Source organism: Phyllobates terribilis, unplaced genomic scaffold (genome assembly GCF_046119375.1).
Source record: "Phyllobates terribilis strain yellow unplaced genomic scaffold, ASM4611937v1 Scaffold_4__5_contigs__length_816908805, whole genome shotgun sequence".
Lineage (NCBI taxonomy): Eukaryota > Metazoa > Chordata > Amphibia > Anura > Dendrobatidae > Phyllobates > Phyllobates terribilis.
Genome location: NW_027362764.1, coordinates 677,648,345 through 677,772,671, shown reverse-complemented (window position 1 = coordinate 677,772,671; position 124,327 = coordinate 677,648,345). Strand labels below are relative to the sequence as shown.

General features: G+C 46.1%; 3 non-coding genes and 15 pseudogenes across 3 annotated transcripts; all 18 read left to right on the top strand.

The window, feature by feature from the left end:
• Positions 1–21,319: 21,319 nt before the first annotated feature.
• LOC141269575 (5S ribosomal RNA) lies at positions 21,320–21,438 on the top strand (annotated as a pseudogene).
• A 621-nt stretch (positions 21,439–22,059) lies between these two features.
• On the top strand, positions 22,060–22,179 carry LOC141269692 (5S ribosomal RNA; annotated as a pseudogene).
• A 27,107-nt stretch (positions 22,180–49,286) lies between these two features.
• LOC141268503 (5S ribosomal RNA) lies at positions 49,287–49,406 on the top strand (annotated as a pseudogene).
• A 3,347-nt stretch (positions 49,407–52,753) lies between these two features.
• On the top strand, positions 52,754–52,872 carry LOC141266558 (5S ribosomal RNA). Its single transcript, XR_012320592.1, has one exon. It is a non-coding gene; the product is annotated as a 5S ribosomal RNA (ribosomal RNA).
• Positions 52,873–53,540: 668 nt separating this feature from the next.
• Positions 53,541–53,660, top strand: LOC141269974 (5S ribosomal RNA; annotated as a pseudogene).
• Positions 53,661–54,600: 940 nt separating this feature from the next.
• On the top strand, positions 54,601–54,719 carry LOC141266649 (5S ribosomal RNA). Its single transcript, XR_012320679.1, has one exon. It is a non-coding gene; the product is annotated as a 5S ribosomal RNA (ribosomal RNA).
• Positions 54,720–55,340: 621 nt separating this feature from the next.
• Positions 55,341–55,460, top strand: LOC141268975 (5S ribosomal RNA; annotated as a pseudogene).
• Positions 55,461–70,029: 14,569 nt separating this feature from the next.
• Positions 70,030–70,149, top strand: LOC141269324 (5S ribosomal RNA; annotated as a pseudogene).
• Positions 70,150–88,519: 18,370 nt separating this feature from the next.
• LOC141267520 (5S ribosomal RNA) lies at positions 88,520–88,639 on the top strand (annotated as a pseudogene).
• A 941-nt stretch (positions 88,640–89,580) lies between these two features.
• Positions 89,581–89,699, top strand: LOC141269565 (5S ribosomal RNA; annotated as a pseudogene).
• Positions 89,700–90,319: 620 nt separating this feature from the next.
• On the top strand, positions 90,320–90,439 carry LOC141268188 (5S ribosomal RNA; annotated as a pseudogene).
• A 13,760-nt stretch (positions 90,440–104,199) lies between these two features.
• On the top strand, positions 104,200–104,318 carry LOC141270212 (5S ribosomal RNA; annotated as a pseudogene).
• A 586-nt stretch (positions 104,319–104,904) lies between these two features.
• On the top strand, positions 104,905–105,024 carry LOC141267076 (5S ribosomal RNA). Its single transcript, XR_012321092.1, has one exon. It is a non-coding gene; the product is annotated as a 5S ribosomal RNA (ribosomal RNA).
• A 3,297-nt stretch (positions 105,025–108,321) lies between these two features.
• On the top strand, positions 108,322–108,440 carry LOC141267957 (5S ribosomal RNA; annotated as a pseudogene).
• Positions 108,441–109,061: 621 nt separating this feature from the next.
• Positions 109,062–109,181, top strand: LOC141268199 (5S ribosomal RNA; annotated as a pseudogene).
• A 1,681-nt stretch (positions 109,182–110,862) lies between these two features.
• Positions 110,863–110,982, top strand: LOC141270190 (5S ribosomal RNA; annotated as a pseudogene).
• An 8,957-nt stretch (positions 110,983–119,939) lies between these two features.
• Positions 119,940–120,059, top strand: LOC141267524 (5S ribosomal RNA; annotated as a pseudogene).
• Positions 120,060–121,001: 942 nt separating this feature from the next.
• Positions 121,002–121,110, top strand: LOC141269782 (5S ribosomal RNA; annotated as a pseudogene).
• Positions 121,111–124,327: the final 3,217 nt, after the last annotated feature.

Below are 124,327 nucleotides of genomic sequence, written 5' to 3'. Positions count from 1 at the left end.
GTTTCGAATTTGTCTCCCAGTCTGTACTGGACCCTACCCAGCCTGTGCTCTAGTCTGCCTGTTCCTGTATTCCCCGGTGTGGGTCAACAGCCGTGTCCGGAGTCTGACCTGGAGTAGACCCTGGTTCCTCTGCTCGGTTCCTCCCTGGTGCACTGGCGTCATATGCCGTCGTGCGACCTTGGTCCGATCGGGCAGATACTTAGTTACGCCCCTCCAGGCACTCTCCGGTTCATGGCACAGTGGAATCACTACATAAACACGCACACGCCAGTCAGTCCGGGCGTGTGCATTACAGCATGCTCAGGCCATGGTTCCCGTTGAGCCCCACGGCCTTCGCTCTCTGAGAAGTTTTCCAGCGAATACATGCATTAAAATAAATAATTTTTTTTTTCCCTTTAGCTGAGTTCCAGGCGATTTACGCACCCGTCCAGATGGATCTATCTGCTCTCGTTCCTGCGGATCCGCTACGTTATTATGGGGATCCAAGACAAAGTCGTGCATTTGTGGAGCAATGCATGCTACACTTCAAGTTCTACCCTCTATGTTTTCCCACCGATCGGGTTAAGGTGGCATTCATTATGTCTTACCTGGCGGGTGATGCCTTGGAATGGATAAACCCCCTATATGAAACACAGGATCCGATCCTCCTGGACCTAATGGCCTTACTGGTGGCCTTTCTAATGGTATTCGATGATCCTAACCCAGAGGCTCCTGCTGAAGCTTCACTTCCCAATATCCCGGAGCAGCCCCAATGGGTAATGTGTGTGGGTAGCGCAATAGTCCTCCAGCCCAATGAGACTACTGCCCACCCAGAATCCTCACAGGGTGACTACGCTTTCCGGAATACTTCTCCCAACCTCAAGAGGCAGTCCAGACGTGCTAGACGTAGAGGCAAGCCGTCACGCCAGGGTCTGTCCTCCCTGAGACCTCCTGACCCCAACCTTGAAGTCCCTACTGAAGCTTCATCTCCCTGTATCCCGGAGAAGCCCCAACGGGTAATGTGCGTGGGTAGTGCACCAGTTCTCCTGCCCGAAGAGACTTCTGCCCATCCAGACTCCACACAGGAGAACTTCCTGCACCCGGCATCAGATGCTTCACCCACTTTAACCGGTGTGCATGTCCAAGGATGCTCCAAAGCTGTGGTTACCTCAGAGTCTGTGCACCTCTACTACCTGGCGGAGGATCCCCTGTTGCCTCCTGAATCCTCCGGGATACCACTCAATGACAAATGGAGAGAGACTTCTCTACACCCGGTACTCGATACTTTGTCCGCTTCGTCCTGTGAGCCTGACAATGGGTACCCCAAAGTGGTAGTTACCTCCGAGTCTCTACACCCCTCCGACCAGGCAGAGGACCTCCAGTTGTCTCCAGAACCCTTCGGGGTGCTACCTGGTAGCGAAAGGACAGAGACTCTCCTATACTCTGTACCTGATACCTCGCTCGCTTCGTCCAGTGAGTCCAACCTAGTGTACTCCGAAGCAGAGGTTACTCCCGAGTCTCTACACCCCTCCGACCAGGCGGAGGACCTCCAGTTGTCTCCAGAACCCTTCGGGGTGCCACCTGGTGGTGAATGGATAGAGACTTTCCTATATCCTGGATCTGATACCTCGCTTGCTTCGTCCAGTGAGTCCGACCTAGTGTACTCTGAAGCAGAGGTTACCCATGAGATTCTACACCCCTCTGACCAGGCGGAGGACCTCCAGTTGTCTCCAGAACCCTTCGGGGTGCTACCTGGTAGCGAAAGGACAGAGACTCTCCTATACTCTGTACCTGATACCTCGCTCTCTTCGTCCAGTGAGTCCAACCTAGTGTACTCCGAAGCAGAGGTTACTCCCGAGCCTCTACACCCCTCCGACCAGGCGGAGGACCTCCAGTTGTCTCCAGAACCCTTCGGGGTGCCACCTGGTGGTGAATGGACAGAGATTTTCCTATATCCTGGATCTGATACCTCGCTTGCTTCATCCAGTGAGTCCGACCTAGTGTACTCCGTAGCAGAGGTTACCCATGAGTCTCTACACCCCTCTGATCAGGCGGAGGACCGCCAGTTGTCTCCAGAACCCTTCGGGGTGCCACCTGGTGGTAAACGGACAGAGACTTTCCTATACTCGGTACCCGATACCTCGCCTGCTTCGTCCAGTGAGTCCGACCTAGTGTACTCTGAAGCAGATGTTTTCTCTGAGCCTCTGCACTCTTCTGACCCGGTGGAGGACCTCCAGTTGTTTCCTGAATCCTCCGGGGTACCACCAGATAACAAAGAGACAGTGACTTTTCCTCATCCTGTACCTGATAACCCGTCTATTTCTTCCTGTGAGCTTGACAAGATGTACCTCGAAGCAGAGATTACCCCCAAGTCTCTGTCCCCCTCCAACCCGGTGGAGGACTTCCAGTTGTCTCCTGTACCCTCTGGGATGCCACCTGAAAGTATGTGGAGTGAGACTTCCTTGTGTGCTGTTCCTGGTACTCCACCCATTTCGTCTGTTGCTAAGGGTGGCTGGATGGGAGGTAGCATCCTAGCTACCCAGAGGAGACCAGTTTTTCCGGTGGACAGTGGAAGTGATCTCTTCGAAGTGAAGAATTGGCCCTCAAATTCCCTGCGGAAGATTCTGGCAGGCCTGAAGAAGAGGGGGCGTAAGGGGGGGGTACTGTAACATACCTGGCGGCATCCTTGCATAGTGGTCCATCTCCCACTGTGCAAGAGCGCGCACTTGATCTCCTGTCCAGAATGTCTCTCTGGCTTCCATCCATGCTGTCTGTTTGTGTCTGTTTATGCTGCTTAAGGGCGGCGCCCGATCACTTCCTGCTTTTTGTACCTGCTGTGGGTCACACCCCTTGTGCGTCCTCAGCCTATTGATGTCTGTCAACTGGTATATAACCCAGCTGCGGCAATCAACCCCTGCCTGAGCATAGTGTTTCATTCAGTGTGTGCTTGCACTCTGAAGGTGCCAGGTCCCGTTCTTTGTCTCCTGCCTTGCGGTATCAGTTCCCGTGTCTGAACTGAGTCCTGTCTATGTCTCCTGCCTTGCGGTATCAGTTCCCGTGTCTGAACTGAGTCCTGTCTTTGTCTCCTGCCTTGCGGTATCAGTTCCCGTGTCTGAACTGAGTCCTGTCTATGTCTCCTGCCTTGCGGTATCAGTTCCCGTGTCTGTACTGTGTCCTATCTGTGTACCTTAACCTGCAGTCTGTACTCGTTCCTTGCCTGTTCGTTCCGCCTTCCTGGAGGCTGTATTTCCAGGCGAGTCTGAACACGCTCCTTGCCTGTTCGTCCTGCCTCTCTGGGGGCCGTATTCCCAGACCCGCTCCTGTATCCCGCTGCAGTGTCGGTCTCCTCCGTACACTCAGTTCCAGTCTGAACTCTCTCCTATCTTTTACCTGTTTTTTCTCTATGTCCGTTCCATTCCTTTTTCTGCAGAGTCTGAACTCGTACCTAACTCCTGCTCGTTGTCACTGTACTTCCGTTTGTGAGTTTCTGGTCCACTCGCTACTTCTCTGCAAGTACCCTGTGGGTATCTGGTTCTGCCTTTCCCTTCTAGTCTGTTCCGTGTGAACAGAGCCCTGTTCCCACCGCGTCTGCGGTTTTCGCTTTGCTCAGCTCTGTCCGCCGCGTCTGCGGTTTTCGCTTTGCTCAGCTCTGTCCGCCGCGTCTGCGGTTTTCGCTTTGCTCAGCTCTGTCCGCCGCGTCTGCGGTTTTCGCTTTGCTCAGCTCTGTCCGCCGCGTCTGCGGTTTTCGCTTTGCTCAGCTCTGTCCGACGCGTCTGCGGTTTTCGCTTTGCTCAGCTCTGTCCGCCGCGTCTGCGGTTTTCGCTTTGCTCAGCTCTGTCCGCCGCGTCTGCGGTTTTCGCTTTGCTCAGCTCTGTCCGCCGCGTCTGCGGTTTTCACTTTGCTCTGCTCTGTCCGCCCCGCGTCTGCGGTTTTTGCTTTGCTCAGCTCTGTCCGCCGCGTCTGCGGTTTTCGCTTTGCTCAGCTCTGTCCGCCGCGTCTGCGATTTTCGCTTTGCTCAGCTCTGTCCGCCGCGTCTGCGGTTTTTGCTTTGCTCAGCTCTGTCCGCCGCGTCTGCGGTTTTCGCTTTGCTCAGCTCTGTCCGCCGCGTCTGCGGTTTTCGCTTTGCTCAGCTCTGGCCGCCGCGTCTGCGGTTTTCGCTTTGCTCAGCTCTGTCCGCCGCGTCTGCGGTTTTCGCTTTGCTCTGCTCTGTCCGCCGCGTCTCCGGTTTTCGCTTTGATCTGCTCTGTCCCCCCCGCGTCTGCGGTTTTCGCTTTGCTCAGCTCTGTCCGCCGCGTCTGCGGTTTTCGATTTGCTCAGCTCTGTCCGCCGCGCCTGCGGTTTTCGCTTTGCTCAGCTCTGTCCGCCGCGTCTGCGGTTTTCGCTTTGCTCAGCTCTGTCCGCCGCGTCTGCGGTTTTCGCTTTGCTCAGCTCTGTCCGCCGCGTCTGCGGTTTTCGCTTTGCTCAGCTCTGTCCGCCGCGTCTGCGGTTTTCGCTTTGCTCAGCTCTGTCCGCCGCGTCTGCGGTTTTCGCTTTGCTCAGCCCTGTCCGCCGCGTCTGCGGTTTACCCTTTGCTCTGCTCTGTCCACACCGCGTCTGCGGTTTTCGCTTTGCTCAGCTCTGTCCGCCGCGTCTGCGGTTTTCGCTTTGCTCAGCTCTGTCCGCCGCGTCTGCGGTTTTCGCTTTGCTCTGCTCTGTCCGCAGCGTCTGCGGTTTTCGCTTTGCTCTGCTCTGTCCGCCCCGCGTCTGCGGTTTTCGCTTTGCTCAGCTCTGTCCCCCGCGTCTGCGGTTTTCGCTTTGCTCAGCTCTGTCCGTCGCGTCTGCGGTTTTCGCTTTGCTCAGCTCTGTCCGCCGCGTCTGCGGTTTTCGCTTTGCTCAGCTCTGTCCGCCGCGTCTGCGGTTTTCGCTTTGCTCTGCTCTGTCCGCCCCGCGTCTCCGGTTTTCGCTTTGCTCTGCTCTGTCCGCCGCGTCTGCGGTTTTCGCTTTGCTCAGCTCTGTCCACCGCGTCTGCGGTTTTCGCTTTGCTCAGCTCTGTCCGCCGCGTCTGCGGTTTTCGCTTTGCTCAGCTCTGTCCGCCGCTTCTGCGGTTTTCGCTTTGCTCTGCTCTGTCCGCCCCGCGTCTGCGGTTTTCGGTTTGCTCAGCTCTGTCCGCCGTGTCTGCGGTTTTCGCTTTGCTCAGCTCTGTCCGCCGCGTCTGCGGTTTTCGCTTTGCTCAGCTAGGTCCGTCGCGCCTGCGGTTTTCGCTTTGCTCTGCTCTGTCCGCCCCGCGTCTGCGATTTTCGCTTTGCTCAGCTCTGTCCGCCCCGCGTCTGCGGTTTTCGCTTTGCTCAGCTCTGTCCGCCGCGTCTGCGGTTTTCGCTTTGCTCTGCTCTGTCCGCCCGCGTCTGCGGTTTTCGCTTTGCTCAGCTCTGTCCGCCGCGTCTGCGGTTTTCGCTTTGCTCAGCTCTGTCCGCCGCGTCTGTGGTTTTCGCTTTGCTCAGCTCTGTCCGCAGCGTCTGCGGTTTTCGCTTTGCTCTGCTCTGTCCGCCGCGTCTGCGGTTTTCGCTTTGCTCAGCTCTGTCCGCCGCGTCTGTGGTTTTCGCTTTGCTCTGCTCTGTCCACCGCGTCTGCGGTTTTCGCTTTGCTCTGCTCTGTCCGCCGCGTCTGCGGTTTTCGCTTTGTTCAGCTCTGTCCGCCGCGTCTGCAGTTTTCGCTTTGCTCAGCTCTGTCCGCCGCGTCTGCGGTTTTCGCTTTGTTCAGCTCTGTCCGCCGCGTCTGCGGTTTTCGCTTTGCTCTGCTCTGTCCGCCGCGTCTGCGGTTTTCGCTTTGCTCTGCTCTGTTCGCCCCGCATTTGCGGTTTTCGCTTTGCTCAGCTCTGTCCGCCGCGTCTGTGGTTTTCGCTTTGCTCTGCTGTGTCCGCCCCGCGTCTGCGGTTTTCGCTTTGCTCAGCTCTGTCCGCCGCGTCTACGGTTTTCGCTTTGCTCAGCTCTGTCCGCCGCGTCTGCGGTTTTCGCTTTGCTCTGCTCTGTCCGCCGCGTCTGCGGTTTTCGCTTTGCTCTGCTCTGTCCGCCCCGCGTCTGCGGTTTTCGCTTTGCTCTGCTCTGTCCGCCGCGTCTGCGGTTTTCGCTTTGCTCAGCTCTGTCCGCCGCGTCTGCGGTTTTCGCTTTGCTCAGCTCTGTCCGCCGCGTCTGCGGTTTTCGCTTTGCTCTGCTCTGTCCGCCGCGTCTGCGGTTTTCGCTTTGCTCAGCTCTGTCCACCGCGTCTGCGGTTTTCGCTTTGCTCAGCTCTGTCCGCCGCGTCTGCGGTTTTCGCTTTGCTCTGCTCTGTCCGCCCCGCGTCTGCGGTTTTCGCTTTGTTCTGCTCTGTCCGCCCCGCGTCTGCGGTTTTCGGTTTGCTCAGCTCTGTCCGCCGTGTCTGCGGTTTTCGCTTTGCTCTGCTCTGTCCGCCCCGCGTCTGCGATTTTCGCTTTGCTCAGCTCTGTCCGCCACGTCTGCGGTTTTCGCTTTGCTCAGCTCTGTCCGCCGCGTCTGCGGTTTTCGCTTTGCCCAGCTCTGTCCGCCCCGCGTCTGCGGTTTTCGCTTTGCTCAGCTCTGTCCGCCGCGTCTGCGGTTTTCGCTTTGCTCTGCTCTGTCCGCCCCGCGTCTGCGGTTTTCGCTTTGCTCAGCTCTGTCCGCCGCGTCTGCGGTTTTCACTTTGCTCAGCTCTGTCAGCCGCGTCTGCGGTTTTCGCTTTGCTCAGCTCTGTCCGCCGCGTCTGCGGTTTTCGCTTTGCTCTGCTCTGTCCGCCGCGTCTGCGGTTTTCGCTTTGCTCTGCTCTGTCCGCCCCGCGTCTGCGGTTTTCGCTTTGCTCAGCTCTGTCCGCCACGTCTGCGGTTTTCGCTTTGCTCAGCTCTGTCCGCCGCGTCTGCGGTTTTCGCTTTGCTCAGCTCTGTCCGCCGCGTCTGCGGTTTTCGCTTTGCTCAGCTCTGTCCGCCGCGTCTGCGGTTTTCGCTTTGCTCAGCTCTGTCCGCCGCGTCTGCGGTTTTCGCTTTGCTCAGCTCTGTCCGCCGCGTCTGCGGTTTTCGCTTTGCTCAGCTCTGTCCGCCGCGTCTGCGGTTTTCGCTTTGCTCAGCTCTGTCCGCCGCGTCTGCGGTTTTCGCTTTGCTCAGCTCTGTCCGCCGCGTCTGCGGTTTTCGCTTTGCTCTGCTCTGTCCGCCGCATCTGCGGTTTTCGCTTTGCTCTCCTCTGTCCGCCCCACGTCTGCGGTTTTCGCTTTGCTCAGCTCTGTCCGCCGCGTCTGCGGTTTTCGCTTTGCTCAGCTCTGTCCGCCGCGTCTGCGGTTTTCGCTTTGCTCAGCTCTGTCCGTCGCGTCTGCGGTTTTCGCTTTGCTCAGCTCTGTCCGCCGCGTCTGCGGTTTTCGCTTTGCTCAGCTCTGTCCGCCGCGTCTGCGGTTTTCGCTTTGCTCAGCTCTGTCCGCCGCGTCTGCGGTTTTCGCTTTGCTCAGCTCTGTCTGCCGCGTCTGCGGTTTTCGCTTTGCTCAGCTCTGTCCGCCGCGTCTGCGGTTTTCGCTTTGCTCAGCTCTGTCCGCCGCGTCTGCGGTTTTCGCTTTGCTCAGCTCTGTCCGCCGCGTCTGCGGTTTTCGCTTTGCTCAGCTCTGTCCGCCGCGTCTGCGGTTTTCGCTTTGCTCAGCTCTGTCCGCCGCGTCTGCGGTTTTCGCTTTGCTCTGCTCTGTCCGCCGCATCTGCGGTTTTCGCTTTGCTCTCCTCTGTCCGCCCCACGTCTGCGGTTTTCGCTTTGCTCAGCTCTGTCCGCCGCGTCTGCGGTTTTCGCTTTGCTCAGCTCTGTCCGCCGCGTCTGCGGTTTTCGCTTTGCTCAGCTCTGTCCGTCGCGTCTGCGGTTTTCGCTTTGCTCAGCTCTGTCCGCCGCGTCTGCGGTTTTTGCTTTGCTCAGCTCTGTCCGCCGCGTCTGCGGTTTTCGCTTTGCTCAGCTCTGTCCGCCGCGTCTGCGGTTTTCGCTTTGCTCAGCTCTGTCTGCCGCGTCTGCGGTTTTCGCTTTGCTCAGCTCTGTCCGCCGCGTCTGCGGTTTTCGCTTTGCTCAGCTCTGTCCGCCGCGTCTTCGCTTTTCGCTTTGCCCAGCTCTGTCCGCCGCGTCTGCGGTTTTCGCTTTGCTCAGCTCTGTCCGCCGCGTCTGCGGTTTTCGCTTTGCTCAGCTCTGTCCGCCGCGTCTGCGGTTTTCGCTTTGCTCAGCTCTGTCCGCCGCGTCTGCGGTTTTCGCTTTGCTCAGCTCTGTCCGCCGCGTCTGCGGTTTTCGCTTTGCTCAGCTCTGTCTACCGCGTCTGCGGTTTCGAATTTGTCTCCCAGTCTGTACTGGACCCTACCCAGCCTGTGCTCTAGTCTGCCTGTTCCTGTATTCCCCGGTGTGGGTCAACAGCCGTGTCCGGAGTCTGACCTGGAGTAGACCCTGGTTCCTCTGCTCGGTTCCTCCCTGGTGCACTGGCGTCGTATGCCGTCGTGCGACCTTGGTCGGATCGGGCAGATACTTAGTTACGCCCCTCCAGGCACTCTCCGGTTCATGGCACAGTGGAATCACTACATAAACACGCACACGCCAGTCAGTCCGGGCGTGTGCATTACAGCATGCTCAGGCCATGGTTCCCGTTGAGCCCCACGGCCTTCGCTCTCTGAGAAGTTTTCCAGCGAATACATGCATTAAAATAAATAATTTTTTTTTTTTTTTTCCCTTTAGCTGAGTTCCAGGCGATTTACGCACCCGTCCAGATGGATCTATCTGCTCTCGTTCCTGCGGATCCGCTACGTTATTATGGGGATCCAAGACAAAGTCGTGCATTTGTGGAGCAATGCATGCTACACTTCAAGTTCTACCCTCTATGTTTTCCCACCGATCGGGTTAAGGTGGCATTCATTATGTCTTACCTGGCGGGTGATGCCTTGGAATGGATAAACCCCCTATATGAAACACAGGATCCGATCCTCCTGGACCTAATGGCCTTCCTGGTGGCCTTTCTAATGGTCTTCGATGATCCTAACCCGGAGGCTCCTGCTGAAGCTTCACTTCCCAATATCCCGGAGCAGCCCCAATGGGTAATGTGTGTGGGTAGCGCAATAGTCCTCCAGCCCAATGAGACTACTGCCCACCCAGAATCCTCACAGGGTGACTACGCTTTCCGGAATACTTCTCCCAACCTCAAGAGGCAGTCCAGACGTGCTAGACGTAGAGGCAAGCCGTCACGCCAGGGTCTGTCCTCCCTGAGACCTCCTGACCCCAACCTTGAAGTCCCTACTGAAGCTTCATCTACCTGTATCCCGGAGAAGCCCCAACGGGTAATGTGCGTGGGTAGTGCACCAGTTCTCCTGCCCGAAGAGACTTCTGCCCATCCAGACTCCACACAGGAGAACTTCCTGCACCCGGCATCAGATGCTTCACCCACTTTAACCGGTGTGCATGTCCAAGGATGCTCCAAAGCTGTGGTTACCTCAGAGTCTGTGCACCTCTACTACCTGGCGGAGGATCCCCTGTTGCCTCCTGAATCCTCCGGGATACCACTCAATGACAAATGGAGAGAGACTTCTCTACACCCGGTACTCGATACTTTGTCCGCTTCGTCCTGTGAGCCTGACAATGGGTACCCCAAAGTGGTAGTTACCTCCGAGTCTCTACACCCCTCCGACCAGGCAGAGGACCTCCAGTTGTCTCCAGAACCCTTCGGGGTGCTACCTGGTAGCGAAAGGACAGAGACTCTCCTATACTCTGTACCTGATACCTTGCTCGCTTCGTCCAGTGAGTCCAACCTAGTGTACTCCGAAGCAGAGGTTACTCCCGAGTCTCTACACCCCTCCGACCAGGCGGAGGACCTCCAGTTGTCTCCAGAACCCTTCGGGGTGCCACCTGGTGGTGAATGGATAGAGACTTTCCTATATCCTGGATCTGATACCTCGCTTGCTTCGTCCAGTGAGTCCGACCTAGTGTACTCTGAAGCAGAGGTTACCCATGAGATTCTACACCCCTCTGACCAGGCGGAGGACCTCCAGTTGTCTCCAGAACCCTTCGGGGTGCTACCTGGTAGCGAAAGGACAGAGACTCTCCTATACTCTGTACCTGATACCTCGCTCTCTTCGTCCAGTGAGTCCAACCTAGTGTACTCCGAAGCAGAGGTTACTCCCGAGCCTCTACACCCCTCCGACCAGGCGGAGGACCTCCAGTTGTCTCCAGAACCCTTCGGGGTGCCACCTGGTGGTGAATGGACAGAGATTTTCCTATATCCTGGATCTGATACCTCGCTTGCTTCATCCAGTGAGTCCGACCTAGTGTACTCCGTAGCAGAGGTTACCCATGAGTCTCTACACCCCTCTGATCAGGCGGAGGACCGCCAGTTGTCTCCAGAACCCTTCGGGGTGCCACCTGGTGGTAAACGGACAGAGACTTTCCTATACTCGGTACCCGATACCTCGCCTGCTTCGTCCAGTGAGTCCGACCTAGTGTACTCTGAAGCAGATGTTTTCTCTGAGCCTCTGCACTCTTCTGACCCGGCGGAGGACCTCCAGTTGTTTCCTGAATCCTCCGGGGTACCACCAGATAACAAAGAAAAGTGACTTTTCCTCATCCTGTACCTGATAACCTGTCTATTTCTTCCTGTGAGCTTGACAAGATGTACCTCGAAGCAGAGATTACCCCCAAGTCTCTGTCCCCCTCCAACCCGGTGGAGGACTTCCAGTTGTCTCCTGTACCCTCTGGGATGCCACCTGAAAGTATGTGGAGTGAGACTTCCTTGTGTGCTGTTCCTGGTACTCCACCCATTTCGTCTGTTGCTAAGGGTGGCTGGATGGGAGGTAGCATCCTAGCTACCCAGAGGAGACCAGTTTTTCCGGTGGACAGTGGAAGTGATCTCTTCGAAGTGAAGAATTGGCCCTCAAATTCCCTGCGGAAGATTCTGGCAGGCCTGAAGAAGAGGGGGCGTAAGGGGGGGGTACTGTAACATACCTGGCGGCATCATTGCATAGTGGTCCATCTCCCACTGTGCAAGAGCGCGCACTTGATCTCCTGTCCAGAATGTCTCTCTGGCTTCCATCCATGCTGTCTGTTTGTGTCTGTTTATGCTGCTTAAGGGCGGCGCCCGATCACTTCCTGCTTTTTGTACCTGCTGTGGGTCACACCCCTTGTGCGTCCTCAGCCTATTGATGTCTGTCAACTGGTATATAACCCAGCTGCGGCAATCAACCCCTGCCTGAGCATAGTGTTTCATTCAGTGTGTGCTTGCACTCTGAAGGTGCCAGGTCCCGTTCTTTGTCTCCTGCCTTGCGGTATCAGTTCCCGTGTCTGAACTGAGTCCTGTCTATGTCTCCTGCCTTGCAGTATCAGTTCCCGTGTCTGAACTGAGTCCTGTCTTTGTCTCCTGCCTTGCGGTATCAGTTCCCGTGTCTGAACTGAGTCCTGTCTATGTCTCCTGACTTGCGGTATCAGTTCCCGTGTCTGTACTGTGTCCTATCTGTGTACCTTAACCTGCAGTCTGTACTCGTTCCTTGCCTGTTCGTTCCGCCTTCCTGGAGGCTGTATTTCCAGGCGAGTCTGAACACGCTCCTTGCCTGTTCGTCCTGCCTCTCTGGGGGCCGTATTCCCAGACCCGCTCCTGTATCCCGCTGCAGTGTCGGTCTCCTCCGTACACTCAGTTCCAGTCTGAACTCTCTCCTATCTTTTACCTGTTTTTTCTCTATGTCCGTTCCATTCCTTTTTCTGCAGAGTCTGAACTCGTACCTAACTCCTGCTCGTTGTCACTGTACTTCCGTTTGTGAGTTTGTGGTCCACTCGCTACTTCTCTGCAAGTACCCTGTGGGTATCTGGTTCTGCCTTTCCCTTCTAGTCTGTTCCGTGTGAACAGAGCCCTGTTCCCACCGCGTCTGCGGTTTTCGCTTTGCTCAGCTCTGTCCGCCGCGTCTGCGGTTTTCGCTTTGCTCAGCTCTGTCCGCCGCGTCTGCGGTTTTCGCTTTACTCAGCTCTGTCCGCCGCGTCTGCGGTTTTCGCTTTGCTCAGCTCTGTCCGCCGCGTCTGCAGTTTTCGCTTTGCTCAGCTCTGTCCGCCGTGTCTGCGGTTTTCGCTTTGCTCAGCTCTGTCCGCCGCGTCTGCGGTTTTCGCTTTACTCTGCTCTGTCCGCCCCGCGTCTGCGGTTTTTGATTTGCTCAGCTCTGTCCGCCGCGTCTGCGGTTTTCGCTTTGCTCAGCTCTGTCCGCCGCGTCTGCGATTTTCGCTTTGCTCAGCTCTGTCCGCCGCGTCTGCGGTTTTCGCTTTGCTCAGCTCTGTCCGCCGCGTCTGCGGTTTTCGCTTTGCTCAGCTCTGGCCGCCGCGTCTGTGGTTTTCGCTTTGCTCAGCTCTGTCCGCCGCGTCTGCGGTTTTCGCTTTGCTCTGCTCTGTCCGCCGCGTCTCCGGTTTTCGCTTTGATCTGCTCTGTCCGCCCCGCGTCTGCGGTTTTCGCTTTGCTCAGCTCTGTCCGCCGCGTCTGCGGTTTTCGCTTTGCTCAGCTCTGTCCGCCGCGCCTGCGGTTTTCGCTTTGCTCAGCTCTGTCCGCCGCGTCTGCGGTTTTCGCTTTGCTCAGCTCTGTCCGCCGCGTCTGCGGTTTTCGCTTTGCTCAGCTCTGGCCGCCGCGTCTGCGGTTTTTGCTTTGCTCAGCTCTGTCCGCCGCGTCTGCGGTTTTCGCTTTGCTCTGCTCTGTCCGCCGCGTCTCCGGTTTTCGCTTTGATCTGCTCTGTCCGCCCCGCGTCTGCGGTTTTCGCTTTGCTCAGCTCTGTCCGCCGCGTCTGCGGTTTTCGCTTTGCTCAGCTCTGTCCGCCGCGCCTGCGGTTTTCGCTTTGCTCAGCTCTGTCCGCCGCGTCTGCGGTTTTCGCTTTGCTCAGCTCTGTCCGCCGCGTCTGCGGTTTTCGCTTTGCTCAGCTCTGTCCGCCGCGTCTGCGGTTTTCGCTTTGCTCAGCTCTGTCCGCCGCGTCTGCGGTTTTCACTTTGCTCAGCTCTGTCCGCCGCGTCAGCGGTTTTCGCTTTGCTCAGCCCTGTCCGCCGCGTCTGCGGTTTACGCTTTGCTCTGCTCTGTCCACCCCGCGTCTGCGGTTTTCGCTTTGCTCAGCTCTGTCCGTCGCGTCTGCGGTTTTCGCTTTGCTCAGCTCTGTCCGCCGCGTCTGCGGTTTTCGCTTTGCTCAGCTCTGTCCGCCGCGTCTGCGGTTTTCGCTTTGCTCTGCTCTGTCCGCCCCGCGTCTGCGGTTTTCGCTTTGCTCTGCTCTGTCCGCCGCGTCTGCGGTTTTTGCTTTGCTCAGCTCTGTCCGCCGCGTCTGCGGTTTTCGCTTTGCTCAGCTCTGTCCGCCGCGTCTGCGGTTTTCGCTTTGCTCAGCTCTGTCCGCCGCGTCTGCGGTTTTCGCTTTGCTCTGCTCTGTCCGCCCCGCGTCTGCGGTTTTCGGTTTGCTCAGCTCTGTCCGCCGTGTCTGCGGTTTTCGCTTTGCTCAGCTCCGTCCGCCGAGTCTGCGGTTTTCGCTTTGCTCAGCTCTGTCCGTCGCGTCTGCGGTTTTCGCTTTGCTCTGTTCTGTCCGCCCCGCGTCTGCGATTTTCTCTTTGCTCAGCTCTGTCCGCCGTGTCTGCGGTTTTCGCTTTGCTCAGCTCTGTCCGCCGCGTCTGCGGTTTTCGCTTTGCTCAGCTCTGTCCGCCCCGCGTCTGCGGTTTTCGCTTTGCTCAGCTCTGTCCGCCGCGTCTGCGGTTTTCGCTTTGCTCAGCTCTGTCCGCCGCGTCTGCGGTTTTCGCTTTGCTCAGCTCTGTCCGCCGCGTCTGCGGTTTTCGCTTTGCTCAGCTCTGTCCGCCGCATCTGCGGTTTTCGCTTTGCTCTGCTCTGTCCGCCCCGCGTCTGCGGTTTTCGCTTTGCTCAGCTCTGTCCGCCGCGTCTGCGGTTTTCGCTTTGCTCAGCTCTGTCCACCGCGTCTGCGGTTTTCGCTTTGCTCAGCTCTGTCCGCCGCGTCTGAGGTTTTCGCTTTGCTCAGCTCTGTCCGCCGCGTCTGCGGTTTTCGCTTTGCTCAGCTCTGTCCGCCGCGTCTGCGGTTTTCGCTTTGCTCTGCTCTGTCCGCCCGCGTCTGCGGTTTTCGCTTTGCTCAGCTCTGTCCGCCGCGTCTGCGGTTTTCGCTTTGCTCAGCTCTGTCCGCCGCGTCTGTGGTTTTCGCTTTGCTCAGCTCTGTCCGCCGCGTCTGCGGTTTTCGCTTTGCTCTGCTCTGTCCGCCCCGCGTCTGTGGTTTTCGCTTTGCTCTGCTCTGTCCGCCGCGTCTGCGGTTTTCGCTTTGCTCTGCTATGTCCGCCCCGCGTCTGCGGTTTTCGCTTTGCTCAGCTCTGTCCGCCGCGTCTGCAGTTTTCGCTTTGCTCAGCTCTGTCCGCCGCGTCTGCGGTTTTCACTTTGCTCAGCTCTGTCCGCCGCGTCTGCGGTTTTGGCTTTGCTCAGCTCTGTCCGCCGCGTCTGCGGTTTTCGCTTTGCTCTGCTCTGTCCGCCCCGCGTCTGCGGTTTTCGCTTTGCTCAGCTCTGTCCGCCATGTATGCGGTTTTCGCTTTGCTCAGCTCTGTCCGCCGCGTCTGTGGTTTTCGCTTTGCTCTTCTCTGTCCGCCGCGTCTGCGGTTTTCGCTTTGCTCTGCTCTGTCCGCCGCGTCTGCAGTTTTCGCTTTGCTCAGCTCTGTCCGCCGCGTCTGCGGTTTTCGCTTTGTTCAGCTCTGTCCGCCGCGTCTGCAGTTTTCGCTTTGCTCAGCTCTGTCCGCCGCGTCTGCGGTTTTCGCTTTGTTCAGCTCTGTCCGCCGCGTCTGCGGTTTTCGCTTTGCTCTGCTCTGTCCGCCGCGTCTGCGGTTTTCGCTTTGCTCTGCTCTGTCCGCCCCGCGTCTGCGGTTTTCGCTTTGCTCAGCTCTGTCCGCCGCGTCTGCGGTTTTCGCTTTGCTCTGCTCTGTCCGCCCCGAGTCTGCGGTTTTCGCCTTGCTCAGCTCTGTCCGCCGCGTCTGCGGTTTTCGCTTTGCTCAGCTCTGTCCGCCGCGTCTGTGGTTTTCGCTTTGCTCTGCTCTGTCCGCCGCGTCTGCGGTTTTCGCTTTGCTCTGCTCTGTCCGCCCCGCGTCTGCGTTTTTCGCTTTGCTCTGCTCTGTCCGCCGCGTCTGCGGTTTTCGCTTTGCTCAGCTCTGTCCGCCGTGTCTACGGTTTTCGCTTTGCTCAGCTCTGTCCGCCGCGTCTGCGGTTTTCTCTTTGCTCAGCTCTGTCCGCCGCGTCTGCGGTCTTCGCTTTGCTCAGCTCTGTCCGCCGCGTCTGCGGTTTTCGCTTTGCTCAGCTCTGTCCGCCGTGTCTACGGTTTTCGCATTGCTCAGGTCTGTCCGCCGCGTCTGCGGTTTTCGCTTTGCTCAGCTCTGTCCTCCGCGTCTGCGGTTTTTGCTTTGCTCAGCTCTGTCCGCCGCGTCTGCGGTTTTCGCTTTGCTCAGCTCTGTCCGCCGCGTCTGCGGTTTTCGCTTTGCTCAGCTCTGTCCGCCGCGTCTGCGGTTTTCGCTTTGCTCAGCTCTGTCCGCCGCGTCTGCGGTTTTCGCTTTGCTCAGCTCTGTCCGCCGCATCTGCGGTTTTCGCTTTGCTCTGCTCCGTCCGCCCCGCGTCTGCGGTTTTCGCTTTGTTCTGCTCTGTCCGCCCCGCGTCTGCGGTTTTCGCTTTGCTCAGCTCTGTCCGCCGCGTCTGCGGTTTTCGCTTTGCTCAGCTCTGTCCGCCGCGTCTGCGATTTTCGCTTTGCTCGGCTCTGTCCGCCGCGTCTGCAGTTTTCGCTTTGCTCTGCTCTGTCCGCCGCGTCTGCGGTTTTCGCTTTGCTCTGCTCTGTCCGCCCCGCGTCTGCGGTTTTCGCTTTGCTCTGCTCTGTCCGCCCCGCGTCTGCGGTTTTCGGTTTGCTCAGCTCTGTCCGCCGTGTCTGCGGTTTTCGCTTTGCTCAGCTCTGTCCGCCGCGTCTGCGGTTTTCGCTTTGCTCAGCTGTGTCCGTCGCGTCTGCGGTTTTCGCTTTGCTCTGCTCTGTCCGCCCTGCGTCTGCGATTTTCTCTTTGCTCAGCTCTGTCCGCCGCGTCTGCGGTTTTCGCTTTGCTCAGCTCTGTCCGCCGCGTCTGCGGTTTTCGCTTTGCTCAGCTCTGTCCGCCCCGCGTCTGCGGTTTTCGCTTTGCTCAGCTCTGTCCGCCGCGTCTGCGGTTTTCGCTTTGCTCAGCTCTGTCCGCCGCGTCTGCGGTTTTCGCTTTGCTCAGCTCTGTCCGCCGCGTCTGCGGTTTTCGCTTTGCTCAGCTCTGTCCGCCGCATCTGCGGTTTTCGCTTTGCTCTGCTCTGTCCGCCCCGCGTCTGCGGTTTTCGCTTTGCTCAGCTCTGTCCGCCGCGTATGCGGTTTTCGCTTTGCTCAGCTCTGTCCGCCGCGTCTGTGGTTTTCGCTTTGCTCTGCTCTGTCCGCCGCATCTGCGGTTTTCGCTTTGCTCTGCTCTGTCCGCCGCGTCTGCGGTTTTCGCTTTGTTCAGCTCTGTCCGCCGCGTCTGCAGTTTTCGCTTTGCTCAGCTCTGTCCGCCGCGTCTGCGGTTTTCGCTTTGTTCAGCTCTGTCCGCCGCGTCTGCGGTTTTCGCTTTGCTCTGCTCTGTCCGCCGCGTCTGCGGTTTTCGCTTTGCTCTGCTCTGTCCGCCCCGCGTCTGCGGTTTTCGCTTTGCTCAGCTCTGTCCGCCGCGTCTGCGGTTTTCGCTTTGCTCTGCTCTGTCCGCCCCGCGTCTGCGGTTTTAGCTTTGCTCAGCTCTGTCCGCCGCGTCTGCGGTTTTCGCTTTGCTCAGCTCTGTCCGCCGCGTCTGTGGTTTTCGCTTTGCTCTGCTCTGTCCGCCGCGTCTGCGGTTTTCGCTTTGCTCTGCTCTGTCCGCCCCGCGTCTGCGTTTTTCGCTTTGCTCTGCTCTGTCCGCCGCGTCTGCGGTTTTCACTTTGCTCAGCTCTGTCCGCCATGTCTACGGTTTTCGCTTTGCTCATCTCTGTCCGCCGCGTCTGCGGTTTTCTCTTTGCTCAGCTCTGTCCGCCGCGTCTGCGGTCTTCGCTTTGCTCAGCTCTGTCCGCCGCGTCTGCGGTTTTCGCTTTGCTCTGCTCTGTCCGCCCCGCGTCTGCGGTTTTCGCGTTGCTCAGCTCTGTCCGCCGCGTCTGCGGTTTTCGCTTTGCTCAGCTCTGTCCGCCGCGTCTGCGGTTTTCGCTTTGCTCAGCTCTGTCCGCCGCGTCTGCGGTTTTTGCTTTGCTCAGCTCTGTCCGCCGCGTCTGCGGTTTTCGCTTTGCTCAGCTCTGTCCGCCGCGTCTGCGGTTTTCGCTTTGCTCAGCTCTGTCCGCCGCGTCTGCGGTTTTCGCTTTGCTCAGCTCTGTCCGCCGCGTCTGCGGTTTTCGCTTTGCTCAGCTCTGTCCGCCGCATCTGCGGTTTTCGCTTTGCTCTGCTCTGTCCACCCCGCGTCTGCGGTTTTCGCTTTGTTCTGCTCTGTCCGCCCCGCGTCTGCGGTTTTCGCTTTGCTCAGCTCTGTCCGCCGCGTCTGCGGTTTTCGCTTTGCTCAGCTCTGTCCGCCGCGTCTGCGATTTTCGCTTTGCTCAGCTCTGTCCGCCGCGTCTGCGGTTTTCGCTTTGCTCTGCTCTGTCCGCCGCGTCTGCGGTTTTCGCTTTGCTCTGCTCTGTCCGCCCCGCGTCTGCGGTTTTCGCTTTGCTCAGCTCTGTCCGCCGCGTCTGCGGTTTTCGCTTTGCTCAGCTCTGTCCGCCGCGTCTGCGGTTTTCGCTTTGCTCAGCTCTGTCCGCCGCGTCTGCGGTTTTCGCTTTGCTCAGCTCTGTCCGCCGCGTCTGCGGTTTTCGCTTTGCTCAGCTCTGTCCGCCGCGTCTGCGGTTTTCGCTTTGCTCAGCTCTGTCCGCCGCGTCTGCGGTTTTCGCTTTGCTCAGCTCTGTCCGCCGCGTCTGCGGTTTTCGCTTTGCTCAGCTCTGTCCGCCGCGTCTGCGGTTTTCGCTTTGCTCAGCTCTGTCCGCCGCGTCTGCGGTTTTCGCTTTGCTCTGCTCTGTCCGCCGCATCTGCGGTTTTCGCTTTGCTCTGCTCTGTCCGCCCCACGTCTGCGGTTTTCGCTTTGCTCAGCTCTGTCCGCCGCGTCTGCGGTTTTCGCTTTGCTCAGCTCTGTCCGTCGCGTCTGCGGTTTTCGCTTTGCTCAGCTCTGTCCGCCGCGTCTGCGGTTTTCGCTTTGCTCAGCTCTGTCCGCCGCGTCTGCGGTTTTCGCTTTGCTCAGCTCTGTCCGCCGCGTCTGCGGTTTTCGCTTTGCTCAGCTCTGTCCGCCGCGTCTGCGGTTTTCGCTTTGCTCTGCTCTGTCCGCCGCGTCTGCGGTTTTCGCTTTGCTCTGCTCTGTCCGCCCCGCGTTTGCGGTTTTCGCTTTGCTCAGCTCTGTCCGCCGCGTCTGCGGTTTTCGCTTTGCTCAGCTCTGTCCGCCCCGCGTCTGTGGTTTTCGCTTTGCTCAGCTCTGTCCGCCGCGTCTGCGGTTTTCGCTTTGCTCAGCTCTGTCCTCCGCGTCTGCGGTTTTCGCTTTGCTCAGCACTGTCCGCCGCGTCTGCGGTTTTCGCTTTGCTCAGCTCTGTCTACCGCATCTGCGGTTTCGAATTTGTCTACCAGTCTGTACTGGACCCTACCCAGCCTGTGCTCTAGTCTGCCTGTTCCTGTATTCCCTGGTGTGGGTCAACAGCCGTGTCCGGAGTCTGACCTGGAGTAGACCCTTGTTCCTCTGCTCGGTTCCTCCCTGGTGCACTGGCGTCGTATGCCGTCGTGCGACCTTGGTCGGATCGGGCAGATACTTAGTTACGCCCCTCCAGGCACTCTCCGGTTCATGGCACAGTGGAATCACTACATAAACACGCACACGCCAGTCAGTCCGGGCGTGTGCATTACAGAGCCATATCTAACGAAGATTATAATGCAGTCTGCAGATCCTGTAGGGCACGTATCAGGTTAGCTAAAGCTGACAATGAATTTAGGCTTGCAAGAGATGTCAAAAGCAATAAAAAAGGATTTTGGGGGTATGTCAAAAGTAAAAGAAAAGTCAAAGATGCTATAGGATTTTTACAGGATGAAAATGGAGAAATGGTAAGAGAGGATGTTGAGAAGGCCGAACTTTTTAATTCCTATTTTGCATCTGTTTTCTCTCAGAAAGAAAATGTAACATCAACTGATCTTCACTGTTCTTTTAAAGGAATAGAGGAATCCAAGTTATCTGTAAACAGAAAGATTGTGAGGGAATATTTAGCTAACATAAATGAGTTCAAGTCTCCAGGTCCAGATGAATTACACCCCAGAGTACTGAAGGAGATCGTAGAAGAAATTTTAGAACCACTCTCCATAATCCTTGAAAATTCTTGGAGAACAGGAGAAGTCCCAGAAGACTGGAGAAGAGCAAATGTTGTTCCTATCTTCAAAAAGGGGAAGAAGGTGGACCCAGGAACTATAGGCCGGTGAGTATGACTTCTATACCAGGAAAGATCTTTGAACAAATTATTAAACAACATGTTTGTAAGTACATGGATAAGAATGAAGTGATTAACCAGAGTCAGCATGGGTTTGTAACTAACAAGTCATGTCAGACTAACTTAATTTCCTTCTATGACAGAATCACTGACTGGGTGGATCAGGGAAATGCTGTAGATATAGTATATCTTGACTTCAGCAAAGCATTTGACAAAGTATCTCACACCATCCTTATTGAAAAAATGACCAAGTATGCAATGGACCAGGCAACTGTTAGGTGGATTCATAACTGGCTTAGTGATCGGACTCAAAGGGTGGTTGTAAATGGCTTCACATCCAGATGGATGAATGTCTCAAGTGGGGTACCACAGGGCTCCGTCCTGGGACCTGTATTGTTCAACATCTTTATCAATGATTTAGATGAAGGAATTGAGGATAAACTGATTAAATTTGCTGATGACACAAAGCTAGGAGGGATAGCTAATACTAGAGAAGAGAGAGAGAGGATTCAAAAAGACCTAAATAAACTGGAGCAGTGGGCAGCAACCAACAGAATGGTTTTTAACAGGGAAAAATGCAAAGTACTACATCTGGGCAATAAAAATGAAAAAAGCATATACAGAATGGAAGGAATAGAGCTAAGCAACAGTACATGTGAAAAAGACTTAGGTATACTAATAGATCATAGGCTGAACATGAGTCAACAGTGTGATGCACCAGCAAAAAAGGCAAATACAATTCTGGGATGTATTAACAGAAGCATACAGTCTAGATCACGTGAAGTCATTATCGGTCTTTACTCCTCTTTGGTCAGACCTCATCTGGAATACTGTGTACAGTTTTGGGCACCACCTTTTAAAACAGACATAGACAAACTGGAGCAAGTTCAGGGAAGAGCGACCAGAATGGTGACTGGTCTGCAAACCATGTCCTATGAGGAATGGTTGCAGGATTTGGGAATGTTTAGCTTGCAAAAAAGAAGACTGAGAGGAGACTTAATAGCTGTCTACAAATATGTCAAGGGCTGTCACATTGTAGAAGGATCATCTTTATTCTCATTTGCACAAGGAAAGACTAGAAGCAATGGGATGAAACTAAATGGGAGGAGACACAGATTAGATATTAGAAAAAACTTTTTGACAGTTAGGGTGATTAATGAGTGGAACAGGCTGCCACGAGAGGTGGTGAGTTCCCCTTCAATGGACGTCTTCAAACAGAGGCTGGACAGACATCTGTCTGAGATGATCTAGTGAATCCTGCTTTGAGCAGCGGGTTGGACCAGATGACCCAGGAGGTCCCTTCCAACTCTACCATTCTATGATTCTATGATTCTATGAAGGCAAGGAAGGAATTGGGGAGGGGGGGGTGATTCCTGCTAGGGCCCTGAAATCATAAAACAGGCAGGAGAGTCTGACGCATGGTGACGGAGAGGTTGTAGGGGCAGATAGGGGGTGTTGTCACGTGCGAGCACGTGTGCATGCTGGCTTGTGTGTGAGAGTGCGCTACCTAGGTGTGGCGCGCTGCAGACAGTCAAAGGGATTGTTCCCTTTCATTAAAAGTTAATCCCCGGCTGCAGGCTATTAGAAAGCAACTATCCGCGCTCTACTCACCCTACCCGGGTCTACCAGTGAGTCTCGCCTCTGCTCCCGGCCTGTGGCAATGGCCGTGAAGCTGTCGTTCCGTCGACAGCGCTGCAGCCGATCAGTGAGCTCAGCGGCTCTGAGTGGGGCGTTGTGTCTACAAGACCTTTTAAGGAAGTCAGCAAAAAAATTGAAGAGAAGGGAAAGCACAAAAGGACCTGGTCTTGCTGAACACTGGAAAGGGCATCCGGCAGCCAGACTTCAAAGTAGAAAAGCAGCAAGTGAGAGGCTTGTCTCTGCCCATGGCCACACCACCATAAACACGCCCGATCTTGTCTGATCTTGGAAGCTAAGCAGCATTGGGCCTGGTTGGTACTTGGATGGGAGACCGCCTGGGAATACCAGGTGCTGTAGGCTTTTGCTTTTTCCTTCCTTCCACCAGCAGGGGGCACTCTCTTCTATGCCTTTTTTCCATTCCCTTTCACAAGTGCACACATTCATTCTCTTTTCTTTTTTTCATTTGCTTTCTCTCTTGCGCTATTTCATCTCTGCAAAATACCAGCATCCTTCTGATCACCGTGGGCCTCCAGCATTGTTGCTTCTTTACTTTTAATACTAGGCTCCTTTTCACCAGGACCAGCGTCTCCCGGGTGGCTGGAGGCAACAACCGGTAACCCCAAGCAGAAGACTTTTGCAGGCAACACGACTCTCCCCACTGAAGAGCAGCTCAAAGTCACTGGCAACCATCTCACCCTCTTCCTTCATTCACCCCTGGACGTCTCGCTCCGCCCCCAAGTTACGGGTCCAGCTTGCTCTTTCTGTCACATTACCGCGATGAAGTGTTTAGCCTGCAGGAGAACCTGTGCCGAGCCATTTTTGAAGACACCTGATGCGGCGGGTGAATCACTGCTAAACAAACCACACCTGTAGGGACGGTACAGACTTTGCATGGACCCTTCGGAGCCTGCCCCGTCACTGCCAGATTGCTCGCCACCAAGCGATCCTGAGAAAGGCTGGCCGGGCGAAGGATCGATCAGCTTCTACTGGCCATACAACCTTGGATACGCCCGATCTCTTCTGATCTCGGAAGCAAAGCAAGACTGGGCTCGGACAGTACTTGGATGGGAGACCTCCTGCGAACTCTGGGTGCTGTAGACCGTTTTGATGACGTTTTTACCTACTGCCCAGCTCGGCTAGCATGGAACGGCGCCTTGCCGGTCACCGACCTTAAGTAACTTAGATGATGGAAGCCCCAAGGCCTCTGAGCCAGTTGGCAGCTAAGTACGCTACCCCGCCGCCTTCACGCAGGCTTGACACTGAGCTCCTTGCCACGGCTAGGAGTGCTTATTGACTCCGCAGCTCGCCGTGTGGAAATGATGGCGTTAAAAGCACTCAGGGCCGTGAAGGGGCCAGGCTTTCAGCAGGTGCCCAGGGAAGGTTTTGGATGCCGGCCGCCTAGCGAGGGCCAGCAGAAGTAACATGTTTCTCTGCAAAGAAGCTTGTGTAACCAAGCCAGACGGCTGAAAAAGAGCTAACCTCAGTGCAAGGAAGGCAAGGAAGGTGCGGAAGGAATTGGGGAGGGAGGGGGGGGGTGATTCCTGCTAGGCCCCTGAAATCATAAAACAGGCAGGAGAGTCTGACGCATGGTGACGGAGAGGTTGTAGGGGCAGATAGGGGGTGTTCTCACGTGCGAGCACGTGTGCATGCTGGCTTGTGTGTGAGATTGCGCTTCCTAGGTGTGGCGCGCTGCAGACAGTCAAAGGGATTGTTCCCTTTCATTAAACGTTAATCCCCGGCTGCAAGCTATTAGAAAGCAACTAACCGCGCTCTACTCACCCTACCCGGGTCTACCGGTGAGTCTCGCCTCTGCTCCCGGCCTGTGGCATTGGCCGTGAAGCTGACGTTCCGTCGACAGCGCTGCAGCCGATCAGTGAGCTCAGCGGCTCTGAGTGGGGCGTTGTGTCTACAAGACCTTTTAAGGAAGCCAGCAAAAAAATTGAAGAGAAGGGAAAGCACAAAAGGACCTGGTCTTGCTGAGCACTGGAAAGGGCAGCCGGCAGCCAGACGTCAAAGTAGAAAAGCAGCAAGTGAGAGCCTTGTCTCTGCCTATGGCCACACCACCTTGAACACGCCCGCTCTCATCTGATCTTGGAAGCTAAGCAGGGTCAGGCCTGGTTAGTACTTGGATGGGAGACTGTAAAATTATACTCTTCCTGTATTATTTTTTTCTACTGAGGACTTCTCAAAGTATCAATATCACGATATTCTTATAAAAAAATGTATCTATTTATTCTTGGATTGTCCATTAAAAAGAATCAGATTGCAGCAGGTACATACAATAATTAGTTATAAAGTAATTGTCCATTTGTCCATAATTAGCTTAATTGTTGAGATTCACCCATCTTTCCTTGGATCCTGGCTGGTAAATCATGTCTTTGTCCAGCATGTGTCCAGGCCTACATGTCATCTGCTTCTCAGCATGAAGATTCTTTGTCTTGTGGGGTGGGCAGAGCAAGAGAGCCCCCCCTTTCTGTACCATGGGCTTTTATAGCCAGTCGTATGGCACACCTGTTCTACATATGGTAGTTGATATGGAATAACGTCTCAGTCTCCCAAAGGATGAGTGCACACACTATCTCTGCAGATTAAAGAAAGTTTTATTGTAGCCACAAGAGCTCTGATCAATATTAGAACAGAACTGCCTCCATTGTATTGGGGCACAATTCTTATAGTATAAATTGTGGGTTGTACATAGTAGGTGGGACATAGGAAGATTATAACATAACCAATCATCTTACAATATAAACAACTAGCATCCAATCATTAGTAATCAGGCGATTACATAAAATGCTTACCTATGTACTTATATAATTACTTGATGCAATGTACCTGTTTTGTTGGTCAATGTGCTTTCCCTAGATGAACCTGACCTCAAAAGGGCATTTTGACTAAGATAAGCAACCCCTGCAAATTCCACAGTGGCTTGGGTAAACTTTACATCTTTGCTTAGAGATTTTTGATTAATCTTATTATAATTTAGTTGTTTAAGCAGCATATTTTACTACATTGGTTTATAGGAGTGTTAAAGGGTTATATTAAAAGGGATTAATTGATATGGTATACTAATTTTCCTATCATTTTCCTCTCTCTGATAATAATATTATCACTTGTCACTTACACCTCTACATCAAAGTAATAGTATCTTCTGCCCTCTCTCCGAAAAGGAGGGGGAGGAACAAGGAGAGGTATTTCAGAATTTTCATTTGCCGGAAGGAGATGAACGTTTAAGACGTTCTTGGGTCTTCGGATTTTGTTTATGGCCCACTTACATAATTTTATGAGCAATATGATGATGAAAGCAAACAGACAAATTTGTAGGAACATGTGACCTACACCGACAATCCATCCTCCTATACCTTTAAACCAGTTAGCAGGGTTCAACCATTGTAACCAACTGCTAAAAATGGTTTCATCATCATGGGAATGTTCTTCTCTGAATCTTTCTTTTAATTCCATGGCTTTGGCGATGTGTTTATCTACTCTGACTGAAAAATTGGCATCTACATAGTTGCAACAGGCAGGACCGATTATCTGACACATACCTCCTTGACTGGCCGTTAAAAATTCCAATACTATAGTATGTTGATTTAGTACTTTTGCATGAAACCGAGTTTGATTGTTTAGTATTAGGATGGCATCGAATACTTCATCTGTGACATTATCAAGCAATTCTGCTAATTGTTCAATGTTATGAGAATTGTGGATAGCCAATCCTGTAATTGTGAGAGTGAGTCCAAACTTTGTGTACCATGGAGTGTGTATCAAAGGCTGGGTTTTAGCTCTTCTCTTCTGCATCATATGTCTTGGTATCTGATCAAGGTCTATCTCATCATGGGCGATGGTCCATGTAGCTAGGGTCAATCTTGCTAGGGTACATGTACCAACGCCATCATAAGGTAGAAATTTGTAAGCAAAAGTTCCACAAACATAATACATATTTTCTGGAAGAATGATATGTTCTCCACCTAAATGGGATAGTAACCTATAAGAAATTTCAGATGCATACCATATGAGGGGTTGTAACCTCGGGGACGGGCACCAGGGGTGTCTTAGTATTCCTCTTACTGTTTGATTGCATGTACTCGTATCTTCATTATATCCTGAACTATTTATTAAATCATGCAACAAACCTGATGTTCCTTCGGTTAATTCGTATACTAGGCCCCCGAATATAGTAGATCCTTCATTATTTTCTGATATATAGGGGACATGACTTGGTAGAAATATAACCTGTAATGATTCTAGATTAACAGGTATGGATCCCAACTCATTATTTGTAATATTAATTCTATTACATCGTATGCTGGTAGATCCTGGACCACATACAGCTATGCTGTGGGGTGTAATGAGGGATAGATCTCGAATCGCTACCCACCATGGTGGAGCTGTCCATCCTGCTATTGGAAGGGACACACGAGTGTTGTTATATCGTGAAGCACTTAGATTTGTGGGGAATGTGAAAGTTTCTTCCAATGACAGGATAAGTTCCTCCATTGGTACAGGAGTAGCTAAGAAAGGCATAGATTTTGAGGATATTGGTGAATGAGTGTGTAACGGGTCTGGGAGGCGGAACCTCTGAGCTACTATACAAGGGGGCGGTCCTTGTAAGGGAGCGGGTGGCGACCAGGGTAGACGGGCAGGCAGTCACAGCAGGTGACTGGGACAGTCTCTGAATGAACGAACAGGAGGTCACGGCAAGTGACCGGGGCAGTCTCTGGATGAACGGGCAGGAGGTCACGGCAAGTGACCGGGGCAGTCTCTGGATGAACGGGCAGGAGGTCACAGCAAGTGACCGGGGCAGTCTCTGGATGAACGGGCAGGAGGTCACGGCAAGTGACCGGGGCAGTCTCTGGGTAAAGGATTGGTACGACCTGTGGCGGCAGATGATAGACGTGAGCTCCCAGGTGAGCAGGCGAGAGTCTCTGGATAATCGGGTGGTCACAGCATGTGACGGCGGAGCCTCCAGGAAGACCAACAGACAGGTAGCAGATGAGCGCTCCCAGGTGAGCGGGCAAGCTGGTCCTTAGACAGACTGACAGGAGTTGGAAGGCAGACCGTCGGACCTCAGGCTAGAAGGCAGGTAGCAGGATAACAGGCAGGAATTAGACAGCAGACTGGCAGGAATCTGGCAGGTATCTGGCAGGTAACTGGAAACGGGACCTGAGGGCTGAAGCAGAGTAGTGAACAGTGCTACAACATTGCTCGGGCACCTCCATTTTGGAGGAGGTGCCTTTTATATGGGAGGTCTTCCGGCAATTGGCCGGGGACTCCTTAGGACGGCGCGCGCGGTCCCTTTAAGAGAGGGGGAGCGCGCGCGCGCCCTAAGCACACTGCCGGGGAAGGAGCGCGTGCCGGAAGCAGCGGGGAGAGAAGCGCTGGAGGACGCCGCGCCAGGAGCGGGGAGGTGAGAGGGACGGCGTCTCTGCCTAGAACGGGGCAGAGACGCCGATGCTACAGAGTGCATATCCAACAATCTTTAGTTCCTGTGCGCTTGGCTATAGTGTCATGCATATTTAACAATTTATTGTCCCAGGGCTCTTGTAGGTGTTCATGTAACTCCCGTTTACCTCGAAGGAATTCTCTATCATCAAAACACCAAACTATGCACCGGGCTTCATAATCATTAGGTTTACAATAGTACTCTATACAGTCATGAACATCTGGGATACCTCTTTTCTTCCTCCCTCCCAAGAATGGATCTAGTGGTATTATTGGATTATCAGTATCTGTGGACGTAGAACATTCACTTAAACTGTGTAAACACACCATTATCACCAAAAGACTACATAGGCCTATCACCGCTCCCCAGAGTCTTTTGCTCGCATGTGGTCCATATAACTGCTCATAGAGTGACATCTTCTTCTTTGTTTTATCCTCTTCACGCGATGGAAGAACAGCGCTGGAATTATCTTCAGCTGTTACAGCAGCGACTTAGGTGGCAGCCTGAGAGAAGCGTATTTCTGCTTTGTCTCAGACCACAAAAACTTACTTAGGGGTGCAGCTCAGGGTGTGTGGTACAGATGATGTCAGCTGGATCTTCTTTATCTGGCGCAGATGAAGATGTCGTCTCGGCAGTGGGTTGCACTCTTTTGCAGTGAGATGTGTGGATCCACGTCCCTCTTCCTTCTACCTTAACGCTGGTAGGGGTTGTCAACAGGACTTGGTATGGACCTTCCCACCGTTCTGTAAGGGAACCAGATCTCAAGAATTTACGTACCAACACGTAGTCTCCTCGCTGCACCTCGTGACAGGACAAAGTGACTTGTGGTTGCTGTAGATGTACACTCTGGGCAATGTCTTTTAGTTGTTTTTGCAAGCGTAAGACGTAGTCCACATTCAAGGTATTCTGAGCAGCCTGGGCAGTTTCTGGGGGTGAAAGTGGGTGATTAGGTATCTTGCCATACAGAATCTCAAAAGGTGATAACTGTAAAAGACCTCGTGGTGTTATTCTGATATCCATTAATACCAAAGGTAGGGCATCTGGCCACTTCATACCTGTTTCTTTACAACATTTTGCTAGTTTCTCTTTTATGGTTTGGTTATACCTTTCCACTTTCCCACTAGCTTGTCGGTGATAAGGAGTATGCAATTGTTGTTTTACTCCTATCATTGAACATACTTTTTGGAACACTTTACCTGTAAATGCAGGACCTTGATCACTAGATATTATCTGTGGAATACCATATCTACACACAAATTCCTTACATATCTTTGAAGCAGTTATTTCTGCTGTCTGTGAGGCTGTTGGATAAGCCTCTACCCACCCTGAGAATTGATCAACACATACCAAGACATATTGCAATCTACCAACTTTAGGTAGTTGAATGTAATCAATCTGCAGAATTTGGAAAGGACCCGTGGTTGATGGGAGTTGAGAAGGTGGGGCTTTCACAGCTCCTCCAGCATTTTGCTGGAGACATGTTTGACAAGACAAACATTTTCTTTTTGCAATAACTGTGAAACCTGGTGCACACCAGTACGTATATACCAAATTTCGCATCGCGGTTTTACCTCCATGGGTTAAACCATGTGCAGCATCTGCTAACGCTGTCAGCAGAGATTTTGGGGCCACTGGTTTACCTTCACCGTTTCTCCAGAGGCCTTCTGAATCCTGGGTGCATCCTATGTCCTTCCATCGGGCCTTTTCCTGAGGAGAACAATTATTTTGCATTGTTTGCAGTTTTTCCCAATTTGGGATTTCAATCAGATTCATCATATGGGTGTTTAAAACTTTGCTTGCTGCCGTTTTTGCAGCTGCATCAGCTCTGTTGTTTCCTTTTGCTACTGGATCTTGTCCAGTGGTATGAGCCTGACACTTGATGACAGCAATCTCCTTTGGGAGATTCACTGCATCAAGTAACTGAGCAATTTCTCCTGAGTGGCTTATTGGAGAACCACTAGCAGTGAGAAAATTTCTCATTTTCCATATAGTACCAAAATCATGTATTACACCAAATGCGTACCTTGAGTCTGAATAAATGTTAACACGTTGTCCTTCTGCTAGCTGGCATGCTTTTGTGAGTGCAATTAGTTCTGCTCTTTGTGCTGAGTGTGGTGTTCCTAATGCTTCAGCATGGACCACATTGTGGTCATCCACTACTGCAAACCCAGAATTCAATTCTCCTGTGTCTGTTTGCCTGTGGCAACTTCCATCAACGTAAAACACCAGATCTGGGTTTTGCAGCGGTTCTTCTTGTAAATCTGCCCTAGGCAGTGTCAATGTTTGCGTGTGAAGTACACAATCATGTTCATCAGGGCATGCCATTCTGTCAAACTCACTGTCTGTGTCAAATTCACCAGTCTCACCATTCACTCCCTCTCTCTGAGACAAGAGTGTCTCATATGGTAGTAAAGTAGCAGGGTTCAACTGGGAACATCTGCGTAAAGTGATGTGACTTGGCTGTAAGAGTGTCACTTCCCATCTGGTAAGTATGGCCTGGGTGACATGCTTGGTCCTCTGGCAGTTGAGCAGTGCACACACAGAGTGGGGGACCCATACAATCAAGGAGTGCATGAGAACCAGGTCTGCAGATTTCTCCACAGAAAATGCTGCTGCTGCAATGGCCTTAAGACAAGCATGCATTCCTCGTGCAACCGGGTCTAGTTCTGAGCTGTAGTAGGCAATTGGTCTGTTAGCATCATTATGACGTTGAGACAATACAGCTTGAGCATGCCCTTGTACTTCATGGCAAAAAAGATGAAAAGGGAGAGCATAATTGGGTAAACCAAGAGCAGGGGCAGAGATCAAGGCTTCCTTCAGTTCTACAAAAGCAGTTTGAACTTCCTCTGTATGCTCAAAAGGTTCTGGGACAGTATCTTTGGTAAGGGCATACAGTGGTGTGGAATATAAAGAAAAACAAGGAATCCACTGTCTACTGTATCCAACCATCCCTAAAAACTGTCTCATCTGTTTCTTGTTATAGGGAATGGTCATATGTTTAATGGCCATTACTCTTTCTGTCAAGAGATGTCTTAGTCCTTTTGTCAAACAGTGTCCAATGTATACTACCTTAGTCTGGCACAGTTGCAACTTGGCAAGTGCTGCTTTGTGTCCGTTTTCTGCTAGAAAGCACAGAAGGGCTTCTGTATCTTCCAGACTCTCATCTTTTGAAACAGAACACAGCAACAGGTCATCCACATACTGAATCAAGATGGATCCGCATGGGAGCACTAGATCTGCCAGGTTGTTACAGAGTGCTTGACTGAAGATGGTAGGTGAGTTTAGAAAACCTTGTGGCAACCGAGTCCATGTATACTGCTGTCCTCTGTAAGTAAAGGCAAAAAGGTACTGGGAGTCAGGGTGTATGGGGATGGAGAAGAAAGCGGAACACAGATCTATGACAGAAAAATAAGAACTATTTGCTGGGATCTGCATTAAGATAGTAGCTGGATTTGGAACGACTGGGTGTAATGGTACAACCACTTCATTTATGGTCCTTAGATCTTGAACCATCCTCCACTGTCCCTTACTACCAGGTTTCTTGATGGGGAAAATAGGACTGTTACATGGACTCTGAATTTTCTTCAACACACCTTGTATCAAGAGTGATTTAATAGTTGGGGCTATGCCAACTTCAGCTTCTGGTTTTAATGGGTATTGAGGTTTACAGGGGAGGATACAGTGAGGTTTTAAGTCAATTTGTACAGGTTGGACATGATTCATGTTACCAACCTCAGTAGAATCAGAATTCCACAATTTAGGTGGGACCTTTGTCAACATTGATTCTACCGCCGGATCCAATATTTTGGAGACCAATATGGTATCTGGACTCATGTACAATAAATTCACTGCATCCTCCGTATGACCCTTGGGTACCTGTAAATGTACTCCATCCGGGGTACAAAATATGGTACAATTCAGTTTACATAGCAGGTCCCGTCCCAGGAGGCTTATCGGGGCATCTGCTGACAACAGAAAAGAATGTTCAGTTGTAATGGGACCTATAGTAACCCTAGTTGGATCTGAAATAGAAAGAAAATTAGCTTTTCCTGTGACTCCAACCGTTTTCAATTTTTCTCCTGTTTTGGGAAGGAATGAGTTATCATTAATTAGAGACACTGAAGCACCTGTGTCAATGAGAAAAGGTACAGTTTCTCCTGCCACTTCACAGTGTAAAACTGGTTCTCTAGAGGAAAAGGAAGAAGTGTTTAAAGGCATTAAAGGGTTAACCATATATTGCACAGTTTCACTATCATCTAGTCAACTCTGTTTATCTTCTTCCTGCTTTTGTTGTTTCTTTGGTTTCTTGCAATACCTGGCAATGTGACCCTTCCCATTGCAATTGAAACACCTAAAATCCTTCCCTTTTGAGTTGTCATCCTTGTTAGCAGTGCCTGTGGTTTTCAGAGTTCTCTCTGTAGCAGATATTTGTAACTGCATTAATCTTTCTTCCTTTTTCTTTTGTGCCCCCTCTAGATTTTTCTCGTGATGATATAAATCAGCTAACACACTATCCATAGTTAAAGTTTTCCAATGAGGCATCTGAGTGGTTAATCTGCTTTTTAACACCTTAGTTAACCCATCAACAAATGTTTGGATAAGAATTATAGCTACTTCAGGAACTTCAAATAGACTTTTTTCACCACTCTGATCTTTCACCAACTGACTGAATCTGTGATAATACTCTCTTACTGATTCAGTTGACCCTTGTTGTATATTGCTTATAGTATTCCAATCAGGGGTTTGCTTAAACATTTCCTTATAATTGTGACGAATTTTATCCCACTGATTTTGTACCTCATCAATTTTGAACTCTGGATTAGGTCCAGTATATTGAGTATTCTTAAGTAATTCTACAACCTCTGCAGGTGTAAATTCAGTATGCAAGATTTGTAGAATATCTTGACCATATAGTTGATGTGTATGAAAGATCTTATCTAACATTTCCCAAGATCTTCTGGGATTTTTCCTATATTCACCCACTTGCTTATTTATCTCAAACAAATCAGTGCAAGTGTAAGGTTTTCTCATCTTCCATGACTGGTTACCTGGGCCTGTGATTTCTTGCATGGGGTACATTTGAGCAGGGGGATTGTTTTGTAGGCGCCTTCTACCTTCAGTTATAATGTTATCTGTGCTTACATTGGTATAATTTTTATCTATTATTGGTGTTTTGTCAGAATATTCTTCCAATTCCCTATTTGGGTATAATTCTTCTCTTACTACAGTGGTCCTAGCAAGTGTTCCTTCATGCACCATCTCATCTATACTAGCACCAGATGATGATGGGCTTGTTTTTATAAAACCAGTATCTGTGATCATGGAAAAAGGTGCATCGGGACCTATTGGGGCAGAAGCTTGCAATGGGGAAGGTGTGGTTACGGATGCATAAGGCTGAGCTGCTTGTGCAACTCTGGCAGCCCGGGCTTGGTCTATCAGGCTCTGGGCCATGCAGGCTATCATTTCTTCATCATCACAATCCATCATATTTAATAATTTTGGTTTACTAGAATAATATGATGGTGGGGCACGAGGCATAAGAGGAGTCACGGATACTGGATTAGTGGTAGATGCAGCTACTTCTAACCAAGAACAGTACATTTTCTGTTCTTCCTCACTGATACAGCAAGGTGATATAGTCTTTAATAGAGTAATATCTAATGTGCCTTCGATTGGTAGATCAGGCAAAACAGATCTCCATCTAGTCCATATATTGAATGCTGGTTGCCCATATGTATCAATCATATAAATCATCGGACTCCCTTTTGAGTATTGTACACATTTAATTTCCTTCTGTGGGGTTTTGCCGGGTTTAGCACAATTGCTATGGACATTCCCCATTTCCTCTTTGGAGTTATTTTATTACAGGAAATAAATGTGGGTCTCGTCAGACCAACTTATGAGTTAACAATATTCAGTGTAAATATATATATATATGAATGATACTAAGTTTCTTATCACTTTTCAAACTTATTTTTCTAAACTAAGTTATTAGTTCAAACAATTAATGACAATAACCGTATGTCTATTTGTAATTTTTATCTGGTTATTCCAATATGTTTGCTCAGAGTGCTGTGCAATATTAATACCACTGTCCCGTCTCATTAGCTTGTGCTTGTGAAACGTTCACTGAACAGGAGAAACTGGCAGTGAGTGTGAGTGATATATTGATTAGGTAAACAATAGTAACAATAGTATATTACACAGCTCTCTCAGGAAACAGACCAGAAATATCAGCAATATTTACATGACAGTAAAACTTTATAACATTGAAATAAACTCTAATACCTTACGTACATTTACTATATACCCTTTGGGAGAGTGGATAAAATAAAGGCTAAAATAAATACCTCAGACGCTACTGGACAGGAACAAGAAGTTACTGACAGGCCAAAGTGGATGACCACCCAAACAACAGGGAATTCTCACCTGCAGCGCGCTTTTGTAGTAGTGATCCACCTGTCCAGCCAGCATACAGCTTGCAATTCTCCCGTCCAAAGTAGCGGCGTGAGGTCCCGGGTTTCGGCACCAACTGATATGGAATAACGTCTCAGTCTCCCAAAGGATGAGTGCACACACTATCTCTGCAGATTAAAGAAAGTTTTATTGTAGCCACAAGAGCTCTGATCAATATTAGAACAGAACTGCCTCCATTGTATTGGGGCACAATTCTTATAGTATAAATTGTGGGTTGTACATAGTAGGTGGGACATAGGAAGATTATAGCATAACCAATCATCTTACAATATAAACAACTAGCATCCAATCATTAGTAATCAGGCGATTACATAAAATACTTACCTATGTACTTATATAATTACTTGATGCAATGTACCTGTTTTGTTGGTCAATGTGCTTTCCCTAGATGAACCTGACCTCAAAAGGGCATTTTGACTAAGATAAGCAACCCATGCAAATTCCACAGTGGCTTGGGTAAACTTTACATCTTTGCTTAGAGATTATTGATTAATCTTATTATAATTTAGTTGTTTAAGCAGCATATTTTACTACATTGGTTTATAGGAGTGTTAAAGGGTTATATTAAAAGGGATTAATTGATATGGTATACTAATTTTCCTATCAGTAGTGAACCAAAAATACACACACAACTAACGCATGTCAACTAGACACGATGGCTGAGGCATAGAACTCAGAAAAATGATTATCGATTAACATTCCAAATGAATTTCCATAATTAACCATTTAACATTTCCCCCTTTTTTGAGAATAAAAGGACTTTAACTGAAAAATATCAAAAGAAGATACATTCATCAATCATTTTTTCTTTCCTTCTTCCTTGGCAATATCATTAAATTTCCATAATAATAATAATAGTAATAATAGTATCAATATCGGATTATTGTTATATAATGATGTGAATTGATGTTATGGTAAGCCGCGACTAATATTCATTTAATATGTATAATTATACTTCCCTATATCTAAATTGAAGCAATCGCGGGTTCAATCGTCATCATCTGATGTCATCGGGTCGTCGTCTCGTCTTCTTCTTGGTTCTTTTATAACACATTCTTTAGATGAAAACTCCTTTGAAATAAATTACAGCATGTAGATATTGTACAGTCCATAATTGTGTTCATTATTGTTCAGTCCATAAACTGTACTCTTTATTAGAAAGATCATGTGTGTCAGTTGATAAGAAAACAAAGTCCATGGATGAAATGTAGCTTTAATATCTGTGCAGTGTCACCTGGACTTACGTTGGATCGTCTTTGGAATCTTCCGTGTGTCCGCACTGGTCTCGTGTCACTTTTGGAACAGATGTGAAGTTTTTGGTCAGTAAAGTAAGGGTTAACTTGACACTTTCCTGCTTTATATAGCACCATAACCAGTACTCAGTCCTTTATATACAGGACACATATGCCAGGTATTACCTGTTCACCAGCTTTCATTGAAGCGTTGCAGGTGATAAGAAACCAGTGGAACGTGATGAAACTTGAACACAACACAGTACATATAGGATCATCGTCCTCTGCCGTCCTGGTGATCAGTGGTGTGAATTGTATTGTATGTAATGGACACAGTCTATTATGACACTCAGCATTCACACCTGTTACCTTCTGAGACGTCCGGATATCAGTTGCTTCTTCTTGTAACTTTTGAGAATCTCTTTGATTTATAAAAATTAAAAGTCTTTATTAAGATAGAATTCATAATTGCGATGTCTTGATTGAAGTCTTCATTCCCTAATCTGATACCAAATCTGGCAGTTTTTCCTAACCTATAATATCACAGCGTACCATAGCAATCAGTAATATCCATCTAATTATTATCAAAATATTAAAATAAATTATGTTTGGAATAATAAACAATAATAGATAATAATTCATTATCAATCAAGTTCTCCATATGATAGAACATTTTTATGTCATAGGTGTAATTACCTTTTCCAACCCATAGGTGTCAGTGTATTTTGAAAAAAACAAGTTTTTATATCTTTATTAAACCAATAATATCAAAGAATGTATACTCCTGAACCAAAATGAATAAATATATGAATGTATGAATGAATGAATGAATGAATAAATGAATGAATGAATTGTTGTGTTTACTCAGAAAATGTAAACATTTTTTTCCTTAGCAATATATATTTAATGAAGCAATACTCTTGTATTAGACATTACTTTATTAAATATTAATGTGTTTTCTCAATTGAGATATTGAACTCAAATAAAATCAAATGAGAATTAAAAAATGAAAAAATAGAAAAATAAGAAGTATAAAGTAAGAATAAAATTTAAAAAATTAAAAATAAAATTAAGAGTAAAAATAAGAATAAAAATAAAAATAAGGCCTTTAAATTTTAATGACAAATGCAGAGTAATTATATTCTCCATAAAAAATACCCTTATATCTCCATTATCTGGATGATTTCATATTTGTCATAACCTTGTACCACCAAAAAATATTAAATTATGCAACTTTGCATGTAATACCCTTCTTAATTATACCATAGTACCTTATTATTATTTCTTCTTTATTAAAATGTGTGGAAAATAAGTATTGATCAAAAGTGATTATGTAATCAGGATCAAAAACACATTTTCCCCCTTAATACCAAAAATATTATTTTATAAAATTTATGTATATATCAGAACCAAATTAAAAATAATTATTCTTCTAGAAATATTGTGCATAAATTTCATATCGATGAGTAGCATAGATTTGACTAAAGAGAGGTGTGTGCCTATTTAGGTAACCATTAAAAATAATATTATAGTTATTCAAGAATATTATCATGTGGAAAATTATTCTAAATATAAATTTGCTTTGTAAACCATTTTGATGTGTGGTTGTGACGCGCCCCTGGGCCTGTGTCGCGCTGCGTTGCGCACGCGGGAGCTTACCCGGAGCCGGATCTCTTGAGGGTTGTAGTCTCGTGGCGGCGACCCGGTCCGCGCCCAGGGAGTCAAACTGAGCGGCGATGTACTAGCAGTAGATGGTTGGTGACTACGCCACCCGTTGAATGCAGCTATGGAGCTGCCGCTGCAGGGCAGACCGCTGAGGCCGGTGGAAGGATGGTGCAGCGTGGATGGTATAACCCCCAACGGGAGGGGTATGGCCTCAGGGCAGCCGACGTGGATGATGGGGGTAGCAGGAACCACTCAGAGACGGTGCGGTGTAGTTCAGGGTCTTTACTGATGACAAAGATAGACCCTCCCGGAGTACTTGCTAGTGATAGGGGCCTGGTCAGTCCTTGAGCAGATGGGATCTCCCCTGGCCAGGCGGAGTTGTAGGCCTTCCCAACTAACTGTACTCTTCTGGCTACCTTGCTAGAGGCGGGAATAAGTAGCCCACGTCCCTGAGTGTACCGTGTGGTGCTCACCCGTATGGCCGGTGACTCGGGGCCTTCTAATGGCTTCCGCTCCACGATGGCGGTGCTGGTCCCACGCGTGTGACCGTGCCTTCGGGCTTCTGGGCCAGAGGACCTGAAATCCTCTACCGGACGGTTTCTGCTGCTCAGTAGGAGTTAGTCCCCACAGCCTCGGACTCCGGGTCCGGTAAGAAATCTTCTCAGTCAGGGCGAGCTCTGTAGCTGCCAGCCCCTGACTCGTTGTAACACTGCTCCCCACAGAGCTCCTGATGTTTCTTGCTATGCTGCTTCTCTTCTCTACTCTTGTTCTGTCTTCTTTCTCACTCACTCTGCCTCAGCCCCGTGTTTATATAGGGGAAGTCCTTCCCCTCCCAAGACTGGGCAGGAGGTGTGGCATGCACAGGATCCCTGACCAAAGGACCTCCCACCTGCTCTCAGACGTAATATCTCTATCACTGTGGCAACCAGACCCCTGGGGTGTCACATTCCCCCCTAGTGAAATTTAGTACTCCGGGACTAAACATATTTTTGTAACATAACAAAGTATAAACAATAACAATACAATAAGAAAAACACATAAGATGGTTACGGCGTGTCCGCAACCGGGTGCAGTTTTGAAAAGCAAGGTGTCCATTTCACCAAAACAGGGAGACGTAACCAGGTAGGGGCCTGTCCTGCCCCGAGTCCTTAACAGTCTTTAGTCCACCCTGGGTTACGCTCCAACTATGTACAAGGATTCCCGGTAAATCCACCAAGGACTCCTAAAAAGAACTAGAAACACAAAATTATACACAAGCAACTATAAACAAGTAAACATTATAAGATAGCTTAAACATTTAGATCCTCCAACGTGCGGGTAGCTGGCCTCTAGTGGCCCTAGTGGACCTACGGAGCTGACTGTCTGGCCCTGAACTACAGGGTGTAGGAGCTGTCAAGGGTAAACTGGGCAGCTGTCTATGGGCCCTCTGGCTCACTAGGGGTATGGCAGGCTCACTATAAGCAGAGGGTTGATTTTCCGGGTCTGCTTGTGTAGAGTCTTCTGCCTCCTGGACCGGCTGTTCTTCCAGCTCTACCGGTTGCTCCGTAGGTTCTTGGGATGATGGTTGGAGGAAGGTGAGTACGGGTACCACAACTGCACCATTGACTTGAGTCCAAGACCGAGGGAAGTCCCCGAGCACGGTACTAACCATATCTTCCCTTTCCTCTACGGGTCGATGGTCTTCTTGTTCCTCTTCAGGGTACCTCAGTTGTTCGGGACACTTCTTCAGGTGGTCCCGGGATACAATGGCTGTGGTTTCCCCTCCGTCTTTACTGATGGTACAGACTTTCGGGTTTTCGTGGCTTGAGGGCAGTACGGTGTACGGGTCCTTCTCCCACTGGTCGTCCAACTTGTGGAGCCGTCTCTTCCTCTTCAAGACCTGCTCTCCGGGTACCAGGGGAACAGGGGGAGCATACTGGTTGTAAGTTTTCTCTTGTCTTTCCCTAGCCTGACAGAGACTTCGCTCCACGCTCTCCTGTACTCTCCGGTACTGCTGCTGCCTCTCTGTGTCCCAGTCTGTTTCTGGTGAAGTGTCCTCGGGTGTCAGGACTCCCATTTCCAGGTCAACAGGTAACTTACCAGGTCTTGCCCTCATTAGGTAAGCCGGGGTACAGTTGGTGGAACCTACCGGGATGTGGTTGTATAGGTCCACCAGATCGGGCAACTTTTCAGGCCACAGACTGCGTTCTTCCAGGGGCAACGTTTTTAGAAGATCCATTACCACCTGGTTCATTTTTTCACAAAGCCCATTAGTCTGCGGATGGTAGGGTGTCGTCCTTATCTTCCGGCAGCCATACAGATTGCAGAATTCCTGGAAGACCTCCGCTTCAAAGGCAGGTCCCTGGTCCGTCAGCACTTGGTCCGGGTACCCGTGTGGACGGCAAAAGTGCTGCTGGAAGGCTCTAGCTGCTGTTTGAGCCGTTAAGTCCTTGACGGGGACGACAACCAGAAACCGGGAGTAATGATCCACGATGGTTAACGCGTAGACGTAGCCACTTCTGCTTGGGGTCAGTTTTACATGATCCAAGGCTACCAGTTCCAACGGTTGCCGGGTGACGATGGACTGCAGGGGAGTCTTCTGGCTGGCGCGGTCCTTCCTTCTCAGGTTGCACGGGCCACAGTCTCTGCACCACTTCTCAATGGTTCCCCTCATGCCTACCCAGTGGAATCGCTCGCGCAGCAGGAACTCCATCTTCTTCCACCCGAAGTGTCCAGCTCCGTCGTGGTATGCCTCCATCACCATGGCTGCGTCTCTTCGTGGCACCACTACTTGCCAGAGTAATTCATGCGTCCGGGAGTTAACCATTCTGCGGCACAACTTCCCTTTGTAAAGGAACAGTCGACTCTTCTCTGCCCATAGTTGTTTGGCTTCCTCCGGAGCGTCTGGTTCAAGGCGAGCCTCCGGCCGAGTCAGCATCTCCTTCACCAGTCGGACGGCAGGGTCGCTGTCTTGCGTTTCCGCCCAGTTGTAGTGAGGTAAGGGGTTCAACGTAGCAGCCTGCTTACTCCTTACCCGGTGGGAATACTGGATAGTCCCATGACGGTGGAACGCAGGGAGTTCAATCTCTTCCAGTCCCTCCGGATCTTCTCCTTCGTCCGGCAGGTTGGGCATCCTGGACAGGGCGTCCGCGTTAGTATTGGAGCGCCCTGCCCGGTATTTGATTATGAACTCGTAGTTGGACAGACGGGCCATCCACCTCTGCTCCAGGGCACCGAGTCTTGCCGTGTCCAGGTGTGTCAACGGGTTGTTATCCGTGTACACGGTGAACCGGGAAGAAGCAAGGTAATGCTTAAAGCGCTCAGTGACTGCCCATACCACGGCCAGGAACTCTAGCTTGAATGAGCTATAATTCTCGGGGTTCCTTTCAGTGGGTCGCAGTTTTCGGCTGGCGTAGGCGATTACCCGTTCTTTCCCCTGCTGGATCTGGGACAGTACGGCTCCTAGCCCGATGTTACTGGCGTCGGTGTAGAGGATGAAGGGCTGGCTATAATCCGGGTACGCCAAGATTTCATCCCCCGTGAGGGCCATCTTCAGCTGGCGGAAGGACTCTTCTTCTAGCTCTTCCCATTTGAAGGGCGGCTTCTGGTTCTTGGCCTTCCGGGACTGGCCTATCAGGAGGTCCTGCATAGGCGCTGCCTTTTTGGTGAAACCGGGAATAAACCTTCGGTAGTAGCCTACCAACCCGAGGAACTGCCGCACTTCTTTTACGCTGGAGGGGCTTGGCCATCCCTTAATTGCGGTGATCTTGTCGGGGTCGGGAGCCACTCCGTCAGCGCTCACCACGTGTCCCAGGTACTGCACCTTTGGTTTCAGGAGGTGACACTTGGAGGGTTTCACCTTTAGGCCGTAACTCGCCAGAGCTTCGAACACCTCCGCCAGGTGTTTCAGGTGGTCCTCATAAGTTTTGGAGTATACAATGACATCGTCCAGGTACAACAGGACCGTCTCGAAGTTTCTGTGGCCCAGACAGCACTCCATTAATCGTTGGAAGGTTCCTGGGGCGTTGCAGAGTCCGAACGGCATGCAGGTGAACTCGCTAAGTCCCATCGGGGTGGTGAATGCGGTCTTCTCCCGGTCCGCCTCTGCTACAGGAACCTGCCAGTACCCGCTAGTGAGATCCAAGGTAGAGAAGAAGTTAGCAGACCTTAAAGCAGCCAATGACTCCTCTATCCTTGGTAAGGGGTACGCATCCTTGTGTGTGATACGGTTGATTTTCCGGTAATCTACACACATCCTCATGGTGTTGTCTTTCTTTTTGACTAAAACTAGCGGGGCTGCCCAGGGGCTACAGCTATCCCGGATTACCCCAGCCTCCTTCATGTCTCTAAGCATCCCCTTGGCGTGTTGGTAATGTGCAGGGGGTACGGGTCGATACCTCTCTTTTATGGGAGGATGATCTCCCGTGGGGATGCGGTGTTCTACCCCCTTGACTCGCCCGAAGTCTAACGGGTGTTTACTAAACACTCTCTCATACTCTTGAACCACCCGGTAGACTCCCTGTTTCTGGTGGGAGGGAGTGGAGTCAGTTCCCAAGTGTAGTTGCTGACACCAATCCTCCATTACTTTCTTAGAGCCGTTACCTTCCTCCGGGTGAGATGGAGGCAAGGGTTCCACAGACTGTATAGAGTTTTGGTTGATGGTATATAATTTTGCTAGCGTGGCATACCGGGGCAGGTACACTTCCCTCTCCCCGATATTGATTATGCGAACGGGCACCCTCCCATGGCGTACATTGACCACCCCCCGTGCTGTCAAAATGGTGGGCCTACTGTCTGAGTAAACTGGTTCTACCATTGCCTGGTAATCTCTACCTCTCAGACCAATAGCTGCCCGGCACCAAATCATCATTTCACTTTTTGGGGGCATGGCAATAGGGAAAGGGTCACACATTCTTACGCTACCAATCTCACCGCCGGAGAGTTCCACCTGTTGCCGTCGCATCAGTGCCCGGATCTCTTTCTGGAGCACTCGCTGCTCGCCGGAGCTGGCGTTCTTGGCAACCTGCTGTAGAAGGAAAATCACTTCTGCAAGACAATTCTCAATTACATTAGTTCCTAGAGTTATTTTTGGGTGGCTCTCATGTTTGTCAATGTCTACAATGATCAGTCCCTGTGCTGCCAGTTCGACTCTACCGATTTTGATGGTCACCTCTTTAAATCCGATTTGTGGCACGGGCTGGCCATTGCTGACGATGATACTCAAGTCGTCGTCAGGGTAGCGGGTAATATCCGAGTCATTCCAGTACTGCTTAAAGAGCACGTACGGGATGGTGGTGACCTGTGACCCGGTGTCCAGTAGGGCACTCATGGGAATGCCATCCAGTACCACAGGCAAGACTGGACGTCCTCCCACATATCTGTCGCGCCAGTTCGATGGGCCTGGTGATCTTTTTCCTGGGGGTTGGCCCTCTACCCCAGGTTGTGCCCGTTTAAAGAACAGTACCTTTCTATATGTCCGGGTTGATTGCAGCGGCTGCAGATGGGTCGTCCGTCCTCGCTGTATCGGTAACTGGGTCTTCCTCTGGCCGGTGGGGTCCTCCTTGGTCGACGCCACGGGATGTCCTCCGGTCCGGATGCCAACTGGATCTTCCCTGGGGTGGAAACCTGTAAAGACTGCACAGTTCGGGTTAGCGCAGCAACGCTCTTAGCTAGCTCTTGGACCTGATGGCGTAGGTCTGGAGCCGGGTCATTGTCCAAAGCCTGCGCATCAGCTCCCACAGGCCCTGCCGACAAGGGCGCCGCCTCCTGGTGGTAAGTGATAGCTGGGAGCCTGTGGGTCACAACGCCACCCGGTGCCGGTTCTCGGAGCACCCGGATGGCTCTGTCCTTGAACTGTGCAAAGTCTAGATGGGGATCCTGTAAGGCCATTGCCCGCAACTGGGTTCGGTGGGCATTGCAATATAAACCCTCTATAAATTGTTCAGTCAACAGCCTGTCCTCGTTTCCCACCCCATCAGGGTCGGTCTGCTTTATGGCCCTCAGGGCCTCTTGTAGGTTTAGTGCATAGTCCCTTATACTCTCATGCGCTCGCTGCTTGCACCCGTAGAATCTAAGCTTAATCTCAGCTGAGGTGCGGGTATCAAAGGTGTCCTTCAGCCGGGTTAGTATCCCTGCGACAGTCTTCCTCCCAGGTGGCCAGGATTTTACTTCCCTTTTGGCTGCCCCAGTTAGTTGGGCCACCAGGATGCTCACTTTTTGCTCTTCTGTGAGGGGGTACACCTGGAAGAGGCTATCCAGCTTTTCTCTAAAGTCATGCAGGGTATGTGACTCCCCTGAGTACTGGGGTAGCCAAGCTGCTCCCGGGATATAGGGCATGGTGAAGGGCATAACTGCAGCAGCGGTGGCGCTGGCGGGGGTTGAGGCAGTGAAGCTCTCCTCCGTATCCGACATCTTCCTCCCCCCTAGTGGACCGTGGCCTACCTTGCGATGATCCTGTTCCGTAGGCCGCGGCTCCGCAGTGGATCGTCAGGGTTGAGGACCTTCCGTCGCGCTCCGGTGACGTCGGCGTCTGCTGGGCTCCTTCCAGGACCTTACGCAACGTCCGGACGTGAGGCGGGGCTTCAGTTCTCGCGCGCTTTCGGAGTCCACGCCCCTCTTCTTCCCGCGCGGCGTCCTCAAGATGGCGTCCAATGGTGGGAAAACTCCACGGATGGCGGGAAGAAGGTCGAAGATGGCGCCGGATGGCGGGAAAACTTCGCGGATGGCGGGAAGAAGGTAGAAGATGGCGCCGGATGGCGGGAAACCTCCACGGATAGCGGGAATCTTCACCACTGGTAAGTTTGAACAGTCTTTGCTTTTCAGGCACGCAGTACCCGGTGGTTGCGGGCACGAGATCCTGCCGACTACGCCAAAGTTGACGCGCCCCTGGGCCTGTGTCGCGCTGCGTTGCGCACGCGGGAGCTTACCCGGAGCCGGATCTCTTGAGGGTTGTAGTCTCGTGGCGGCGACCCGGTCCGCGCCCAGGGAGTCAAACTGAGCGGCGATGTACTAGCAGTAGATGGTTGGTGACTACGCCACCCGTTGAATGCAGCTATGGAGCTGCCGCTGCAGGGCAGACCGCTGAGGCCGGTGGAAGGATGGTGCAGCGTGGATGGTATAACCCCCAACGGGAGGGGTATGGCCTCAGGGCAGCCGACGTGGATGATGGGGGTAGCAGGAACCACTCAGAGACGGTGCGGTGTAGTTCAGGGTCTTTACTGATGACAAAGATAGACCCTCCCGGAGTACTTGCTAGTGATAGGGGCCTGGTCAGTCCTTGAGCAGATGGGATCTCCCCTGGCCAGGCGGAGTTGTAGGCCTTCCCAACTAACTGTACTCTTCTGGCTACCTTGCTAGAGGCGGGAATAAGTAGCCCACGTCCCTGAGTGTACCGTGTGGTGCTCACCCGTATGGCCGGTGACTCGGGGCCTTCTAATGGCTTCCGCTCCACGATGGCGGTGCTGGTCCCACGCGTGTGACCGTGCCTTCGGGCTTCTGGGCCAGAGGACCTGAAATCCTCTGCCGGACGGTTTCTGCTGCTCGGTAGGAGTTAGTCCCCACAGTCTCGGACTCCGGGTCCGGTAAGAAATCTTCTCAGTCAGGGCGAGCTCTGTAGCTGCCAGCCCCTGACTCGTTGTAACACTGCTCCCCACAGAGCTCCTGATGTTTCTTGCTATGCTGCTTCTCTTCTCTACTCTTGTTCTGTCTTCTTTCTCACTCACTCTGCCTCAGCCCCGGGTTTATATAGGGGAAGTGCTTCCCCTCCCAAGACTGGGCAGGAGGTGTGGCATGCACAGGATCCCTGACCAAAGGACCTCCCACCTGCTCTCAGACGTAATATCTCTATCACTGTGGCAACCAGACCCCTGGGGTGTCACAGTTGCCCTTATCCACTATTAGTTAAATCAAGAAATAATAATTATTAAAGAAATATAGAAATATACATATGTAGATAATACCTAATTATGTATTATAATTTCCTCAGAATTAAATATATTTTTGTACCTTCACATAAAGAAACTTTTTTTTTTCAAACATACAAACATACGAGGCCTCTGTCACATCAATCACACTTAGCAGCTGCTGATTTACTCATCTGTCACCTTCACTCTGACATTCACAGATCTGTTCAACTCAAACATTCCACATATGAAGTTTTAGATATATATATATATATTTAACCTAAAATTGTTGTATCCCAATTTATTAATGCGCATTGCCATATCAATTGAATATCTTTATATTTCTTTGAATATTCCCCAAGTACATATTATATAATATGAGAGTAAGTCACTGGAATTTCAGACACTTGAAAAAACTCTTGTCTTAGATTCTTTTTTCACTGGCTGCCCGGTCTTAAGTTACATCAGTTGAAAATAGAATGGATGGGATCCTATACTATTAGCTCAAAGTTCAAAGGCCGCAGCTGTCACACGTCATGCTGTAAAGCTACTTTAATTTGCACGAACACTTCATGCACAGAAAATATTAGCAACACAAAAGAATTAATAAGTATTACATATATATTATAGTTCAACTAGATATATTGTTATTATTTTAAAATGTTATACACATAAAATCATGCAATTTTTTCACTTCCTGTGTGAATAAAGAACTAAATCAATTTTAGAGTTCTTTGATCAAATCCTGCTTTGGAATGAAAACTCTAAGGAAATATAAGAAAATAAAATTAAATATCAAATTCATACAGAAACAGAATTATTTAAATATCTTATACATATATTGGTTGGTTCTAATGTAATTCAAAATATTGCTACTTAAATTTATATATATGAAGTTCTAATTTATTAATTAATATATACAGTGCCTACAAGTAGTATTCAACCCCCTGCAGATTTAGGTGGTTGACACATGCGGAATTAACTTGGCATTGTGACATTTGTACTGTAGATCAGCCTGGAAGTGGGAAATGCACTGCAGCAACTTTTTTTTTGTTTTTTTGTTTTTTTAAAACGTTAAAAGTTAATTCAGAGTGTCATTTATTATTCAACCCCTCAAACCACAAGAATTCTGTTTGGTCCCCCTAAAGTATTAAGAAGTAGTTCAGGCACCAAGAATAATGAGCTTCACATGTGTGGATTAAAGATCTCTTTTGCCAGCCTTTTCTGACTATTTAAGACCCTCCCCAAACTTGTGAACAGCACTCAGACATGGTCAACATGGGAAAGACAAAAGAGCATTCCAAGGCCATCAGAGACAAGATCGTGGAGGGTCACAAGGCTGGCAAGGGGTACAAAACCCTTTCCAAGGAGTTGGGCCTACCTGTCTCCACTGTTGGGAGCATCATCCGTAAGTGGAAGGCTTATGGAACTACTGTTAGCCTTCCACGGCCTGGACAGCCTTTGAAAGTGTCCTCCCGTGCCGAGGCCAGGCTTGTCCGAAGAGTCAAGGCTAACCCAAGGACAACAAGGAAGGAGCTCCGGGAAGATCTCATGGCAGTGGGGACATTGGTTTCAGTCAATACCATAAGTAACGTACTCCACCGCAATGGTCTCCATTCCAGACGAGCCCGTAAGGTACCTTTACTTTCAAAGCATCATGTCAAGGCTCGTCTACAGTTTGCTCATGATCACTTGGAGGACTCTGAGACAGACTGGTTCAAGGTTCTATGGTCTGATGAGACCAAGATCGAGATCTTTGGTGCCAACCACACACGTGACGTTTGGAGACTGGATGGCACTGCATACGACCCCAAGAATACCATCCCTACAGTCAAGCATGGTGGTGGCAGCATCATGCTGTGGGGCTGTTTATCTGCCAAGGGGCCTGGCCATCTGGTCCGCATCCATGGGAAGATGGATAGCACGGCCTACCTGGAGATTTTGGCCAAGAACCTCCGCTCCTCCATCAAGGATCTTAAGATGGATCATAATTTCATCTTCCAACAAGACAACGACCCAAAGCACACAGCCAAGAAAACCAAGACCTGGTTCAAGAGGGAAAAAGTCAAGGTATTGGACTGGCCTAGTCAGTCTCCTGACCTTAACCCAATTGAAAACTTGTGGAAGGAGCTCAAGAATAAAGTCCACATGAGACACCCAAAGAACCTAGATAACTTGGAGAAGATCTGCATGGAGGAGTGGGCCAAGATAACTCCACAGACCTGTGCCGGCCTGATCAGGTCTTATAAAAGACGATTATTAGCTGTAATTGCAAACAAGGGTTATTCCACAAAATATTAAACATAGGGGTTGAATAATAATTGACCCACACTTTTATGTTTAAAATTTAATAAAATCCAAATGAGCAACATAACTTTTTGGTTTGTAAGATTTATGCTTCTGTTCATAAAACCTACTCTCGTTTGCAGTTTGAAGGTTCTAACTTATTTGCATCTTATCAAACCAGCTAAATCTGCAGGGGGTTGAATACTACTTGTAGGCACTGTATATATATATATATTTTATAAACGTATATATAAATACAATTATACGCAATCTCTACTTAGACAAGTGTATATATATATATATATATATATATATGAACTATTAGAAACTATGTAACTACAATTTTACTGTATGAGATTATAAATAAATATTGAGACATTGTATTACATTTTGATACAACATTATAATTACAGTTTTTCCTTAGCCACTCCCTAAACCAAATCTTTTGTCTCTCTCAAATATCTCCAGGAACGCCCTATTTAGGAAAGACATTTTTCTATCCTTCAAAACCTCAGAGAACTGCCTGTTCTTCTGTCCACATTACATTACGTCACAGTGAGTTGGTCGTCTCACCTGTCTCTGTCCATCAGTTTCAGCCATTTTCCTTTTTAGAGAATCACAGTTCTGACTGAGAATTAACTCATTCTGTGGAGAGATGGATCTTTGCACTGGCTGATATGGCTTATAACATATATGAAATCTTCTGCGTATTTGATAGAGTTCACTATGGGGATGACTCAGTCTAGGAGAGTTTGATATTGGCTTTTGGTAAGATTTTACCTTTCCTGGTTTTATAAATTTAGCTTGATTTATTTTCTTTTCACGATTCTCATGTTTTCTAACAAAATCCAGCATCTGCGCACATTCAAATAATGAATTTTTTTGTGATGCCATAACTTGGGAAACTGAATTTAGGAATTTGAATTTTTGTACAAAAGTTGTTATCATATGTTGTACTTTTCCATTTTTGATGAGAGCTTTGTACAACCGTTCAAATATGGATATGCATGTATATGTACATTCCTTCCTACCAAACCTTAGTTTCTGCAGATCTTCTATGTTGGGAAAATCCTTTGTGACACAATAAATCAAATATCTTAATCTGTCCGAATCATTTTCCAATCCATTAGGAGAGTCATTTTCACAGGGCATTAAATGTAAACGTCTGGACAATGTCACAGGAATCCATATTTTAAATAATTGATTCCTCTCCTCATTGGATAAATCAAACTTATCAGAGAAGCTCTCAAATGTCTCTGAATTTCTACAGGCATGGATTTTGACATCATATTTTGGCATGATTTTGTATAATTTCAGCAAATTTTTCCTCATTTTAATTTGGAGTTGAGCCTGGGTAATTCCAGAATTCTCTGATATTTTTAGTGGCTCTTGTACGTCCGTTCCTCCTACGTCACTCACGTCTCCTCCCACATCACCTAGTATGTCGGTTTCTCGTATGTCAGTCATGTCTCCTCCCATGTCAGGTTTCTGTATGTCCGTCTCTTGGTCAGACCCAAGGTCACCTTCAGTTACAGACACGTGTCTTACTTCTTGTTCATTTTCCACATTACAGTCAGAATCAGTATCACCGTCTGACACTTCTACACTATTTTCCTGCTTAGAAATCTCTAACACAAGACTATGAAAAAAATCTACCAAATGTAGAATATTTCTCAATTTCTGTTTGTCTCTATTTACCAATTTAGAAGTTAACTGTAAATTCTGCAATTCACATTCTTTGTATAAACTGAGCCACAAAACTTCTATGTCATCTCCTACATTACCTTTGAAATTAATATTACTTTGTTTAGCAAAAGAAGAAATTATATCCATATTTTGCTTACCTTAAGATTCCTTGGCTTCTCTTTATCAGCACGTCCTGTCTTCAGTTCGTCTGATTCTTTTCCTGTGTGATTCTGTTCCTTGTTAGTACCTCTGCTTCCTGTCTTTCCTCAGTCTGTAGGTCCTTTCTGCTTCTCGTGACAAACTAGTGAATTTAATGACACGTGAACAACAGCTGTTCAGCTCGTCAGGACTCCCCCCTTGTTCACGGAAGAAATTCACTTACTCAATTTAAAAATCAAAAAAACAGGACTGGCTGGCTCACCATTGTAAAATAATACTCTTCCTGTATTATTTTTTTCTACTGAGGACTTCTCAAAGTATCAATATCACGATATTCTTATAAAAAATGTATCTATTTATTCTTGGATTGTCCATTAAAAAGAATCAGATTGCAGCAGGTACATACAATAATTAGTTATAAAGTAATGTCCATAATTAGCTTAATTGTTGAGATTCACCCATCTTTCCTTGGATCCTGGCTGGTAAATCATGTCTTTGTCCAGCATGTGTCCAGACCTACATGTCATCTGCTTCTCAGCAAGAAGATTCTGTGTCTTGTGGGGTGGGCAGAGCATGAGAGCCCCCCCTTTCTGTACCATGGGCTTTTATAGCCAGTCGTATGGACACCTGTTCTACATATGGTAGTGAACCAAAAATACACACACAAATAGCGCATGTCAACTAGACACGATGGCTGAGGCATAGAACTCAGAAAAATGATTATCGGTTAACATTCCAAATGAATTTCCATAATTAACCATTTAACATTTCCCCCTTTTTTGAGATTGCCAGGTGCTGTAGGCTTTTGCTTTTTCCTTCCTTCCACCAGCAGGGGGCACAATCTTCTATGCCTTTTTTCCATTCCCTTTCACAAGTGCACACATTAATTCTCTTTTCTTTTTTTTCAATTGCTTTCTCTCTTGCGCTATTTCATCTCTGCAAAATATCAGCATCCTTCTGATCACCGTGGGCCTCCAGCATTGTTGCTTCTTTACTTTTAATACTAGGCTCCTTTTCACCAGGACCAGCGTCTCCCGGGTGGCTGGAGGCCCTCCCCCCTGAAGAGCAGCTCAAAGTCACTGGCAACCATCTCACCCATTCCTTCATTCACCCCTGGACGTCTCACTCCGCCCCCAAGTTACGGGTACAGCTTGCTCTTTCTGTCACATTACCGCGATGAAGGGTTTAGCCTGCAGGAGACCCTGCGCCGAGACATTTTTGAAGACACCTGATGCGGCGGATGAATCACTGCTAAACAAACCACACCTGTAGGGACGGCACAGCCTTTGCATGGACCCTTCTGAGCCCGCCCCATCACGGCCAGATTGCTCGCCACCAAGCGATCCTGAGAAAGGCTGGCCGGGCGATGGATCGAGCAGCGTCTACTGGCCATACCACCTTGGATACGCCCGATCTCGTCTAATCTCGGAAGCAAAGCAGGGCTGGGCTCAGACAGTACTTGGATGGGAGACCTCCTGGGAACACGGGGTGCTGTAGACCATTTTGATGACGATTTGCCCTACTGCCCAGCTCGGCTAGCATGGAACGGCGTCTTGCCGGACACCGACCTTAAGTAACTTAGATGATGGAAGCCCCAAGGCCTCTGAGCCAGTTGGCAGCTAAGTACGCTACCCCGCCGCCTTCACGCAGGCCTGACACCGAGCTCCTTGCCACGGCTAGGAGTGCTTATTGACTCCGCAGCTCGCCGTGTGGAAATGATGGCGTTAAAAGCACCGGGGGCCGTGAAGGGGCCAGGCTTTCAGCAGGTGCCCAGGGAAGGTTTTGGATGCCGGCCGCCTAGCGAGGGCCAGCAGAAGTAACCTGTTTCTCTGCAAAGAAGCTTGTGTAAACAAGCCAGACGGCTGACAAAGAGCTAACCTCAGTGCAAGGAGGGTTATCCTTATCCTCTCTTGCTGACAACTTTATCTTCCAAAAGGTAGGGGAGAAAACAAGGGGATCTGCTACTTTGGATCTAATCCTTATAAACAGGGAGGAAGTGGTTGAGGAGGTAAAGGTGGCTGGGACCCTAGGAGGCAGCGATCATGCTATTATAGAATTTTGGATAACTAGAGGAGGAAGACATGTGAAGACTCAAACTTCAAGGTTAGATTTTAGAAAGGCAGATTTTAAGAGACTCAGAAAGAGAATAGGAAAGATCCAATGGCTGGATGTCCTTAAGGACAAAAATGTCCAGGAAGGATGGGAAATTTTTAAAAATGAGATTCTCAAAGCACAATCGTTAACAATCCCGAAAAGTAGGAAGAATGGGAAGCATGTAAGGAAACCAGGATGGATGAACACAGAACTTAAACACATGCTAAAAAGAAAGAAAGAAATGTTTATTAAATGGAAAGAGGGAGGCATATCTAAAGAAGATTATAATGCAGTCTGCAGATCATGCAGGGCACGTATCAGGTTAGCTAAAGCTGACAATGAATTAAGGCTTGCAAGAGATGTCAAAAGCAATAAAAAAGGATTTTGGGGGTATGTCAAAAGTAAAAGAAAAGTCAAAGATGCTATAGGATTTTTACAGGATGAAATTGGAGAAATGGTAAGAGAGGATGTTGAGAAGGCCGAACTTTTTAATTCCTATTTTGCATCTGTTTTCTCTCAGAAAGAAAATGTGACATCAACTGATCTTCACTGTCCTTTTAAAGGAATAGAGGAATCCAAGTTATCTGTAAACAGAAAGATTGTGAGGGAATATTTAGCTAACATAAATGAGTTCAAGTCTCCAGGTCCAGATGAATTACACCCCAGAGTACTGAAGGAGATCGTAGAAGAAATTTTAGAACAACTCTCCATAATCTTTGAAAATTCTTGGAGAACAGGAGAAGTCCCAGAAGACTGGAGAAGAGCAAATGTTGTTCCTATCTTCAAAAAGGGGAAGAAGGTGGACCCAGGGAACTATAGGCCGGTGAGTCTGACTTCTATACCAGGAAAGATCTTTGAACAAATTATTAAACAACATGTATGTAAGTACATGGATAAGAATGAAGTGATTAACCAGAGTCAGCATGGGTTTGTAACTAACAAGTCATGTCAGACTAACTTAATTTCCTTCTATGACAGAATCACTGACTGGGTGGATCAGGGAAATGCTGTAGATATAGTATATCTTGACTTCAGCAAAGCATTTGACAAAGTATCTCACACCATCCTTATTGAAAAAATGACCAAGTATGCAATGGATCAGACAACTGTTAGGTGGATTCATAACTGGCTTAGTGATCGGACTCAAAGGGTGGTTGTAAATGGCTTCACATCCAGCTGGATGAATGTCTCAAGTGGGGTACCACAGGGCTCCGTCCTGGGACCTGTATTGTTCAACATCTTTATCAATGATTTAGCTGAAGGAATTGAGGGTAAACTGATTAAATTTGCTGATGACACAAAGCTAGGAGGGATAGCTAATACTAGAGAAGAGAGAGAGAGGATTCAAAAAGACCTAAATAAACTGGAGCAGTGGGCAGCAACCAACAGAATGGTTTTTAACAGGGAAAAATGCAAAGTACTACATCTGGGCAATAAAAATGAAAAAAGCATATACAGAATGGGAGGAATAGAGCTAAGCAACAGTACATGTGAAAAAGACTTAGGTATACTAATAGATCATAGACTGAACATGAGTCAACAGTGTGATGCAGCAGGAAAAAAGGCAAATACAATTCTGGGATGTATTAACAGAAGCATACAGTCTAGATCACGTGAAGTCATTATCGGTCTTTACTCCTCTTTGTTCAGACCTCATCTGGAATACTGTGTACAGTTTTGGACACCACATTTTAAAAAAGACATAGACAAACTGGAGCAAGTTCAGAGAAGAGCGACCAGAATGGTGACTGGTCTGCCAACCATGTCCTATGAGTAACGGTTGCAGGATTTGGGAATGTTTAGCTTGCAAAAAAAGAAGACTGAGAGGAGACTTAATAGCTGTCTACAAATATGTCAAGGGCTGTCACATTGTAGAAGGATCATCTTTATTCTCATTTGCACAAGGAAAGACTAGAAGCAATGGGATGAAACTAAATGGGAGGAGACACAGATTAGATATTAGAAAAAACTTTTTGACAGTTAGGGTGATTAATGAGTGGAACAGGCTGCCACGAGAGGTGGTGAGTTCCCCTTCAATGGGCGTCTTCAAACAGAGGCTGGACAGACATCTGTCTGAGATGATCTAGTGAATCCTGCTTTGAGCAGGGGGTTGGACCAGATGACCCAGGAGGTCCCTTCCAACTCTACCATTCTATGATTCTATGATTCTATGATTCTATGAAGGCAAGGAAGGAATTGGGGAGGGGGGGGGGTGATTCCTGCTAGGGCCCTGAAATCATAAAACAGGCAGGAGAGTCTGACGCATGGTGACGGAGAGGTTGTAGGGGCAGATAGGGGGTGTTGTCACGTGCGAGCACGTGTGCATGCTGGCTTGTGTGTGAGAGTGCGCTTCCTAGGTGTGGCGCGCTGCAGACAGTCAAAGGGATTGTTCCCTTTCATTAAAAGTTAATCCCCGGCTGCAGGCGATTAGAAAGCAACTAACCGCGCTCTACTCACCCTACCCGTGTCTACCGGTGAGTCTCGCCTCTGCTTCCGGCTTGTGGCATTGGCCGTGAAGCTGACGTTCCGTCGACAGCGCTGCAGCCGATCAGTGAGCTCAGCGGCTCTGAGTGGGGCGTTGTGTCTACAAGACCTTTTAAGGAAGCCAGCAAAAAAATTGAAGAGAAGGGAAAGCACAAAAGGACCTGGTCTTGCTGAATACTGGAAAGGGCAGCCGGCAGCCGGCAGCCGGCAGACGGCAGCCAGCAGCCAGACTTCAAAGTAGAAAAGCAGCAAGTGAGAGGCTTGTCTCTGCCTACGGCCACACCACCCTGAACATGCCTGATCTCATCAGATCTTGGAAGCTAAGCAGGGTTGGGCCTGGTTAGTACTTGGATGGGAGATTTCCTGGGAATACCAGGTGCTGTAGGCTTTTGCTTTTGCTTTTGCTTTTGCTTTTGCTTTTTCTTTTGCTTTTTCTTTTGCTTTTTCTTTCCTTCCACCAGCAGGGGGTATTCTCTTCTATGCCTTTTTTCCATTCCCTTTCACAAGTGCACACATTCATTCTCTTTTCTTTTTTTAATTGCTTTCTCTCTTGCGCTATTTCATCTCTGCAAAATACCAGCATCCTTCTGATCACCGTGGGCCTCCAGCATTGTTGCTTCTTTACTTTTAATACTAGGCTCCTTTTCACCAGGACCAGCGTCTCCCGCGTGGCTGGAGGCAACCACCGGTAACCCCAAGCAGAAGACCTTTACAGGCAACACGACCCTCCCCCCTGAAGAGCAGCTCAAAGTCACTGGCAACCATCTCACCCTCTTCCTTCATTCACCCCTGGACGTCTCGCTCCGCCCCCAAGTTACGGGTCCAGCTTGCTCTTTTTGTCACATTACCGTGATGAAGGGTTTAGCCTGCAGGAGACCCTGCGCCGAGCCATTTTTGAAGACACCTGATGCGGCGGGTGAATCACTGCTAAACAAACCACACCTGTAGGGACGGCACAGCCTTTGCATGGACCCTTCAGAGCCCGCCCCGTCACGGCCAGATTGCTCGCCACCAAGCGATCCTGAGAAAGGCTGGCCAGGCGATGGATCGAGCAGCGTCTACTGGCCATACCACCTTGGATACGCCTGATCTTGTCTGATCTTGGAAGCAAAGCAGGGCTGGGCTCAGACAGTACCTGGATGGGAGAACTCCTGGGAACACCCGGTGCTGTAGACCATTTTGATGACGTTTTGCCCTACTGCCCAGCTCGGCTAGCATGGAACGGCCCCTTGCCGGACACCGACCTTAAGTAACTTAGATGATGGAAGCCCCAAGGCCTCTGAGCCAGTTGGCAGCTAAGTACGCTACCCCGCCGCATACACGCAGGCCTGACACCGAGCTCCTTGCCACGGCTAGGAGTGCTTATTGACTCCGCAGCTCGCCGTGTGGAAATGATGGCGTTAAAAGCACCCGGGGCCGTGAAGGGGCCAGGCTTTCAGCAGGTGCCCAGGGAAGGTTTTGGATGCTGGCCGCCTAGCGAGGGCCAGCAGAAGTAACATGTTTCTCTGCAAAGAAGCTTGTGTAACCAAGCCACACGGCTGACAAAGAGCTAACCTCAGTGCAAGGAAGGCAAGGAAGGCAAGGAAGGAATTGGGGAGGGGGGGTGATTCCTGCTAGAGCCCTGAAATCATAAAACAGGCAGGAGAGTCTGACGCATGGTGACGGAGAGGTTGTAGGGGCAGATAGGGGGTGTTGTCACGTGCGAGCACTTGTGCATGCTGGCTTGTGTGTGAGAGTGAGCTTCCTAGGTGTGGCTCGCTGCAGACAGTCAAAGGGATTGTTCCCTTTCATTAAAAGTTAATCACCGGCTGCAGGCTATTAGAAAGCAAATAACCGCACTCTACTCACCCTACCCGGGTCTACCGGTGAGTCTCGCCTCTGCTCCCGGCGTGTGGCATTGGCCGTGAAGCTGACGTTCCGTCGACAGCGCTGCAGCCGATTAGTGAGCTCAGCGGCTCTGAGTGGGGCGTTGTGTCTACAAGACCTTTTAAGGAAGCCAGCAAAAAAATTGAAGAGAAGGGAAAGCACAAAAGGACCTGGTCTTGCTGAACACTGGAAAGGGCATCCGGCAGCCAGACTTCAAAGTAGAAAAGCAGCAAGTGAGAGGCTTGTTTCTGCCTACGGCCACACCACCCTGAACATGCCCGATCTCATCTGATCTTGGAAGCTAAGCAGTGTTGGGCCTGGTTATTACTTGGATGGGAGACCACCTGGGAATACCAGGTGCTGTAGGCTTTTGCTTTTTCCTTCCTTCCACCAGTAGGGGGCACTCTCTTCTATGCCTTTTTTCCATTCCCTTTCACAAGTGCACACATTCATTCTCTTTTCTTTTTTTCATTTGCTTTCTCTCTTGCGCTATTTCATCTCTGCAAAATACCAGCATCCTTCTGATCACCGTGGGCCTCCAGCATTGTTGCTTCTTTACTTTTAATACTAGGCTCCTTTTCACCAGGACCAGCGTCTCCCGCGTGGCTGGAGGCAACCACCGGTAACCCCAAGCAGAAGACCTTTGCAGGCAACACGACCCTCCCCCCTGAAGAGCAGCTCAAAGTCACTGGCAACCATCTCACCCTCTTCCTTCATTCACCCCTGGACGTCTCGCTACGCCCCCAAGTTATGGGTCCAGCTTGCTCTTTCTGTCACATTACCGTGATGAAGGGTTTAGCCTGCAGGAGACCCTGCGCCGAGCCATTTTTGAAGACACCTGATGCGGCGGGTGAATCACTGCTAAACAAACCACACCTGTAGGGATAGCACAGCCTTTGCATGGACCCTTCGGGGCCCGCCCTGTCACGGCCAGATTGCTCGCCACCAAGCGATTCTGAGAAAGGCTGGCCAGGCGATGGATCGAGCAGCGTCTACTGGCCATACCACCTTGGATACGCCTGATGTCGTCTGGTCTCGGAAGCAAAGCAGGGCTGGGCTCAGACAGTACTTGGATGGGAGACCTCCTGGGAACACTGGGTGCTGTAGACCATTTTGATAACGTTTTGCCCTACTGCCCAGCTCGGCTAGCATGGAACGGCGCTTTGCCGGACACCGACCTTAAGTAACTTAGATGATGGAAGCCCCAAGGCCTCTGAGCCAGTTGGCAGCTAAGTACGCTACCCCAACACCTTCACGCAGGCCTGACACCGAGCTCCTTGTCACGGCTAGGAGTGCTTATTGACTCCGCAGCTCGCCGTGTGGAAATGATGGCGTTAAAAGCACCCGGGGCCGTGAAGGGGCCAGGCTTTCAGCAGGTGCCCAGGGAAGGTTTTGGATGCCGGCCGCCTAGCGAGGGCCAGCAGAAGTAACATGTATCTCTGCAAAGAAGCTTGTGTAACCAAGCCAGACGGCTGACAAAGAGCTAACCTCAGGGCAAGGAAGAAATTGGGGAGGGGGGGGTGATTCCTGCTAGAGCCCTGAAATCATAAAACAGGCAGGAGAGTCTGACGCATGGTGACGGAGAGGTTGTAGGGGCAGATAGGGGGTGTTGTCACGTGCGAGCACGTGTGCATGCTGGCTTGTGTGTGAGAGTGAGCTTCCTAGGTGTGGCGCGCTGCAGACAGTCAAAGGGATTGTTCCCTTTCATTAAAAGTTAATCACCGGCTGCAGGCTATTAGAAAGCAACTAACCGCACTCTACTCACCCTACCCGGGTCTACCGGTGAGTCTCGCCTCTGCTCCCGGCGTGTGGCATTGGCCGTGAAGCTGACGTTCCGTCGACAGCGCTGCAGCCGATTAGTGAGCTCAGCGGCTCTGAGTGGGGCGTTGTGTCTACAAGACCTTTTAAGGAAGCCAGCAAAAAAATTGAAGAGAAGGGAAAGCACAAAAGGACCTGGTCTTGCTGAGCACTGGAAAGGGCAGCCGGCAGCCAGACGTCAAAGTAGAAAAGCAGCAAGTGAGAGGCTTGTCTCTGCCTACGGCCACACCACCCTGAACACGCCCGATCTCATCTGATCTCGGAAGCTAAGCGGCGTTGGGCCTGGTTAGTACTTGGATGGGAGACTAGTGTTGAGCCACCCCCGTAGTGTTCGAGTTCGGTTCAGTTCGTCGAACACCTGTGTGTTCGTCGAACACCTGTGTGTTCGTCGAACACCTTCGTACACCGTTAAAACCAATGGCAGGCAAACAAAAACACATAGAAACACATAGAAAACACCTTCAAAGGTGTCCAAAAGCTGACAAACTGCTCAGAAGACATAACTAACACATGGAAAAGTGACAAGTACATATAGTCATGCGAAAATAAAAGAGGTGGAGGAGTAAAAGGAGGGGGAGACACAGATATAGGCATGTCATGCCCTTCTAAAATCCAAAAAGTGAGAAGTCGACACGGCCAGTCCGCTCCTGCCCGTGCCACCTCTGTGTCGCCAGGTTTGTGCCAGAGCCGCGGTGAACCCTGACGGCCAGCCCCCCTCTCCCAATACTGGTGCCTGTCCGCTGGTGGGTCGAGCGAGCCCCCCTGTGGTGGAGGCAGCTCTAAGCTTTTTAATTTAAATTGTCTCTCTAATTTGAATGAATACACTTTAAATCCATTAACAAGGATCTATTGGAGGGCAAGTCTCATGCCAGCAGCCGCGTAATTCCAGCTCCAGAAGCGTCCACTAAAGCTGCTGCAGTTAAAAAGCTTTTATAAGGATCGAGCTCGGCTGTCTACCGCAAGGCATCCTAATGCCAGTCCCAGCCCCTATGCCTTGGGGTGCCTCCTGATGCTCTTCACTAAGTATCCCATGGTCCCGAATCATTTCCTTTGAAAAAATTAAGTGTCTAAACTACAGGTGGTGTAGCTTGCTTAACAGCCGGGATAATCCGCTGACTAGCAGACACTGCTACTAGGCACAAAGTATTTCCTGGGCTAGATGCAGTTAAAAATTTGTAATTAGATACTCTCGTTGGATGCTGAGAAAGCATTCCATAGAGTCTCCTGGCACGCCATATATGATTCTCTTAAAAAGCTTGGGGTAGGGGTCTAGGGGACCCTTTTATAGCCAAAATCACGGCCCTGTATCGCAATACGTCACCTAGGCTGAAAATAAATGGAACTGTAGCACCCTGAGGGCTCGGTTGCTACAGACGTATTGCACCTCACCCAGAGGTGTGATATCTCACTCTCAGGTAAGGATGGAGTGTGGATCAGGACCCGACACCTGCATGCATTACACCACATTGCCGTGGGGCAGGGCGACCAATATGCCCCTGAGATGGGCACGACAGTCCCTGTCCCTGGCTGGAGTGGGGGGAGGGAACACTGAGGAAGGGGAACCCTGTAGTGCAGGAGCAGGGAGGAAGCAGTTCCTGGGTGCATTGAGAAGGGAGTATAAAAGGTGGGCACCATCTTAGTTCAGTGCAGAGAAGTCTGAGCAGAAGTGGCAGGGAGCAGGGGCTCTGCATGGGCTCTGCTCCGGAGGCGGGCCTAGTAACAGAGGCCCAGGCCTGGAAGAGGGAGAAGGAAGGAAGAGGAGCGGAGAAGGTCCAGGAACGAGGAATGAAGGGATCCCAGGGGTGCGGACGGGCGAGTCGCCACCGCACGCCCGAATCCACCTGCGTGGAGGGGTCAAGCCAAAAGGGGAGACCGGTCCCCGAACTAGTGGAGGCAGGAAACGACCCTCAGCTAGAAACCGGAGGCTCTGACATTTTATGTGGCGCAGCCCCTCCCTACACCCGCTAGGAAGGCACCACATAGGGTCAGGGAAACTGGCGCCAAGTTTACCAAGAGGAGGCCCGAGGCAGCCGGACAGAAGGGTTGGTAAGAAAGGCCAGACAAAGGACACACAAAGGGGGTCCTGTGAAGTGCTCCAAAGTTATCTGGGAGTTGTCTGAGCCCCTCACCTGGTGAGCACAGTACGACGTGGGCAGCCGCTACCTGCAGACGTGGTCTGGATAATAAGAACTGTGAGTAAAGGCCCTGGACTGCATCACTGACTCCGTGTCGTTACTGCTGCTGCCCTGCACCATCACCCCCATCCTCCGCATACACTGCCCTGAGGCTATACTCCTCCCGTGGGGAGTTATGCTACGCTCTGCTGCACCCACAACACCAGCCTCAGCGGTCTACCCTGTAGCAGCGGTTCACTCTGACCGCAATCCACGGGTGGCGTAGTCGGACATTTAAACATCAAAACCACATAAATAGTTCCGCCACTGGTTTGACCGCCCTGAGCCACGGAACCGGGTCGCCGCCACGAAGACTACAACCACCAGCATCCACCAAAAAGGGTCCGGCTCCGGGTGTCCCAAGGCCCAGGGAGTGCGTCAGAACATTTTCATCACCTTTCACAATCACCAATGGGACAAGGCAGGGATGTCCTCTGTCCCCTCTCTTATACATCCTAGTGACGGAGCACCTGCTCTCATCAATTCGCCATAACCCCAATATTAGGTGGATTGAGGTGGGAGGCACCGAGTACAAGTGCTCTCTATTTGCTGATGATGTCCTAGTATATATCACTCAATCACATATATCCATCCCTGCTGTTATGGCTGAAATAGATCACTTTGTTACATGGTCAAATTTTAAAATCAATGCAGCGAAGTCTGAGGCCCTCGATGTCTCCCTCCCCAAATCCATATAGGATTCCATCCAGTCCAACTTTCCCTTTGCCTGTCCCTCACAGGGTATCAAATACTTAGGAATTCCTATTCATAGAGACCTCTCCCATCTATGTTATCTTAATTTTGGGCCCTTTATTGAATAACTCCATACAGACCACGGTTGGCAAGTTAGAACTGTAAGATTCACTACGTGAACCGCTGGTGTTTTGTGGAAAAGCACATGTACACTGCGTTCCAAATTATTATGCAAAAAGTGTTTAGGAGTGATAAGGGAAGAATTTGTTTGTTTGTCAGTTAAACTCATTGATGGTGATGTGTGTCAGGGCTCTTTATATCACTGTAAGCAATTGCAGACACCTGTGCTAATTAGTTTGGCAGGTGTGTCCAATGAAAGGCAAGACTACTTAAGAAGGCTCTCTCACATTATTAAGCAGCCTACATTTTCTGCCAAAATGGGAAAGAAAAAGGATGTGTCGGCTGCTGAGAAGCAACAAATTGTGGAGTGTTTAGGTCAAGGCATGACTACAATCAACATTGTGCGATGATCAGGATGAAGTGTCTTGGCAATCAAGAAGTATGTAGCTGATTCACAGTACACACGTGTGCGTGCTGATAAGGGCAAATTGAGGACTCTTTCCTACAGGCAATTATGTCAGGTTGAAAGAGCAGCGGCCAAAAAGCCTTGTCATAGCAGCAGACAAGTTTTTGAAGCTGCTTGTGCCTCCAACGTCCCCCGAACAACAAGATGCAGGGTCCTTCAGAGGTTTGCAGCTGTGCATACGCCATCCTGTCGACCTCCTCTATCCACTTCACACAAGCAGAAACGGCTCCAGTGGGCCAAACATTACATGAAGACTGATTTCAAAACAGTTTTGTTCACGGATGAGTGCCGTGCAGCGCTCGATGGTCCAGATGGATGGAGTGGAGGATGGCTGGTTGATGGACACCCCACGCAAACACGGCTACAGCGCCAACAAGGAGGAGGTGGAGTAATGTTTTGGGCTGGAATCATGGGGAGAGAGATTGTCGGCCCCTTTAGGATCCCTGAAGGCGCTAAAGATGAACTCCATAATGTATGTGGATTTTCTCAAACAGCACTTCCTGCCATGGTTCAAGAAGAAGAACCGTGTATTTCACAGCAAGATCATTTTTCTGCATGATAATGCACCATCTCATGCTGCACATAAAACATCTGCATCTCTGGCTGATATGGGCATAAAAGGGGACAAACTTATGGTGTGACCCCCATGCTCCCCTGACCTCTACCCCATTCAGAACCTTTGGAGCATCATTAAAAGGAGTGTCTATGATGGCGGGAGGCAGTTCACATCTAAGCAACAGCTCTGGGAGGGTATTCTGTCCTCATGCAAAACAATTGAAGCAGAAACCATCCAAAACCTGACAAATTCAATGGACGAGAGAGTTCAGAAGCTCCTTTCGAACAAGGGGTCCTATGTGAAAATGTAACATCACCTAGAATAAAGTTTTGAGTTGAAAACTGTTTGATTTCAATTTCTAACAACCTGCTAATGCTTATAATTTCAAAAATGACCATTTTTTTGGTCTTTATTAAAATGAAAAGGTTGATCGAAAAGTTTGGGGGATCTAAGAGTGTGGCAACCCAGTAGTCATGATTACTTCGAATTCTGACAATATGACGGTCATGCTGCAGGTAGTGCAGCAAGAAGGCACTTATGTGTCTTGCGCATCTCGGAGCCCCAAAATTCTTTTCCGGGCTAGATGCAGCTAAAAATTATTTTTAATTTTAAATCTGGTGAAGCTTTAGTATAGATGGCCTAATAGGATCAGTGCTGCACACTGCTACAAAGCCCAAATTATTTTCCAGTCAAGATACAGATAAACATGATTAGTAATTTGAAAGCTTAAAACGGTTGGTAGGTGATTTTAACCAATCATCAAGCTTTTACTCTCCCCAGGATGACACAGGGGTAGAAAAGTCGTTTCGGATCCATGATTTGTTCATCTTTATGAACGTGAGTCTGTCTACATTATCAGTGGAGAGCCGCGTGCGCTTATCTGTCAGCACACCACCAGCAGCGCTGAACACACGTTCAGACAGAACGCTGGCTGCGGGGCATGACAAGATCTCCAAGGCGTAAGTGGCTAGCTCCGGCCATTTATCCAGATTGGAAGCCCAAAAAGAGCAAGGGTCCAGTGACACAGTCGTGGCTTCAATGTTTACTTGGAGATACTCCTGTACCATCGTCTCTAGGCGTTGACTATGTGTCAGACTTCTTGTCTCCTGTGGCCTTGCAAAGGATGGGCTAAAAAAGTGGTGAAATGATTCCGCAAAATTGATGTTACCAGCAGATACTGTGGTTCTGTTACGGTTTGAGTGCTGAACACTTGACGGTCCCACGGTTGGCAAGTTGGAACTGTGAGATTCACTACGTGCACCACTGGTATTTTGTGGAAAAGCACACGTAAGATTCTGCAACAGTCTCTGCTGATACTCCTGCATGCGTGCATCCCTTTCTATGGCAGGAATAATTTCTGCAAATTTACTTTTGTACCGGGGATCTAACAGTGTGGCAACCCAGTAGTCAGGATTATTTCTAATTCTCACAATTCGAGGGTCATGTTGCAGGTAGTGCAGCAAGAAGGCACTCATGTGTGTTGCGCATCCAGGAGCACCAAGTCCCTGTTGTGTTGGTGGCGAGGTAACAATCATGCTTCCTTCCTCTGTCCTCTCCCCCCAACCTCGCACAACAGAAATGTGATCAAGGTCTCCCTCATCTGATGAGTCTTCCATCAGTTCGTCCTCCACTTCTTCCTGGGCTCCTGCACCTTCCTCACTAGTTTGGCTGCTACCATGCGCCCTGGTAAAACCATCTCCCCCACCCTCACATGCCTGCCGCCTTGGTGCTGCCGACCGTCTGGACCTTGCAGATGTTAGCCCTTCCGCATACAACTCCTCCTCCTCTACTTCCTCCACCTCCTCTTGTGCCACCACCTGACTCCGAATTCTGTTTAACATGTGCTCCAGCATGTAAATCACCGGAATAGTCATGCTGATAATGGCATCGTCAGCACTAAACATCTTCGTCGCCATTTCAAAACTGTGCAGAAGGGTGCATAGGTCCCTGATCTGAGACCACTCCTCCAGCGTGATTTGCCCCACCTCTGAATCTCGTTGGCCCAGGCTATACGTCAGAACGTATTGCACCAGGGCATGTCGGTGCTGCCACAGTCGCTGCAACATGTGCAGAGTTGAATTCCACCGGGTAGGCACATCGCATTTTAGCCGGTGAAGTGGCAGGCCCAACGACTTCTGTAGAGATGTAAGTCGCTGAGCTGCGGGATGCGAACGGTGGAAGTGAGCACACAGCGACCGTGCCCTCTGCAGAAGGCCATCTAGTCTGGGATAGTGGGCTAAAAATTGCTGGACAACCAGGTTCAACACGTGAGCCATACAAGGCACGTGTGTGACATTGCCCCGGCGAAGGGCCGCACCCAGGTTTGCAGCATTGTCGCACACGGCCTTCCCTGGTTTCAGGTCCAGTGGAGACAACCATTCATGAAATTGGTTCTCCAGAGCTGACCACAACTCCTCAGCTGTGTGACTCACATTTCCCAGACATTTCAATGTAAAAACCGCCTGATGACGTTGAGCCCTACTGCCAGCATAGTAAGGAGGTGTGCAGGATCCCTTCTGCGCAGTTAGAAAGCTTGTGGCATGACCAGACAGGCTTTGGGTGCAGGTGGAAGACCGAGAGGAGGTTGAGGAGGCAGAAGCAGTGGAGGAACTTTGACATAAAGAGGATTGACGCACAACTCGTGGGGACGGCAAGACTTGGACAGCAGCACCTTGTCCTGCTGTCACCATAGTTACCCAGTGCCCAGTCAGCGACATGTAACGCCCCTGTCCATGCCTACTCGTCCAAGTGTCTGTGGTGAAATCCACCCTGTCACACACAGAGTTTCTCAAAGAAGCGGTGATGTTGTGTGCGACATGCTGGTGGAGCGCAGGCACACCTTTCTTTGAGAAGTAGTGCCGACTGGGCATCTGGTACTGGGGCACTGCGACGGACATAAGGTCTCGAAAATCCTCTGTGTCCACCAGGCGGAAAGGCAGCATTTCTGTAGCCAAGAGCTTGCAGATGGTGAAATTCAACCTCTTAGCTTTCTCATGGCTAGGAGGAAATTGTCTTTTACTTGTCCACATCTGAGGGACCGAGGGCTGGCTATTGTGCTTAGACGGGGTTGATAAGGGTGTCCCCGGCAAACTGCCGGTCTGTGAGGAAGATGCAGGCGGACATGTTAGGTTGCCTTGATCCAAAGGTGGTGCTATCGATGTCGTACAGCGCTCAACACCAGCTGGTGTTACCACCTCCAAAGAAAATGATGACCTGCCAATCACGCTGGCTGTTGCGGGTAAAGAGGTGGCAGGTCTGCGCCCCAAAACAGCTGTGACTGCTGTCTCCCCAGTCACAGAGGATGAAGAGGCCGCGGATGCACAAGATATGGCAGACGGCGGTTGGCCCGGCCGGCTAGGCCGCATTGTAGCACACTGAGCTTCCCACTGCAACTTATGCTTCATGTCCATGTGCCGGTTCATGCATGAAGTACTCAAACTCTGTGTTTTTTGGCCTCTACTTAGCTTTTGCTGACAAATGTTACAGATAACACGAGTTGGGTCATCTTTATTGATCTGAAAAAATGCCCAGGCTATGCAAGGCTTAGCACCCATGCGACCTGAAGAGCCACCACGACTTGTGGTGAGAGGCAGAGTTGTGTTTGAGGATGCAGTTGTTGACGTGCTTCCAGTACTACGTCTCTGTCCAGGAAGGCGCAACCTGACCTCGTCGTCACTAGCATCTTCCTCCACCTCCTCTGCTGACCTCATCTCTTGGCTGACTGTGGGTTGACAGTAAGTGGGATCTCCAACCTCATCATCATCACCCTGTGTGTTATCACACCCGTCGTCCTCAGAGCCAACCTGTTCCTGCCCTGACAAAAAACTAAAGTTGTCGCTCCAATCAGGTATTTGAGTCTTATCATCGTCATCCTCATTGTCTCCACCAACAGGAGTTACAGTTTGGGAATGAGGGTCTACATTATGGTCAGAACCTTCTGCGTCTGGTCCTGGATCCGACTCATAAAGATTCTGGGCATCAGTGCAGATCATTTCCTCGTCTGGATTCACAGAAGCGCTGGAGTCGACCTCTGATTCCCAGGCTATAGTATGAGTAAACAGCTCTGCAGACTCAATCATCTGTTCTACCTCATACTCAGACGGGCAGCTGGAGATTTGGGAGCTGTGAGGAAGCAAGTGCGATTTGGGTGACACCTTTGAGGACTGGAGTATTTGTGATGTTGAAGTTGATGTGGAGGAGAGCCCACTTAAAGGAGCACTTGATATCCGTTGAAGCACCTGCTGTTTTGTGTCTCATCTGGAATTTGTAGCTATTGGCGTGGCCGTAAGAAAGGGATCTTATCACATTGTCCGCTAAAAGAAGTAGACATTTTAGTTTGGCTGGAAGATGGTATTTCTTCTGCAGATGTTACTGTTGCTTTAACACCTACCCCACGGACACAACCTTTTTTCCCCTTCCCAACACGCCTATTCCTTTTTCCACCAGCAGCAGGCCTTTTTCCACTCATTTTGGTGGTTAACTAATTCACAACTCTGGAGTTGTTTGCACAAAAAAACAATGGATGGTAACCGAGCAGAGCTGAGTGGCCAAACTGTGGTATTAGGCCAAAACTATTGGCTGGGTTAGATGCAGAAAAAAATTATATTCAATTTGCAACCTGATGGAGGTCAGTATAGATGGACTAATACAACAAGTCCCACACACAGCTAGAAGCCCAATATTTTTTCAGAGCTAGATGCAGAAAAAAATTTTATTCAGTTTGCAACCTGATGGAGGTCAGTATAGATGGACTAATACAACAAGTCCCACACATAGCTAGAAGCCCAATATTTTTTCAGAGGTAGATGCAGAAAAAAATATATTCAGTTTGCAACCTGATGGAGGTCAGTATAGGTGGACTAATAGAACAAGTCCCACACACTGCTAAAAGGCCAAATATTTTTTCAGAGCTAGATGCAGAAAAAAATTATATTCAGTTTGCAACCTGATGGAGGTCAGTATAGATGGATTAATAGAACAAGACCCACACACAGCTAGAAGCCCAATATTTTTTCAGAGCTAGATGCAGAAAAAAATTATATTCAGTTTGCAACCTGATGGAGGTCAGTATAGATGGATTAATAGAACAAGACCCACACACAGCTAGAAGCCCAATATTTTTTCAGAGCTAGATGCAGAAAAAAATTATATTCAGTTTGCAACCTGATGGAGGTCAGTATAGATGGACTAATACAACAAGTCCCACACACAGCTAGAAGCCCGATATTTTTTCAGAGGTAGATGCAGAAAAAAATATATTCAGTTTGCAACCTGATGGAGGTCAGTATAGGTGGACTAATAGAACAAGTCCCACACACTGCTAGAAGGCCAAATATTTTTTCAGAGCTAGATGCAGAAAAAAATTATATTCAGTTTGCAACCTGATGGAGGTCAGTATAGATGGATTAATAGAACAAGACCCACACACAGCTAGAAGCCCAATATTTTTTCAGAGCTAGATGCAGAAAAAAATTATATTCAGTTTGCAACCTGATGGAGGTCAGTATAGATGGATTAATAGAACAAGACCCACACACAGCTAGAAGCCCAATATTTTTTCAGAGCTAGATGCAGAAAAAAATTATATTCAGTTTGCAACCTGATGGAGGTCAGTATAGATGGACTAATACAACAAGTCCCACACACAGCTAGAAGCCCAATATTTTTTCAGAGGTAGATGCAGAAAAAATTATATTCAGTTTGCAACCTGATGGAGGTCAGTATAGATGGATTAATAGAACAAGACCCACACACAGCTAGAAGCCCAATATTTTTTCAGAGCTAGATGCAGAAAAAAATTATATTCAGTTTGCAACCTGATGGAGGTCAGTATAGATGGACTAATACAACAAGTCGCACACACAGCTAGAAGCCCAATATTTTTTCAGAGGTAGATGCAGAAAAAAATATATTCAGTTTGCAACCTGATGGAGGTCAGTATAGGTGGACTAACAGAACAAGTCCCACACACTGCTAGAAGGCCCAATATTTTTTCAGAGCTAGATGCAGAAAAAAATTATATTCAGTTTGCAACCTGATGGAGGTCAGTATAGATGGATTAATAGAACAAGACCCACACACAGCTAGAAGCCCAATATTTTTTCAGAGCTAGATGCAGAAAAAAATTATATTCAGTTTGCAACCTGATGGAGGTCAGTATAGATGGATTAATAGAACAAGACCTACACACAGCTAGAAGCCCAATATTTTTTCAGAGCTAGATGCAGAAAAAAATTATATTCAGTTTGCAACCTGATGGAGGTCAGTATAGATGGATTAATAGAACAAGACCCACACACAGCTAGAAGACCAATATTTTTTCAGAGCAAGATGCAGAAAAAAATTATATTCAGTTTGCAACCTGATGGAGGTCAGTATAGATGGATTAATAGAACAAGACCCACACACAGCTAGAAGCCCAATATTTTTTCAGAGCTAGATGCAGAAAAAAATTATATTCAGTTTGCAACCAGATGGAGGTCAGTATAGATGGATTAATAGAACAAGACCCACACACAGCTAGAAGCCCAATATTTTTTCAGAGCTAGATGCAGAAAAAAATTATATTCAGTTTGCAACCTGATGGAGGTCAGTATAGATGGACTAATACAACAAGTCCCACACACAGCTAGAAGCCCAATATTTATTCAGAGGTAGATGCAGAAAAAAATATATTCAGTTTGCAACCTGATGGAGGTCAGTATAGGTGGACTAATAGAACAAGTCCCACACACTGCTAGAAGGCCAAATATTTTTTCAGAGCTAGATGCAGAAAAAAATAATATTCAGTTTGCAACCTGATGGAGGTCAGTATAGATGGATTAATAGAACAAGACCCACACACAGCTAGAAGCCCAATATTTTTTCAGAGCTAGATGCAGAAAAAAATTATATTCAGTTTGCAACCTGATGGAGGTCAGTATAGATGGATTAATAGAACAAGACCCACACACAGCTAGAAGCCCAATATTTTTTCAGAGCTAGATGCAGAAAAAAATTATATTCAGTTTGCAACCTGATGGAGGTCAGTATAGATGGACTAATACAACAAGTCCCACACACAGCTAGAAGCCCAATATTTTTTCAGAGGTAGATGCAGAAAAAATTATATTCAGTTTGCAACCTGATGGAGGTCAGTATAGATGGATTAATAGAACAAGACCCACACACAGCTAGAAGCCCAATATTTTTTCAGAGCTAGATGCAGAAAAAAATTATATTCAGTTTGCAACCTGATGGAGGTCAGTATAGATGGACTAATACAACAAGTCGCACACACAGCTAGAAGCCCAATATTTTTTCAGAGGTAGATGCAGAAAAAAATATATTCAGTTTGCAACCTGATGGAGGTCAGTATAGGTGGACTAACAGAACAAGTCCCACACACTGCTAGAAGGCCCAATATTTTTTCAGAGCTAGATGCAGAAAAAAATTATATTCAGTTTGCAACCTGATGGAGGTCAGTATAGATGGATTAATAGAACAAGACCCACACACAGCTAGAAGCCCAATATTTTTTCAGAGCTAGATGCAGAAAAAAATTATATTCAGTTTGCAACCTGATGGAGGTCAGTATAGATGGATTAATAGAACAAGACCTACACACAGCTAGAAGCCCAATATTTTTTCAGAGCTAGATGCAGAAAAAAATTATATTCAGTTTGCAACCTGATGGAGGTCAGTATAGATGGATTAATAGAACAAGACCCACACACAGCTAGAAGCCCAATATTTTTTCAGAGCAAGATGCAGAAAAAAATTATATTCAGTTTGCAACCTGATGGAGGTCAGTATAGATGGATTAATAGAACAAGACCCACACACAGCTAGAAGCCCAATATTTTTTCAGAGCTAGATGCAGAAAAAAATTATATTCAGTTTGCAACCAGATGGAGGTCAGTATAGATGGATTAATAGAACAAGACCCACACACAGCTAGAAGCCCAATATTTTTTCAGAGCTAGATGCAGAAAAAAATTATATTCAGTTTGCAACCTGATGGAGGTCAGTATAGATGGACTAATACAACAAGTCCAACACACAGCTAGAAGCCCAATATTTATTCAGAGGTAGATGCAGAAAAAAATATATTCAGTTTGCAACCTGATGGAGGTCAGTATAGGTGGACTAATAGAACAAGTCCCACACACTGCTAGAAGGCCAAATATTTTTTCAGAGCTAGATGCAGAAAAAAATAATATTCAGTTTGCAACCTGATGGAGGTCAGTATAGATGGATTAATAGAACAAGACCCACACACAGCTAGAAGCCCAATATTTTTTCAGAGCTAGATGCAGAAAAAAATTATATTCAGTTTGCAACCTGATGGAGGTCAGTATAGATGGATTAATAGAACAAGACCCACACAAAGCTAGAAGCCCAATATTTTTTCAGAGCTAGATGCAGAAAAAAATTAGATTCAGTTTGCAACCTGATGGAGGTCAGTATAGATGGACTAATAGAATGATGCTATGCCCAAAAGATTTTACTTCACTATGTGCAGTAAAAAAATTGGTATTCTATACACAGGTGATATATCTTGCAACACAGATAGGCTACTCCACTGACTAACACACTCTGCAATAGGCCAAAAACGATTAGCTTTGCTAGATTCAGCCAAATGCTGTGAAAAAAACTTGCACAGCACTGGCACAGACCTGCCTGGCAAAAACTGATAGGAACTGATGTAACCTAGTCCTGAAAAGGACTCCAATTACAATTAGTCTTTACTCCCACAACCTATCTATTTAAGAGCACAGACCTGCCTGATAAAAGTCGTAGGAAATGCTGTAACCTAGTCCTTAAAAGGACTGCAATCACAACTATTCCCTACTCCCAAGCTATCTGTATATTTGTGCGAAAATTGGCTTGAAATTAACAAGGTATAGCGCACACAGCAACAGCGGTGCCGTCTAACACGCAGCTGCAGCAGTGAGAAAATGGTGGCGACGGGGAAAATGGCTTGGACTTATAGGGCAAGGACATGTGACATACACTGCCAATGACACATGCCCTTGCTTGTGTGAAAAAAAGCACTTCGCTCCGTGTGTGCGCTGCTGATAGGCTGACAGATTGCACCTCCCCACTGTAAATGCGGGAAAGAGAAAAAAAAATGGAGATCTTCATTGTTCCTGCAGAGATCCATCCCCTGCCCCTCCCCCCACCCCGCTGTACACTCAAACTGCGTATTAACATTAATTTTCATCATTACTGAGAAAAAATCCAGTTATGATTTTGGTGCACGAACAGTTATCGAACATAACCTCGAACAGCCGAATTTTTCTCAAATTGTTCATGTTCGCCGAACGGCTCGAACACCGCCCAAAACAACTCGAATTTGAGATGGGCGAACAGTTCGAGTAGAACAACGCTCTTCTCTACTTCTGATCACCGTGGGCCTCCAGCATTGTTGCTTCTTTACTTTTAATACTAGGCTCCTTTTCACCAGGACCAGCGTCTCCCGCGTGGCTGGAGGCAACCACCGGTAACCCCAAGCAGAAGACCTTTGCAGGCAACATGACCCTCCCCCCTGAAGAGCAGCTCAAAGTCACTGGCAACCATCTCACCCTCTTCCTTCATTCACCCCTGGACGTCTCGCTCCGCCCCAAAGTTACGGGTCCAGCTTGCTCTTTCTGTCACATTACCACGATGAAGGGTTTAGCCTGCAGGATATCCTGGGCCGAGACATTTTTGAAGACACCTGATGCGGCGGGGGAATCACTGCTAAACAAACCACACCTGTAGGGATGGCACAGCCTTTGCATGTACCCTTCGGAGCCCGCCCCGTCTCGGCCAGATTGCTCGCCACCAAGCGATCCTGAGAAAGGCTGGCCGGGCGATGGATCGAGCAGCATCTACTGGCCATACCACCTTGGATGCGCCTGATCTCGTTTGATCTCAGAAGCAAAGCAGAGCTGGGCTCGGACAGTACTTGGATGTGATACCTCCTGGGAACACCGGGTGCTGTAGACCATTTTGATGACGTTTTGCCCTACTGCCCAGCTCGGCTAGCATGGAACGGCGCCTTGCCGGACACCGACCTTAAGTAACTTAGATGATGGAAGCCCCAAGGCCTCTGAGTCAGTTGGCAGCTAAGCAAGCTACACCGCCGCCTTCACGCAGGCCTGACACTGAGCTCCTTGCCACGGCTAGGAGTGCTTATTGACTCCGCATCTCGCCGTGTGGAAATGATGGCGTTAAAAGCACCCGGGGCCGTGAAGGGGCCAGGCTTTCAGCAGGTGCCCAGGGAAGGTTTTGGATGCCGGCCGCCTAGCGAGGGCCAGCAGAAGTAACATGATTCTCTGCAAAGAAGCTTGTGTAACCAAGCCAGACGGCTGACAAAGAGCTAACCTCAGTGCAAGGAAGGTTATCCTTATCCTCTCTTGCTGACAACTTTATCTTCCAAAAGGTAGGGGAGAAAACAAGGGGATCTGCTACTTTGGATCTAATCCTTATAAACAGGGAGGAAATGGTTGAGGAGGTAAAGGTGAAGCTGACGTTCCGTCGACAGCGCTGCAGCCGATCAGTGAGCTCAGTGGCTCTGAGTGGGGCGTTCTGTCTACAAGACCTTTTATGGAAGCCAGCAAAAAAATTGAAGAGAAGGGAAAGCACAAAAGGACCTGGTCTTGCTGAACACTGGAAAGGGCATCCGGCAGCCAGACTTCAAAGTAGAAAAGCAGCAAGTGAGAGGCTTGTCTCTGCCTACGGCCACACCACCATGAACACGCCAGATCTCATTTGATCTCGGATGCTAAGCAGGGTCAGGCCTGGTTAGTACTTGGATGGGAGACTTTAAAATAATACTCTTCCTGTAATATTTTTATCTACTGAGGACTTCTCAAAGTATCAATATCACGATATTCTTAAAAAAAAATGTATCTATTTATTCTTGGATTGTCCATTAAAAAGAATCAGATTTCAGCAGGTACATACAGTAATTAGTTAGAAAGTAATTGTCCATTTGTCCATAATTAGCTTAATTGTTGAGATTCACCCATCTTTCCTTGGATCCTGGCTGGTAAATCATGTCTTTGTCCAGCATGTGTCCAGGCCTACATGTCATCTGCTTCTCAGCATGAAGATTCTGTGTCTTGTGGGGTAGGCAGAGCAAGAGAGCCCCCCCTTTCTGTACCATGGGCTTTTATAGCCAGTCGTATGGACACCTGTTCTACATATGGTAGTGAACCAAAAATATACACACAAATAGCGCATGTCAACTAGACACGATGGCTGAGGCATAGAACTCAGAAAAATGATTATCGATTAACATTCCAAATGAATTTCCATAATTAACCATTTAACATTTCCCCCTTTTTTGAGAATAAAAGGACTTTAACTGAAAAATATCAAAAGAAGATACATTCATCAATCATTTTTTCTTTCCTTCTTCCTTGGCAATATCATTAAATTTCCATAATAATAATAATAGTAATAATAGTATCAATATCGGATTATTGCTATATAATGATGTGAATTCATGTTATGGTAAGCCGTGACTAATATTCATTTAATATGTATAATTATACTTCCCTATATCTAAATTGAAGCAATCGCGGGTTCAATCGTCATCATCTGATGTCATCGGGTCGTCGTCTCGTCTTCTTCTTGGTTCTTTTATAACACAGTCTTTAGATGAAAACTCCTTTGAAATAAATTACAGCATGTAGATATTTTACAGTCCATAATTGTGTTCATTATTGTTCAGTCCATAAACTGTACTCTTTATTAGAAAGATCATGTGTGTCAGTTGATAAGAAAACAAAGTCCATGGATGAAATGTAGCTTTAATATCTGTGCAGTGTCACCTGGACTTAAGTTGGATCGTCTTTGGAATCTTCCGTGTGTCCGCACTGGTCTCGTGTCACTTTTGGAACAGATGTGACGTCTTTGGTCAGTAAAGCAAGGGTTAACTTGACACTTCCCTGCTTTATATAGCACCATAACCAGTACTCAGTCCTTTATATACAGGACACATATGCCAGGTATTACCTGTTCACCAGCTTTCATTGAAGCGTTGCAGGTGATAAGAAACCACTGGAACGTGATGAAACTTGAACACAACACAGTACATATAGGATCATCGTCCTCTGCCGTCCTGGTGATCAGTGGTGTGAATTGTATTGTATGTAATGGACACAGTCTATTATAACACTCAGCATTCACACCTGTTACCTTCTGAGACGTCCGGATATCAGTTGCTTCTTCTTGTAACTTTTGAGAATCTCTTTGATTTATAAAAATTAAAAGTCTTTATTAAGATAGAATTCACAATTGCGATGTCTTGATTGAAGTCTTCATTCCCTAATCTGATACCAAATCTGGCAGTTTTTCCTAACCTATAATATCACAGCGTAACATAGCAATCAGTAATATCCATCTAATTATTATCAAAATATTAAAATAAATTATGTTTGGAATAATAAACAATAATAGATAATAATTCATTATCAATCAAGTTCTCCATATGATAGAACATTTTTATGTCATAGGTGTAATTACCTTTTCCAACCCATAGGTGTCAGTGTATTTTGAAAAAAACAAGTTTTTATATCTTTATTAAACCAATAATATCAAAGAATGTATACTCCTGAACCAAAATGAATAAATATATGAATGTATGAATGAATGAATGAATGAATAAATGAATGAATGAATTGTTGTGTTTACTCAGAAAATGTAAACATTTTTTTCCTTAGCAATATATATTTAATGAAGCAATACTCTTGTATTAGACATTACTTTATTAAATATTAATGTGTTTTCTCAATTGAGATATTGAACTGAAATAAAATCAAATGAGAATTAAAAAATGAAAAAATCGAAAAATAAGAAGTATAAAGTAAGAATAAAATTTTAAAAATGAAAAATAAAATTCAGAGTAAAAATAAGAATAAAAATAAAAATAAGGCCTTTAAATTTTAATGACAAATGCAGAGTAATTATATTCTCCATAAAAAATACCCTTATAGCTCCATTATCTGGATGATTTCATATTTGTCATAACCTTGTACCACCAAAAAATATTAAATTATGCAACTTTGCATGTAATACCCTTCTTAATTATACCATAGTACCTTATTATTATTTCTTCTTTATTAAAATGTGTGGAAAATAAGTATTGATCAAAAGTGATTATGTAATCAGGATCAAAAACACATTTTCCCCCTTAATACCAAAAATATTATTTTATAAAATTTATGTATATATCAGAACCAAATTAAAAATAATTATTCTTCTAGAAATATTGTGCATAAATTTCATATCGATGAGTAGCATAGATTTGACTAAAGAGAGGTGTGTACCTATTTAGGTAACCATTAAAAATAATATTATAGTTATTCAAGAATATTATCATGTGGAAAATGATTCTAAATATAAATTTGCTTTGTAAACCATTTTGATGTGTGGTTGCCCTTATCCACTATTAGTTAAATCAAGAAATAATAATTATTAAAGAAATATAGAAATATATATATATGTAGATACTGTAATAACTAATTATGTATTATAATTTCCTCAGAATTAAATATATTTTTGTACCTTCACATAAAGAAACATTTTTTTTTTCAAACATACAAACATACGAGGCCTCTGTCACATCAATCACACTTAGCAGCTGCTGATTTACTCATCTGTCACCTTCACTCTGACATTCACAGATCTGTTCAACTCAAACATTCCACATATGAAATTTTATATATATATATATATATATATATATATTTAACCCAAAATTGTTGTATCCCAATTTATTAATGCGCATTGCCATATCAATTGAATATCTTTATATTTCTTTGAATATTCCCCAAGTACATATTATATAATATGAGAGTAAGTCACTGGAATTTCAGACACTTGAAAAAACTCTTGTCTTAGATTCTTTTTTCACTGGCTGCCCGGTCTTAAGTTACATCAGTTGAAAATAGAATGAATGGGATCCTATACTATTAGCTCAAAGTTCAAAGGCCGCAGCTGTCACACGTCATGCTGTAAAGCTACTTTAATTTGCACGAACACTTCATGCACAGAAAATATTAGCAACACAAAAGAATTAATAAGTATTACATATATATTATAGTTCAACTAGATATATTGTTATTATTTTAAAATGTTATACACATAAAATCATGCAATTTTTTCACTTCCTGTGTGAATAAAGAAATAAATCCATTTTTAGAGTTCTTTGATCAAATCCTGCTTTGGAATGAAAACTCTAAGGAAATATAAGAAAATAAAATTAAATATCAAATTCATACAGAAGCAGAATTATTTAAATATCTTATACATATATTGGTTGGTTCTAATGTAATTCAAAATATTGCTACTTAAATTTATATATATGAAGTTCTAATTTATTAATTAATATATATATATAAATATATTTTATAAACGTATATATAAATACAATTATACGGAATCTCTACTTAGACAAGTGTATATATATATATATATATATATATATATATATATATGAACTATTAGAAACTATGTAACTACAATTTTACTGTATAAGATTATAAATAAATATTGAGACATTGTATTACATTTTGATACAACATTATAACTACAGTTTTTCCTTTGCAACTCCCTAAACCAAATCTTCTGTCTCTCTCAAATATCTCCAGGAACGCCCTATTTAGGAAAGACATTTTTCTATCCTTCAAAACCTCAGAGAACTGCCTGTTCTTCTGTCCACATTCCATGACGTCACTGTGAGTTGGTCGTCTCACCTGTCTCTGTCCATCAGTTTCAGCCATTTTCCTTTTTAGAGAATCACAGTTCTGACTGAGAATTAACTCATTCTGTGGAGAGATGGATCTTTGCACTGGCTGATATGGCTTATAACATATATGAAATCTTCTGCGTATTTGATAGAGTTCACTATGGGGATGACTCAGTCTAGGAGAGTTTGATATTGGCTTTTGGTAAGATTTTACCTTTCCTGGTTTTATAAATTTAGCTTGATTTATTTTCTTTTCACGATTCTCATGTTTTCTAACAAAATCCAGCATCTGCGCACATTCAAATAATGAATTTTTTTGTGATGCCATAACTTGGGAAACTGAATTTAGGAATTTGAATTTTTGTACAAAAGTTGTTATCATATGTTGTACTTTTCCATTTTTGATGAGAGCTTTGTACAACCGTTCAAATATGGACATGAATGTATATGTACATTCCTTCCTACCAATCCTTAGTTTCTGCAGATCTTCTATGTTGGAAAAATCCTTTGTGACACAATAAATCAAATATCTTAATCTGTCCGAATCATTTTCCCATCCATTAGGAGAGTCATTTTCACAGGGCATTAAATGTAAACGTCTGGACAATGTCACAGGAATCCATATTTTAAATAATTGATTCCTCTCCTCATTGGATAAATCAAACTTATCAGAGAAGCTCTCAAATGTCTCTGAATTTCTACAGGCATGGATTTTGACATCATATTTTGGCATGATTTTGTATAATTTCAGCAAATTTTTCCTCATTTTAATTTGGAGTTGAGCCTGGGTAATTCCAGAATTCTCTGATATTTTTAGTGGCTCTTGTACGTCCGTTCCTCCTACGTCACTCACGTCTCCTCCCACATCACCTAGTATGTCGGTTTCTCGTATGTCAGTCATGTCTCCTCCCATGTCAGGTTTCTGTATTTCCGTCTCTTGGTCAGACCCAAGGTCACCTTCAGTTACAGACATATGTCTTACTTCTTGTTAATTTTCCACATTACAGTCAGAATCAGTATCACCGTCTGACACTTCTACACTATTTTCCTGCTTAGAAATCTCTAACACAAGACTATGAAATAAATCTACCAAATGTAGAATATTTCTCAATTTCTGTTTGTCTCTTTTTACCAATTTAGAAGTTAACTGTAAATTCTGCAATTCACATTCTTTGTATAAACTGAGCCACAAAACTTCTATGTCATCTCCTACATTAACTTTGAAATTAATATTACTTTGTTTAGCAAAAGAAGAAATTATATCCATATTTTGCTTACCTTAAGATTCCTTGTCTTCTCTTTATCAGCACGTCCTGTCTTCAGTTCGTCTGATTCTTTTCCTGTGTGATTCTGTTCCTTGTTAGTACCTCTGCTTCCTGTCTTTCCTCAGTCTGTAGGTCCTTTCTGCTTCTCGTGACAAACTAGTGAATTTACTGACACGTGAACAACAGCTGTTCAGCTCGTCAGGACTCCCCCCTTGTTCACGGAAGAAATTCACTTACTTAATTTAAAAAACAAAAAAACAGGACTGGCTGGCTCACCATTGTAAAATAATACTCTTCCTGTATTATTTTTTTGTACTGAGGACTTCTCAAAGTATCAATATCACGATACTCTTATAAAAAAATTTATCTATTTATTCTTGGATTGTCCATTAAAAAGAATCAGATTGCAGCAGGTACATACAATAATTAGTTATAAAGTAATTGTCCATTTGTCTATAATTAGCTTAATTGTTGAGATTCACCCATCTTTCCTTGGATCCTGGCTGGTAAATCATGTCTTTGTCCAGCATGTGTTCAGGCCTACATGTCATCTGCTTCTCAGCATGAAGATTCAGTGTCTTGTGTGGTGGGCAGAGCAATAGAGCCCCCCCTTTCTGTACCATGGGCTTTTATAGCCAGTCGTATGGACACCTGTTCTACATATGGTAGTGAACCAAAAATACACACACAAATAGCGTATGTCAACTAGACACGATGGCTGAGGCATAGAACTCAGAAAAATGATTATCGATTAACATTCCAAATGAATTTCCATAATTAACCATTTAACATTTCCCGCTTTTTGAGAAAAAAAGGACTTTAACTGAAAATTATCAAAAGAAGATACATTCATCCATCATTTTTTCTTTCCTTCTTCCTTGGCAATATCATTAAATTTCCATAATAATAATAATAGTAATAATAGTATCAATATCGGATTATTGCTATATAATGATGTCAATTCATGTTATGGTAAGCCGTGACTAATATTCATTTAATATGTATAATTATACTTCCCTATATCTTAATTGAAGCAATCGCGGGTTCAATCGTCATCATCTGATGTCATCGGGTCGTCGTCTCGTCTTCTTCTTGGTTCTTTTATAACACAGTCTTTAGATGAAAACTCCTTTGAAATAAATTACAGCATGTAGATATTTTACAGTCCATAATTGTGTTCATTATTGTTCAGTCCATAAACTGTACTCTTTATTAGAAAGATCATGTGTGTCAGTTGATAAGAAAACAAAGTCCATGGATGAAATGTAGCTTTAATATCTGTGCAGTGTCACGTGGACTTAAGTTGGATCGTCTTTGGAATCTTCCGTGTGTCCGCACTGGTCTCGTGTCACTTTTGGAACAGATGTGACGTCTTTGGTCAGTAAAGCATGGGTTAACTTGACACTTCCCTGCTTTATATAGCACCATAACCAGTACTCAGTCCTTTATATACAGGACACATATGCCAGGTATTACCTGTTCACCAGCTTTCATTGAAGCATTGCAGGTGATAATAAACCACTGGAACGTGATGAAACTTTAACACAACACAGTACATATAGGATCATCGTCCTCTGCCGTCCTGGTGATCAGTGGTGTGAATTGTATTGTATGTAATGGACACAGTTTATTATAACACTCAGCATTCACACCTGTTACCTTCTGAGACGTCCGGATATCAGTTGCTTCTTCTTGTAACTTTTGAGAATCTCTTTGATTTATAAAAATTAAAAGTCTTTATTAAGATAGAATTCACAATTGCGATGTCTTGATTGAAGTCTTCATTCCCTAATCTGATACCAAATCTGGCAGTTTTTCCTAACCTATAATATCACAGCGTAACATAGCAATCAGTAATATCCATCTAATTATTATCAAAATATTAAAATAAATTATGTTTGGAATAATAAACAATAATAGATAATAATTCATTATCAATCAAGTTCTCCATATGATAGAACATTTTTATGTCATAGGTGTAATTACCTTTTCCAACCCATAGGTGTCAGTGTATTTTGAAAAAACAAGTTTTTATATCTTTATTAAACCAATAATATCAAAGAATGTATACTCCTGAACCAAAATGAATAAATATATGAATGTATGAATGAATGAATGAATGAATAAATGAATGAATGAATTGTTGTGTTTACTCAAAAAATGTAAACATTTTTTTCCTTAGCAATATATATTTAATGAAGCAATACTCTTGTATTAGACATTACTTTATTAAATATTAATGTGTTTTCTCAATTGAGATATTGAACTCAAATAAAATCAAATGAGAATTAAAAAATGAAAAAATAGAAAAATAAGAAGTATAAAGTAAGAATAAAATTTTAAAAATGAAAAATAAAATTCAGAGTAAAAATAAGAATAAAAATAAAAATAAGGCCTTTAAATTTTAATGACAAATGCAGAGTAATTATATTCTCCATAAAAAATACCCTTATAGCTCCATTATCTGGATGATTTCATATTTGTCATAACCTTGTACCACCAAAAAATATTAAATTATGCAACTTTGCATGTAATACCCTTCTTAATTATACCATAGTACCTTATTATTATTTCTTCTTTATTAAAATGTGTGGAAAATAAGTATTGATCAAAAGTGATTATGTAATCAGGATCAAAAACACATTTTCCCCCTTAATACCAAAAATATTATTTTATAAAATTTATGTATATATCAGAACCAAATTAAAAATAATTATTCTTCTAGAAATATTGTGCATAAATTTCATATCGATGAGTAGCATAGATTTGACTAAAGAGAGGTGTGTACCTATTTAGGTAACCATTAAAAATAATATTATAGTTATTCAAGAATATTATCATGTGGAAAATGATTCTAAATATAAATTTGCTTTGTAAACCATTTTGATGTGTGGTTGCCCTTATCCACTATTAGTTAAATCAAGAAATAATAATTATTAAAGAAATATAGAAATATATATATATGTAGATACTGTAATAACTAATTATGTATTATAATTTCCTCAGAATTAAATATATTTTTGTACCTTCACATAAAGAAACATTTTTTTTTTCAAACATACAAACATACGAGGCCTCTGTCACATCAATCACACTTAGCAGCTGCTGATTTACTCATCTGTCACCTTCACTCTGACATTCACAGATCTGTTCAACTCAAACATTCCACATATGAAATTTTATATATATATATATATATATATATATTTAACCCAAAATTGTTGTATCCCAATTTATTAATGCGCATTGCCATATCAATTGAATATCTTTATATTTCTTTGAATATTCCCCAAGTACATATTATATAATATGAGAGTAAGTCACTGGAATTTCAGACACTTGAAAAAACTCTTGTCTTAGATTCTTTTTTCACTGGCTGCCCGGTCTTAAGTTACATCAGTTGAAAATAGAATGAATGGGATCCTATACTATTAGCTCAAAGTTCAAAGGCCGCAGCTGTCACACGTCATGCTGTAAAGCTACTTTAATTTGCACGAACACTTCATGCACAGAAAATATTAGCAACACAAAAGAATTAATAAGTATTACATATATATTATAGTTCAACTAGATATATTGTTATTATTTTAAAATGTTATACACATAAAATCATGCAATTTTTTCACTTCCTGTGTGAATAAAGAAATAAATCCATTTTTAGAGTTCTTTGATCAAATCCTGCTTTGGAATGAAAACTCTAAGGAAATATAAGAAAATAAAATTAAATATCAAATTCATACAGAAGCAGAATTATTTAAATATCTTATACATATATTGGTTGGTTCTAATGTAATTCAAAATATTGCTACTTAAATTTATATATATGAAGTTCTAATTTATTAATTAATATATATATATAAATATATTTTATAAACGTATATATAAATACAATTATACGGAATCTCTACTTAGACAAGTGTATATATATATATATATATATATATATATATATATATATGAACTATTAGAAACTATGTAACTACAATTTTACTGTATAAGATTATAAATAAATATTGAGACATTGTATTACATTTTGATACAACATTATAACTACAGTTTTTCCTTTGCAACTCCCTAAACCAAATCTTCTGTCTCTCTCAAATATCTCCAGGAACGCCCTATTTAGGAAAGACATTTTTCTATCCTTCAAAACCTCAGAGAACTGCCTGTTCTTCTGTCCACATTCCATGACGTCACTGTGAGTTGGTCGTCTCACCTGTCTCTGTCCATCAGTTTCAGCCATTTTCCTTTTTAGAGAATCACAGTTCTGACTGAGAATTAACTCATTCTGTGGAGAGATGGATCTTTGCACTGGCTGATATGGCTTATAACATATATGAAATCTTCTGCGTATTTGATAGAGTTCACTATGGGGATGACTCAGTCTAGGAGAGTTTGATATTGGCTTTTGGTAAGATTTTACCTTTCCTGGTTTTATAAATTTAGCTTGATTTATTTTCTTTTCACGATTCTCATGTTTTCTAACAAAATCCAGCATCTGCGCACATTCAAATAATGAATTTTTTTGTGATGCCATAACTTGGGAAACTGAATTTAGGAATTTGAATTTTTGTACAAAAGTTGTTATCATATGTTGTACTTTTCCATTTTTGATGAGAGCTTTGTACAACCGTTCAAATATGGACATGAATGTATATGTACATTCCTTCCTACCAATCCTTAGTTTCTGCAGATCTTCTATGTTGGAAAAATCCTTTGTGACACAATAAATCAAATATCTTAATCTGTCCGAATCATTTTCCCATCCATTAGGAGAGTCATTTTCACAGGGCATTAAATGTAAACGTCTGGACAATGTCACAGGAATCCATATTTTAAATAATTGATTCCTCTCCTCATTGGATAAATCAAACTTATCAGAGAAGCTCTCAAATGTCTCTGAATTTCTACAGGCATGGATTTTGACATCATATTTTGGCATGATTTTGTATAATTTCAGCAAATTTTTCCTCATTTTAATTTGGAGTTGAGCCTGGGTAATTCCAGAATTCTCTGATATTTTTAGTGGCTCTTGTACGTCCGTTCCTCCTACGTCACTCACGTCTCCTCCCACATCACCTAGTATGTCGGTTTCTCGTATGTCAGTCATGTCTCCTCCCATGTCAGGTTTCTGTATTTCCGTCTCTTGGTCAGACCCAAGGTCACCTTCAGTTACAGACATATGTCTTACTTCTTGTTAATTTTCCACATTACAGTCAGAATCAGTATCACCGTCTGACACTTCTACACTATTTTCCTGCTTAGAAATCTCTAACACAAGACTATGAAATAAATCTACCAAATGTAGAATATTTCTCAATTTCTGTTTGTCTCTTTTTACCAATTTAGAAGTTAACTGTAAATTCTGCAATTCACATTCTTTGTATAAACTGAGCCACAAAACTTCTATGTCATCTCCTACATTAACTTTGAAATTAATATTACTTTGTTTAGCAAAAGAAGAAATTATATCCATATTTTGCTTACCTTAAGATTCCTTGTCTTCTCTTTATCAGCACGTCCTGTCTTCAGTTCGTCTGATTCTTTTCCTGTGTGATTCTGTTCCTTGTTAGTACCTCTGCTTCCTGTCTTTCCTCAGTCTGTAGGTCCTTTCTGCTTCTCGTGACAAACTAGTGAATTTACTGACACGTGAACAACAGCTGTTCAGCTCGTCAGGACTCCCCCCTTGTTCACGGAAGAAATTCACTTACTTAATTTAAAAAACAAAAAAACAGGACTGGCTGGCTCACCATTGTAAAATAATACTCTTCCTGTATTATTTTTTTGTACTGAGGACTTCTCAAAGTATCAATATCACGATACTCTTATAAAAAAATTTATCTATTTATTCTTGGATTGTCCATTAAAAAGAATCAGATTGCAGCAGGTACATACAATAATTAGTTATAAAGTAATTGTCCATTTGTCTATAATTAGCTTAATTGTTGAGATTCACCCATCTTTCCTTGGATCCTGGCTGGTAAATCATGTCTTTGTCCAGCATGTGTTCAGGCCTACATGTCATCTGCTTCTCAGCATGAAGATTCAGTGTCTTGTGTGGTGGGCAGAGCAATAGAGCCCCCCCTTTCTGTACCATGGGCTTTTATAGCCAGTCGTATGGACACCTGTTCTACATATGGTAGTGAACCAAAAATACACACACAAATAGCGTATGTCAACTAGACACGATGGCTGAGGCATAGAACTCAGAAAAATGATTATCGATTAACATTCCAAATGAATTTCCATAATTAACCATTTAACATTTCCCGCTTTTTGAGAAAAAAAGGACTTTAACTGAAAATTATCAAAAGAAGATACATTCATCCATCATTTTTTCTTTCCTTCTTCCTTGGCAATATCATTAAATTTCCATAATAATAATAATAGTAATAATAGTATCAATATCGGATTATTGCTATATAATGATGTCAATTCATGTTATGGTAAGCCGTGACTAATATTCATTTAATATGTATAATTATACTTCCCTATATCTTAATTGAAGCAATCGCGGGTTCAATCGTCATCATCTGATGTCATCGGGTCGTCGTCTCGTCTTCTTCTTGGTTCTTTTATAACACAGTCTTTAGATGAAAACTCCTTTGAAATAAATTACAGCATGTAGATATTTTACAGTCCATAATTGTGTTCATTATTGTTCAGTCCATAAACTGTACTCTTTATTAGAAAGATCATGTGTGTCAGTTGATAAGAAAACAAAGTCCATGGATGAAATGTAGCTTTAATATCTGTGCAGTGTCACGTGGACTTAAGTTGGATCGTCTTTGGAATCTTCCGTGTGTCCGCACTGGTCTCGTGTCACTTTTGGAACAGATGTGACGTCTTTGGTCAGTAAAGCATGGGTTAACTTGACACTTCCCTGCTTTATATAGCACCATAACCAGTACTCAGTCCTTTATATACAGGACACATATGCCAGGTATTACCTGTTCACCAGCTTTCATTGAAGCATTGCAGGTGATAATAAACCACTGGAACGTGATGAAACTTTAACACAACACAGTACATATAGGATCATCGTCCTCTGCCGTCCTGGTGATCAGTGGTGTGAATTGTATTGTATGTAATGGACACAGTTTATTATAACACTCAGCATTCACACCTGTTACCTTCTGAGACGTCCGGATATCAGTTGCTTCTTCTTGTAACTTTTGAGAATCTCTTTGATTTATAAAAATTAAAAGTCTTTATTAAGATAGAATTCACAATTGCGATGTCTTGATTGAAGTCTTCATTCCCTAATCTGATACCAAATCTGGCAGTTTTTCCTAACCTATAATATCACAGCGTAACATAGCAATCAGTAATATCCATCTAATTATTATCAAAATATTAAAATAAATTATGTTTGGAATAATAAACAATAATAGATAATAATTCATTATCAATCAAGTTCTCCATATGATAGAACATTTTTATGTCATAGGTGTAATTACCTTTTCCAACCCATAGGTGTCAGTGTATTTTGAAAAAACAAGTTTTTATATCTTTATTAAACCAATAATATCAAAGAATGTATACTCCTGAACCAAAATGAATAAATATATGAATGTATGAATGAATGAATGAATGAATAAATGAATGAATGAATTGTTGTGTTTACTCAAAAAATGTAAACATTTTTTTCCTTAGCAATATATATTTAATGAAGCAATACTCTTGTATTAGACATTACTTTATTAAATATTAATGTGTTTTCTCAATTGAGATATTGAACTCAAATAAAATCAAATGAGAATTAAAAAATGAAAAAATAGAAAAATAAGAAGTATAAAGTAAGAATAAAATTTTAAAAATGAAAAATAAAATTAAGAGTAAAAATAAGAATAAAAATAAAAATAAGGCATTTAAATTTTAATGACAAATGCAGAGTAATTATATTCTCCATAAAAAATACCCTTATAGCTCCATTATCTGGATGATTTCATATTTGTCATAACCTTGTACCACCAAAAAATATTAAATTATGCAACTTTGCATGTAATACCCTTCTTAATTATACCATAGTACCTTATTATTATTTCTTCTTTATTAAAATGTGTGGAAAATAAGTATTGATCAAAAGTGATTATGTAATCAGGATCAAAACACATTTTCCCCCTTAATACCAAAAATATTATTTTATAAAATTTATGTATATATCAGAACCAAATTAAAAATAATTATTCTTCTAGAAATATTGTGCATAAATTTCATATCGATGAGTAGCATAGATTTGACTAAAGAGAGGTGTGTACCTATTTAGGTAACCATTAAAAATAATATTATAGTTATTCAAGAATATTATCATGTGGAAAATTATTCTAAATATAAATTTGCTTTGTAAACCATTTTGATGTGTGGTTGCCCTTATCCACTATTAGTTAAATCAAGAAATAATAATTATTAAAGAAATATAGAAATATATATATGTAGATAATACCTAATTATGTATTATAATTTCCTCAGAATTAAATATATTTTTGTACCTTCACATAAAGAAACATTTTTATTTTTTCAAACATACAAACATACGAGGCCTCTGTCACATCAATCACACTTAGCAGCTGCTGATTTACTCATCTGTCACCTTCACTCTGACATTCACAGATCTATTCAACTCAAACTTTCCACATATGAAGTTTTAGATATATATATATTTAACCCAAAATTGTTGTATCCCAATTTATTAATGCGCATTGCCATATCAATTGAATATCTTTATATTTCTTTGAATATTCCCCAAGTACATATTATATAATATGAGAGTAAGTCACTGGAATTTCAGACACTTGAAAAAACTCTTGTCTTAGATTCTTTTTTCACTGGCTGTCCGGTCTTAAGTTACATCAGTTGAAAATAGAATGAATGGGATCCTATACTATTAGCTCAAAGTTCAAAGGCCGCAGCTGTCACACGTCATGCTGTAAAGCTACTTTAATTTGCACGAACACTTCATGCACAGAAAATATTAGCAACACAAAAGAATTAATAAGTATTATATATATATATTATAGTTCAACTAGATATATTGTCATTATTTTAAAATGTTATACACATAAAATCATGCAATTTTTTCACTTTCTGTGTGAATAAAGAAATAAATGCATTTTAGAGTTCTTTGATCAAATCCTGCTTTGGAATGAAAACTCTAAGGAAATATAAGAAAATAAAATTAAATATCAAATTCATACAGAAACAGAATTATTTAAATATCTTATACATATATTGGTTGGTTCTAATGTAATTCAAAATATTGCTACTTAAATTTATATATATGAAGTTCTAATTTATTAATTAATATATATAAATATATTTTATAAACGTATATATAAATACAATTATACGCAATCTCTACTTAGACAAGTGTATATATATATATATATATATATATATATATATATATATGAACTATTAGAAACTATGTAACTACAATTTTACTGTATAAGATTATAAATAAATATTGAGACATTGTATTACATTTTGATACAACATTGTAATTACAGTTTTTCCTTAGCCACTCCCTAAACCAAATCTTCTGTCTCTCTCAAATATCTCCAGGAACGCCCTATTTAGGAAAGACCTTTTTCTATCCTTCAAAACCTCAGAGAACTGCCTGTTCTTCTGTCCACATTCCATGACGTCACTGTGAGTTGGTCGTCTCACCTGTCTCTGTCCATCAGTTTCAGCCATTTTCCTTTTTAGAGAATCACAGTTCTGACTGAGAATTAACTCATTCTGTGGAGAGATGGATCTTTGCACTGGCTGATATGGCTTATAACATATATGAAATCTTCTGCGTATTTGATAGAGTTCACTATAGGGATGACTCAGTCTAGGAGAGTTTGATATTGGCTTTTGGTAAGATTTTACCTTTCCTGTTTTTATAAATTTAGCTTGATTTATTTTCTTTTCACGATTCTCATGTTTTCTAACAAAATCCAGCATCTGCGCACATTCAAATAATGAATTTTTTTGTGATGCCATAACTTGGGAAACTGAATTTAGGAATTTGAATTTTTGTACAAAAGTTGTTATCATATGTTGTACTTTTCCATTTTTGATGAGAGCTTTGTACAACCGTTCAAATATGGACATGAATGTATATGTACATTCCTTCCTACCAATCCTTAGTTTCTGCAGATCTTCTATGTTGGGAAAATCCTTTTTGACACAATAAATCAAATATCTTAATCTGTCCGAATCATTTTCCCATCCATTAGGAGAGTCATTTTCACAGGGCATTAAATGTAAACGTCTGGACAATGTCACAGGAATCCATATTTTAAATAATTGATTCCTCTCCTCATTGGATAAATCAAACTTATCAGAGAAGCTCTCAAATGTCTCTGAATTTCTGCAGGCATGGATTTTGACATCATATTTTGGCATGATTTTGTATAATTTCAGCAAATTTTTCCTCATTTTAATTTGGAGTTGAGCCTGGGTAATTCCAGAATTCTCTGATATTTTTAGTGGCTCTTGTACGTCCGTTCCTCCTACGTCACTCACGTCTCCTCCCACATCACCTAGTATATCGGTTTCTTGTATGTCAGTCATGTCTCCTCCCATGTCAGGTTTCTGTATGTCCGTCTCTTGGTCAGACCCAAGGTCACCTTCAGTTACAGACACGTGTCTTACTTCTTGTTCATTTTCCACATTACAGTCAGAATCAGTATCACCGTCTGACACTTCTACACTATTTTCCTGCTTAGAAATCTCTAACACAAGACTATGAAAAAAATCTACCAAATGTAGAATATTTCTCAATTTCTGTTTGTCTCTATTTACCAATTTAGAAGTTAACTGTAAATTCTGCAATTCACATTCTTTGTATAAACTGAGCCACAAAACGTCTATGTCATCTCCTACATTAACTTTGAAATTAATATTACTTTGTTTAGCAAAAGAAGAAATTATATCCATATTTTGCTTACCTTAAGATTCCTTGGCTTCTCTTTATCAGCACGTCCTGTCTTCAGTTCGTCTGATTCTTTTCCTGTGTGATTCTGTTCCTTGTTAGTACCTCTGCTTCCTGTCTTTCCTCAGTCTGTAGGTCCTTTCTGCTTCTCGTGACAAACTAGTGAACAACAGCTGTTCAGCTCGTCAGGACTTTCCCCTTGTTCACGGAAGAAATTCACTTACTTAATTTAAAAAACAAAAAAACAGGACTGGCTGGCTCACCATTGTAAAATAATACTCTTCCTGTATTATTTTTTTCTACTGAGGACTTCTCAAAGTATCAATATCACGATATTCTTATAAAAAAAGTATCTATTTATTCTTGGATTGTCCATTAAAAAGAATCAGATTGCAGCAGGTACATACAATAATTAGTTATAAAGTAATTGTCCATTTGTCCATAATTAGCTTAACTGTTGAGATTCACCCATCTTTCCTTGGATCCTGGCTGGTAAATCATGTCTTTGTCCAGCATGTGTCCAGGCCTACATGTCTTCTGCTTCTCAGCATGAAGATACTGTGTCTTGTGGGGTGGGCAGAGCAAGAGAGCACCTCGTTTCTGTACCATGGGCTTTTATAGCCAGTCGTATGGACACCTGTTCTACATATGGTAGTGAACCAAAAATACACACACAAATAGCGCATTTCAACTAGACACGATGGCTGAGGCATAGAACTCAGAAAAATGATTATCGATTAACATTCCAAATGAATTTCCATAATTAACCATTTAACAGAGACCGCCTGGGAATGCCAGGTGCTGTAGGCTTTTGCTTTTTCCTTCCTTCCACCAGCAGGGGGCACTCTCTTTTATGCCTTTTTTCCATTCCCTTTCACAAGTGCACACATTCATTCTCTTTTCTTTTTTTCATTTGCTTTCTCTCTTGCGCTATTTCATCTCTGCAAAATACCAGCATCCTTCTGATCACCGTGGGCCTCCAGCATTGTTGCTTATTTACTTTTAATACTAGGCTCCTTTTCACCAGGACCAGCGTCTCCCGGGTGGCTGGAGGCAACCACCGGTAACCCCAAGCAGAAGACCTTTGCAGGCAACACGACCCTCCCCCCTGAAGAGCAGCTCAAAGTCACAGGCAACCATCTCACCCTCTTCCTTCATTCACCCCTGGACGTCTCGCTCCGTCCCCAAGTTACGGGTCCAGCTTGCTCTTTCTGTCACATTACCGCGATGAAGGGTTTAGCCTGCAGGAGACCCAGCGCCGAGACATTTTTGAAGACACCTGATGCGGCGGGTGAATCACTGCTAAACAAACCACACCTGTAGGGACGGCACAGCCTTTGCATGGACCCTTCGGAGCCCGCCCCGTCACAGCCAGATTGCTCGCCACCAAGCGATCCTGAGAAAGACTGGCCGGGCGATGGATCAAACAGCATCTACTGGCCATACCACCTTGGATACGCCTGATCTCGTCTGATCTCGGAAGCAAAGCAGGGCTGGGCTCGGACAGTACTTGGATGGGAGACCTCCTGGGAACACCGGGTGCTGTAGACCATTTTGATGACGTTTTGCCCTACTGCCCAGCTCGGCTAGCATGGAACGGCGCCGTGCCGGACACCGACCTTAAGTAACTTAGATGATGGAAGCCCCAAGGCCTCGGAGCCAGTTGGCAGCTAAGTACGCTACCCCGCCGCCTTCACGCAGGCCTGACACCGAGCTCCTTGTCACGGCTAGGAGTGCTTTTTGACTCCGCAGCTCGCCGTGTGGAAATGATGGCGTTAAAAGCACCCGGGGCCGTGAAGGGGCCAGGCTTTCAGCAGGTGCCCAGGGAAGGTTTTGGATGCCGGCCGCCTAGCGAGGGCCAGCAGAAGTAACATGGTTCTCTGCAAAGAAGCTTGTGTAACCAAGCCAGATGGCTGCCAAAGAGCTAAACTCAGTGCAAGGAAGGCAAGGAAGGTGCGGAAGGAATTGGGGAAGGGGGGGTGATTCCTGCTAGGGCCCTGAAAACATAAAACAGGCAAGAGAGTCTGACGCATGGTGACGGAGAGGTTGTAGGGGCAGCTAGGGGGTGTTGTCACGTGCGAGCACGTGTGCATGCTGGCTTGTGTGTGAGAGTGCGCTTCCTAGGTGTGGCGTGCTGCAGACAGTCAAAGGGATTGTTCCCTTTCATTAAAAGTTAATCCCCGGCTGCAGCCTATTAGAAAGCAACTAACCGCGCTCTACTCACCCTACCCGGGTCTACCGGTGAGTCTCGCCTCTGCTCCCGGCCTGTGGCATTGGCCATGAAGCTGACGTTCCGTCGACAGTGCTGCAGCCGATCAGTGAGCTCAGCGGCTCTGAGTGGGGCGTTGAGTCTACAAGACCTTTTAAGGAAGCCAGCAAAAAAATTGAAGAAAAGGGAAAGCACAAAAGGACCTGGTCTTGCTGAGCACTGGAAAGGGCAGCCGGCAGCCAGACGTCAAAGTACAAAAGCAGCAAGGGAGAGGCTTGTCTCTGCCTACGGCCACACCACCCTGAACACACCTGATCTCGTCTGATCTTGGAAGCTCAGCAGTGTTGGGCCTGGTTATTACTTGGATGGGAGACTGCCTGGGAATACCAGGTGCTATTAGCTTTTGCTTTTTCCTTCCTTCCACCAGCAGGGGGCACTCTCTTTTATGCCTTTTTTCCATTCCCTTTCACAAGTGCACACATTCATTCTCTTTTCTTTTTTTCATTTGCTTTCTGTCTTGCGCTATTTCATCTCTGCAAAATACCAGCATCCTTCTGATCACCGTGGGCCTCCAGCATTGTTGGTTCTTTACTTTTAATACTAGGCTCCTTTTCACCAGGACCAGCGTCTCCCGCGTGGCTGGAGGCAACCACCGGTAACCCCAAGCAGAAGACCTTTGCAGGAAACACGACCCTCCACCCTGAAGAGCAGCTCAAAGTCACTGGCAACCATTTACCCTCTTCCTTCATTCACCCCTGGACGTCTCGCTCCGTCCCCAAGTTACGGGTCCAGCTTGCTCTTTCTGTCACATTACCGCGATGAAGGGTTTAGCCTGCAGGAGACCCAGCGCCGAGACATTTTTGAAGACACCTGATGCGGCGGGTGAATCACTGCTAAACAAACCACACCTGTAGGGACGGCACAGCCTTTGCATGGACCCTTCGGAGCCCGCCCCGTCACGGCCAGATTGCTCGCCACCAAGCGATCCTCAGAAAGACTGGCCGGGCGATGGATCAAACAGCATCTACTGGCCATACCACCTTGGATACGCCTGATCTTGTCTGATCTCGGAAGCAAAGCAGGGCTGGGCTCGGACAGTACTTGGATGGGAGACCTCCTGGGAACACCGGGTGCTGTAGACCATTTTGATGACGTTTTGCCCTACTGCCCAGCTCGGCTAGCATGGAACGGCGCCGTGCCGGACACCGACCTTAAGTAACTTAGATGATGGAAGCCCCAAGGCCTCGGAGCCAGTTGGCAGCTAAGTACGCTACCCCGCCGCCTTCACGCAGGCCTGACACCGAGCTCCTTGTCACGGCTAGGAGTGCTTATTGACTCCGCAGCTCGCCGTGTGGAAATGATGGCGTTAAAAGCACCCGGGGCCGTGAAGGGGCCAGGCTTTCAGCAGGTGCCCAGGGAAGGTTTTGGATGCCGGCCACCTAGCGAGGGCCAGCAGAAGTAACATGGTTCTCTGCAAAGAAGCTTGTGTAACCAAGCCAGATGGCTGCCAAAGAGCTAAACTCAGTGCAAGGAAGGCAAGGAAGGAATTGGGGAGGGGGGGGTGATTCCTGCTACGGCCCTGAAATCATAAAACAGGCTGGAGATTCTGACGCATGGTGACGGAGAGGTTGTAGGGGCAGATAGGGGGTGTTGTCACGTGCGAGCACGTGTGCATGCTGGCTTGTGTGTGAGAGTGCACTTCCTAGGTGTGGCGCGCTGCAGACAGTCAAAGGGATTGTTCCCTTTCATTAAAAGTTAATCCCCGGCTGCAGGCTATTAGAAAGCAACTAACCGCGCTCTGCTCACCCTACCCGGGTTTACCGGTGAGTCTCGCCTCTGCTCCCGGCCTGTGGTATTGGCCGTGAAGCTGACGTTCCGTCGACAGCGCTGCAGCCGATCAGTGAGCTCAGCGGCTCTGAGTGGGACGTTGTGTCTAGAGATGAGCGTTGTTCTACTCGAACTGTTTGCCAATCTCAAATTCGAGCTGTTTTGGGCGGTGTTCGAGCCGTTCGGCGAACACGAACAATTTGAGAAAAATTCGGCTATTCGAGGTTATGTTCGATAACTGTTCGTGCACCAAAATCATAACTGGATTTTTTCTCAGTAATGATGAAAATTAATGTTAATACGCAGTTTGAGTGTACAGCGGGGTGGGGGGAGGGGCAGGGGATGGATCTCTGCAGTAACAATGAAGATCTCCATTTTTTTTTCTCTTTCCCGCATTTGCAGTGGGGAGGTGCAATCTGTCAGCCTATCAGCAGCGCACACACGGAGCGAAGTGCTTTTTTTCACACAAGCAAGGGCATGTGTCATTGGCAGTGTATGTCACATGTCCTTGCCCTATAAGACCAAGCCATTTTCCCCGTCGCCACCATTTTCTCACTGCTGCAGCTGCGTGTTAGACGGCACCGCTGTTGCTGTGTGCGCTATACCTTGTTAATTTCAAGCCAATTTTCGCACAAATCTACAGATAGCTTGGGAGTAGGGAATAGTTGTGATTGCAGTCCTTTTAAGGACTAGGTTACAGATTTCCTACGACTTTTATCAGGCAGGTCTGTGCTCTTAAATAGATAGATTGTGGGAGTAAAGACTAATTGTAATTGGAGTCCTTTTCAGGACTAGGTTAAATCAGTTCCTATCAGTTTTTGCCAGGCAGGTCTGTGCCAGTGTTGTGCAAGTTTTTTTCACAGCATTTGGCTGAATCTAGCAAAGCTAATCCTTTTTGGCCTATTGCAGAGTGTGTTAGTCAGTGGAGTAGCCTATCTCTGTTGCAAGATATACCACCTGTGTATAGAATAAAAATTTTTTTACTGCACCTAGTGAACTAAAATCTTTTGGGCATAGCATCATTCTATTAGTCCATCTATACTGACCTCCATCAGGTTGCATATTGAATATAATTTTTTTCTGCATCTAGCTCTGAAAAATTATTGGGCTTCTAGCTGTGTGTGGGACTTGTTCTATTAATCCATCTATACAGACCTCCATCAGGTTGCACACTGAATATATTTTTTTCTGCATCTACCTCTGAAAAAATATTGGGCTTCTAGCTGTGTGTGGGACTTGTTCTATTAATCCATCTATACAGACCTCCATCAGGTTGCAAACTGAATATATTTTATTCTGCATCTACCTCTGAAAAAATATTGGGCTTCTAGCTGTGTGTGGGACTTGTTGTATTAGTCCATCTATATTGACCTCCATCAGGTTGCAAACTGAATATATTTTTTTCTGCATCTACCTCTGAAAAAATATTGGGCTTCTAGCTGTGTGTGGGACTTGTTCTATTAATCCATCTATACAGACCTCCATCAGGTTGCAAACTGAATATAATTTTTTTCTGCATCTACCTCTGAAAAAATATTTGGCCTTCTAGCTGTGTGTGGGACTTGTTCTATTAGTCCATCTATACTGACCTCCATCAGGTTGCAAATTGAATATAATATTTTTCTGCATCTAGCTCTGAAAAAATGTTTGGCCTTCTAGCAGTGTGTGGGACTTGTTCTATTAGTCCATCTATACTGACCTCCATCAGGTTGCAAACTGAATATAATTTTTTTCTGCATCTACCTCTGAAAAAATATTTGGGCTTCTAGCTGTGTGTGGGACTTGTTCTATTAGTCCATCTATACTGACCTCCATAAGGTTGCAAGCTGAATATAATTTTTTTCTGCATCTACCTCTGAAAAAATATTTGGCCTTCTAGCTGTGTGTGGGACTTGTTCTATTAGTCCATCTATACTGACCTCCATCAGGTTGCAAATTGAATATAATATTTTTCTGCATCTAGCTCTGAAAAAATGTTTGGCCTTCTAGCAGTGTGTGGGACTTGTTCTATTAGTCCATCTATACTGACCTCCATCAGGTTGCAAACTGAATATATTTTTTTCTGCATCTACCTCTGAAAAAATATTGGGCTTCTAGCTGTGTGTGGGACTTGTTCTATTAATCCATCTATACAGACCTCCATCAGGTTGCAAACTGAATATATTTTTTTCTGCATCTACCTCTGAAAAAATATTGGGCTTCTAGCTGTGTGTGGGACTTGTTCTATTAATCCATCTATACAGACCTCCATCAGGTTGCAAACTGAATATAATTTTTGTCTGCATCTACCTCTGAAAAAATATTTGGGCTTCTAGCTGTGTGTGGGACTTGTTCTATTAGTCCATCTATACTGACCTCCATAAGGTTGCAAACTGAATATAATTTTTTTCTGCATCTACCTCTGAAAAAATATTTGGCCTTCTAGCTGTGTGTGGGACTTGTTCTATTATTCCATCTATACTGACCTCCATCAGGTTGCAAATTGAATATAATATTTTTCTGCATCTAGCTCAGAAAAAATGTTTGGCCTTCTAGCAGTGTGTGGGACTTGTTCTATTAGTCCATCTATACTGACCTCCATCAGGTTGCAAACTGAATATATTTTTTTCTGCATCTACCTCTGAAAAAATATTGGGCTTCTAGCTGTGTGTGGGACTTGTTCTATTAATCCATCTATACAGACCTCCATCAGGTTGCAAACTGAATAAATTTTTTTCTGCATCTACCTCTGAAAAAATATTGGGCTTCTAGCTGTGTATGGGACTTGTTCTATTAATCCATCTATACAGACCTCCATCAGGTTCCAAACTGAATATATTTTTTTCTGCACCTACCTCTGAAAAAATATTGGGCTTCTAGCTGTGTGTGGGACTTGTTCTATTAATCCATCTATACAGACCTCCATCAGGTTGCAAACTGAATATAATTTTTTTCTGCATCTACCTCTGAAAAAATATTTGGGCTTCTAGCTGTGTGTGGGACTTGTTCTATTAGTCCATCTATACTGACCTCCATATGGTTGCAAACTGAATATAATTTTTTTCTGCATCTAGCACTGAAAAAATATTTGGCCTTCTAGCAGTGTGTGGGACTTGTTCTATTAGTCATCTATACTGACCTCCATCAGGTTGCAAATTCAAAATAATTTTTTGTCTGCATCTACCTCTGAAAAAATATTGGGCTTCTAGCTGTGTGTGGGACTTGTTCTATTAATCCATCTATACAGACCTCCATCAGGTTGCAAACTGAATAAATTTTTTTCTGCATCTACCTCTGAAAAAATATTGGGCTTCTAGCTGTGTATGGGACTTGTTCTATTAATCCATCTATACAGACCTCCATCAGGTTCCAAACTTAATATATTTTTTTCTGCACCTACCTCTGAAAAAATATTGGGCTTCTAGCTGTGTGTGGGACTTATTCTATTAATCCATCTATACAGACCTCCATCAGGTTGCAAACTGAATATAATTTTTTTCTGCATCTACCTCTGAAAAAATATTTGGGCTTCTAGCTGTGTGTGGGACTTGTTCTATTAGTCCATCTATACTGACCTCCATATGGTTGCAAACTGAATATAATTTTTTTCTGCATCTAGCACTGAAAAAATATTTGGCCTTCTAGCAGTGTGTGGGACTTGTTCTATTAGTCATCTATACTGACCTCCATCAGGTTGCAAATTCAAAATAATTTTTTGTCTGCATCTACCTCTGAAAAAATATTTGGCCTTCTAGCAGTGTGTGGGACTTGTTCTATTAGTCCATCTATACTGACCTCCATCAGGTTGCAAACTGAATATAATTTTTTTCTGCATCTAACTCTGAAAAAATATTTGGCCTTCTAGCAGTGTGTGGGTCTCATTGTATTAGGCCATCTATACCAAGCTCCACCAGCTTTTTAATTAATAATAATTTTTCGCTGCATCTAGCCCTGAAAATAATTTTTCTTCCCAATAGTGGTAGCAATAGAAATATGGGGCGCGCTCCTGGCTTACAAAAATATACGCTTCATAACAAAAAACACCAGCTTAGCGCACTGCATTAATAAGATGGCATCATCGTCTCTCCCAGTGCTAGGCCTACTACCCAGGCTAGCATTCCTGTGCTTAAAACACAATGTATGGGTCCGCGCTAGCCACTATGCTGAGGGGTCTAAAGCTGCTGCTAACGCTTTATAACAATTCAATTGGCAGATTTTCACAGAGCTCTTCCACAATGCCCACCCATCGGGACAACAGTTGCCCACCTTCCCTATGGGATCTAGTGGCGAATAGTTGATGCCATTAATCAGAGCGTCAGTGGCCCCGTCGACGTGGCAAGCATACGTTAAGGCATGGGAAGAGTGGACACGACTAGTAGCAGGCAGACGGGTTGACCAATGTGAACAAGCCAGATCACAAGTCACCATAGAATTTCTCCACCAGCTAATGATGAGGGGCATATCAGGGGCGTCAGCGCAGCGGTGTCTGACCGGAGTAGCATTTCACTTCCAACTACTGAATTGGGGAGATGTGACAAAGATTCATCATCAGACAATCCATAAAAGGGTGGAAAAGGGGTCAGCCAAGTCAGGAGTGTAGACGTCCCGTCCCGTGTCACTAAAACTGATTTCTCACATCATATCCCTAACACCATTAACATGACACTCACAATTTGAAGCAACACTACTGTCTACTGCATTTGTGATTGCCTTCTTCGGGGCGCTATGCATAAGCGAATTAGTCCCTCAATCCAAAATTAGCACCAGTGGAGGCTTATTACACCAGAACGTAGTCATAGGCAATAATGCAATACGTCTACGCATACACAAATCGAAAATGGTTCCAGCGGGCAGGGGCACTTGGGTACTTCTACAACCCACAAACGGTACACTGAGTCGGGTAACAATAGTAAAACCATATCTAACCATCAGATCACAAAGTAATTTGTTCCTATCACACATTGATGGGACGCCATTATCAAGATACCAGTTCCAAGCTATATTTAATAAATGCATAACATCGGCAGGGAACCACCCCAAAGATTACGGGACACACTCATTCCGCATAGGCGCGGCCACAGAAGCAGCAAGAGCAGGACTGTCAGAAACGGAAGTTCAGAGGATAGAGAGATGGTGATCCACGTGTTTGGCAAGATACATAAGACCGGACTTGTTATCCTAACGTGGTTTGTTTCTTTTACAGGTGATGCTAAGCCAACAGTGTGGGTGATAGGCCACTCGTATATATATTGGGCAGATTAAAGGGCGAAAGTCCGCCCAGGCGGGAGGAAATTACACATATTTCAACTGGAGAGGTATTAGAGGCCTGCTATGTCCACAGGTACTAATGGAGGTAATCAAGGTAGGGAGAGAGGCAAGATGTCTGGTCATCTTAGTTATACAGGCCGGGGGAAACAACCTAGGTCATCACAAGTGCGCATAACTAATGGCAATAATGAAACTAGACACTGAGCGCTTCAGAGAATTTTTCACAAAACTAGCTATAGTATGGTCAGAGATTGTGCCGATAGCGGTATGGCAAGGTGCGCGAGACATCACGGCCATCGAACGGACAAGGCGGGTAATAAATATTCGGATGGCAAAATTTAGAAGAGACAGAGGCGGTGTAGTGGTACGACACCGACAACTGGAAGGAGATAAAGCAGGCCTCATACTGCCCGACGGTGTTCACTTAATGGATATTGGACTGGACATATTCCTGTCAGGACTCCAGGACGGAGTGGAACAAGCGTTAAGAGTGATGGGTGGGGGTCAGAGTCCTGCATACGAGTACGCAGGATCCTCCGTGGCCTGGAAATAGAAAGGACATGTTGGAGAGTTACACTTGTTGGCCAAGTTGCCGGAGTGGAGACCCAGGGCATGCTGCAACAAGCTGAATTATTTTAGAAATAAAATGTCTTTCTAATGGAATGAGTATAAAGAGTTAATAAAGCTGTGACCGATCCTCACCCATCCAGTTGTAAGAGTTACATTATTGTATTGTCAAGGAAAGGGGGGCGGTAGGGGGGCTGAGCGTCTGGGTTTGGTTGGGGGTCCCCACAGTCTGCCTAGGCTAGATGCATTTAAAAATTCTTATTAGATACACAGGCTGTGCAGCTTGCTTCGCAGCTGGGCTACTACGCCCAAAGTATTGCCTAGGCTAGATGTAGTTAAAAATTCTACGCTGACTAGCAGACACTGAAGATTTGGAGCAGACCTCTGAGTAAACAGCTCTTCAGACTCAATCATCTGTGTTACCCCAAGCCATAGTGTATGTAGTTTCTTACAGTTAAAAGGGGGGCGGAGCGACCCAACCCACCTGGAATTGACGATGCCAACGTCACGTAAGACACAGCAAGGGGACTCCAAAATGAGTTTCCATTTTTTCCCAAAATTGTGGCACAGACACCACTTAACCCTAGAACGCATACCTGGGGCCTTGCAGTCCCGCCCTGTTAATTGTTTTCTATTTTCTGCAAGATTACTTTAGTTAGAATTTTGAAACTCTAGGTATTCTTCATGTATATAGTTGTTTGTCATTTGAGTTTGAGTTATTCAATGTTATTTGCACACGGGCCTAAAAGGCCCCAGGTATATGAAAGTGTAGATTTTTATGGTCATGCGTTCTAGGGTTAAGTGGCATCAATTGCCCCACAGTTGCTTAAAACGGTTGGTGAGGTGATATTACCAAATCCTCAAGCTTTTAGCCTCCCAAGGATAACACAGGATTAGAAAAGTCCTTGCGAATCCATGATTTGTTCATCTTTATGAACGTGAGTCTGTCTACATTCTCAGTGGACAGCCGCGTGCGCTTATCTGTCAGCACACCATCAGCAGCGCTGAACACACGTTCAGAGAGAACACTGGCTGCAAGGCATGACAAGATCTCCAAGGCGTGAGTGGCGAGCTCCGGCCATTTTTCCAGATTGGAATACCAAAATGAGCAAGGGTCCAGTGACACAGTCATAGCTTCGATGTTCACTTGGAGATACTCCTGCACCATCCTCTCTAGGCATTGACTATGTGTCAGACTTCTTGTCTCCTGTGGCCTTGCAAAGGATGGTCTAAAAAAGTGGTGAAACGATTTCACAAAATTGCTGTTACCAGCAGATACTGTGTTACTGTTACGGTTTGAGTGATGAAGACTCGACAGTCCCGCGGTTGGCAAGTTAGAACTGTGAGATTCACTTCATGCACCACTGGTGTTTTGTGGAAAAGCACATGTAAGATTCTGCAACAGCGTCTGCAGATACTCCTGCATGCGTCAATCCCTTTTTATGGCAGGAATTATTTCGGCAAATTTACTTTTGTACCGGGGATCTAAGAGTGTGGCAACCCAGTAGTCGAGATTACTTCGAATTCTGCAATCTGAGGGTCATGTTGCAGGTAGTGCTGCAAGAAGGCACTCATGTGTCTTGCGCATCCAGGAGGACCAAGTCCTTGTTGTGTTGGTAGCGAGGTAAGAATCATGCTTCTTTCCTCTGCCCTCTCCCCCCAACCTCGCACAGCAGAAATGTGATCAAGGTCTCCCTCATCTGATGAGTCTTCCATGCCCATCGCCAGTTCATCCTCCACTTCTTCCTCGGCTCCTGCACCTTCCTCAACAGTTTGGCTGCTACCATGCGCCCTGTTTAATCCCTCTCCCCCACCCTCCCATGCCTGCCTCCTTGGTGCTGCCAACCATCTGGACCTTGGAGATGTTATCCCTTCCGCATACGACTCCTCCTCTACTTCCTCCACCTCCTCTTGTCCGACCACCTGACTCTGAATTCTGTTTAATGTGTGCTCCAGCATGTAAATCACCGGAATAGTTATGCTGATAATGGCATCGTCAGCACTAAACATCTTCGTCGCCATTTCAAAACTGTGCAGAAAGGTGTGTGGCGCCCCTGAGGGTGCAGTCACCACAGAGTTACTGCATCTCACCCAGAGGTGTGGTATCTCACCCTCAGGTAAGGAAGGCGTATGGCTCGGGACCCTAACACCTGCTTCCAACACATACCCGCAGTGGGGTTAGGGCGAGATTGCTCCTAAGGGAGAGCACAGTCCCAGGTCCCTAGCTGGTGGGAGGATCCTATGTAGTGGGTGCTTAGGGGAGCAGCTTAGGGGAGCACATGACAGGGAGAGTATAAATAGGAAGCCATCTTAGAAAGAGCAAGCCAGTCAGAGGAGGAAAAGTGACAGGAGCAGAGGCTCGACATGAGCTCTGCTCCGGAGGCGGGCCTTGCCTGGGAGGCCCAGGACTGAAGGAGAGAAGAGAGGAGTGGGAGCAGGAAGGCTCCAGGAACCGAAGGGACCCTAGGGCTACGGGCCGTGCAGAAGGCCACCTGTACTCCCGCTGCTACCAGGAGGTAGAGGGGTCAGGCCAGATAAGGGGAACCGGTCCCTCAACTAGAGGAGAAACAGCAAGGCTCAACTAGAAACCGGAGGCTGCAGCATTTCATGTACTGCAGGCAAAAGTCCACACCAGTCTCACTAAGAAGGTAGCCACATAGGACCCAGGGGACGGAACACAAGTCGCCCGCCAAGGCCCGAGGATACCGGATAGAAGTGTCACTGGGTGTGAGGTGCAGGGAGAAGGCCAGAGAAAGGACACACAGAAGGGGGTCCTGCTAAGTACTCCGGAGCTATCTGGGGGTGGACTGAGCCCCTCACTGAGTACGCACAGCACGACGGGTGAGATAGCTCTGGTACCTGTAATCTGGACTGCAACAACTGTGAGTAAAGATCTTGGGACTGCATCACACAGACTCTGTGTTCATTACTGACTCCCTGCACTACAACCACCATCATCCACCCACACTGCCCTGAAGCTACACTCTTCCTGTGGTGAGTAATAATACCATTGCAGCAAAACCACCAGCTTCAGAGGACTGTTCCGCAGCGGCGGCCCCTTTGGCCGCACTCCACAGGTGGCATAGTCGGACATTATAAAATCCATATATATAAATTACCGTTGGATTGACCGCCCTGGGTCACGGACCGGGTCACCGCCACAGTGACTACAACCCCCAGCGTCTACCGGCCCGGCTCCGGGTACCTCACGGCCCAGGGGGCGCGTCAACTTCATAGGTCCCTGATCTGAGACCACTCCTGCTGTGTGATTTGCCCGACCTCTGGATCTCGTTGGCCCAGGCTATACGTCAGAAACTATTGCACCAGGGCTTGTCGATGCTGCCACAGTCGCTGCAACATGTGCAGAGTTGAATTCCACCGTGTCGGCACATCGCATTTCAGCCGGTGAACTGGCAGGCCCAACGACTTCTGTAGAGATGTAAGTCGTTGAGCTGCGGGATGCGAATGGCGGAAGTGAGCACACAGCGACCGTGCCCTCTGCAGAAGGCCATCTAGTCCGGGATAGTGGGCTAAAAATTTATGGACAACCAGGTTCAACACGTGAGCCATACAAGGCACGTGTGTAACATTGCCCCGGCAAAGGGCCGCACCCAGGTTTGCAGCATTGTCGCACACGGCCTTCCCTGGTTGCAGGTCCAGTGGAGACAACCATTCATGAAACTGGGTCTCCAGAGCTGACCACAAGTCCTCAGCTGTGTGACTCACATTTCCCAGACATTTCAAAGTAAACACTGATGCCGTTGAGCCCTGCTGCCAGCATAGTAAGGAGGTGCGCAGTTAGAAAGCAGGTGGCATTACCAGACAGGCTTTGGGTGCAGGTGGAGGACCGAGAGGAGGTTGAGGAGGCAGAAGCAGTGGAGGAACTTCTAGATAGAGGATTGACGTACAACTCGCGGGGATGGCAAGACTTGGATAGCAGCCCCTTGTCCTGCTGTCACCATAGTTACCCAGTGCCCTGTTAGCGACATGTAACGCCCCTGTCCATGCCTACTCGTCCAAGTGTCTGTGATGAAATGCACCCTCTCACACACAGAGTTTCTCAAAGAAGCGGTGATGTTGTGTGCGACATGCTGGTGGAGCGCAGGCACACCTTTCTTTGAGAAGTAGTGCCGACTGGGCATCTGGTACTGGGGCACTGCGATGGACATAAGGTCTCAAAAATCCACTATGTCCTCCAGGCGGAAAGGCAGCATTTCTGTAGCCAACAGCTTGCAGATGGTGAAATTCAACCTCTTAGCTTTCTCATGGCTAGGAGGAAATGGTCTTTTACTTGTCCACATCTGAGGGACCGAGGGCTGGCTGTTGTGCTTTGACGGGGTTGAGTAGGGTGTCCCTGGCAAACTGCCAGTCTGTGAGGAAGATGCAGGCGGACATGTTAGGTGGTGCTCTCGATGTCAGAGAGCTCTCAACACCAGCAGGTGTTTCCACTTCCCAATGAACTGACGACCTGCCAATCACACTGGCTGTTGCAGGTAAAGAGGTGGCAGGTCTGCGTCCAAAAACATGTGTGACTGCTGTCCCCCCAGTCACAGAGGATGAAGAGGCCGCGGATGCACAAGATGGGGCAGACGGTGGTTGGCCCAGCCTGCTAGGCCGCATTGTAGCACAGTGAGCTTCCCACTGCAACTTATGCTTCATATCCATGCATGAAGTACTCAAACTATGGATTTTTTGGCCTCTACTTAGCTTTTGGTGACAAATATTACAGATAACACTAGTTGGGTCATCCTTATCGATCTGAATAAATGCCCAGGCTATGCAAGGCTTAGAGCCCATGCGACCTGAAGAGCCACTACGACTTGTGGTCAGAGGCGAAGTTGTGGTTGAGGATGCAGTTGTTGACGTGCTTCCAGTACTCCGTCTCTGTCCAGGAAAGCGCAACCTAACCTCGTCGTCAATAGCATCTGTGACGCCCCGCTGCGCTTGGTATCACAGATCCTAGAAGAGTGTATTGATGGAATCCTCCACAAGAGGCCCCCATAAACATTCACACATCTCCACCTTCCACCTCAGACCAGCAGAGGGAGCCCATTAGGGATATAAATAGTGAAGGTGGAGCTAGGCAGTTCAGTTCCTCTGAAGAGTTCCTGCAGTAGAGAAGCCTAAGAGAGGTCAGTCTGCAGTGTAGCTCAGTCTAGTCTAGAGAACTCAGTTAATAGTTCAGCAGTGGAGCACGAGGCTCCTGCTAGCTAGATTCAGGGAGCCCAGATAGAGCTTAAGGTGTGCCGGCGTCATAAGATCGGTGAAGCGCGGCAAGCTGCCGTTAGTGTGTATAGCCTATTGAGGGCCCGAGTAGGCCGAAGTCGAGTGGCGAGTTAGTACATAAGGGGCAGAGGAGCTTAACCAGCTCACCCCGAAGCATTTACCGGACACCGGATCCGAGCTTACCGGGATCTCTATGACCCAGTAAGGCATAACCGGAATCCCTGGAGAACTACAAGTCCCAGGATCGCTAAGGTGCTGATACGTAACAGAGCCAGGAGACGCTTAGGCCCCGCATACTGGGAGCGTGAACTTCAAGAGAAGGCCCTACCACAAGGTCAGCCAGCGCAGGACAGAGACAAAGTTAGGCATAGCTCCAGGCAGGTCAGAAACTTACTGCGCAGAGGCAAGAAACAGGAGGCCCTACACCCGCTCATTGGGGAGGTAAAAGGTACTGAAGTGACTACCGTGTCCGTTTCCGTTCTTGCTCTGACCCAGCTGGGTCTCGCCTGTCCTGCATTCCCCCTGCATACGCTGACCTGAGACCTAGCTCCACCTGTGGGGAGCTATACCATCGAGCTGCCTTATCACGGGCCTCAGTGGACTGCTGCAGCGCTGGTGCTTCTCACCAGATACCACAGGTGGTGTCACAAACTCTTATAAAATTAACAATTATCCACCCTTTTAAAGAGTGACCCCAGGGTACGGGCCAGGGAGCCGACCACCGCGACATCCCAAAGGCCAGGCAAAGGCCCGGGTGACTTCATCGACTGGCTGACTGTGGGTTGACAGTAAGTGGGATCTCCAACCTTGTCATCATCACCCTGTGTGTTATCACACCCGTCGTCCTCAAAGCCAACCTCTTCCTGCCCTGACCGAAAAGTCAAGTTGTCGCTCCAATCAGGTATTTGAGTCTCATCATCGTCTTCATCATTGTCTCCACCAACAGGAGTTACAGTTTGGGAACGAGGGTCTACATTATGCTCAGAACCTTCTTCATCTGGTCCTGGATCCGACTTATAAAGATTCTGGGCATCAGTGCAGATCATTTCCTCGTCTGGATTAACAGAAGCTCTGGAGCAGACCTCCGTTTCCCAGGCTATAGTATGAGTAAACAGCTGTGCAGACTCAACCATCTGTGTTACCCCATACTCAGACCGGCAGCTGGAGACTTGGGAGCTGTGAGGAAGCAAGTGCGATTGGGGTGACACCTCTGAGGACTGGAGTATTTGTGATGTTGAAGTTGAGGTGGAGGAGAGCCCACTTGAAGGAGCACTTGATATCCGCTGAAGCACCTGCTGTTTTTGTGTCTCATCTGGAATTTGTAGCGATGGGCGTGTCCGTAACAAAGGGATCGTATCACATTGTCCACGAAAAGAAGTCGACATGTTAGTTTGGCTGGAAGATGGTCTTTCTTCTGCAGATGTTACTCCCCCCCCACCGCGGGGGGCACGACCCACCAGCGGACAGGCACCAGTATTAGGAGAGGGGGGCTGGCCGTCAGGGTCCACCGCGGCTCTGGCACAAACCCGGCGACACGGAGGTGGCACAGGCAGGAGCGGACTGGCCGTGTCGGCTTCTCACTTTTTGGATTTTAGAAGGGCATGACATGCCTATATCTGTGTCTCCCCCTCCTTTTACTCCTCCACCTCTTTTATTTTCGCATGACTATATGTACTTGTCACTTTTCCATGTGTTAGTTATGTCTTCTGAGCAGTTTGTCAGCTTTTGGACACCTTTGAAGGTGTTTTCTATGTGTTTCTATGTGTTTTTGTTTGCCTGCCATTGGTTTTAACGGTGTTCGAAGGTGTTCGACGAACAGTTCGACGAACACACGGGTGTTCGACGAACCGAACCGAACTCGAACACTACGGGGGTGGCTCAACACTAGTTGTGTCTACAAGACCTTTTAAGGAAGCCAGCAAAAAAATTGAAGAGAAGGGAAAGCACAAAAGGACCTGGTCTTGCTGAGCACTGGAAAGGGCAGCCGGCAGCCAGACGTCAAAGTAGAAAAGCAGCAAGTGAGAGGCATGTCTCTGCCTACGGCCACACCACCCTGAACACGCCTGATCTCGTCTGATCTTGGATGCTAAGCAGTGTCAGGCCTGGTTAGTACTTGGGTGGGAGACAGCCTGGGACTACAAGGTGCTGTAGGCTTTTGCTTTTTCTTTCCCTCCACCAGCAGGGGGCACTCTCTTCTGTGCCTTTTTTCTATTCCCTTTCACAAGTGCACACATTCATTCTCTTTTCTTTTTTTCATTTGCTTTCTCCCTTGCGCTATTTCATCTCTGCAAAATTCCAGCATCCTTCTGATCACCGTGGGCCTCCAGCATTGTTGCTTCTTTAATTTTAATACTGGGACCAGCGTCTCCCACGTGGCTGGAGGCAACCACCGGTAACCCCAAGCAGAAGACCTTTACAGGCAACACGACCCTCCCCCCTGAAGAGCAGCTCAAAGTCACTGGCAACCATCTCACCCTCTTCCTTCATTCACCCCTGGACGTCTCGCTCCGCCCCCAAGTTACGGGTCCAGCTTGCTCTTTCTGTCACATTACCGCGATGAAGGGTTTAGCCTGCAGGAGACCCTGCGCCGAGCCATTTTTGAAGACACCTGATGCGGCGGGTGAATCACTGCTAAACAAACCACACCTGCATGGACCCTTCGGAGCCCGCCCCGTCACGGCCAGATTGCTCGCCACCAAGCGATCCTGAGAAAGGCTGGCCGGGTGATGGATCGAGCAGCGTCTACTGGCCATACCACCTTGGATACACCCGATCTCGTCTGATCTCGGAAGCAAAGCAGGGCTGGGCTCAGACAGTACTTGGATGGGAGACCTCCTGGGAACACCGGGTGCTGTAGACCATTTTGATGACGTTTTGCCCTACTGAACAGCTCGGCTAGCATGGAACGGCGCCTTGCCGGACACCGACCTTAAGTAACTTAGATGATGGAAGCCCCAAGGCCTCTGAGCCAGTTGGCAGCTAAGTACGCTACCCCGCCGCCTTCACGCAGGCCTGACACCAAGCTCCTTGCCACGGCTATGAGTGCTTATTGACTCCGCAGCTCGCCGTGTGGAAATGATGGCGTTAAAAGCACCCGGGGCCGTGAAGTGGCCAGGCTTTCAGCGGGTGACCAGGGAAGGTTTTGGATGCCGGCCGCCTAGCGAGGGCCAGCAGAAGTAACATGTTTCTCTGCAAAGAAGCTTCTGTAATCAAGCCAGACGGCTGACAAAGAGCTAACCTCAGTGCAAGGAAGGTTATCCTTATCCTCTCATGCTGACAACTTTATCTTCCAAAAGGTAGGGGAGAAAACAAGGGGATCTGCTACTTTGGATCTAATCCTTATAAACAGTGAGGAAATGGTTGAGGAGGAAAAGGTGGCTGGGACCCTAGGAGGCAGCGATCATGCTATTATAGAATTTTGGATAACTAGAGGAGGAAGACATGTGAAGACTCAAACTTCAAGGTTAGATTTTAGAAAGGCAGATTTTAAGAGACTCAGAAAGAGAATAGGAAGGATCCAATGGCTGGATGTCCTTAAGGACAAAAATGTCCAGGAAGGATGGGAAATTTTTAAAAATGAGATTCTCTAAGCACAATCGTTAACAATCCCGAAAAGTAGGAAGAATGGGAAGCATTTAAGGAAACCAGGATGGATGAACACAGAACTTAAACACATGCTAAAAAGTAAGAAAGAAATGTTTATTAAATGGAAAGAGGGAGGCATATCTAAAGAAGATTATAATGCAGTCTGCAGATCCTGTAGGGCACGTATCAGGTTAGCTAAAGCTGACAATGAATTAAGGCTTGCAAGAGATGTCAAAAGCAATAAAAAAGGATTTTGGGGGTATGTCAAAAGTAAAAGAAAAGTCAAAGATGCTATAGGATTTTTACAGGATGAAAATGGAGAAATGGGAAGAGAGGATGTTGAGAAGGCCGAACTTTTTCATTCCTATTTTGCATCTGTTTTCTATCAGAAAGAAAATGTAACATCAACTGATCTTTACTGTCCTTTTAAAGGAATAGAGGAATCCAAGTTATCTGTAAACAGAAAGATTGTGAGGGAATATTTAGCTAACATAAATGAGTTCAAGTCTTCAGGTCCAGATGAATTACACCCCAGAGTACTGAAGGAGATCGTAGAAGAAATTTTAGAACCACTTTCCATAATCTTTGAAAATTCTTGGAGAACAGGAGAAGTCCCAGAAGACTGGAGAAGAGCAAATGTTGTTCCTATCTTCAAAAAGGGGAAGAAGGTGGACCCAGGGAACTATAGGCCGGTGAGTCTGACTTCTATACCAGGAAAGATCTTTGAACAAATTATTAAACAACATGTATTTAAGTACATGGATAAGAATGAAGTGATTAACCAGAGTCAGCATGGGTTTGTAACTAACAAGTCATGTCAGACTAACTTAATTTCTTTCTATGACAGAATCACTGACTGGGTGGATCAGGGAAATGCTGTAGATATAGTATATCTTGACTTCAGCAAAGCATTTGACAAAGTATCTCACACCATCCTTATTGAAAAATTGACCAAGTATGCAATGGACCAGGCAACTGTTAGGTGAATTCATAACTGGCTTAGTGATCGGACTCAAAGGGTGGTTGTAAATGGCTTCACATCCAGCTGGATGAATGTCTCAAGTGGGGTACCACAGGGCTCCGTCCTGGGACCTGTATTGTTCAACATCTTTATCAATGATTTAGATGAAGGAATTGAGGGTAAACTAATTAAATTTGCTGATGACACAAAGCTAGGAGGGATAGCTAATACTAGAGAAGAGAGAGAGAGGATTCAAAAAGACCTAAATAAACTGGAGCAGTGGGCAGCAACCAACAGAATGGTTTTTAACAGGGAAAAATGCAAAGTACTACATCTGGGCAATAAAAATGAAAAAAGCATATACAGAATGGGAGGAATAGAGCTAAGCAACAGTACATGTGAAAAAGACTTAGGTATACTAATAGATCATAGACTGAACATGAGTCAACAGTGTGATGCAGCAGCAAAAAAGGCAAATCCAATTCTGGGATGTATTAACAGAAGCATACAGTCTAGATCACGTGAAGTCATTATCGGTCTTTACTCCTCTTTGGTCAGACCTCATCTGGAATACTGTGTACAGTTTTGGGCACCACATTTTAAAAAAGACATAGACAAACTGGAGCAAGTTCAGAGAAGAGCGACCAGAATGGTGACTGGTCTGCAAACCATGTCCTATGAGGAACGGTTGCAGGATTTGGGAATGTTTAGCTTGCAAAAAAGAAGACTGAGAGGAGACTTAATAGCTGTCTACAAATATGTCAAGGGCTGTCTCATTGTAGAAGGATCATCTTTATTCTCATTTGCACAAGGAAAGACTAGAAGCAATGGGATGAAACTAAATGGGAGGAGACACAGATTAGATATTAGAAAAAACTTTTTGACAGTTAGGGTGATTAATGAGTGGAACAGGCTGCCACGAGAGGTGGTGAGTTCCCCTTCAATGGACGTCTTCAAACAGAGGCTGGACAGACATCTGTCTGAGATGATCTAGTGAATCCTGCTTTGAGCAGGGGGTTGGACCAGATGACCCAGGAGGTCCCTTCCAACTCTACCATTCTATGATTCTATGAAGGCAAGGAAGGAATTGGGGAGGGGGGGGGTGATTCCTGCTAGGGCCCTGAAATCATAAAACAGGCAGGAGAGTCTGACGCATGGTGACGGAGAGGTTGTAGGGGCAGGGTGTGTTGTCACGTGCGAGCTCGTGTGCATGCTGGCTTGTGTGTGAGGGTGCGCTTCCTAGGTGTGGCGCGCTGCAGACAGTCAAAGGGATTGTTCCCTTTCATTAAAAGTTAATCCCCGGCTGCAGGCGATTAGAAAGCAACTAACCGCGCTCTACTCACCCTACCCGGGTCTACCGGTGAGTCTCGCCTCTGCTTCCGGCCTGTGGCATTGACCGTGAAGCTGACGTTCCGTCGACAGCGCTGCAGCCGATCAGTGAGCTCAGCGGCTCTGAGTGGGGCGTTGTGTCTACAAGACCTTTTAAGGAAGCCAGCAAAAAAATTGAAGAGAAGGGAAAGCACAAAAGGACCTGGTCTTGCTGAACACTGGAAAGGGCATCCGGCAGCCAGACTTCAAAGTAGAAGAGCAGCAAGTGAGAGCCTTGTCTCTGCCTACGGCCACACCACCCTGAACATGCCTGATCTCATCTGATCTTGGAAACTAAGCAGGGATGGGCCTGGTTAGTACTTGGATGGGAGACTGCCTGGGAATACCACGTGCTTTAGGCTTTTGCTTTTTCTTTCCTTCCACCAGCAGGGGGTACTCTCTTCTATGCCTTTTTTCCATTCCCTTTCACAAGTGCACACATTCATTCTCTTTTCTTTTTTTCATTTGCTTTCTCTCTTGCGCTATTTCATCTCTGCAAAATACCAGCATCCTTCTGATCACCGTGGGCCTCCAGCATTGTTGCTTCTTTACTTTTAATACTAGGCTCCTTTTCACCAGGACCAGCGTCTCCCGCGTGGCTGGAGGCAACCACCGGTAACCCCAAGCAGAAGACCTTTGCAGGCAACACGACCCTCCCCCCTGAAGAGCAGCTTAAAGTCACTGGCAACCATCTCACCCTCTTCCTTCATTCACCCCTGGACGTCTCGCTCCGCCCCCAAGGTACAGGTCCAGCTTGCTCTTTCTGTCACATTACCGCGATGAAGGGTTTAGCCTGCAGGAGACCCTGCGCCGAGCCATTTTTGAAGACACCTGATGCGGCGGGTGAATCACTGCTAAACAAACCACACCTGTAGGGACGGCACAGCCTTTGCATGGACCCTTCGGAGCCCGCCCCGTCGCGGCCAGATTGCTCGCCACCAAGCGATCCTGAGAGAGGCTGGCCGGGCGATGGATCGAGCAGCGTCTACTGGCCATACCACCTTGGATACGCCTGATCTCGCCTGATCTCAGAAATAAAGCAGGGCTGGGCTCGGACTGTACTTGGATGGGAGACCTCCTGGGAACACCTGGTGCTGTAGACTATTTTGATGACGTTTTGCCCTACTGCCCAGCTCGGCTAGCATGGAACGGCGCCTTGCCGGACACCGACCTTAAGTAACTTAGATGATGGAAGCCCCAAGGCCTCTGAGCCAGTTGGCAGCTAAGTACGCTACCCCGCCGTCTTCACTCAGGCCTGACACCGAGCTCCTTGCCACGGCTAGGAGTGCTTATTGACTCCGCAGCTCGCCGTGTGGAAATGATGGTGTTAAAAGCACCCGGGGCCGTGAAGGGGCCAGGCTTTCAGCAGGTGCCCAGGGAAGATTTTGGATGCTGGCCGCCTAGCGAGGGCCAGCAGAAGTAACATGTTTCTCTGCAAAGAAGCTTGTGTAAACAAGCCAGACGGCTGACAAAGAGCTAACCTCAGCGCTAGTAAGGCAAGGAAGGTGCGGAAGGAATTGGGGGGGGGGGGTGATTCCTGCTAGGGCCCTGAAATCATAAAACAGGCAGGAGATTCTGACGCATGGTGACGGAGAGGTTGTAGAGGCAGATAGGGGGTGTTGTCACGTGCGAGCACGTGTGCATGCTGGCTTGTGTGTGAGAGTGCGCTTCCTAGGTGTGGCGCGCTGCAGACAGTCAAAGGGATTTTTCCCTTTCATTAAAAGTTAATCCCCGGCTGCAGGCTATTAGAAAGCAACTAACCGCGCTCTACTCACCCTACCCGGGACTACCGGTGAGTCTCGCCTCTGCTCTCGGCCTGTGGCATTGGCCATGAAGCTGACGATCCGTCGACAGTGCTGCAGCCGATCAGTGAGCTCAGCGGCTCTGAGTGGGGCGTTGAGTCTACAAGACCTTTTAAGGAAGCCAGCAAAAAAATTGAAGAAAAGGGAAAGCACAAAAGGACCTGGTCTTGCTGAGCACTGGAAAGGGCAGCCGGCAGCCAGACGTCAAAGTAGAAAAGCAGCAAGTGAGAGGCTTGTCTCTGCCTACGGCCACACCACCCTGAACATAACCGATCTTGTCTGATCTCGGAAGCTAAGCAGCGTCAGGCCTTGTTAGTACTAGGAATGGGAGACTGACTGGGAATACCAGGTGTTCTAGGCTTTTGCTTTTTCCTTCCTTCCACTAGCAGGGGGCACTCTCTTCTATGCCTTTTTTCCATTCCCTTTCACAAGTGCACACATTCATTCTCTTTTCTTTTTTTCATTTGCTTTCTCTCTTGCGCTATTTCATCTCTGCAAAATACCAGCATCCTTCTGATCACCGTGGGCCTCCAGCATTGTTGCTTCTTTACTTTTAATACTAGGCTCCTTTTCACCAGGACCAGCGTCTCCCGCGTGGCTGGAGGCAACCACCGGTAACCCCAAGCAGAAGACCTTTGCAGGCAACACGACCCTCCCCTCTGAAGAGCAGCTCAAAGTCACTGGCAACCATCTCACCCTCTTCCTTCATTCACCCTTGGACGTCTCGCTCCGCCCCCAAGTTACGGGTCCAGCTTGCTCTTTCTGTCACATTACCGCGATGAAGGATTTAGCCTGCAGAAGACCCTGCGCCGAGACATTTTTGAAGACACCTGATGCGGCGGGTGAATCACTACTAAACAAACCACACCTGTAGGGACGGCACAGCCTTAGCATGGACCCTTCGGAGCCCGCCCCGTCACGGCCAGATTGCTTGCCATCAAGCGATCCTGAGAAAGGCTGGCCGGGCGATGGATCGAGCAAAGTCTATTGGCCATGCCACTTTGGATACGCCCAATTTCTTCTGATTTCGGAAGCAAAGCAGGGCTGGGCTCAGACAGTACTTGGATGGGAGACCTCCTGGGAACACCGGGTGCTGTAGACCATTTTGATGACGTTTTGCCCTACTGCCCATCTCGGCTAGCATGGAAAGATGGCTTGCCGGACACCGACTTTAAGTAACTTAGATGATGGAAGCCCCAAGGCCTCTGAGCCAGTTGGCCGCTAAGTACGCTACCCCGCCGCCCTTCACGCAGACCTGACACCGAGCTCCTTGCCACGGCTAGGAGTGCTTATTGACTCCGCAGCTCGCCGTGTGGAAATGATGGCGTTAAAAGCACCTGGGGCCGGGAAGGGGCCAGGCTTTCAGCAGGTGCCCAGGGAAGGTTTTGGATGCCGGCCGCCTAGCGAGGGCCAGCAGAAGTAACATGGTTCTCTGCAAAGAAGCTTGTGTAACCAAGCCAGACGGCTGCCAAAGAGCTAACCTCAGTGCAAGGAAGGCAAGGAAGGTGCGGAAGGAATTGGGGAGGGGGGGGTGATTCCTGCTAGGGCCCTGAAATCATAAAACAGGCAGGAGAGTCTGACGCATAGTGACGGAGAGTTTGTAGGGGCAGATAGGGGGTGTTGTCACGTGCGAGCACGTGTGCATGCTGGCTTGTGTGTGAGAGTGTGCTTCCTAGGTGTGGCGCACTGCAGACAGTCAAAGGGATTGTTCCCTTTCATTAAAAGTTAATCCCCGGCTGCAGCCTATTAGAAAGCAACTAACCGCGCTCTACTCACCCTACCCGGGTCTACCGGTGAGTCTCGCCTCTGCTCCCGGCCTGTGGCATTGGCCGTGAAGCTGACGTTCCGTCGACAGCGCTGCAGCCGATCAGTGAGCTCAGTGGCTCTGAGTGGGGCGTTCTGTCTACAAGACCTTTTAAGGAAGCCAGCAAAAAAATTGAAGAGAAGGGAAAGCACAAAAGGACCTGGTCTTGCTGAGCACTGGAAAGGGCAGCCGGCAGCCACACGTCAAAGTAGAAAATCAACAAGTGAGAGGCTAGTCTCTGCCTACGGCCACACCACCCTGAACACGCCCGATCTCATCTGATCTCGGACGCTAAGCAGGGTCAGGCCTGGTTAGTACTTGGATGGGAAACTGTAAAATAATACTCTTCCTGTATTTTTTTTTTCTACTAAGGTCTTCTCAAAGTATCAATATCACGATATTCTTATAAAAAAATGTATCTATTTATTCTTGGATTGTCCATTAAAAAGAATCAGATTGCAGCAGGTACATACAATAATTAGTTATAAAGTAATTGTCCATTTGTCCATAATTAGCTTAATTGTTGAGATTCACCCATCTTTCCTTGGATCCTGGCTGGTAAATCATGTCTTTGTCCAGCATGTGTCCAGGCCTACATGTCATCTGCTTCTCAGCATGAAGATTCTGTGTCTTGTGGGGTGGGAAGAGCAAGAGAGCCCCCCCTTTCTGTACCATGGGCTTTTATAGCCAGTCGTATGGACACCTGTTCTACATATGGTAGTGAACCAAACATACACACACAAATAGCGCATGTCAACTAGACACGATGGCTGAGGCATAGAACTCAGAAAAATGATTATCGATTAACATTCCAAATGAATTTCCATAATTAACCATTTAACATTTCCCCCTTTTTTGAGAATATAAGAACTTTAACTGAAAAATCTCAAAAGAAGATACATTCATCAATCATTTTTTCTTTCCTTCTTCCTTGGCAATATCATTAAATTTCCATAATAATAATAATAGTAATAATAGTATCAATATCGGATTATTGTTATATAATGATGTGAATTCATGTTATGGTATGCCGTGACTAATATTCATTTAATATGTATAATTATACTTCCCTATATCTAAATTGAAGCAATCGCGGGTTCAATCGTCATCATCTGATGTCATCGGGTCGTCGTCTCGTCTTCTTCTTGGTTCTTTTATAACACAGTCTTTAGATGAAAACTCCTTTGAAATAAATTACAGCATGTAGATACTGTACAGTCCATATTTGTGTTCATTATTGTTCAGTCCATAAACTGTACTCTTTATTAGAAAGATCATGTGTGTCAGTTGATAAGAAAACAAAGTCCATGAATGAAATGTAGCTTTAATATCTGTGCAGTGTCACCTGGACTTACGTTGGATCGTCTTTGGAATCTTCCGTGTGTCCGCACTGGTCTCGTGTCACTTTTGGAACAGATGTGACGTCTTTGGTCAGTAAAGCAAGGGTTAACTTGACACTTCCCTGCTTTATATAGCACCATAACCAGTACTCAGTCCTTTATATACAGGACACATATGCCAGGTATTACCTGTTCACCAGCTTTCATTGAAGCGTTGCAGGTGATAAGAAACCATTGGAACGTGATGAAACTTTAACACAACACAGTACATATAGGATCATCGTCCTCTGCCGTCCTGGTGATCAGTGGTGTGAATTGTATTGTATGTAATGGACACAGTCTATTATAACACTCAGCATTCACACCTGTTACCTTCTGAGACGTCCGGATATCAGTTGCTTCTTCTTGTAACTTTTGAGAATCTCTTTGATTTATAAAAATTAAAAGTCTTTATTAAGATAGAATTCATAATTGCGATGTCTTGATTGAAGTCTTCATTCCCTAATCTGATACCAAATCTGGCAGTTTTTCCTAACCTATAATATCACAGCGTACCATAGCAATCAGTAACATCCATCTAATTATTATCAAAATATTAAAATAAATTATGTTTGGAATAATAAACTATAATAGATAATAATTCATTATCAATCAAGTTCTCCATATGATAGAACATTTTTATGTCATAGGTGTAATTACCTTTTCCAACCCATAGGTGTCAGTGTATTTTGAAAAAACAAGTTTTTATATCTTTATTAAACCAATAATATCAAAGAATGTATACTCCTGAACCAAAATGAATAAATATATGAATGTATGAATGAATGAATGAATGAATGAATGAATGAATAAATGAATGAATGAATTGTTGTGTTTACTCAGAAAATGTAAACATTTTTTTCCTTAGCAATATATATTTAATGAAGCAATACTCTTGTATTAGACATTACTTTATTAAATATTAATGTGTTTTCTCAATTGAGATATTGAACTTAAATAAAATCAAATGAGAATTAAAAAATGAAAAAATAGAAAAATAAGAAGTATAAAGTAAGAATAAAATTTTAAAAATGAAAAATAAAATTAAGAGTAAAAATAAGAATAAAAATAAAAATAAGGCCTTTAAATTTTAATGACAAATGCAGAGTAATTATATTCTCCATAAAAAATACCCTTATAGCTCCATTATCTGGATGATTTCATATTTGTCATAACCTTGTACCACCAAAAAATATTAAATTATGCAACTTTGCATGTAATACCCTTCTTAATTATACCATAGTACCTTATTATTATTTCTTCTTTATTAAAATGTGTGGAAAATAAGTATTGATCAAAAGTGATTATGTAATCAGGATCAAAAACACATTTTCCCCCTTAATACCAAAAATATTATTTTTTAAAATTTATGTATATATCAGAACCAAATTAAAAATAATTATTCTTCTAGAAATATTGTGCATAAATTTCATATCGATGAGTAGCATAGATTTGACTAAAGAGAGGTGTGTACCTATTTAGGTAACCATTAAAAATAATATTATAATTATTCAAGAATATTATCATGTGGAAAATTATTCTAAATTTAAATTTGCTTTGTAAACCATTTTGATGTGTGGTTGCCCTTATCCACTATTAGTTAAATCAAGAAATAATAATTATTAAAGAAATATAGAAATATATATATGTAGATAATACCTAATTATGTATTATAATTTCCTCAGAATTAAATATATTTTTGTACCTTCACATAAAGAAACATTTTTTTTTTCAAACATACAAACATATGAGGCCTCTGTCACATCAATCACACTTAGCAGCTGCTGATTTACTCATCTGTCACCTTCACTCTGACATTCACAGATCTGTTCAACTAAAACATTCCACATATGAAGTTTTAGATATACAGTACAGACCAAAAGTTTGGACACACCTTCTCATTTAAAGATTTTTCTGTATTTTCATGACTATGAAAAGTGTACATTCACACTGAAGGCTTCAAAACTATGAATTAACACATGTGGAATTATATACTTAACAAAAAAAGTGTGAAGCAACTGTAAATATGTCTTCTATTCTAGGTTCTTCAAAGTAGCCACCTTTTGCATTGATGACTGCTTTGCACACTCTTGGCATTCTCTTGATGAGCTTCAAGAGGTAGTCACCGGAAATGGTTTTCACTTCACAGGTGTGCCCTGTCAGGTTTAATAAGTGGGATTTCTTGCCTTATAAATGTGGTTGGGACCTTCAGTTGTGTTGTGCAGAAGTCTGGTGGATACACAGCTGATAGTCCTACTGAATAGACTGTTAGAATTTGTATTATGGCTAGAAAAAATCAGCTAAGTAAAGAAAAACGAGTGGCCATCATTACTTTAAGAAATTAAGGTCAGTCAATCTGAAAAATTGGGCAAACTTTGAAAGTGTCCCCAAGTGCAGTTGCAAAAACCATCAAGCGCTACAAAGAAACTGGCTCACATGAGGACCGCCCCAGGAAAGGAAGACCAAGAGTCTCCTCTGCTTCTGAGGATAAGTTTATCCGAGTCACCAGCCTCAGAAATCGCAGGTTAACAGCAGCTCAGATTAGAGACCAGGTCAATGCCACACAGAGTTCTAGCAGCAGACATATCTCTTCAACTACTGTTAAGAGGAGACTTTGTGCAGCAGGCCTTCATGGTAAAATAGCTGCTAGGAAACCACTGCTAAGGACAGGCAACAAGCAGAAGAGACTTGTTTGGGCTAAAGAACACAAGGAAATGGACATTAGACCAGTGGAAATCTGTGCTTTGGTCTGATGAGTCCAAATTTGAGATCTTTGGTTCCAACCACCGTGTCTTTGTGCGACGCAGAAAAGGTGAACGGATGGACTCTACATGCCTGGTTCCCATCGTGAAGTATGGAGGAGGAGGTGTGATGGTGTTGGGGTGCTTTGATGGTGACACTGTTGGGGATTTAATCAAAATTGAAGGCATACTGAACCAGCATGGCTACCACAGCATCTTGCAGCAGCATGCTATTCCATCCTGTTTGCGTTTAGTTGGACCATCATTTATTTTTCAACAGGACAATGACCCCAAATACACCTCCAGGCTGTGTAAGGGCTATTTGACCAAGAAGGAGAGTGATGGGGTGCGAGGCCAGATGACCTGGCCTCCACAGTTACCAGACCTGAACCCAATCGAGATGGTTTGGGGTGAGCTGGAAAGCAGAGTGAAGGCAAAAGGGCCAACAAGTGCTTAGCATCTCTGGGAACTCCTTCAAGATTGACGGAAGACCATTTCCGTTGACTACCTCTTGAAGCTCATCAAGAGAATGCCAAGAGTGTGCAAAGCAGTCATCAAAGCAAAAGGTGGCTACTTTGAAGAACCTAGAATATAAGACATATTTTCAGTTGTTTCACACTTTTTTGTTAAGTATACAATTCCACATGTGTTAATTCATAGTTTTGATGCCCTCAGTGTGAATGTACAATTTTCATAGTCAAGAAAATACAAAAAAATCTTTAAATGAGAATGTGTGTCCAAACTTTTGGTCTGTACTGTATATATATATATTTAACCCAAAATTGTTGTATCCCAATTTATTAATGCGCATTGCCATATCAATTGAATATCTTTATATTTCTTTGAATATTCCCCAAGTACATATTATATAATATGAGAGTAAGTCACTGGAATTTCAGACACTTGAAAAAACTCTTGTCTTAGATTCTTTTTTCACTGGCTGCCCGGTCTTAAGTTACATCAGTTGAAAATAGAATGAATGGGATCCTATACTATTAGCTCAAAGTTCAAAGGCCGCAGCTGTCACACGTCATGCTGTAAAGCTACTTTAATTTGCACGAACACTTCATGCACAGAAAATATTAGCAACACAAAAGAATTAATAAGTATTACATATATATTATAGTTCAACTAGATATATTGTTATTATTTTAAAATGTTATACACATAAAATCATGCATTTTTTTCACTTCCTGTGTGAATAAAGAAATAAATCCATTTTAGAGTTCTTTGATCAAATCCTGCTTTGGAATGAAAACTCTAAGGAAATATAAGAAAATAAAATTAAATATCAAATTCATACAGAAACAGAATTATTTAAATATCTTATACATATTTTGGTTGGTTCTAATGTAATTCAAAATATTGCTACTTAAATTTATATATATGAAGTTCTAATTTATTAATTAATATATATATATATTTTATAAACGTATATATAAATACAATTATACGCAATCTCTACTTAGACAAGTGTATATATATATATATATATATATATATGAACTATTAGAAACTATGTAACTACAATTTTACTGTATAAGATTATAAATAAATATTGAGACATTGTATTACATTTTGACACAACATTATAATTACAGTTTTTCCTTAGCCACTCCCTAAACCAAATCTTCTGTCTCTCTCAAATATCTCCAGGAATGCCCTATTTAGGAAAGACAGTTTTCTATCCTTCAAAACCTCAGAGAACTGCCTGTTCTTCTGTCCACATTCCATGACGTCACTGTGAGTTGGTCGTCTCACCTGTCTCTGTCCATCAGTTTCAGCCATTTTCCTTTTTAGAGAATCACAGTTCTGACTGAGAATTAACTCATTCTGTGGAGAGATGGATCTTTGCACTGGCTGATATGGCTTATAACATATATGAAATCTTCTGCGTATTTGATAGAGTTCACTATGGGGATGACTCAGTCTAGGAGAGTTTGATATTGGCTTTTGGTAAGATTTTACCTTTCCTGGTTTTATAAATTTAGCTTGATTTATTTTCTTTTCACGATTCTCATGTTTTCTAACAAAATCCAGCATCTGCGCACATTCAAATAATGAATTTTTTTGTGATGCCATAACTTGGGAAACTGAATTTAGGAATTTGAATTTTTGTACAAAAGTTGTTATCATATGTTGTACTTTTCCATTTTTGATGAGAGCTTTGTACAACCGTTCAAATATGGACATGAATGTATATGTACATTCCTTCCTACCAATCCTTAGTTTCTGCAGATCTTCTATGTTGGGAAAATCCTTTGTGACACAATAAATCAAATATCTTAATCTGTCCGAATCATTTTCCCATCCATTAGGAGAGTCATTTTCACAGGGCATTAAATGTAAACGTCTGGACAATGTCACAGGAATCCATATTTTAAATAATTGATTCCTCTCCTCATTGGATAAATCAAACTTAACAGAGAAGCTCTCAAATGTCTCTGAATTTCTACAGGCATGGATTTTGACATCATATTTTGGCATGATTTTGTATAATTTCAGCAAATTTTTCCTCATTTTAATTTGGAGTTGAGCCTGGGTAATTCCAGAATTCTCTGATATTTTTAGTGGCTCTTGTATGTCCGTTCCATTCTTTGTATAAACTGAGCCACAAAACTTCTATGTCATCTCCTACATTAACTTTGAAATTAATATTACTTTGTTTAGCAAAACAAGAAATTATATCCATATTTTGCTTACCTTAAGATTCCTTGGCTTCTCTTTATCAGCACGTCCTGTCTTCAGTTCGTCTGATTCTTTTCCTGTGTGATTCTGTTCCTTGTTAGTACCTCTGCTTCCTGTCTTTCCTCAGTCTGTAGGTCCTTTCTGCTTCTCGTGACAAACTAGTGAATTTACTGACACGTGAACAACAGCTGTTCAGCTCGTCAGGACTCCCCCCTTGTTCACGGAAGAAATTCACTTACTTAATTTAAAAAACAAAAAAACAGGACTGGCTGGCTCACCATTGTAAAATAATACTCTTCCTGTATTATTTTTTTCTACTGAGGACTTCTCAAAGTATCAATATCACGATATTCTTATAAAAAAATGTATCTATTTATTCTTGGATTGTCCATTAAAAAGAATCAGATTGCAGCAGGTACATACAATAATTAGTTATAAAGTAATTGTCCATTTGTCCATAATTAGCTTAATTGTTGAGATTCACCCATCTTTCCTTGGATCCTGGCTGGTAAATCATGTCTTTGTCCAGCATGTGTCCAGGCCTACATGTCATCTGCTTCTCAGCATGAAGATTCTGTGTCTTGTGGGGTGGGCAGAGCAAGAGAGCCCCCCCTTTCTGTACCATGGGCTTTTATAGCCAGTCGTAAGGACACCTGTTCTACATATGGTAGTGAACAAAAAATACACACAAAAATAGCGCATGTCAACTAGACACGATGGCTGAGGCATAGAACTCAGAAAAATAATTATCGATTAACATTCCAAATGAATTTCCATAATTAACCATTTAACAGAGACCGCCTGAGAATGCCAGGTGCTGTAGGCTTTTGCTTTTTCCTTCCTTCCACCAGCAGGGGGCACTCTCTTCTATGCCTTTTTTCCATTCCCTTTCACAAGTGCACACATTCATTCTCTTTTATTTTTTTCATTTGCTTTCTCTCTTGCGCTATTTCATCTCTGCAAAATACCAGCATCCTTCTGATCACCGTGGGCCTCCAGCATTGTTGCTTATTTACTTTTAATACTAGGCTCCTTTTCACCAGGACCAGCGTCTCCCGGGTGGCTGGAGGCAACCACCGGTAACCCCAAGCAGAAGACCTTTGCAGGCAACACGACCCTCCCCCCTGAAGAGCAGCTCAAAGTCACTGGCAACCATCTCACCCTCTTCCTTCATTCACCCCTGGACGTCTCGCTCCGCCCCCAAGTTACGGGTCCAGCTTGCTCTTTCTGTCACATTACCGCGATGAAGGGTTTAGCCTGCAGGAGACCCTGCGCCGAGCCATTTTTGAAGACACCTGATGCGGCGGGTGAATCACTGCTAAACAAACCACACCTGTAGGGACGGCACAGCCTTAGCATGGACCCTTCGGAACCCGCCCCGTCACGGCCAGATTGCTCGCCATCAAGCGATCCTGAGAAAGGCTGGCCGGGCGATGGATCGAGCAGCGTCTACTGGCCATACCACCTTGGATACGCCCGATCTCGTCTGATCTCGGAAGCAAATCAGGGCTGGGCTCGGACAGTACTTGAATGGGCGACCTCCTGGGAACACCGGGTGCTGTAGACCATTTTGATGACGTTTTGCCCTACTGCCCAGCTCGGCTAGCATGGAACGGCGCCTTGCCGGACACCGACCTTAAGTAACTTAGATGATGGAAGCCCCAAGGCCTCTGAGCCAGTTGGCAGCTAAGTACGCTACCCCGCCGCCCTTCACACCGGCCTGACACCGAGCTACTTACCACGGCTAGGAGTGCTTATTGACTCCGCAGCTCGCCGTGTGGAAATGATGGCGTTAAAAGCACCCGGGGCCGTGAAGGGGCCAGGCTTTCAGCAGGTGCCCAGGGAAGGTTTTGGATGCCGGCCGCCTAGTGAGGGCCAGTAGAAGTAACATGTTTCTCTGCAAAGAAGCTTGTGTAACCAAGCCAGACGGCTGCCAAAGAGCTAACCTCAGTGCAAGGAAGGCAAGGAAGGTGTGGAAGGATTTGGGGAGGGGGGGGTGATTCCTGCTAGGGCCCTGAAATCATAAAACAGGCAGGAGAGTCTGACGCATGGTGACGTAGAGGTTGTAGGGGCAGATAGGGGGTGTTGTCACGTGCGAGCACGTGTGCATGCTGGCTTCTGTGTGAGAGTGCGCTTCCTAGGTGTGGCGCGCTGCAGACAGTCAAAGGGATTGTTCCCTTTCATTAAAAGTTAATCCCCAGCTGCAGCCTATTAGAAAGCAACTAACCACGCTCTACTCACCCTACCCGGGTCTACCGTTGAGTCTCGCCTCTGCTCCCGGCCTGTGGCATTGGCTGTGAAGCTGACGTTCCGTCGACAGCGCTGCAGCCAATCAGTGAGCTCAGTGGCTCTGAGTGGGGCGTTGTGTCTACACGACCTTTTAAGGAAGCCAGCAAAAAAATTGAAGAGAAGGGAAAGCACAAAAGGACCTGGTCTTGCTGAGCACTGGAAAGGGCAGCCGGCAGCCAGACTTCAAAGTAGAAAAGCAGCAAGTGAGAGGCTTGTCTCTGCCTACGGCCACACCACCCTGAACAAGCCTGATCTCGGAAGCTAAGCAGGGTCGGGCCTGGTTAGTACTTGGATAGGAGACCGCCTGGGAATACCAGGTGCTTTAGGCTTTTGCTTTTTCCTTCCTTCCACCAGCAGGGGGCACTCTCTTCTATGCCTTTTTTCCATTCCCTTTCACAAGTGCACACATTCATTCTCTTTTCTTTTTTTCATTTGCTTTCTCTCTTGCGCTATTTCATCTCTGCAAAATACCAGCATCCTTCTGATCACCGTGGGCCTCCAGCATTGTTGCTTCTTTACTTTTTATACTAGGCTCCTTTTCACCAGGACCAGCGTCTCCCGCGTGGCTGGAGGCAACCACCGGTAGCCCCAAGCAGAAGACCTTTGCAGGCAACACAACCCTCCCCCCTGAAGAGCAGCTCAAAGTCACTGGCAACCATTTCACCCTCTTCCTTCATTCACCCCTGGACGTCTCGCTCCGCCCCCAAGTTATGGGTCCAGCTTGCTCTTTCTGTCACATTACCGCGATGAAGGGTTTAGCCTGCAGAAGACCCTGCGCCGAGACATTTTTGAAGACACCTGATGTGGCGGGTGAATCACTGCTAAACAAACCACACCTGTAGGGACGGCACAGACTTTGCATGGACCCTTCGGAGCCCGCCCCGTCACGGCCAGATTGCTCGCTTTTATGCACACGCCCGGACTGACTGGCGTGTGCGGGAGTAGTGGTTCCACTGGACCATGAACCGGAGCGTGCCTGGAGGGGCGTGACTAAGTATCTGGCCGATCCGACCAAGGTGGCACGACGGCATACGACGCCAGTGCACCAAGGAGAAACCGGGCAGAGGGACCAGGTGCTACTCCAGGTCAAACTCCGGATACGGGGGTTGACCCACACAGGGATTACTGGAACAGGCAGGTTAGGCTGGCACAGACTGGTGGATATAAGCGAACACGGCAGGTATGCAGACGGGTGGATACAGGCGAGTATGCAGGCGGGGAGGTACTGGCCGAAAGGACGGGCTGGAGCACAGAGAGGACAAGACCCAGTACAGACTGGGTCACAGAAACAGAACCGCAGATGCGGTAGCCAAACACAGCAGAGAGGGAATGCCCGAAGCGGTGGGCAAGAGCAGAGCAGGACGGGACTGCCGGAGCTGCGAGCGCAAGCAGAGCAGGACAGGACTGCCGGAGCAGCGAGCAGATGCAGAGCAGGACGGGACTGCCGGAGCAGCGAGCAGAAGCAGAGCAGGACAGGACTGCCGGAGCAGCGAGCAGATGCAGAGCAGAAACCGCAGGAGCGGCAAGCAAGGCAAGAGCAGAGTGGAAACCGCAAGAGCGGCAAGCTAAGCAGGAGCAGAGCGGAAACCGCAGAGCAGTAAACAAGGCAGGAGCAGAGCGGAAACCGCAGAGCGGCAAACAAGGCAGGAGCAGAGCAGAAACCGCAGGAGCGGCAAACAAGGCAGGAGCAGAGCAGAAACCGCAGGAGCGGCAAGCAAGGCAAGAGCAGGGCAGAAACCGCAAGAGAGGCAAGCTAAGCAGGAGCAGAGCGGAAACCGCAGAGCGGTAAACAAGGCAGGAGCAGAGCGGAAACCGCAGAGCGGTAAACAAGGCAGGAGCAGAGCGGAAACCGCAGAGCGGTAAACAAGGCAGGAGCAGAGCGGAAACCGCAGAGCGGTAAACAAGGCAGGAGCAGAGCGGAAACCGCAGGGGGGACAGGGCTCTGTTCACACGGAACAGACAGGAAGAGAAAGGCAGAGCCAGATACCCACAGGGTACTTGCAGTGAAGTAGCGAGTGGACCACAAACTCACAAACGGGAGTACAGAGACAACAATCAGGAGTTAGGTACGAGTTCAGACTCTGCAGAAAAAGGAAGGGAACGGACATAGAGGCAAAACAGGTAAAGGATAGGAGAGAGTTCAGACTGGAACTGAGAGTACGGAGGAGACCGACACTGCAGTGGGATACAGGAGCGGGTCTGGGAATACGGCCCTCAGAGAGGCGGGACGAACAGGCAAGGAGCGTGTTCAGACAGGACAGACAAGATACAGGAGCGGGTCTAGGTAATCGGCCACTAGAAGGCGGGAGGAACAGGCTAGGAGCGTGTTCAGACAGGACTGGAAATACAGCCTCCAGGAGAGGCAGCAGGCAAGAGTACACAGACAGGACTCAGTTCAGACACGGGAACTGATACCGCAAGGCAGCAGACATAGACAGTACTCAGTTCAGACATGGGAACTGATACCGCAAGGCAGGAGACAAAGACAGGACTCAGTTCAGACACGGGAACTGATACCGCAAGGCAGGAGACATAGACAGGACTCAGTTCAGACACGGGAACTGATACCGCAAGGCAGGAGACAAAGAACGGGACCTGGCACCTTCAGAGTGCAAGCACACACTGAATGAAACACTATGCTCAGGCAGGGATAGATGGGAGCAGCTGAGCTATATACCAGGTGACAGACAGCAATAGGCTGAGGACGCACAAGGGGTGTGACCCACAGCAGGTACAAAAAGCAGGAAGTGATCGGGCGCCGCCCTTAAGCCGCAGAAACAGACACAAACAGACAGCATGGAGGGAAGCCAGAGAGACATTCTGGACAGGAGATCAAGTGCGCACTCTTGCACAGTGGGAGATGGACCACTATGCAAGGACGCTGCCAGGTATGTTACAGTACCCCCCCCTTACGCCCCCTCTTCTTCAGGCCTGCCAGAATCTCCCGCAGGGAATTTGAGGGCCAATTCTTCCCTTCGAAGAGATCACTTCCACTGTCCACCGGAAAAACTGGTCTCCTCTGGGTAGCTAGGATGCTACCTCCCATCCAGCCACCCTTAGCAACAGACAAAATGGGTGGAGTACCAGGAACAGCACACAAGGAAGTCTCACTCCACATACTTTCAGGTGGCATCCCAGAGGGTACAGGAGACAACTGGAAGTCCTCCACCGGGTTGGAGGGGGACAAAGACTTGGGGGTAATCTCTGCTTCGAGGTACATCTTGTCAAGCTCACAGGAAGAAATAGACGGGTTATCAGATACAGGATGAGGAAAAGTCACTGCCTCTTTGTTATCTGGTGGTACCCCGGAGGATTCAGGAAACAACTGGAGGTCCTCCGCCGGGTCAGAAGAGTGCAGAGGCTCAGAGAAAACATCTGCTTCAGAGTACACAAGGTCGGACTCACTGGACGAAGCAGGCGAGGTATCGGGTACCGAGTATAGGAAAGTCTCTGTCCATTCACCACCAGGTGGCACCCCGAAGGGTTCTGGAGACAACTGGCGGTCCTCCGCCTGGTCAGAGGGGTGTAGAGACTCACGGGTAACCT